Source organism: Zonotrichia leucophrys, chromosome 1A (genome assembly GCF_028769735.1).
Source record: "Zonotrichia leucophrys gambelii isolate GWCS_2022_RI chromosome 1A, RI_Zleu_2.0, whole genome shotgun sequence".
NCBI lineage: Eukaryota > Metazoa > Chordata > Aves > Passeriformes > Passerellidae > Zonotrichia > Zonotrichia leucophrys.
In genome coordinates, this window is record NC_088170.1 from 27,933,894 (window position 1) to 28,075,479 (window position 141,586).

Consider the following 141,586-nt stretch of genomic DNA (forward strand, 5'->3'; position numbering starts at 1 on the left):
AGAAAGGGATTATTCTTATTTTCAGTGCAGGATGTCCTGGAATTTAAAGAAAATATGGGGATTTTAATATGAAGGTGTTTGTTATTACTGTGATTTCTAAAAGGCTTTGTTTCAAGTGCTTTGAATATTTTCCAGTGTAACTGCAGCCCCAAGTTTGACATGCAGCAATATAAGCTCTCCTTCAAAAAGCTTCTTAGATCACTTATAAACTGTATTTTTATTACTCTCACTATATTCAGAAATTCTTTCAACTTCCAGAATGTAAGAAACATTTCCAAAGTTGAACAGAAACCTGTCAGTACTGCAGTTCTGCTTGAGGAGAATAGGAAGTATGATATTACAATAGAATCCCTGAAGAATGGCCAAATCTTAAGTGTAAAATCATTTCAAACACGTAAGTCAAATAGCACCAAAAATTTTTGGTATCTTTACAGTTAGTCTAACACTGAAGATTAAAAAGTAGGGGTTCAGATCCCAAGATTATTAATGTATTTAGAAATTGTTCATTGATGTGCTTTTTCAACCATGAGTTGTTGAAGACATAATTTTATATGATATGTTTGGTTCATGGAAAAATTCTAAATTATGAGACTCACATAAAAGTTTGTGAGATTTTTAAATATTACAGGTTTTCCTGTACTACAGTAATTGTAGAAGAAGAAATTTATAAAAGACGACCATGGAAAAAGTTACTTAACTTTATTAAGTTTATTAAGTTAAGTAATAAAAGTTACTTAACTTATTTATTAATGGCAATTTCATAGGGCCATTAATATAAATTTTAAAAAAACAATTTTTGTTTCAACTTTATAAGAATCCCTCCTTAAAAAGGGTTAATAAGTATCTTGAAGATCTTAGCATTGTGACTAACTGGGAGCAGACTTTCAGTACTAGATTGCAAGAGTTTAGCCACTGAATTTGTAAAAACATCATTTATAGCTGTAAGTCTGCTCAGGACCACAAGTCCCACTGCTTTCCAGAATGAAGGGGCTTTCCAATCTTAACTAGTCAGTGAGAATCATTTATAACATTACCTTTGTACACATTGCAAACTTGTACTATTGCATATCTTTGGAATACAGACTTGTATCTGAATTCAAACAACATAGTTGGGAAAAAATAGTAAAACCACTGCAGGAGCCATCAATGGATGAAAGAACATTCAGCAAGCTACAAAACATGGTTATGCTGCTAATGTGTTACTGCACTTAGCATCTATTACTTAACTGATATTCTATCTAAATATGCAGTTTTACAGTTAAAACACTCCTGAAAATGTGCACTTTTATCTCTGCTTGCTTCAGACACAAGTTAATGTACCATGAAAATAAAGGAAAACATGACTTTCTGAAATGATGCTACATTTCCTTCTCTATTGAGGCTATCCCTCATTCCTTCTCAAAAGAAAAAAAATAATAATGATGAAATAAAACTTTGAGTTAATTTTTTCTTTGTGGCAAACACAGTATTTATTTTTTCATTGTCTACCAGGTGGAATTTCAGAAAACGACATTGAAATATTTGTGACAGCTACTACAGTGTCTTTTAATTGGAGTAGGATGATCAAAGAATTTTCAGTTTCTCTTTTCCTGAATGGTACTTCTCAGATTATAAAAAGACCCAGTGGATTCTTTGTATGGAGAAATTTGACACCTGCTGCCATTTATACATTTAAGTTTATATTTGAGCAATTAAATCCTGAATTTGTAAATGTGTCTCAATCACTGGATATTCAAGCTGAAACAGGTATATATTAGAGTTTCCTTTAGTCACCGTGAATGCAAGTTAGTACTGCATATTTTCTGGAAGGGTTAAGAGTAAATTGTAAAATCCGGTATTGAATGTAATGTATTTTAGTAGATATGCATGCTATTTCTAGAAAGAAGAAATAAATTGAATGCTAATGACATAGGAAAGTTATTTCTAGTCAATACTTAGTATTTTAAGAGCAATAATTCAAATTTGCATGTGCAAATATTTTAACGATATCTTTGCAGTCTAAAATAGGGTGAAGTCAATGTTGATGTTAAGCCTTGTAATTATTGGAGTGTATGGGTTAAATTTGGTTAGTTTCAATGAAAAGGCAAAGAAAATCCTGAGTTTGGTAAGAATTTGGAACACTTTCTGAAGCATTCAAAATGGTGGGGTTTTTATTGTTGAGTGGCAAGCTTAGCTGTGCAGTATTTTAGAAGTGCTATGAGGGAGATAAGATTCTGAGGATGTTATATCTTGGTTGTGTATCCTCATTCTTTTAAACGTGCTACTCTCATAATGCAACTTAGAATCTTTACAATTAGATACATAAAGGAAGGAATTATATACAATAAAATTCAAGGAAATAATTATTTTCCTAGATGCAAGAAGATATTAAAAGCAAATTTTTTGTTGAATTTATCTTTATAATTTAAAAAACAAAGTCATCAGAAACTAAACTTAAAAATTAATTTCTTTTCTAGAGTATGACAGTGATTAGTGGATCTCCTCCATTTTTTTTTTCTTCACTGGGCTGCAGTTGTAGCTTTTAATTCAGTCAATCAGATTTTTTAAAACGCTCAAGACTTTGAAGGAGTGTTGGTTTATAAACACTGAATGTTTTGAGGGTTGAAATAATGACTTAATTAAAGGCTATTGTCCTCAAAATGTTGGTGTAATTGTAAGAAATCAGCCCCGCTTCCATGAGTAATACAGCATATCTTTAAAATCCTGTCCTTGTTCTCCTGTAGGCACCTGTTCCCAAGGGTGGGTGGCATTCCAGAGCAGCTGCTACCAAATGGGTAAGGAGAGCAAGCCATGGAAAATGGCACAACAAACCTGTGAAACCTCCTCACAAGGGGCACATCTTCTTGACATAGGGAGTGAAGAAGAACAAGGGTTTGTGTCGTCATATCTCCAGAAAATTAGTCGAATAATCATGCTATGGACAGGCCTTAACGACCTAAAGGTCAGTATATCTTATCATCTTTGTTATTACAGATATGGCAGCAGAAGAATTTTGAAACAGAGGAGCCAATCCTTTTAAATAAAAATAAACAGTACATTTATACATTATTGTAAATTACATTATTTCATAATATATTTAGTTTTTAAATTTTTAAATTAAATAATATTTAATATATATAGATATAATTTAAATATATTTATAATATATTTATAATTTATTTTATAATAAAAGTAAACAGTACATTGGTTATTTTTTCATATAGTTATTAGCAATTAGATGAAGAATCATTGTTTCTTCCTATTTAGAAATACTGAAAATATTTAGAAGGCCATACCTGGGGGGAAAAGAACTCCATTGTGTATACTTAACCTGTAATATTGTGCGTGTGTGTGTGCGTGTGCGTGTGCGTGTGCGTGTGTGTGTGTGTGTGTGCAGGTCTGTGCCTCTGTGTGTGTGTGTGTGTCTGTGCAGGGGATACTGTTTTGCCTGCAGGTGGTGCTGCATTACCAGATTTCACACCTCAGTCTACTCACTTGTTATTACGGATATCGAAGTCTGGGGTTGGCTTTCTGTGTTTTGATGCAGGTCTGAAGTGTTGAGTGTTGAGCTTAGTGAATTTGTCCAGTATAGATGGAGCAAGGTGGTCCTGTAAAATATTTCCTGTTCCTTGTATTTGGGACATGAAAATTCTCAATGCCACATCTGCTGTTACAAAATGATCCAGGGTGTGGTTTGGGAGGAAGTACAGACATAAATGAAATATTGTGAAAGCTCTTGGAAAGATGGAGGCACGGTGCCAGAAATGTGGGACTCAGGCTTCTGTGATTTGGTTTAGTGAAAACTTACTTTGTGCTAAGTGTAGAAGATTGGACGAAAGCCAGTGGTTTTCGTTTTAAAAAATCTGCAATCTGAAATTTAATTTTAATATTGGTTTGGCAAAATTGTTTATAAATTATTTTACTGTGAAAATAGTAAAGCCAAAGGAAACTTAATGTGTAAGAGCAGGAGTGGTAAGTGCTGCACCACACATCATAGAGATAGAAAAATTCCTTTTTGCAGACTCTGTTAAATAATGGGCCTACACAAAGAAGTCAGAGTGGGATAGCATGCAGGCTGAGCAAACACAAATCTGTCTAGGTTAGAGAAGCACTGTAACCATCCTGGTTAGTAAAGCACCAGGAACATATGCACTTTACATGTAATAATATTTTGTTAATATGATTCCAAAGCCACTTCTCAAATTGCTGTAAGTTTTACACCATGGTGATATTCCTTGTAACCACCTGGGTATTTTAGAAATAAGATAGTATTTGTTTTTATAATTTTTATAATTTGTTATTATAATTTTTCAAGTTGGAAAGAGTACTAGAAAGTTGAAAGTTGTTTTTTTAAGCTCCGATTACACAGAAAAGAGTAGATTGCTAGTTTGGAATTTGACTGTTAGTCAACTGTTTAATCATTGCATGCATTTTTATGTTTGTGGGAGTCAATCAGTTAAATGAACTAGATGAGAACCATGTTTTAAGAATAACAAGATGTAATAACAAAATGCTTGTTTTACAAGAACTTCTTTCCTAAATATTTGTACTTAATTAGTGTGTTCAAGTGCTGTCTGAACATGTTTCAATCTGAAATGTCATTGTTGTCATCTGTTCTCATCCTATGAGAACTCTGAATTGTACTTGCACCATTTTGCACTTACCTCTGGAGTTCAAATATCATGGGACATACAGTACAAGTTGCAGGATTTCTTTAAAATTTTAGATTTGAATTGCAGATTCAATTATTTTTGCTCTCTCATTTGTATTTGAAGAATTAGGAAGTTGAATCTCTGTTTTCAAAAAGAAATTTCAAAATTTCTATTTTTTCTGCAAGAGACCCAGAACTTGAAATACTTGCTGAGGAGAAGCTGGGGCTATAACCTACTCAGAAGACTTCAGCAGCCTTAGGAAAACTGCCGAGCACTGTGACACTGATAAGAATTAGCAGCACTGTGAGCAGGATTAGTTCTGTAGCATTTGTGTTCTCGCAGTTTCTCCTTCTTTAACCCTACTCTGATGTGTATCTGAATTCAAACCCTCTCTGATGAGGGTGATCACTCTGCGGAATGCAACAGAGGCCCTGGAGATGCGGGTTAGTGCATGAATGGATGGAGTGCTCTGGGGGCTACCTCATGTCTGTCCTGACATGGTGCAGTTCTTCAGTTAGGAAGTGCAAAAGGTGGCCAAAGACCGTTTGATTTGCTTTCTCTTTCAAGCCTTGCTGCAGAGGTTTGTGGTCTCCTGTGCTTGTCATTAACTCTAGTGTCTAGGAAGACCAGTACATAAAAGAGAAAAAAAGATATGCATTGATCTGTGTAGCATGTTTGAAATGGTAGACTATATGCATAAGTCCTCCTGAAAGACAAATTCAAGTATTTCATACCATTGAAGATGTTCTTTGCTCTCTTGGGAAGTGAAAAATACCATAATATTTTATTTCATTTTTTCAACACAACAAGTTAATTGAAAAATAGGATTATTCTCAACAAATATAATTTTTCAATTTCTCAGAGAAATAAAAAAAATGAGTATTTCCTCCCTCTCTCCTCTTCTGAGCATCTTAAATAAAAGAATAAGCAACAGAAGTCTTAAAATCATGGTGGTACCTCAACTTTTCTCCATTGGAGTACTTAAAGCCTTCACTTGGCCTGTAGGGCCACAGACTTGCAATGTCTGAAAGCAGTCATGCTCTTGCAGCTCTGGAGTGCCCCAATGCCATGCCTAAATGTTCTGGGTTTTCCATTAATCCCCTGGAGATGTTAGAATATGTTAGAATATGTTAGTGCTGCACAGATTGAAGCCTGTGTCCCACAGGAGGGCTCTGCCTTGAGATGCTGCAAGCAGATTTTGCAAGCATCTTTCCTCCAAAATGTCATATTGTGCCACCCTAGTGTTTGCCTCTTCTGCTGGAAAAAGAGAAAGTACCTCAAAGGTACTTTGAGAAAAGTACTCCAGAAACCTGGAGTGAGGTGAGAATGAGTGTCCTAACAGCTGAGAAATCAGCAAACAGGAGAAGGGGAAGATAGATAGCATTTCCTCATCTGATTGTGAATCTAGCCATGGTTTTTCAACTAACTATTTTTGTTTTCAGACTCAATTTATGAGTATTTTTGGCTGAGTTTTTTTTTAAGTGCATATCCCTTTCAGAAAATGATCCATACAAGATTCTTAAGTTATTATTAATTATTAATTATTAATAGATAATAATTAATAATTAATAATTATTAAATGATTAAAAATTATTTTAAAAGTCTTGTTTGTACAGATAAAGCATACTCATGTGGCTTATATTATATTTTGCTATGTTATATTATTATCTTGTAATCTTTTGTGACAGAAGGGATGGAATTTTAGATTGGAAACTTTATTAAAAATAGACATATATAATTAAGTTGCATAAACTAAGTACATAATTTTTGAATATTTAGGAAAACGCTTGCAATGAGGGAAACCTTAATAATTTATAAAATAATCTAAAAATGTCTGGGTTTTAATTTTGTGTATTTCAACCTAGGAAGAAGGTCAGCTTGTGTGGACAGATGGATCTCCTTATCTTCTAAAAGATGGTATCTCATCTCTATCAATGATACCAGAAAATCAAACTGACTGCTATGCCCTTCAGAGAGATCCCACTGGCCCAGACTATTTCTTCATGGGATTTTTCTGCTATGTCCAGCTACCATATATTTGTGAATATGAATGTAACTATATTTTTAAAATATTTTTCATTTATTCTTAAATTCCTTGCCCTGATTGAATTTATATTTTAAAATACAAATATAAAAATAAAAGGGTTAATTGCTTTTCAATTGTTTTCATTTTCTGATGCTTTTTTTCAGTACCCGTGGTACCAGAAAACTTCATGTTTGATGTGAATGATGTCAAGACAACGGAAGCTGTATTTGCGTGGAGCAGTATGGACATGCGGCTTAAGTCAGGCTTTTCACTTATACTTAAGTACTACTTTGATCAGTGGAAACCATACATTCTGAAGTTGCCTGCGAATACAACTCAAACAAAAATTGGGCATCTGTCTCCAGGTCTTCACTATAGCTTCTTATTAGCAGCAAGGAACCCAGAAGGAACACAGACTAGCTTAAGTCCAATTCTGAAGGTAGAAACAAGTAAGTTACAAAAAGAAATAGCAGTAACAACCTGATAACCATATATATATTTATATTTTCTCTTTAATTTTACTGTTTCCTGTATTCTCTGTTTATCAATATTCACTGTCACTGATACACTGTCAAGGTTGCTTTGTTAGATTTGCTCTAACGTATTTAGCCTGCACGTAAGAGTGCATTGTTAGGTTTTCAGGCTCTATTGGGAACAAACAAACAAACAAACAAACAGGTGCAATAAAACACCCCACAGTTATTGATGAAAGGCATGAGAAACTATTCTCTTATTTCTGTTCCTAATCTTATTCAACAGGGCCCTTGCACTCCCAAAAGTTAGAGGCTACATATGTTTCATCTACAGAAATACATTTAAAATGGAAGTCTCCACAGCATTCATACAGCATTTCTTTTCATCACTACCTGGTCAACATATTGGATACTGAAAACAACATCTGGGAACAGTTGCCAGTTGAAAAAAGCAAGACTTCAATAGTCATACAAAATAGAAAACCTTTTCATCAGTACCAGTTATATTTACAGAATGTAGCAGAGAAAGGAACTCTAAGCTGCCATGATAAGCCTATATTAATCACAACAGGTGATGTATCCATTTTCTAGTTGGTTTATTTCACTAGACAGAGTCTAAATTGGAAATACAAGGCATAAAGGTATTTTTAAAGCCATGTCAGATTGTGGCTGTTGGGATATTCTTCAGAACCTTCCAAAATTTTGAAAGTACCAATCCTTTAATTTATTTATTCATTTGCCTATTTACAGCACATTAGTATGAACTAAAGAAGCAATATTCTGCTTGAGAAATTCTGATTTATAGTTTGAATCTCTAATTTCAGCAAAGTTAAAACATTACCATGATTTTTCAAGTTGTTTAAGGCAGATTGTGTCATCTTTTTGCCCCATATATATCCAGTGGAATGGAATATGCTTGCAAAATGAGGCCTTATTTGTTATGAGAAAACAGAAATTAGAATCTGCCTTTAATAGATAGTTGCCTGCAAATTATTTTACAAAATAATTAAATGAAACAGTAGGTTTGAAGTTGTGACATTTTAGAAGAAAAAATAAATCAAGAGACATTATTGGAAAGTGATTGTAAAGTGATAGTAAGTTTGATGTGTGGTTTTATACTGACATCTTTTTCTTTGATTAAGCTGTCAGTCCACCTACAGCTGTTTATATTCACCCAGAGGATGTAGAAGAAGAGAGTGTAATCCTTCATTGGAAGCTGCCACAAGAGTGTCAGGAATCCTACATTCAAGTGAAACTTAGTGCAGGCATCGGTGAAATGAAAAAGTTTATATTAACTAATAAAGAAGAATTAAAGGTTGATGACCTAACTCCTGGAATGGCTTATCAAATAGCAGTGGCAAGTGTGAAAAATGGAACTATGAGTGAACTGAAGACCATTCAATGCACTTTAAGTAAGAGATTATTTATGGTGGAAACTACAGACTGCAATACATATGTTAGTCTCACCATTGTTGCTGTCATCTAATAAATTTTGTAGATCAAGTTGATTTGCTAAATAGCCAAGGATCAAATCTTAAATATGAAATGTAGAGATCCAATCCTAACTTTAACAGCAAAGTTAACAATTTTTGTAAACACAGTGCAGCCTTGGAAAGAGTATTGGTGCTAGCGATAGCTGTGATGGGGACCACAGCTGGAAATCCTGCTCCCACTGGCAAAAGAAGCTGGGTGAATCATTGATTTGCATTGAAATCGGAAAATATTGGAATGGTTGAAAGAGGTTATTGATTTTTGGAAGTACTTTAGTTGTTCTGAGAACTGTGAGAAACAAATGCCCTACCATTAGTGAGAGGCCGCTAAGAATTAGAAGTAATAAAAGCTGAAATAAAAATTTTGTGTTGTTTCTCAAAGCATCCTTCCCATTGATAGAGAAGGGTTTATTGAAGGGTCTTACTTTATCAAAATGTTGAAATGCTTTTGATGAGGTATAAATTTCTTGCATATGTGAAAGAACTGGGCAGAATTCACTTATCCATGTAATATATAAAGGCTGCAGCTGTCAGGGTGTAGATTCATGAAACACTGCATTGTAATTTCTTTCTAAATGATTACACTATTTTGGAGGGTAACAGTCTTAAATCTTTCCCAGAATTTTTATATAGGACTATATTTAATACCTCATTCACAGCACAGATGACAAAATTCTATACAGGATATTTCACAGCTGTCAGAGCCAACTGTAAGGGAAGAAAACTAAACACGTCAATGTTGTATCCATCAAATGCATCTCATTCTCCATGGTTATCTCCCTGTCCACAACTACATTTCTGTATAGTTTTCCAGTTATCCTGCTTAATTTCTTGGTGCAGTTGTGTTTGAGAAGGAAATTCCAGTAATAAATAGTTAAAAAATCAGGTTATTACTTAAGGGCAACAACGTGCTATGGTAACTATTAATTTGCACTAAGCAAGAGTATTTCTCAGGGCAGTTGCTTCAGATGTATTATGTGTTTTAACTTAATTTATTTTCAGCTGGTTTAACATGTGGCAATTTTTTTCCTTCTAGAGCCCAAGCCTGTTCAATTTGTAGTTCCTTATGAGCTCTACAGCAATGCTGTGGTACTGTTTGTTCGCATGCCTGACCTAGGAGTATTTGATGGCATATATGTTACAAGTAAAGAAGGACCTAATGCAACATTCATGTTAAAAAGTGATGGTAAAATAACAATTGAGAACCTTACTGCAGGAAGAGAATATGATTTCTGTGTCTTCACAAAAAGTGGAAAAATGTTGAGCTCCTTTTACCATATAAATGGTGTAAAAACATGTGAGTATTTTAAGTTCTTATAAAATTGCACATTATAAAATCTTTTAAACTTTATTTTTATTTCAGTGGAATTGAAAAAACATGCTATTCAAAAATCATCTTGATATATTTATGTAATATATAATTGCAGCAATTTGCAGTTGTATTACATCTAACTGTTTTTTAAACAATACTATAAGAATCCTTCATAATTTCTAAACGTACTAAATTGTGTTTTTTGCATTGTGTATAAAATGTCTAGCATGCATTTCAGTGACTGAGGCAGTATTAAATTATTATCCTTGTGGGAGACAAGACACATTTTGACCACTTATTTTAAACAAGTAGATGAGTATCAAAGGGGTTACTTCTGTGCCTTGAAATTATTAAGTTTATTCCTTCTGGTGCATCTTTAAGCAAATAATAAAAGTGTTCAGGTTCTCCAAGGTAATAAATTCATTTACAGGGACATTAAAAGAATTGTAGAGGACAAGACACCTTCTAGCAAGGCCTTTAAAAAGAGAATTTTAATAGAAAATTTGAAAAAGTTTAAAAATATGTGCTGAAAATTTGTGGTTTTACTTTCCTATTTTTTATTGTATTTATACTTCCATAAATTTTTCTTTTCCCCTTTTATAATTTTCCTTTAAAATTCTTTTTATTCTCTGTTTCTCTCAGATTAGAAATGTTATAAAAGGAAAAGGTAAGATGGCATGTAAAGAAGTAAGAAAGACAAGGAGAATGAGGGCAAGACAGAAAAAATTGTCTCCAAATAAAGAAAGCCTTGAAAGCTGATACTTCTTAAAACACAGTTTTAATAAAAACTTGGGGTTTAATCAATCTTCTGACAGCATTTCCTAAATTTAGTGGGAAGCTGCCTTACAAAACTTTGTCTTGTTCTGACTCTTCTGGGGCCTCAAAAATTTGGCAGAAATAAAAACCCTGACATCTCACATTTATACAGTTTTCCCTTAGAAAAAGTGTAAATTTTGGTATATTCCAGAGAGAAATGGCTGTGATGTAGAGGAGAGTGGAAATTCTCCAGTAATGTGATCTGAATTGTACCTAACAAGATTGTACTAATAAGGGATTAATTGTATGTGTCTTGCCTGATCTACCCAGTTTTGCTGAGTCTTTTGACAAAATTGAGGTGCATTCTGACCACTATGGTAGTGCTATTGGAGGGATTAACTTCATCCTAACAACTTTCCCACCTAGGAGTGCCAGTTCTGACCTCAGGGAGAAATGTAATTTCAACCTCAATTAATTTTAAGATAAAAACACAAGCATTTTTTCTTAAATGGTGGCATTACTGTATCTTTTTTCTTTCTCTAATTTTTTTCCTTCTCTATTTTGGAATTACTGTGTGTCTGCATGCCTGAGATCAGATTTTGCCCTCTGTTAGTCTGTTACTGATTATCTTCACTTTTATGTCTACCCAGGAGATATGAAAGTGTTAGACTGAGCAATGCCTGGGGTTGTACAGAGGTGTTTTATGTTCATCTCTAGGTCTGGCAGCTCCCCTGAATGTTCGAGAGGGTGATGTCACTGACACTTCCATCCAGGTCTGCTGGGACCGCGCTGACGGAGATTTCGAGCAGTACGAGGTTACCTGTACTAACTGTGCAAGTGCTTTCAAGGTATGCTGTGTGGAGCACCACCTGTGCCTACACACTGCAGCTATTTTTCAATCTTCTAGAAAGTAATCAGAGGCTGAATGAAGGGCTTTATTTCCCATTAAAAAGTTGGATGTGCGGTTTATATACGATAATCGAATTTCGTAAGCAGTTCTGTGAAAACTGTACTTGGTTTTCTAGGTCCAGAAGGTCAAGCAAGAAGCAGCAATATTTTCCAACCTCATTCCTGGTAAGCTGTACAGTTTTGCAATTCGAACAGAGAAGGAAGGTTTCAGAGATAGTGTTTTTGTGACAAAAGACATAGAGACAGGTAAGACCACAAGGTCGTCAAATTCAGTTTGTTTTACTCCATCCATATCTCTTGCTTTCTTCTTAAATTTTATTTTTGTTTCAAACAAAGAAGAGTAACTCAACTATCTTGGTAATTTTCTTCTTATTCTCTTTCATTACTATTTTTCTTGTTCTTTGACTGCAAGGGGCCATTAAGAATCTCATTCTAGCTCCTGTGTACAATGAGATACCAAAGCTAACTTCATGTTGATTCAAGCAGCTCTACAGTCCAGTGACTGGCTACCAATATCAGAATTTTTTTTTTTCTTATACTTCTCTTTAATGCTTTAATTTTTCTCTTCTTCTGTGACTTTGAACACACACTTAAATGACCAGAACTAAATTAGTTTTATTGTGTTTTCTCATTGCCTCCCCTTACATCACAAGTAAATTTGGGATTTACTACATTAGGTTTTACTTTGGGTTAGAACATTTAATTCTCAGTAGTGTAGTTCTCCTCCATTCCAGTACTTCTGGCTGGTTGACACAGCCTCTCAGGCTATTAGATTTGGTATGTTACAGTTTCCACTAAAAGATCATTAGTGTGAAAAAATCAAGTATAGTAGATGTGATTGAAAAGGTTCAGCATATGTGATCAAAGATATGTAATGTTTTGCACTTAAGGAACCACTAAGTTAAAACTGGTAAAGGATCAATGTAAAATTTTTGAGAGAACAAATCATGGAAAAGCAATTTTGGAGAAAGTAAATTATGTTTCTCTGACATTTCCTTTTCAAGAACTAAGAACATGAAATTAGAAAACAGAAAGTAGGAGAGCAGCAAAATTTGTAGATTAATTGCAGAACTTCTTGCTACGAGACATTTTGTCTGATGATTGTGATCATAGGTTCAAGAGGTGAGCAAAGATATAAAAGAAAAATCTGCTGAGATTTATTACTTTGGTTCCTGAAATCCTTGGGCTGCAAACTGCAGTCTGGGGGACTACTGAAAGGAATTATCACTCTGTGCAACTCTTGCTTTTTCTGCAGGCGTATCCTTTTGGCCACTGTTGAATAAAAGGTGCTGTGCTAGCTGGGACTTAGCAGTCTGCACAGTATGTTACCTCTTCCACTGACATTTCCTTTCTTAAAATTTTGACAATTTTGGAGGAACTCTACGTCAGTGATGTCAGAACTGCTCTAAGCAGCATTACAGCTGGCTTGACTCTGGATTTCTGGGACAACAAAGTCACTGTACATGTTTCTGTAGTGGTAGTATTCTGTATGTCCTTGAGATAAGGAAGAACGTGAGTTCATGTATGTGGAGTTTTTATTGCTTTCTGATGATGAGAGACCTGTCATAAAGAAATGTCTTTAAGATGTATTTTTGAATCAATGCATTCTGTTTCATTGTCACACAGCACCAAGTGCAGTCAAATACCTGAACTGTAGCAGAGATTCTGAATCAATAACTGTTACCTGGCCCCCAGCCCAAAGCATGTTTGATGGATATGCTCTTTCAATAAACAGTAAGGTCTTCAATGAGAAGAAAATGTTATCTTCTGGTGTGAGGTACGATGACTACATTTTAAAAATAACTGACATGAACTCAAAGCAGCTGGTTCCCTTGATATTTAAAATAAGTAGCCTGTGCTGTTATCCATATGTTATATGTATTTGATGGCTTAGTTGATATACATTACTATGTTCATGTATTTTAAGAACTGCATTTTTAAATCAAAATGCAATTCTCGTATGATGTGTTTATGCAAAGAAGAGCAAACAAAATACTGCATTGGGGTGAGCACCAGTAGAACCTATGTGCCACTCTGGATATTTAATTCAATATTTTAAAATTTTCTAGTACTGGAACTTGCTTTGAACCATAGTGTAATGCACCCTACTTAAGGTTTTATAGTGCTAAAATGTATTTTGACTCACAAGATACACACATCATGTGTAAATAATATCAATACAACTATAAAGAATTAACATATGAACATACATATTTTTTTATAATCCCAAAGGACATAATATTTTCTTTTGATCTTTGTAGAACGCACAAATTTGAGCATCTTCTGCCAGGCACTGATTTCTTAATCAATATTGTGACAACCAATGGATTAAAAAGAAGTCATCCTACTGTCCTCAAGATTAGCACCTGTAGGTTCAGTTTATTAATGACTTTTCATGGTTTCAGATAATTCAGGTGTTTTCTAAGAGAAGCTATTCCTTATATCCATGCATCGTAAAATGACTGAAAGAACTCTTCTAAGTTTTTCTGTTCAATCTAAACATCTTTGAAAGTGATTAAGCATATAAAGCTATTTAAGCATAATTTCCTCTGCATTAAGGTGGACATTGCCACTAACTGAATCAGCAGTAGTGTTAACATGATAAAAATTGTCCATACAAATTGACAAAGGTTGAATTTATTTCTGATTCTGTTTCTAATATTAGAGGTGATTTTCATTTATTTGAAATTCTTTTTAAGTACAAAATAAAATCTTTTTCTATAAAGAACTATAAAATAATGAATTAAAACTATACATTCTGTAGATGTCAACTTCTTTAAAATAAATATAGATTATTTTAAATCTAAATTTTACATCCTCAGATCCTGATCCACCATCAGATTTACAAGTGTTTGGACAAGAAGAAAATACAGTCTATTTTTCTTGGAAACTACCAAGAGGAGGATTTGATATGTTTCAGGTGAGATGAGAATGAGAAGAAACAATGAAATTTTTTTCTTGAAATTTCTCAATTAGATTATCATTCTGTCTGTGATGCAAAACCAGTAATAAATATTTATTTTGATAATCCATGTAAGTATTGGGAGGAAATAATGCTATTCACAAAGGTCAGCTAAATAGGTACCTCCTATTACATAACAATTAAAAAATTATTTAAAAAATTATACTTTTAATAGCTCTCAAAAACTGATTTTTCTACTAGTGTGAAGTAAAAAAGATGGCAGGTCAAGGGTTGAATGTAACTGCAATGTAATATTTTTTCTTAGCTTTTCAAGTTTGTAATGCAAATTAATTTAACTGAAGTCAAAAATAAAAAATTCCTTCCTTACAGAAGAATGTAAATGTTTTTTAGAAAGCTAGAGAATAATTATAGGGGTTTTCTTTAATATAGTAATTTATTAGACAAAAATGCAAACCCTGAATACCTGCCATACCCTTCTGGCCTTGGGCAGTAAGTAGTTTAGGGATTTCCTGAGTGAAATTAGATATACATAAAGAAAAACAGGGACTATTCCTGATTTTTTTTTTTGTTATTTATACTTCACAGATTTGTTATGCCCTGTTAAAAAAAAATACTAATTCCCTGTTCACCATAATTTTCATGATTCATAAACTTCAATTCTCATCATTCCTTATTTCAGTTCTGTCAATTATGATCCACAATAGCACCTAAATAGCATGGATCATGTTTTACAAAAACATGCAGCCCATCTCTCTTTTGTATCCTGGCTTTTGCAGTCTGTCTTGTATTACCCTTAACATTTTGTAGCCACTGACCAGCTTATGGCCAACAAAACTTAGCATATTGCTGTGTTAACACATCACTTGAATCAATATGGATTTCAATGATCTTTCTCAGTTAACTTACTTGAATGGGATATTCTTTGGTATACAGCTCTACCATGAGTCAAAGTATTTTGTTTTAATGATCTACACGGTTTTTACCCCAATATTGCAGTGCCCAATTCTTTTCCTTCTGCTCTCCTGTGGCTTCAATTATATCCCTACCTAAATCTGAAATCTTAGTATCCTTAGGATAGTTCCTGGACATTTCTTCTCTCTTCATTAGTGTAAAGCTGCATTGATCTCAATGGATAAGAGCAGCCAGTTAACCTCTCACACTATTTGCTGGTGCAGTCTGAAGCATATTTACAAATTTTAAAATTAAATTTAATGATCTTGTTCATGTTTTGAGCCAGTTCAGATACACTTCTGAATGTGTTAATGCTATTTTCACCCCTCTGTGGAAAATAATTGTCATCTGTAATATTGATCTTTATGTCTCGGTATTATTGTTCAGCATCTCATAGAGCAAGCAGCCACATTAGACAGTGCTTTGTCTGTATAAATGAGCTTTTCGTTAAATCTTTAATGAGAAAGGCTTTCGTAGACTGGTTGCTTAGTAAGGTGCACCTGCATGAAAGGGATCGTTTTACTAATCATTTAAAATTAATCATCCCTGCTCACCAACTTTCTATGCAATATATTGTAGCTTGTAAAGAGAAGAGTGCACAAAAGGTACTTTCCTAACTTCTTTATACTAGATGTAAATCTTTAATCTATAGCTTTGCTTCTAGCATCTTGCAGTGCTGTAATTCTAATAAGGTGATGACAGTTTCCAAGATTTTGTTTGTATAAACAGACACTGTACTGGTAAAATAGACAGAGGGGAAATGGATCATTCCCCCCCCAGATGAATAGCAGCTAACCCAGTGCTTTCAGGTCACTGCCATGTGTGCAACATCCCCTTTCTGCTGGAAGAAACAACTAGTGGCAGGACAGGACTCACTATGCAGGCAGCTGCAGCCCTACTTGGTCTCAGCATTAAGAGCCATTCCTGAGAAATGTGTGGTTTTTGTTGGAGTGCCCTCCTCTGCAGGGCAGGCATGGTCTGCATCTTGCCTCTCACTAGTGCAGATGGGAACGAGTCTGTAGGGACACTCTGCTAGGTCCACAGAAAGAATTGGTGCAGGAATTTTTTCTTACCTTAGAATTGTCTGGAAGGTCAGAAGGAATCTAGGAGTTAAGCCTAGCCTCTAGGAGTTAAGTCCCTAGATTTCAATGACTTTATATCTCCAACCCTTCTGTTTTCTGCAGTGGCTCTTAACAGATGAATTTTTAAGGGATAACAGTGAATGGAGTTCAGTGACTGATCCCTTGGGAGTCTTTTCAGAATTTCAGCTCTTGGGTGTGTTTTTTGGTTGAATGGTTTTAGGTGTTCAGATTTTTTCCTTTATTTTGCTATGTTTTGCTTTTTTGTTTTGTTTTGAGGATTTTTGCCAGAAAGATACAGAGTAATTAATTGTACAGTTCTTTAGTACAGCTGTGAGACTGAAGAGTCAGGGTACACTTTATTGTCCTTCCTCTAAGAGCAAAAACCTGTAAGCCTCAACTTCACTTTGCTTACTCCATCTACTTTTTGATATTAAAGTCATTGCTTTCACTTCTGGGCTATTAAGGAATGCTCTAGTTTTATATTGGTGGAACATAATATAAAGCTCCTTGATTCTTTTTGTATTTAAAATGTGGAAAATATTCTAAATGTTTTTATACTAACAGGCAGTTGCAATCTCTGATCATTACCTTTATGAACTTAAATGGTCTAATATAAAGAATTCTTTTGCTTTGATAGCTTTCATATTCTCTGATGAATAATGAAAAGCTGCTTACCAGAACTATTTATGACAGCAGAGCTGTAGTGAAAAATCTGACCCCTGGGACAGAATACATTTTTCAGTTATGGACAGTTAAAGGTTTGGATTCCTCTGTGGCTGTGGAGAAAAAAGTCATCACAAGTAAGGAAATACCTTATAAATTGTCCTTTTGAAAACCAGTAAATATTCAGAGACATTTACATCATCGTTTGTAACTGAAAAAGATCACAGAGCTCAAAATGAGACTTCAAATTTGGGAGGAAAGTTGTGCTTCTTCTTGTGATAGTTTTTTAAATAGGAGCCTTGTACATGACTTGCTGAATTAAGGTTGAGGAGTCTAGACATGGCTGGAAATAGCCCTTTGAAAAAAGCTTCCAGTTTAACAAAGTAATATCTTGCCAGAATAGTGTCCTATACTTTTATAATTACCTTGAATTTTGTTTACAATTGTTTCTGTATCTCCTAATTTCTCGCAAGTCCATGATCTCAGATTGCAGTACTGCTCCTGTGCAAGGACACAGAATGTTTAATACAGTAAGAGGAATTGTGCTTCAGAGAGCTTGGCAAAGTCCAGAAACCAGTATCTTACACTCATTTTCTGTCTCTGAGCAAACATGTATTTTCCAATGCTCCTGTGATACAACATAAAAAAGAGGGAAATTTATTTGTGACATAAATTTAGAAAATATTTATATTGAATTCTGGGCTTCAAAAGCAGATAAAAGGAAGCTAGTTGTAATCAGAAAATTAATCAACTCCCAGATTTATAAATATGCATGTCACAGACCTCCTCTCTTTGATGGATGTTCTGTGGCGTGTTTGGACTACAACTCCTTAACTCAGTTAATAGTCAAGGAGGCTCTGCACTTAGTTATTCAAAGATAAGTGAATCTCTGAAAAAAACCTGAACAAGTCCTGCAGATTCTTGTGAATGAAACATGCAGCAGAATATTCATTATCATGTTCCTGAAGATGCTTTTGTTCCTCAGATAAATATTTTCAAGAGAATTGTTGATGAGTCCTGAGTATGCCTAGATTATAAAAAGTAGAATTTTATTGGTAAATCCTTAGGATTTTTTTCATGCTGAGTAATAGGCATATGTTAATTACTATTTTTCACAAAGCTTCAAGGAAGATAAACTAATTATGTGGGACATTCACTTTTTAGGGGGAATGGAAACATTCTTCTTTCCCAAGCAGCTGTGCTACACAGATAAATGGAAGTCTTATTAGTGAATTATCTGTGATTTTAGGAATCTTCATATAATAAAAAATACTTTTTAAAAAAGAAAAAAAGGGATAATCCCTGAGTCTGTGCTATTTACTCTGTCCCTAAGTGAGCAGATGAACAGTTTTCTAAAATTATGTGGCATATAATGTATTAGAAAACTTCAGAGTGACCAAAAGCTCTACTTGTGCTTACAAAGTGTTCCATTCTCATCCTGTTGTACCAGTGAGCAATGTTACTGTTCTTAGTGACCTCATAAAGTTGAAATTTTCTTCCATAAATTTCATAATGACCACAGGAGGTACATCCCCAGGTTTTATTTACCCTGTGCAACATAGTGGCACTGTTTTCTATATATCCATACAAAGAGTTCTAAAATTTATATGCATATTTCATGATGTTTTGAAGTCTCAAAAGATTACTTTGCGTAAAAACTATTTATTTTTAAAAGCTGCTATTGTCTTATGTTTCAAGTACTAAGGATTAATTGTTTCTTTATTAATCTCATTACTTTTACCATAGAACCTGCTGGGATATGTGGTCTGAGATTAAAAATGGTAACTTCTTCCTCTGCAACTGTAATGTGGAATCCAACCAAGACTAACTTCACTTCTTATAAAGCATCTTTATCCAACAACACCTTTATAGAAAAGTTCAGGATCCCAGGAGCAGTGACAGACTTCAGTGTTACAGACCTGATAGCTGGGGGCATTTACAATTTCACACTGAGAAGACTAAAAGGAAATATTGAAGGATCTTCTGCTGTCCTTGAATTTGTAACAGGTCTGTATGGTTTCCTGCTTCCTCTGCCAGAGAGTGGTATCTGTTCCTAACAGTGCATGTTTATCATTGCGCATCTCACTCAAAATTTCAAGAGAGCTTAGGTGTAATAGTTTGCTGTTGTCATGGGCATTACTTACTAAGCATATTACTTGTACCCTATTCAAGCTACACGTAGGGATACCTGTCAGAAACATAATGTCCTTAGCTGTGCTGCATTTCTGTTGACCATTTTTAGTATTTTGGATCTTATTCTGCAGAGAGGTACACACAAGCTGGATTTTACCTTACGATTATTTCAGTAGTTGTTTTTTACAATGGGTGAAGTTAAATGCATTTAGAAATGTTTGTAGAATTAAGATTTTAGATTGTAAACTACATTCAGAAATTTATTGTGGGTCTGTACAAAAAGACCTCTATATGCCTAAAATCCAACTTTAATAGAAGTTGAGATCCACGCAAATAATAGGACTGATGAAAGCAGTAGGACTCTAAACTTATTAGAATATATTAAAAGGAAGAACTTATGCTCTCAGTTAAACTTGCACAACTCCACATATATTATTAAGATTTTTTTTGTTCTGTTAGTGTTAAAACCATGAGTAAAAAACCCCATACATATAAGACAAATACAGATGGAATGTAAAATCTGAAGTTAGTATTTGGATATATTAATATTTCCGATTATTTGATGAACTGGAATTATCTGTTTGAAACAATTATGCAACTTCGTATAGTCTGTGTAAAGGGCTCATCAAAGATATTTAATCTTAGCAGACTTACAGCAAATAAGAAAGGAATGGAAATCTTTCAGAGTTGAACCTATGCATTACTCAGGCTGCACAGTATGATACCAATGTATAAACTACTAGAAGATTTAGTCTGAATTCAGAAAAACCATATTAGAAAGGCAGACAGAGGACTGAGTGCAAGGGTGAATCTGAAATGAGGTGAAGAGCATCACTGACTGGGCTTGCTCTGAGAGATGAGCATGGGGAAAGCTGATAGTTATAAGTGAATTTTAAAGTAGAAAGAAAACAGATGAACATGGCCAGAGATTGTAGAGATGAACAAATTATACAGTCTTATATGTAGATGACATTTTAATGATCTCCTGAAGAATTTAAAATCCTAATTTTTCATTCATTATTGATTATGAGGCTTAGAGTGAATAATACGCTAAATTTAAATACAATAATTTAAAGGTGCATTTAAAAGCAGAAGAAAATGTGATGTTGTGACATGAGCAGGTGGATATTTGGCTTTAATAAAAGGAGTAGACTACCCACATTTTGGGATCTTAACTGAGTAGAGTTCAGGAATTACTGGGATTCCAAATACATGAAATGTATAAAATAGTTGCCAGCCCTGTGGCAAACAGCAGGGCAAACACTACTATATCTTGAATTTCGACTGTAGCAGTAGTTATGTCAGCAGTAGTGCTAAGTTTGAGGCTGAGGGCAGCAGAAACCCCAGGACTGTGCAGAGATTTTGTTGTTAACTGAACACTGTGCAGAGACACTTGAGCTTGCTCTCTGTGAACGGGCACCCAGCACAGTTGAGAGGCCATCCACCAAATCCCAGGGGTAGTGTAGCAACCGTAGGATCACATGCTGCCATATCCACACTAATCCCTTGCATAGCAAGTAAACTCTTCTTTGATGCTTTTCTATTCAGTTGTAACTACTAATATACTTTAAATGGAGTTATTTAGGTGAAAGTAATTTATTCCACAATTCTCTTTCAGAACCTGCAAAACCAGAAAGTCTGAAATTCTTCAATGTTTCATCGCATTATTTTTCACTGTATTGGAGACTACCGTATGGACTTGTAGACAGATTTCATGTGGCTCTTGCTCCTGATCATGCTTCTGTTGTTATCCTAGATCTGGGAGTTAGGGAGTATCAAGTAAGTGCTTTTATTACAGGACTTACAGGGCTGGCTTTCCCTTTTGTGCTGTGCTGATGAGGAATTCAAGCTTTCCTCCTTAGCTGTTTAAAGCATATATGAATGTGAAAGTATTAATGAAAAATTGGTGGGGTGGGAGCAAATTTCAGCACCCACAGTTTGCTGCCTAACAATAAGTAGTGAACTTACTGTTGTTTTAAAGTCTACTAGAAGGACACAGACTGTCATCCAAGGATTCATGAATAGTTTAACAAGGGAAGGGCAGAGCTATTGAGTAGTACAGACTCATTAATTGTGTACTTGCCAGGAGGATCTCTGCTTAAATCATTAATGCAGGCAACATTTCACTGCTAAGCCATCAAAAAGATATAGGAGCACTTTTTGATTCTGCTCTCTGGAACATATAATATTAACAGAAATAATGGTTGTTCTGGATGTTTTGCTTTTGTTTTTCATTGGAACTGCAAAGACACAGGTATTTTATATAATTTCTTGCTAAAGAAGTTAATAATTATGCTTACTGAAAAGGACGGGCTAGTTTAAGGGTCAAAAACTTGTTTTTCAGGGTTTTTTTGTTCATTCTTTCAAAAAGGAGTTTTATAATGCTTCATATTTACTTTGATAATGATAATACAGGAAAACATCTATAGATACATTGATAGGGGACTCTGGGATAAAATTAACTATTAATTTTATTGTTCTTCTATATTGAATGTTGCTCACATCTTATGAAGGGTAGTTGACAGCAAAATACTGTATCTAACAGATGTAGAAATTTAGTTATGAATTGCTCAAAATTCCCTGTGGTTGTTTTGTGCTTTTTTTTTTTTTTTATTGGGATATTTTCTGTTTGTTTGTTTTTGGGGTTTTTTTTGAGGAGAGAGGGATTCATTTTTGTGATTCTTTACAAAAGGCTTAAATAAAATGATGTCCTATTTCAGGCTGATTTTTCCAATACTCTTCCTGGAACAACATACAATGTTACAGTTTCTGCAGTTTCTTCGTCAGTCTATAGTTCACCTGCAAGTAGAACGGTGACAACAAATGTGACAAGTGAGTTTAAAATGACTGATGAAATTTTGTTCATTTTTTAAACTATATTTTTTATGTGCACAGTAATGTCCAAAAAATTATAATCAGTTTTCAACAGCCATTAAAATTTTTCATCTTCTTTTACTATTTAAAAATACGCTGAATTGGAAGTGCTCTATGAGAGCTTAAAAATTTACAAGCTTTTGAAAAATTTTCTATTGTGTCATGTAGTAATATCCAGACTCTGATTTACACCTATATTGGTACATAAAGAAATGTTCAGAGCTATTTCCAACAAAATGTAGCCAAAGCAGATGTGCTTTTTAAGAGAGCACACTTTAATTGAGTGCTAGAATATGTGAGATATTAAATTTGCATTAAACTCTGGTTTTAAACAAAGTTCTTGACCAATACATTTTTTACATTCTTACAGAATAATGTTTCTGGTGTTTCAAAATTGACCTAATAATTTCTAACAGGACTGTAGCAAGAAAAAAAGATTTTTATTCAGCAGTACATCAGTTTTCAGTAGTTTTATGAGGCTATGCTGGCAGATGATTTAATTTCTCTGTAGAATCTGTGAATGTGTCTCCACTCTCATGAATCTTAATTAAAAATTGGTTTACATGTGTATGCTTGTGTGTGTGCATATGTGTGTGTGTGTGTGTGCACACATATATAATTTGTTTTTTTAATTTATTTTTAGATCCTGGGCCACCTGTGTTCCTTGCAGGTGAAAGAGTGGGTTCTGCTGGGATTTTGCTCTCATGGAACACACCACTCTATCCAAATGGGAGAATTCTATCCTATATTGTTAAATATAAAGAAGTCTGCCCATGGATGCAAACAACTTATACACAGGTCACAACAAAGCCAGACAGTTTGGAAGTTCTTCTCACCAGTCTTAACCCTGGAACAACTTATGAAATTATGGTAAAGGCTTGACAAACACCTTTCAGTATTTTGAATACTGATTTATTGTAAATTGTGTGAGTTTATAGTAGGTTCTTGTAGAGTTTTCTGAGGGACCATGTTATTTACTGTTGCCATATAACAAAATATATTAGCCAGATATTTTTTTAGTTGAGTTTGAGTAGTGTTTTTAAAATCTGCTTAAAAATGTCCCAGTCAAACTTGCACTGAAATATACCTGCTTCTACTGATATTTGAATTAATATATGGCATTATGTGGTAAAACATAAGAAGAAAAGGGGGTAGAATTTTTGGGCACATCTAAATCCTTCTTTATCTTCATTGAGATTTAATCTTTCAAATTACTGGTGTACTTTGCATATTACATGTAGGTTACTAAGTCATCTCAGCCAGATCCAAAAAAGCATGTATTCCATATATAGAATTTGTTTGCACTGAGAATAGGCACTCCTGATCCATCTCTGAACACCTCAACAATAGATGACTTCAGGTGGGCAGAAATTCATTTCTTCTCTCTTGGCAATATTTGCCAAGCAATTATTTGTCTTTCATAAGAATCTTGGAGAGGTTCCTCTTTTCAATATCAAGAATTTAATGAAATTATGTGTTGATTTGCTTCATTCCATTCTGTTGCCTTGAAGCTGTACATATGAGGTAGGGGTTTCCATATCTGTCTGAATGCAAGTTTTGTTTCTGACCTCTTTCTACAAGACCTACCTTGAGATGAGGTAATAAAAACAATGTTTAGGTAAGGAGATAGATTAAGATTTATATGGTATAATTTAAATACTGCCAGAATTTCCTGACTGCATGTCAACCTGTGAAGATCTTCGGTCAATTTCCTCAGCTATTGCAATTACTTCATCAATTTCTAAGGATGTTTCAAGATTGTCCCTGTGAAGCGCAAGTAGGTGGGGTTGGCTGTAGTCATGGGGTGGGTGTGCATGTGTTTGTGTGGCTTAGGAAGGAGCTAGCCAGTGACACAGATTCTTTTTGTCATCCTAGATTGTCTTTGATGCTACCTTGTATTCCTTTAATGTGTTTGTCTGTTGTAGCTTTGTCCTTTCGTTTAATCTTTACAGTGTTTGAAAAGAACACTGTTTAGTGCCAAGAAGTGATTAGAGCAAGTTTCCCTTCCTGGCTTGAGGCCTTCTCCTTTGCTACCCTCTGTGTACTCACCTCTCACCATTACTATTGGAATTTTACTCACGTTTACCTTTTGTTGTCCCTTTTACTTATTTTCAAAAAAAGTAGTTAGTCTTCTTTCCTCTTTCTTTGTAAGTACTGGATGCCATGGCCCATCATTGAGTTGAATTGTCACCAAACCCTATATTGCAGAGCAAATGGCATTGTTGTTTTGTTCATCTCCATAAATTTTACCAAAATTTTGATACATTGCTCTTCTGTGGGAAGACTCCATGATTGTGAGCACTGAAGCATTTCCATCATAAAGTGCCTCTACACTCTCCCTGACCTATTGCCTTTCTGCAAAAAGTCATGCTTTTCTTGGGGTTCTGCTTTGAGGAAGGTTGACGTGCTCTCACTAGCCTACAGGAGACAGAGAAATAAAAGGCAGCTTATTCTCCTTTTTACCCCTAAAGTTATAGTAAGTAAAACAGGAATGCAGAATCTGGAATAAGTGTATTGTGGTAAGAAAAAGGAGTGTTACTGATGTTATTCTTGTTGTGGATTTTTGCATAAAATAGGGACTAATAAAATAGTGATCCTCTTTTCCTGTGTGAATATTCATATGTGGTTTTCTCAATTTCTTATGCTGTTACATACTTTTTCCCTTTTATTTTTTTATATTTAAACAATGAGTATAAATTATACAACACAACTATAAAGGGCATGTTCATCTGTATATTTATAGTTTAAAAGCTAAAAGCTGTATCTCTGTGAATCCTTAGGATTTTCATATTCCCTGAAACTGTGTATACTGTAGATTTTCTAATGTGGATCCTTTCTGTTTTTTCCTGTAGGTTGCTGCTGAGAACAGTGCTGGTATTGGAGTGTTTAGCGATCCTTTCCTTTTCCAGACTGCAGAAAGTGGTAAATTTAATAAAGCTGTCAATTATTTTGATTAAATTTGCTCTAATTTGTTCAAATAAATTTCCATGATGAATTTCATACTTGAACAAATTTCAATGCATTTAGAACAAAATCCTTATTCTTATTCTGTCACTCAGTGACAAAGTTTCATTTAGTTCTGTTTGCTAACAATGCCATTTAGGGTGTGCCCATAGGGGTGTTTGTTGTACACAAAGTCTGTTTTTCTTGGAGTTTTCCTATGACAGTTTCTAGGTAGGGAGCTTCCAGAAAGCAAGGTCTTAGCAGAGCACAACTACCTATCAAGTGGATCCATCTGTTGTTGCCTGCAACAATTCTAGGAGACAGACTTTGTTGTGGGATCATCTCTGCCATTGTCTGCTAAGTCAATCTGTATTTGTTTAGTGATGGATTCTAAGAACTTCAGCACAGAATGTATTTTATTAAAATTTTATGCATTGATTCTGAAGGTAAAAAAAATATCTGAAATGAAAATTTGATTTGGTGGTTTGATTTAGAAAGTTTGATTCTGCAAACTCAAACACAGTCTGAGTTTGCACAATTTTTACTAATTTAGTGTTTGTGGTCTTGCTTGTGCTCCAGGAGCAGTTGTGCCTTGGCTGATGAGCTTGCAGCAGTGCACCTGTGAACCAGTCTCAATGGAAAACAGAGCTTGTGCTGCCAAGGCAGTGACTGCCCATCTGGGTTTAGGCTGCTTTCTCTTTCTGTGCAAACTGCAGAGTGAGATAACTTAATTAATGGCAGAAATCACTCTGAACAAATAATGCAATAACTTAGGAACCCAGTATAAGAAGGAGTAGTAAACTTGCCACATGGATATGTGTGAGATCCTTATTCTTCAGTATTTGTGCATTATTGCTGGTAAAAAATCTTATTTCTGTAAGCTTTATTATTTACTCATGTTTGACAGAGGACAGCACTATCATTTCTCCATATGGGAACATAAGCTTTTTATTTTTGGAAGCATTTCTGTCTACGTTTTTATTAAACCTAAAATGCCTTACTATAAATGTAATTGGAAGGTTTCTTCAAATTATAGGTGAGTGGTGTGTCATTGGTATAACGTTTATACTTTTTTTTCTCAACTGTTTTTTTGTTCTAATTCTTGCTTTATGGCTAAGGAAAGCCAAACATCTTAATGAACATAAAGATGGGAAGTTTAAAGGGAGAAAATTAGCCTGAGGACAAAATAATTTAAATATAAAGGTTGAATTTTGGGAGGAGGGGAAAAGAGGTGAAAGATGAGGAAGAGATTTAGCAAGACTGAAAGCACTAAATATGAGGCTTGGAGGAGCTGTCTCAATTCACCTGTGGAAGGTGTGTAATTGTGGAATGCCTTTTTTTAAAAAGACAGTGAAAAGACAGCTATAGCAGAACCTGCTACTGACTCTGCCACATGTAGGCAGCACTAAGACAGGGCCACAGGGCTTTAATTCCCAGGAGATTTCAGCATGTAAAATAGCATGTAAAATCTGATTTCAATGCTGCACCTCATTCCTTTGTGCTGTGATTAATACTGATGCTCTGAAAAAGGCCACAGAGACTGCCACCGATACAAAGAGCAGCATTTATGCAGCAATAGTGAATATTCCAACTTAATTGAGTTACTTAAATCTATGTGCAGCAGAAAAGATGACATGGGTAAAGTGAAATAAAACACACAGTGTTATCAAATGCTCTTAACCAGAAAAAAAAAAGAAAAAAAAGGCAATGTTTTTCTGTTTCTGGAACATTCTAAGAAGAAAATTTCTAAGTTGACCAAACCCATTACTACATATATAGAGACTGAAATACTTATATTTCTCACTTAAACCAGATTGAAAAATAGCCAGTTGTAGATCAGCTACATTACATGTGTTTGTGAATGTTTTTTATGTGTTTGCTTCAGAATTTGGAAGCTAGAAATGGCGTTAAAAAAAAAAAAAAAGAAATATTTGCTACTTTTCAGTGCTGAGAAGAACAGTTTATCTCACTGCTTTTGTTTGTTTTGTTTTCAAGCTCCAGGTAAAGTAGTGAATCTCACAGTTGAAGCCTTAAATTCTTCAGCTGTAAATCTGATCTGGTTTCTCCCTCGGCAACCAAATGGAAAGATAACTAGTTTCAAGATTAGTGTGAAACATGCAAGAAGTGGAATTGTAGTGAAAGATGTCTTGGTTAAAGTAGAGGACCTTCTGTCTGGGAGGTTACCAGAATGTAATGTAAGTGCTATAAACCTTCTAAATTAGAAGTAGACTCAACCCACAGAATATAGTTTTACATTTAAAATTTGAGACTTAAAAATGTAGAGCCTTACTTTTCAGAAAGATTCAAAAACCTTACAGATTTAGTCCCAAGACAGAATAAAATATGAAGAAAAGCCTTTCTGTTCAAAGTAGTTAAATTGACTACTTTTGCTTGAAAAGTTCAGTTTAATCAAAGCAAAAATGTTATGGAAGGTTAAGTTTGGCATCCTTTTAACAGAAAATCATGAAATAGAAAATTTCTGTTTTTTTCAGCTTTCAATTTTTATCTTTTTATTTTACACATAATTCAATTAGAAAAAACCCAAGAATTTACATGGATTTTTTGGTCAGTGAAGACATACAGTATTGTTAATATCTTATTTTCTATATAGTATGATATTTTTGATATAGTGTGATATTTTTGTATTTTAGAAGTATGCTTTATTCTGTGTTTCACATTTCAATATATTTAAAATACTTCTTATACCAAAACAAAAACTGAACATGATTGGCAGAGTGATTTTCAAAAATATGGTTGCAGTCTGAATTGTTCTTATTGTTGAATTCAGACTTGTAAACACTGAATCCTTTTGGAATTTCTTGAAGAAAATTCTCTCTTCTAGAATTTTTTTTCTCTTTTTCCTTCTTACTTTGAGCAAAGTTTAGCAGTTACAGAAATGTCAAAACGTCAAGTAACCAAACATTTTTTCCTTTGACCTTTTTTAAAAATTTCTTACACTTAGCGCTTTAAAGAAAAGTGCAATTTTAAATTGCATAAGTTAACATAAATTTGGTTTCAGTTTTTATTTGAAAGATAATTTTAGGCATTGCAAAGGTTCCTAACACCAGGCTGGTTTAATTCAGATCTGAGAAAGTAGGCTGCCACCTACTGAACCATAAGCATTGGTCACCACAATGCCTAGCAACTTTTCAGAGTTGTCTCCTGACACAATGGATTAAGAAACTCCTGTCTGGTTTTATCCATGATGTGTGCATATATGTATGTTATGCGTGTGTGTGCACATACACACATACAACATACATGTGATGCAAAAGGACATCACTAGGGAACGTTTTTCGAGAGATAGACTGAATGCTGAAAATGGAAACTGGGAATAATTAAATGAATCCTAGAGAGATGTTTCTGTTTAGTCAGATTTGAGATCTTCTTGAATAAGGCAGAAAATTCTAACACTGTCACTAACAGGATGCACTAGCAAAGTCTGCCTAAATTTGGAAACTGAAGTACAAAAAGGAGAACCAGTTCAGGGTAATTTTTTTCAAAGATGGTCAGCCTTATTTTACATTTATTTACAATTATTGGTTATAGATGCACTTTATTATGTTTCTTATTTTTACTTATAGGATAAGAGTGAATCTTTTTTGTGGAGTACTACCACTCCTTCAACTACTTTTGGGAAAGCCACAAGTCTTTCACAGACTACAGTGACACCAAGTACAGAGGCAGCAAATCAGATGAGCTCTGTTTGGAGTGAACCAATCAGCTTTGTTGTAACTAACCTCAGGCCATACACCACCTATCTTTTTGAAGTCTCTGCAGTTACCACTGAAGCAGGTTATATTGACAGTGCAATTGTCCGGACACCAGAATCAGGTATGTTAAATACATATGGCTCTAAAATGGCAATAAAATTCTCTGATTTGTGTGAAAAACTTCTTTCTGCTGCAAGATACTTCTGTCCTAATCTGTCTTTATCTGTATCATGCTTTTGTATTTTTGTGATTACTTAATTTTACCTGATGGAAACAATTGAAAATGCATATATATTTATGTATCTAATAATGTACAGTGAGTGAGAGTTCACTTGTTGTTAGGAGTCAAAGATACCAAGAAACTCAGGACAGATCAAATTTTATGAAAAACTGGGGACAATTTAAGAACTGCTAATAATAAAATAATGGTAGAAGAATTGAAAATAAATATGAAGGGTCATAACTGTCAGGCATAATATTGTAAAAGGATGTGTTTTGTGTACATAGAAATGCAGTTTAGGCTTCTTTGCCTTTGTTGAGAAATACATTAATGAAGAAAACTCCTGTACTTTTGTTGCCAATCTGCACCTATTGCAGAAAGTTGTTCAGTGCTGAAGAAATCTTTAAGCACCAGGTGAAGTTGATTTTTGATTACTTGCAATGCACTCAGAAGCTGGAATTGGAAGCAATGGTCCATGAGCAGCACTTTTATAATGGCTTAGGTAGTGGGAGCACTGTTAGCAGAGCTGTACAAAAAAAGCACTCCAAAGGAGTGGTATTCTGGCTTTCTGTTTGTTAGTACATCATTCTTTTGCTTGATATGATTTGATGTTACTCAGTTCCCTTTCATACATACAAAATAGATAGCACTGTTCAGATAAAAAGAAATTTTATTTCCTCCTAGAAATGTTCAGTTGAATTGCTTTGATGGAATTTCAATAGCCTTAGTTTGCTGCTCTCTCAAGGGTTAATGAAATTTTGGTCAGTTTCTCTTCTCATGATTTCAGGGCTATTTTCTGGTTTATTTTTCACCTTTGTCTTTTAGAGATTATTTCCATACTATCAACTCTCTTGATACCTTCACTGAGAATTACCTTAAATAATAAATTAAGTAATTTTATGGCTTTTATGGCTGCCCTTCAGAATATTTCATGTTTATGTTAGAAATGAGTTGTCTGTTATGGGGTTCTTGGACATCCTAATATAGAGTATTTTATGTTCAAAGACTTTTCCCAATATTGTTTAAGTTCCAGAAGACCCACCACAGAATTTTGCCAAGAGCAACATTACAGCAAAGTCTTTCTCAGTAATGTGGGACCCACCAACCATAGTAACAGGGAAATTCAGTTACAGAGTTGAGCTGTATGGACCATCTGGTAAGTCAGAGTTGATGTTGCCATTTCTTTTTATTTTTTTGGTGATTATTTCCTTACACATTCTTCTGGGCCTGCCAATAAAAAATGGATGGATAGTCAAAAGCAGTGTTATAGATCCCTTTTTGCTATTATATGTTTTAATGGTTTGTAGATTAATTTTAAGGGGAAAGGAAGAGTATAAAGTGAAATTCACATTAGATATTTCTAGGAATGGATAAAATCAACTTCTACTCAATCTTTCAGGAGATACATAGGTTAAGCACAGCTGAATTGCTGTGCTTATATATCTAAATCTTTACTTTTTTTTTTTCTGATAAAGTTTTCTCGAGAATGTTCATTCTCACACAGTATGCAATCAACACTTTAAGTCTGTTTTGACATTTTTGCATTTTTTTTAAACTCAGACATATGTAGATACAGAAATTATAGAACTGTCTGTAGTTAAGCAAGACATAAGAATAAGCTGTATTCTAATGTTTTTATGGGACCACACAGGAAAAGTAAGACACATTTTTTTAAAATCTCTTACTCTTAAAACTCCCACCTCCTTGAAGTGGCTTGTTTGGTTGATTGGTGGGTTGGTTGGTTTGTTGTTTAATTCCCCATATATTCAGCATTATTCCATTAAAGTTGATTCTTGATTAGCCTTTCCCCGAACAAATTTGTCCTTTCATTTGTTCATCATACCAGAAAGTAGTCATGGGCTGTTTCTCTTTTAGACCTAAAATCTCTTTGTTTTTAATTCCAGGTCATGTTCTGGATAACAGTACAAAAGACCTGAAGTTTGTGTTTAGTAACCTTGTGCCGTTTACAACCTACGACGTGTACGTCAGTGCTGAGACAAGCGCTGGGGTGGGGCCAAAGACCAACCTCACAGTTTTCACTCCTGCAGATGGTGAGCACAGAGAGGCAAAACAAACATTGAACATGACAAAGGGTTTCCCTTTAGAGTTTTCCCTTCAGAGCCTTTAAGGTACTTTGCAAAGGAGAGAATGCATGTAAGAGTCCTACAAGAGAGGAAAAGAAATCAGCTGAATATTATTATGACATTTATTTCTTTGTTTTTGTTAAGTTCATACTCTGTCAGTACATTTATCTGCTATCAAAGGCCTTCAGAGATTGTGAAAGAAATGTAGCACCTTTCTAACAAAAGTAGTTAATTTTAGGTACAGTAATTAAGTTGCAGGGCCCCCTCTGCCCCGTTAGATGGCAGCAAGAGGAAAAGAAAGCGCAGCCCAGATTCTTGCTGCTGGCTCGTTCAGCCCCCTGTTCCTTATGAAATCTCCCCTTTGATTCATCGTCACCAAGTCCGAGACCCGTCTATGATGGAGCCACCCTCAGCAGTGAGACAGGCCCCCACATGGAGGGCTTGTCCCAGTACAAGTGGCTGGTTCTGCCTCTAAGCCCTCGGTCCTGTGGAATTGTGGTCCCAAGTGGCCAACTCACCAGGTTAGAATCCTTGGCTGCACGGAAATGCAGATTTATCTCACATATATGTGAGATTGTTCAGGACTCTTGATCAGCATTTGAGGATGCATGGAGGAAAAATTGAGAGTTGCTATGTAATAGAGAGGAAGTTTCAAGATGGTTATTTCTGTCTTACTTTTATGCTGCACAACAAAAATTTAGAAAATCTCTGCCTCAGGGATTGCTGGCAGTGTTTCTTGTCAAGATGTAACACTGGGAGGAAAACCTATCTTTATTTATTTATCATATTCTTTCCTGAATGGTCTTCTTCCGGCAGGTCTCAGAGACAATTTCCAGAGATTACCTATCTGAGTACAGGTGCTCATCTTTTGTTGAAATGCACTGAGAGAAACCAAAGGGAATTTTGGTGGGTTTGGGGTAATTTTAGCATAACACAGTGTGTCTTATTTTAATGCCAAATCTAAAAATCCTCCTTATACAAGTAATTTCAAAAATGTCTTTTATTGATGTGTATTAGGAAAAAAAAAATTTTTGTATCAAATCTGAATATCATTCTATTGAATATAAATGTATTTTACCTCTGGTGGTCCTATGGAAGTTACAATATAATTTAGACTGAAATTTTAATGAAAAAAATTATAGAAATTATGTAATTTCTATCTATTATATGTATCTGTCTATATCTACACACATCTATAAAATATATAATATAAATAAAATTATATAAACCTAAATAAAATTATATAAACCTTTTGTAAAAGGGAAATTAACAAGCTGTATCACAGTAACTTTTTCCACAGCTTTTTTACTTCATTCTTCTATGGCTTTGATGATTTTAGAGCTAACCTTTTATTTTCAAGAATACTTAAGAGTCCATATAGGAAAATAGCAAAGGCCTGCTTGATTCCAACCAAGTAGACCTCAGTAGAGCAATCCTGTTTTACATCTTATTAGTCTCTGACCATACTCATACATGTCTTATGTGTTAAAAAAAGTCTGCATATTTTTAGAACTGTAACTCGTTTGCTGAGAGAACACATGAAGTAACTCTCTACTCTGCACAGGACCAACTCAAAAGATAAGGATGTGAAACTGGACTGTCTATTGTACTTTGTATACAGTGCTGAAAAACCTTGTAAAAATCCCAAGTGTTTAATGAACTGAAATTTCTTCTTGGAAATTTAGTCCCAGGTGCTGTATCAGATTTACAACTAGCAGAAGTGGAAGCCACATATATAAAAATTACTTGGAGAAAGCCACAACAACCAAATGGAATCATTACCCAGTACAGAGTTAAAGTACATGTGCAGGCAACACTTGTCACTCTGGAAAACACTGTTCTTGGAGACAAAAATAAGGTATTATTTTCTTTTTTTTAGTATGGATTTTATGTTAGATTAAATCTGCTCTCTGCCTTATCTGACATTTACAGAATGAGCTAGCTCCCACTGATAAGTTGTCAGTTTTTTTAAAAGCCGTCTTCCTCAGTTCACAGTCTTTCTCTGACTGGCTTTCAAAACGATTCCAGTAATATTGTTTCCACAACATGAAAAATTAAATCATTCTGGTAAAATGATCCAGCTGCTGAAGGCAGGAAGCCACAGCCCACAGTCCTTGGGTTCTTTGCAGGCCAGGGTGGCCAGAGTAAAGAATTGGGTGCCTACACTGATACACAGCCACTCAGTCAAACCTCTAGAAGACCTGGTTATGAACCCTCTGAATTCAGCAGAAGTGTCCAAATGCTAGCTAAGTGTTTTACTAGCAAGGCAGACAGGCTTAGACATTTCTGCCTCTTTTTGTATCCTTAAATTCACGTGTGTGATGCTACATGCTTAACTCCATGCTGTGGTTGCATACTAAGGATGTCTGTGCACATCTATGGGATCATATCTCTGAGGGGACTTAGGCTGTCAATCAGTCTAGCTTCTGGATTTTGGGTGCTGATCTGCTTTGTGTGCTTAAAGCATCTCTGAGTATGCAGCACAGAACTGCAGACCCCTGGCAAACGTTCAGCTCAGGATTTAATTCTTTCTGGGTAGGGCTTTTTGGGCTGAATTTTGGAAACAGGTGCCCAAAGTCTGCATAATTGCTTATTTTTTCAGGCAGTGATGTCTTTCACTGGATCTGGATCTAAGTTTTTGATGTAGGGCTCAAGGAAGGAGTTCACTTTCAAGTTGAATGATATACATTAAATAGAGCCCTGGAGTCAAATGTTAAATAAGGAGCAAGGGGAAAAAAGTTAGGATAAAGATCCATTCATTAAACCAGACAGGCATCCTTGGAAAAGGAAAGCATATAACTCTGTAATTAAAGATTGTATCATAGTCCTGACACAAAAAATTAAAATATCGTGCACTAAAATGTTTTGGTGATGGAATTTCCTAATTTTTGAGTTCTTAGTGCAGTATCATTGCTGCTTTAGTATAATTTATAGAATGTATTTTTCTAATTAAAATCCAAGGCAAGTAATAAACAACCTTGCTTTATCTAGAACTGCATTGACCAAAGCTTAGAGCAGCTACAGGGCTTGAACTGACAGAGTCACTGTGCTAATGGCACTCAAAACCCAATAGCAATAAAAAGCTGGTGTCTTATATATGGAAAATCTTCAGAACCAAAAAGTATTTCCATGTAGCCTACTATTTTGCTATAAAATGCTGGTGAAGTGGAATCATACACAGTTTTTACCTCCTGGTACTTAGGTGAGATTGATGCTCTGTCTGTGCCTGTGGCTAATGTACCTCACATTAAAGGAGTAAAAATGTGGCTTTGCCCTTTCTCTGTCCAGAGTCCATAGGGAAAGGACTAATGTGTACTAGTTACATCACTGTAAAAACATGTCTTTCTGGCAATGAGGTGGGCCATATGTGTGAGTGGGGAGTGTTCCAGATGACAGCAGAACAATTCAGAGATACTTGAGTCCTGGATCTGGTCCCAGATTTTGAAGGGGCATGAAGATCTGGTACTAACACACCATTTTGTACCTATGCTTTAGCCTCTCTCTCTTTTCTGCTTTTGTTTCTCCTCTCTTTGTTGTTGTTGCTGCACTTATATCTGCTGCCATCCCTTTGCAACATTTTTTTCTTTGCATCTTCTGTCTTATGGGCCCCTATATCACGTTGCCTCCCCTACACTCTCCCTTTTCATATATATACACCCTTGTTTTTCTTTCCCCTTTTTTCATCAGCTTCTGGTTTTCTCCCTCTCCTCTTATTCCCTCTCAGAGATTTAGTCAGCCTGCTAATCCTTTCCCTGGGGGACTGGAAGGATCATCTGAAGTCCTTGTGTTTTCAATGCCTGCTGCCTTCTTTCAGGAGATAGTACAAATAAAATCTCCCAAGTTCAAATGTATATCTATTCAATATAGCGCTAAAATTATAGCTGTAAAATTAAAGACCTTACTTTAAAATTGCCACATTATTATAAAATACGTATTTTAAGAATTGTTTTTAATAAAAAAACATTGGTGGTGTTTGATTAAACAATAACCAGAATCAAATGTTGTAGGCTACTGGCACCTGAACATTTTTATGACAAAGCTTATATTTTAAAAATTATTCTAATGACCAATAATGTTTGTATGCTAAAATTTATATAGTATTTATCTGCATGTACAAACGTACAAGCATCATTTCTATATTATATATAAATTCAATTATATAATTTAATGATGACTAGGTTTGTGCTTTATTTTTATATTTCTAATTTATAGTATCTGATTGACTCTTTGGAACCATACACAATAAATGAAAATATCAAACTTTCTTCTACCCCTTGGAATTCAATGGAAGCAGACAATGATTTATATGAAGGTTCAGCTGAAATGTTTTCCAGCATTCAGACAGCTTCCCCAGTAATATTTACAAGTGTATCTGGTGATAATTTCCCTGATATAAATGGAGCTACAGAACTACATTCTGCTTTGGGTAAGATATTTTAGGATATTTTTCTACCTGCTTCTTTGTGCTTGAAGGACCCCCATCACTGTCCCAGATATGATCTTTAGCACATGGTTCAAGCAAATTATAAATGGGTCATTTGCTGGAGTCAGATTTTTTTACTACCAAATAACCTTCTGAAGCAAATGGGAATGCCACACAGGCAGGAACTAGCCCCTTGTCACCCAGCTGACCTTCTTGCTAGTGAAAGGAGCACCGGAGAGCCATCAGCCAAGCTGCATAGACAATCAGTTATTACAGTTGCCAAAGCAGGTGTGATTGTCAGGGATTAACATATCTCCAAGCCCTTCAGAGACCTTGATTTTTCTAAGCCTTTTGACTAATAGGTTTTCAAATGTCAGTGAAGGTAAATAGGTCAAAAAGTTACAACTTTGCTGTATGGGTTACAAACAGGTGGAGATGACCCCATGACATGGTGATGTCGTTAGTGAGTACACTTGTTCTGTATTATCAATGGACCACTGTTTCTTTACCAAGTATGGATATTTACAAATCATTAAGCAGCCCTCAGCTGACAGGCAGGGATTTCAAATATCACTCAAAATTTTTACAATGTTTTGGACAGTGGGGAGAAAATATACTTTTTGTTTTTTAAAAAATGATTTAATTAAGTCACTGAATTCATCTATATGCACCAGTATCTAAAACCAGAATTTAATCCTTTATTTTAAACGACAGTGGATATTTTCTGTGCTATGTTAATCCTGAAGAATCTTCTTTGTCGTACAAAGGAAATGCACAGCATTTAAATGTAAATCTTCTTTTTATGGCCTCATTCAGTTTGAGGTATTGAGTTGCTAAAAGATGTCTGTGCTGCTGAAAATTTATTTCAGCCAGTGTCTCTTGTGATCTACCATCCAAGTATTGTTTTATAGGAGTTATTATAGTAGTTAAAGCTGTTGACAGCCAAATTTTCAACAGGGCCTGATGTTTTTTCAATGCCCTTATTTTAATGCCCTTCTCACTGAATTCTGAGCCTGATATTCAGGTATGTGAGGTGCCCACACCTTTTCATGTTGCACTGGCATGACTATTTTTTAGCAGATGGTTTTGGTTAACGCAGTTGGATTGTGGCTGACTTTGAACTTTATTTTAGAGTGCACCACTCTCTTTGTGGGCATGCATGGCTTCATCATTCTACTGACCACAACTCTTCTGGTAAAAATACCAGCATGAAGGGATCTGTGAAGGCAGCCTTTCCAAGTATTGTTGTTCTAGCACCATTGGGATGGCAAGGAAGATGGAATTTGTCTTTCTTGATTGAAACTATTTAAAACCCCTCAAAAGCTCCATCAGTCTAGGAGCCATTGCTCTGAAATCACTGGACAGACTAGACCTTATACAAAAGTACCGTTTCCTAGCTTCTAGAGGATTACTCACAAAACCTCACAATTCTACTCATTTTACCTAAGCCTACCTATCTATTGCACACTGAAAAGGGACTCTCCTTTGGGGAAGTTAAAAGGTTGAATGCAGACTTTTCTTTTTATTTTTATAATTGACATATAAATTAATTCTTTGAGAATAAAAAAGTTCCAGGTTGCCATGCCAAAGTGAGTTTAGAATGAATAAGAAATAAAATTACTTTATGAGTAAGCAACAATTTCTCTCTATTGACTCATAGATATTCAATATAACATCGACATTTTGGCTGAAGAACTGTCATATGTTATAAAGGGCCTCACACCTTTCACAGATTACACAATTAGTGTGTCTGCTTTCACTGCTGTTGGAGAAGGACCACCATCAGTTCTTACAGTCAGGACAAGTGAACAAGGTAAACTGAAACTGATATTACCAAAGTTGACATATATTAATTATTTATTTCACTGAATGTTTGAATTTTTTTACTTATTTATTTACTTACTGTATGTTCTTGTGTTTTTGTTTAAGTCCCAAGCTCAGTACAAAATATATTTTACAAGAATATTAGCTCCTCCTCTGTCTTGCTGTATTGGGATCCTCCAGCAAATCCTAATGGGAAAATCACTCATTATACTGTTTATGCCATGGAACTGGATGCAAAAAAAGCATTTAATGAAACAACTTCAAACAACAGCTTACTTATGACAGGTATGGTGTCATTTAATTAAAAAAATATAAAAATTTAAACTTGCGAGTAAATTTTACAAACTTATTTTTTCTAATTTTATATTGTAGCCATTTGAAATATATGTGGATCAAATCTCACACATTCACACATGTTCACACACACACAACAAAACTGCATATAAAACCAAGGTTGGGACCCTACTCAGACTTGTCTACTGTGGAGGAATATGTAGGGTATGTGAGATGGGAGAAGAGGGCTGGTTAAGATAAACAGTAATTTTTTAAATGGTACAAGCAGTAATCTGTGAAATGGATTTCTCCTTGGAATATTTGCCTCAGTCTCCTGTTTCCCCATAGGAAAATATTCCTAAATCATCAAGTCTTTTTCAGATTTGCAGTTTTTTTCACAGTATTTATCTGACATCAATAACAATTTTCTTATTTTAAGGTAGTATTCTTTATAGTAATTGAAGCAAACACATTCTAATAGAGTTTCACTTATCATTGATGCTAATCAGAATAATGCATACTGATTAAATCCCCATATTTGGATGTTAATATATGTATCCTTTGACATACTTGACAAATTCTTTTGGCTATTTACGGGGTTGAAGCTGCCTGACTTACTTCAAAATCTGCTGATTTAACTTCATGCTTGTTTGACTGTCACCAAATAAACAGTACTTTGCATATTCTTTTAGCATGTATCAAAAACTCTCAGAACAGTATCCAGTACTATAGTTTTATAGGTAGCAATGACAAAAGAAGTCAACAGTCTTGCTGTGAAGTTAAGAATCAAGATGTTTTAAATTAATCTTTTCAGGTTTAAAAAAGTACACAGATTATAAAATGAGAGTCACAGCCTCCACCGCAGTTGGAGAAAGTGCTTTGTCTGAAGAGAATGAGGTGTTTGTGCGAACCCCTGAGGACGGTAATGCACTGTTTGCAATGATATATTTTCTGTACTGACGTTTGTGTCTGCTCAAAAAGAAGACTAGCACACACACACACAAAAGGGGGAACAAAGTGTATAGATAAAACCAATGTTGAAATTATTAGTCTTCTATCAGGCAGTGACTTCATTCAGATAATTTTTAGGTAAGTGCTAAAAAAATAGTAATGAAAGCTGTGGCATGACCTGCAATCAACTAATTTCAAATGTGATAGACAAATGGAAGGAAAGCTGCAGAGCTGAGGCTCCTCTCTCAAAACAATGTCCCTAGCACTCATCTAAATAATAATCTTTGTGATTCCATTTTATTGTCTTTTTATCACGTGTAAATTAGGTTGGTTTTGAAGCATATGGGCATTTCAGCAATTCAGAGACAATATTTCTATTTGTAGGCAAAGATGCTGATAAAGTGAAGATTTTTTTAATGCTGAATATAATAAGCAGTTGTTTTTGTATAGCTTTTAATAATTTTGGGACTGCTCAATAATTTTAATGTCAGGTATAATACTACATTATAAAGATTTTTGAATCTTCCTTTTTTACTTGCAAGGCAGTTCCTACCCATGAAGGCACTGGGGCAAGAACTGGAGTTGTCTTTGGCTTCTGCAAAGAAAACATGGGAATTTGATTTGCAGAGCAGAGCCATGAATGTTAGTCTTTTCTTGTTTGCATCAAGTTTGTATTTTCACTGGTTTCAGTGGTTATTTCCAGGTTTACTGAAGTAATCCAGAGGGTGGTTGCCCAATTTTCATTTATCTCTATCATTTTCAAATGTACTATAATACAAGAAAAATAATTGAGTGTCAATAAAGGAGGGAAAACAACTACAGGATTAAAAATCATGGGTAATTTTGAAGTTTAGGTGACTTGAATAACCACACAAAATATGAGATTAAATGCTGAAACTTAAAATAGTTGTAAATCTTTTAAAAAATTATATTCTCCTATGCTTTCACTATTTTTACAGAGGAAAGGCATATCACAAGGGAAGAAAATTACTTATATCAGTATTTTTCTCTCTGAAAGCTTACAGTCCCTTGCCTGAGAGTGTTAAAGAAATTTTTCTTAGTAGAGTTTCTCTGTTCAGAACCAACAGCCAACTGTTCATTCATTCATAAAAGAGCCATGCAAGGCTTGAGGAAACTAGTGAGAAACCCATCGAGAATTCTTGCCTTTTCTTTAAGGCTATCCATAATTGTTTATCTTCTTCTTCTTGTTTAGCTCTCCTGAAGTAATTCAGGCTGAGATTCATGTGTCCTAATTTTAGCCCAGAAACAGAAATTTGTTTGACTCTTGAAAGGAGAGATGCCTCCAAATAAAAGATTCACTACAACTGTCTTAGATAACTTGCATTAGGATGGAAGAAACTAGGCTGTTGCATTTAAATATTTTACCATGCCAGATACATGGCAAAATACATTTAAATTAAAAATTAATCTTCTTCGCATGGGAAATATTCATGTGGGCAGTCTTGTCATCCAGAAGCAGTGATCTGTTACAGTTAACACTTTCATGTGCTCAGAAATCAGGAATGAAAATGATTTGTGGGACCTTTTAGGCAAAAAAATTCATAATGAATTCTGAAATATCTTCAAATGGATATTTGTACACAAACTGAATCCTATTATTCTGAGTAGGTAGTATATTTTCATATTGATTTTACAGATTATTTCAGGGGTAAAGTGGTGAAGCCTTCAGAGGAATCAAAGATGACATTCAGAGCTGATTTTATTCATAAGTGCAGCCCACTCACTTCTTCAACACTTCCATGCCTTATTAGCACACTGGAGTCACATGAGCTCATACATTGCCAATAGATTTAACCACACACCACCCTGGAGCTGGACTTGCTTTGTGCATGACCTTCACACCAGAGTGTGCAAGATTTACACAGGGTTCTCTAAATGCAATTTAGTTACTCTGCATGGAGGCCCTCTCTTGGTTCAATAGTTGATTAAGTACTAAGGGTGGTTATTTTCAAAGAAAGCAGAGGACATTAATCCAAGTTTAAAGAACTGAATATGAGGAAGACAATGAGAGGATTTGAAGGACCAGTCTGCATGAGACTAGTAGCAAGAAGAAATTATTTTAATAATAAGTGCAGTTTCAGATAGATTTAGAAGTGGATGAGAAAAGAAATTCCAGAAAAGCTAAAGTGTCATAATGCAAAAAGATGCCTAATTTTAGGGGTAAAAAAGAGACATATCCAAATTAACTAAGGTAAAAAGTGGAAAGGCTTTGAGAACAAGATTGAGAAAATGAGCGTAGCCCTTTTGTTACAGTTAGGATCCAACGCCAGGATCCAATAGGTTTATGATCTCAGCTCTGTATTCTTTATTTGAAAAGGTTTTTTTCTGATTTCTGTGTTGCAGAACCAGATTCCCCACCTCAAAACTTAGAATTAATAAATGTAACTGCAACAGAAATAAATCTGAGATGGTTACCACCTGAGCAGCCTAATGGTCTCATTACTCACTATGAAGTTCTGTACAGTGATTCCAACAATTTTTTTATTAAAAATGCCTCATCTACAAGTATATCACTAAGTGAAATGAAGCCATATACTCTCTACAACATCTCAGTAAGAGCATTCACCAGACTTGGCTATGGGAATCAGTCATCTTTTCCGCTTCTAGTCAGAACTTCTGAAACTGGTGAGTACTTTTTAATGAGTGAAAAATTTTGACAAGAAGTTGCTTCATGATAACCTTTGATGTCCAGGAGATAAGTTTCAATAATTTAAAAAGTATTTTCTTACTTTGCCAGGCAGTGAGTTTGAATCCCATTTTTCTCTTTTCTAACCAAAGCAAAAGAGCAAGGCAAGGTGCTTGGTAAGGGATGGGGAGCCAAGAGCCCCGGGGTTCCCGGGCCAGATGAGCAGAGGTGTCACTAGCCAGGACTTGTCTCACCACCCTACTGCAAAGCACATGCAAGGCACAAGGCAAGGTGGGGCAGCCAGGGCCTGTCTGGAGTGCCAAACACCTCCTGCTGATGCAGCGGGTCTGAGATCAAGCCAGGAAAGAAATTTCACAGCTTCAGTGACAATAACCAAGGCAGACAGAGCGCAGTGCCAGTGGGGCAGGCCTGCAGTGGGGAGCCAAGCTGAGGCTGGGCTGCTGTGTCAGGCAGGGACTGGATCTGTGGGACCATGGCCAAGCGCAGCCATGACAGCGATGAAGATGAATTAAGATGATTTCTATATTTTTTTAAAGACTTTGTTGGTATTGTGTGTGTCTAAGTGTTTTTGATGTTCAAATTCAGCCTCTTTAAAAATGTATTTCATTAAAAAAATAGGATACAAATCTGAATCTGTTTAATTGAAACTGGTTTATAAGAATTCTTTCCAAATCAATGAAACTGACTGAAATCTTCAAATTTTTTTTCTTCTAGTTCCTGCTTCTGCACCAGAAAACATAACCTATAGGAACATCTCATCCATGGAAATTGAATTATCATTTTTTCCACCATCCATTCCCAACGGAATCATACAGACCTACACAATATATCTCGTGAGGACTAATGGGACTGAGCAAAGGGTTATAAACACTACCCTTCTGACACTACGTATTGCAGGCCAGTATATAATGATCTGGAACTTAGGGCAACTGTGAGTTTTTCTGGGAAGTATGCAACAGACAGAGATATCTTAGTTCATTGGTTGGACCTGATCCTTCTTGCCCTTACAGAAAGTTTTTTACTCCCTGTCCTGAAAAAATAACTTGTGTCCTGTCATAATGTGGTGAAATGGGCCTCAAATGGTGGAGTCTAACATAAATTTCATTGTATTTTAGATGATTAAAGTACAAGGAACTTCAATATCATCGTAACAAAGGAAACCTTCAAGTCACCTGCATATCTTTCTGATCTTATTCTGGATAAAAAAATTCCTTTTCCACTCAGCTTTGAATCTTTTCCTAAGTTCTGTCATTATTGCTGAGGTGTGGCACAGCAATTAATGCTGGGAGCTCAGTACACTCACTGCTACGTTTTCAGACTACAGCCAAGGACAAACTGCAAAGCATTCTAGGAATATGAAGTATAAACTGGTAATTAGGGCTTTGACCCTTCTTTTGCCAAGATTTTGGTGTTCCAAGCTTTCCCAATGCTTATTTCAGTCTCTAATGACACAGATCAGTGTGATAGGCTTATCCACCACTTCAAAAATACTTGCAATCCATTAAAAAACTTTGTTTGTTCCATTGAATCATTGTTTTATCGAATTATTCTTTTTTGTTTGTTTAGATTTAAATAAGTACACAGAATATACTGTAGAAGTGTCTGCTAGTACCACAATGGGAGAGGGTGTTCGTAGTTCACCTCTGCATGTACTAACTGATGAAGATGGTAAGTCAGAACAGAAGTTTCAGTGCATCATTTTCTACCTGTATTCTTAATTTACTCTTAAACTTCATGTCAGATACTTTTAAGTCTTTGCATTTTGTTGGAAGTTATATGTCTCCATTTCTATCTGTAACTATGTGTCTACACAGAAACATATTTATCTACCTATCCATCTATCTACCGATATATTTATCAGGACAAGCTGTATGAAATGCTGCAATTGCTGTGCCTGGACTTTTTATCTTACCAATATCTTATGAATCTGAAGTATCTTAATTTACTCATGCTATTTTAATCTAATACATGACATGGTAGAATTATTGTATTTGCTTTTTCAGTCATGTGAGACCTGGGGAAAGGGAAAACCACAAAAATGCAGTTTGGATGGTCCAGGGACATTTCTGTGGGGTTTCTTATATTATTCTAAGCAGATGCACGTACAGGTACACATAGATAGCTATGAAATTATTAATAATATGAAAATGCCCAAAGTCCATCATCTGTAGCACTGGACTTCCAAATTGAGCCGGGGCATGTGCAGCCTGAGGGTAGAACACAGTTGTTGCAAACCCTGCTAATTTTTACAGTGGGTCACAAACCAGCAGAGGAACCTTAAAATTATGCTTGTACTTTCAGAACACGATGTTGTAGTGCAAAGTTATCATTGGTCACCTTTCGAGTTTCTGCAGGGGAATCCTGAAAAAAAATTCATAGCAAAAATCTTAACTTAGGTGCTGTGAGTGACATTTTGGAAACGGCTGTGTCTGTTCCTCTCCTTTGCTTCAGCTGGAAATCTCTGGGAACATATCTAAAGGGGAATTGACCCAAGCAACTCATCAGCCACACTGTCAGTAAAAAAACTTTGTTCAAGAGTTATTTTGCTGGAGCAGACTGAAAAGAGCTAGATTCGATAAATCAATTGTTTTAACAGAGATTATTATTATTTAGACTAATGTAGTTTCTATTCTTTAGAAAAAAAAAATAATTCCCTGAATAAGAATTGTAGAATTAACTAGACATGTCAAAAAGATGACACTTGCCATATGACAGATCTTTTATTGTATAGTCACTGAGGATAATATAACAAGTAAAACACAAAATACAGATGTCAACATTTTTCACCAGTAAATACACTCACTGAATGCAGTGAACCTTTGTTTATGAAAAAATATAAAATAGTTTTTCTGTAATATAAGGAGTTATAAAACCTTTATGCCAACTTTCAAGATAGTGAAAGGAACAAGAAGTGAAAAACAACAATATTTATAATACACCACATGTTCCGTATTCACAGGAACACAGTGTTCCAAGGTTCAGACCAAATGTTTCGTAGATTTGCTAATAGTTATGCTCATATTTTCAATTTTCATGCATGACTACAGCTATGACCTGAATTTTTAGTGCATGATGCTCTTTGGTTTAATTTGAGAAAAACAAATATAATTCTAATATTACTTCATGGTGATGCATAGGTCCATGAATCAAGATACAGATAAAGATTAATTTCTCAATAACATGCTGATAATAAAGCAGTATAATTTATGCATGCATTAGTTATTTGTCCTCAGTAAAATTAATAAGAACCTTAGAACAAAGACAAACGTGGTCTAACATTTTCATTTATTTACAATGTTTCCCTGCAGAGTTGGGGTATAGTGTCATCTAGGGATCATCTTAAAATTAATTTTAGGGATCTCAGTCAATGCCTATCTTTTCATTTGCCCTTGCAACACGTTAAATCTATGAATGTGGTCCTTGTTTGATGGAGTGAATAGATTTTACTGCTGTCTACTATCCCTCAATTTTATCATCTCTCAATGCCATGCTTATCCACTTTTCCACCTTTTGGCACTTCGTATAATTCTTTACAGCACATTCTTTTCCTCAGGGGAACTATTATGCTGTATTTTCATGTGTTCATATCTATGAAGCTCTTGCTTTTATTAGAAGGGGAAAAAAATTACAGCAATGTACTTGGGCAGTAGGTGAATCACTGTGACCTAGCCATTGCTCCGTTTTCTCATGAAGTACTTTTTCCATTGAATCACAGAAACAGATGTTCTAACAACACCATGCAAAATCTTCTTTTATCATCTGTCAGAAAAAGGAAAAGAAGCTGTGCCTTAACTTTATGGGATGGATACTGTACCAGGGTGGTACAAGGTTAACTTTCTATCACAAATAATTCAAACCCTAATTAAGGATGCTGTGTATCCCACCGATCCTAGCTGTTTAACAAGGTGTTGTGTCCTATTCTCTCATTTTACAGCTCCAAGTTCTCCTCCACAAGCCCTCTCTGTAAAACAGTTGTTGGGTGTCACTGTGAAGTTGTCATGGAAACCTCCACTGGAGCCAAATGGAATTATCCTCTATTACACAGTTTGTGTCTGGTAAGATTTTTCTGCAAGTACTTCTGAGGATAAATGTTAATCTGTAACCTATCAGGAATGTTAGGTTTTTGTTACACAATATGTTGAATACATGTTTTGGGAGAACAAACATCCATCTCCAGCATTTAAAATACTGGACTTCTTTATATGAAAATTCAGACTAGCAAAAAAATGGGGGAAAAATTTCAGCATTTCATAAGCATTTCCAACATCTTTTTCCAAAGGTTATGCTATAGTAAGTGAACTCATAATTAAACTAGAGCATGATGCCTATTTCCATTATATTCTGATTTGGCCTGCTGCAAGGCAGGGTGCAAACCCATGCTGAATTGTCAAGGAGATTTGAAATAGGCTTAAAATAGAGAAATGTTGCCTCCTGTTATAGACAGTGTGTAAGAGCCATGTTTAGAGGTTTTGTATGTGCTATCAATTATGCCTACTGTTATATTTTGTATTTATTACATTCATTGCAAACACATATTTTTAACAGATACTTTTCATTTATTGTGTTCTAGTTTTTTCTATCTAACCATTTCTATTATTTTTTTTTTAGTCCTGTCATATTTTTTCACATTTACACAGGAATTTTGCTACTTTAAAACTTGCAGTTTCTGTCCTATTCCTTGCAAAACATAGTTTGGTCTAGCCATGTGACATTTCTTCAAAAATCTATATCTTCTACTGGAAGTGAAAATGGTTTTTATTGATCACTTTTAATATATTGCATTTATGTTTTACCATTTTATTGCCATTGCTAAGGTGCAGGAAGCAAATACTAAAGTGCATAAGACATGAACTAGATGTGCAAATCCTCAGTTTTTATGGACATACTGCTCTTGAGCTTACATTATTTTATTGTTATTTGGGGTGGGGTTTGGCCTCAGTTACTACTATTTTTTAAAAAGGATAATTTCTAGTTAATTTGATGATAAAGTGAAGAGGAGAAAGCTCTTCTTTCCAGAAAAGTAGAATTTTTCTTCTCTTGTTAGTTCTACTCTACTGGGAATGTATGTTGCTCTTTAAAATAATGACTGTCCTCAAGCTAGGGAAAAGTTACTTTATGATAAGGGCTATGGTTTTGATGCACTCTGTGTTCAAAGACTTGAGGTTATGCAACTTTGCATCCTTATGTTCTCTTATAACTTACTGCTTTTATTACTGTAAGAAAAGGTTTAGACAGAATTATTTTAAAAAAAGAAACAACTCTTAAAATATCCATATTTCTAAATATTGCAATTAAGCAACCACATAACTTCTTGCTGTAAGCCTTGCCCCTATTCTTTTTGCTCTGTCTTGTCTTTCCTTACTGTGCCATACCTAAATTTAGGCTTTAAGTATCATGTTAAGGCAAGGACATTGGAGAAAAACTCCCTTTGCCTTCAAAGGGGTCATAACTTCACTCCTTCCTTGGCAGGGAGCAAGGGGTGTGGAGGAAGGAGAGTAATTTGAAGTATTTAAAAGAGTTGTCTATACAGTTTCATCAAATGCCTTGCCGGGGGAGATTTGACAAGGCAAATTGTCATGCCATATAGTTGCTGCTCTTGGGAGGTACTCAGTATATTCTGGAGGAGACTGTTAATCCCAGTGCTTCTCAATGAAGCTGAAAGGAGAAGGTTACTACAGTTGTTAAATAAATGTTCCTTCACTTCATTAAATATTTTGCAACAGTTATAGAGAATTTGGTAAGCTTTCTTTAGCTGATTTGGAACAAGAATACACAATCAATAGAATAGAAAGGGTGATGTTTGCAATGTTTTCGGTTATATTTAATGGAATTTGTCAGAGGACAAGGTGGTTTTGGGTACTAGTAGATAGTAAAGCAAATTTCTTCTTTCCTTGAACCCAAAAACTCATACTCCTTTAATGTAATTTTTGAGTATTAAAGGTGCAATTAACAAAATTGCTGAACTTGTATGTAGCTATTGTTTTTTGACACTATCCTTTTCTGCAAATTTTTTTGAGATACTTATTGACTAAGTCTATTTGGAGGTATAGATTTTTAAGACAATATGGTACCTGTCTTTGTCAAGTGGAATTATGTAATTTCTTAGAATCTGTGTTGTCTCCATTTTTGAAAAAAAAAAAAAAAGTGTTTAAAACCTTTTATTATTTTTTTTCAGTAAAATTTCTTGGCATAACTTATTCTGGTAGGTACTTCCTCACTGTCTGTGAAGGCTGCACTTGCTTTGATCAGTGTTTTCTTATTTTTATTGCAATCTTTGTAGCTTCTAAACAGAATCAACTTCCCTTGAAATACTTCAAGTTTTTTCTCTTCTTTCCGTGCCTGGTTGTGGAAATGTTTTTTGGCAGCTCATATGTAAGAATGCAGTTACTCAGAGTAGAAATGTTCACAACACTAAGCTGTGGATTTTCTTCTTACTTAAATTATAACCAGATACGTATTTCCATACTAAGAATACATTGGGCAAAGATCCAGGAAAAAATATCTTTCTTTGTATAGAGTTTGATAACTGCAGCTGCAATCTCTTGTAAATTTTAGTGACTATTAAAAATGTCAGAAGTTTGGGAAAAATGTAAATGTTAACTTTCTCTGTTACCAAGAGTGTTTCCCATGTCAAGTGACATTCCACTCAAAATCTGAGGGTTAGGAAGGATTTTTTCTTTCATTCTCACACATTTTCTCATTCCAGTGGTTTTTTAATGTAACCTTATTTCAGATATATTAGATGGTGATCTTTGCTAATGGGACAGTCATTCAGTTATCAAAGGATGAAAGTCTAGTAATTTTGAATCACTTTTTTCTTTTTTTTAGTATTAGAACACATTGTCATTTGTGAAGAGTTTCACAATGATTTCTGGAGCAAGATACTTGCTTTTAATTATCAAATTATCATCTCTGTATGAAATCCTATTAGAGACACAGGACACCTACTCATACAGAAATCTTTGAAGGAATGGAATGTTAGGTTTTTATTTTCCTCCTATTTCTTTCTTAAAAGATTATGTTAACTTTACAAGGAATATAACACTTTTTGAATTCAAGTTAACTCTTTCTGTACCTTATTTTACTTTCTGATAATCATTTCATACCTATGCTAATACCAGCATTTTATTAATGTTACATCTTGCAGTCTTTCTAGGCGGGTTTTGACCTGACTGGAGTTCCATTCTGATCCTCTGCTACATTCCACCAGAATTAACTCAGCACCAGCTAATTCCTGTTCCATATCATCTTCTATTATTCCATTTATAACTTCAGCCTTCTGACCAATTTCACAGAGTCACAGTAGGGCATGCTCCCTGCTATAATCTTTTTATATTTCGCTATTCCTGTCCAGGGAGACAGTTTAGTTATGCCCTACTGTGTCCTTCCCAAGGGTACCACATATCCACTTGAAAGCAGTTAATAGATAGAAATACTTCTCCTTGATATTTCATGTAACCATTGTCTTTGTGATGTAATTAGCAAACATATTTCTGTGGGGTTTTGGGGTGTTATTTTTTTTTAAGAAACAACATGAAGAGCCCTACTGTGATGCGATGGTACAAAAGTTAGCTTCTAACCATAAAAGACAAAAATTTATCCTAGCCTCTTTTAAAAACCTAAATTACTTGTATTTAACACAATATTGCATTTTTCATTTTTGTTGCAAATGCTGTAATTATATATATAGAGAGAAATGGTGTGTATATATAGAGAGAAATGGTGTATATATATAATTAATAAAATAATTTTTCTTTAGGAATAAAATGTCAAAGAGGAGTGTAAATGTAACAGAAACATCACTGGAATTCACAGACCTAGAATATAACTGTGAGTATAATGCTTACCTAACAGCAAGTACAAGATTTGGAGATGGCAACATAAAAAGTGATACTATAACATTCAGAACTTCTGAAGGAGGTAAGCTTATATACAGTATGAATCTTTATTTTCATTCAGCCTTAAAATTCTCTCAGCCTTTTTTAAGATAATAAGGCCACTGAAGTAGAAGTGACATTTGTCTTGTAAAGGACAGACATTCTACCTGTCTCTGTGGCTCTATCTTTGTGTATACATGTATCTATGGCTCTATAAAATTATGAAAAGTATCGCTACTAATTTACCAAGAAAAGAAAGAAAGAAAAAAAAATTTCTCTTTAGGACAGATAAGATCAAAATAATTTCTTTCTAAACTTTGAAATAATTCATATTATTTTTGTATTATATCTTAATAGATCCTTGTTTTAAGCAGCTAACAATTTCTGATAGGGAAAATACTTCTTAGAGTATCACTTTTAAGTCTGAAATATTTTTAATTTGAAAACGAACACTGTCAGTGTTCATTGATTTGTTTATTCCATTTAAATAATTTTATACTTCCAACATGGAAAGTGATTCAGTTTAAGTTTTGTTTCTGGTTTTCCATCAATCATATTGCTATAATCTGTTGCAAAACAGATAGTATGCAGGTATACTTCAGAATCACCCTGCACAGATATCAACAATTCCCCAATACACAACCACTGGCAGGATAGCATCCCTCCAAAATCTATCTACATCATCAGGTTGTAGATATTCACAGTTGCTGTTGAAACTGGTATGGGAATATAATTTTACTTTATAGGGACAGACTTTAAGGAAATGGTGCTGGGGTTCCCCCTCCAATTAATATTTTGATATTTTACACAAACTAGAGCAGCACAAAGCAAGAGAGATACATAACTCATAGTGTTCAGTACTCTACTGCAAGTTCTGTAGAGCACTTTCTTGGATGGTGAGAAATATGGATTTAAATTCTCCTAAGCTGACTAAAGGAATTGAATTTAACTCTCCTACATCACTGTGTTACTGAGAAAAACCATATGCTGCTATTCTTTATAAATAGGAGGAGGGACTAATGGAAGTAGGCTTACAGAGGTCTTTCTGCACATTTAATAGGATGAGAAAAGAGGAAAAAAGATAAATTATCATACTGTTCAAGCTTAAGTAACTTGTTCACCTGCATGAGTTGGGAGCCTAAATTCTGTTTATAATCAGAGAGAAAAAAGGTTTAAATTTAGGTTTTGTGAAAAAAATAACTTTTTCCCCCCTACTAACTATATTTGGAGTATAGACACGTAACTCAGTTAACTTCCATGTCTACAAATTAGGTTTTCTATGTGCACAAAGCAGTAAGTACAGGAAAAATTCTATAAGAAAAATCTTATCTGTTTAAAAATGCAGCTAAATACAAATATGATTGAAAAAATGGTTTAAAAATTCATTTCACATATACAGTTTTAGTTCATTATTTTGTGAAACAGTTTCTACACCATAATCAGAAATACATTTTATTTGCCATAGGATGTTGTAAAATCTACTACAGTGGATGAACCTCCGGTATTAAGTGTAAAAAACCTTGAGGTACAAAAGCTTAAGTTATGCTAAAATTAACATTTTTGCAGCACCAAGTGATCCACCGAAAGATGTTACATACAGAAACCTTTCTTCCACATCAATAATGCTATTCTGGTCTCCTCCTCAAAAGCCTAACGGAAATATACTGTACTACTCAGTTTACTTCAAAAACAGCTCAGGAATATTCATACAGGTAAGCGTGTTTTTATATTCTTTTGTAGAAGTAAATTAAATGTTCTAATAATTACTTAAAGATGAAATCAGTTTTGTAGTTATCAATAAATTGCTTTTTCATATTTCCTTTATCATGATGTAGATTTTAAACTTACAAAGACAGAAGTACATCTTGTAATCATATGTTTTACATTGTGCATCTCACTGAGCATTCATGTCATATTGGCATTAATGCCAATAGATTTTGTGTAATATTCCATTATGCAAAGTTTATATGTAAATATATATATATATATATATATATATGTACACATACACCTAATATACATACACACTTTGCATATGTAGTGGATAGACTCAAGACCCACTACATGCATGGCACACCCCCAAGAGTGTTCTTTTAGTCTAATCTATCAATTTCAGTAAATTTCTATTTCTGGTTTTACTTTTTAATACATAATGGTATAGTATTGAAAATATGGAGGTAATGTGAAAGTAAGGAATGCTTTTTTTTCATATTTTTCTTATTCTCAAAAGGAAATTACTGTTTAGTATATTGAAGCAAAGATTGTTATTCTGAAGTTAAAGCTTAAAAGATAAAATCCTGTAAATAATATTTTGGAGATATATTTTAATTTAGCTTTTTTTCCTGATGCTGCTTTCATCCTTAATTATGCACTCCACTTATTAATTGTATATAGTCTTTTTATTCTACTTGCTGTGAATATCTTATAGTACAGAAATATAATAAGAGAAATAAGCTTCCTTTACAGTTTTTGGGCCACAAGTTTTACACATATGGAAGAAAAACAAGAAATATAAATTCATTTAGAAAATTATGTATGGAAAACAACCTTGACTGCATAAATTTATGATCAAGATATATTTAGGGTGAGGTATGCACGTTTTTGAGGATAACTAGAAAAAATATTCACAAATGTTAGACATAGCTGTGAGTGAATAATTGTTGACATACTTCAGTATATACATGTGTGCAGGTATGTAGTTGCTGGGCACTGCATAGTTTCAAGTGCAAGCAGGACTGTGCCATGAATTCACATTCTGATGAGATTAAAATCAGGGCTACAGTTCAGATCAAAGACTCTCTTTGCGCACACTGCTATGGCAACAGCTTTTTTCTTAAATCTCTTTAAGAGATTTAAGATGTAAAGTGGACAAATTTAAGTGGAAAAACTTTACATCAGTGCATCACCTGAACCAGCCCACCCTATGAAGGACACTTCAAGCAATTTTAGAGTAGGACTATGGACTTGGACTATTCCTGACTTTAGGAAGGTGTAACTCTGAGATGAATGAGTAAGGCAAAGCCGACACACTGAGAGAGAGAGAGAAAGAGAGAAAGAGAGAGAGAGAGAGAGATAAAATCCCCCAAGATGTGCCCAGGATTCTGTAAATAAAGAAGGAAGATAGGGAAGATGGAGCACTGTAGCATTGGCCCAGCAAGGTGAGGGTCCAGTTTTATTATCATGTGATGTAGTTAGGCCAGGAAATGATGGTGGCACAAGTGGAAGTTAATGCTACTTTGGCATATTATGTGTTGTCAGGACAAAAGTGCTGACAGTAGTTCTGTCAGCTACTGCTGACAGTAGTTTTACCTCTGTGTGTGGAACCTACCATTTTCATCCTTTTGACTTTGATTTCTATTCCATCCCTCTGCCCTCAGAAGATAAGTTTCAGCTGCTGTTGCATCTGTCTCTTACTGCCCATGGGATATGAGCATTAATCTCTCAAATCATGATCAAATCTTAATCTGTCTACTCCCCTTAACTCCTTCTGCCCTTCACATTGTGTCTGCTCACTGTTTATCTTGGCAACTACCAAATCTACACTACAGTCCTAATCTGCATTCCTATGGATGCAAGACAGATTTCAAACAGGTGAAAAAAAGCCAAATCATTTCTGTCAGGTATTTTATATTACTCCTTTTACAGCAGAGAAATGCCTGTGTGAAAGTCAGCCTGATGTGTGATTATATATATATATATGCATATGATATATACAGACAGTTGTAAGCTGCATGAGTATGCATACATATAGCTTACAGCTTTCTGTAACTTAGAACTATAACCATGTAATTGCTGGGTCTGCTGCTAAGTTTTGTATTGCACATATTTGGAAAGAAAGAATCCTTGGCTGAAATACTCTGTGTCAAAGTCACCATTCTGATTATATTTAACCAAACTTTATTTTCAGTTGGAGAAATTATACAGGAGAATTGAAAAAGTGGGTGATCTTTTCACATTTCACATTTTCACATTGCAGGCAGCCATTCTCTACCAGTCTTTGCGTCTTTGTCAGGACATAATGCCAGAGGTCCAAGTCTTAAAGCATAACTTCTAGATGCCTGAATAAGCACCCTTGCTGAAGAATATCAAGCAAATTAATATTTCCCAATGCTCTCATAGTCTGAAATAGATACAGAAGTCATACTAAACTATTCTGTTTTCTCAATTTATCACTGTCTGTGCTATTCTGTTGTCTCAGTTTATCACTTCTCACACATTCTCAAAATGCTCAGGCATATTAAAACCTAATCAACATAAACCACTGACTATTAATATGTTAAAACTAGGAAGGTAGTAGTTGCATAGTGCAGCATTTTGTTTAGGGAAAAAAATGCCCAAATACAAAAAAAGACCTGAGATAAAAGATGCAGTTTACTCTCTAACATGATGCAGAAATTTGAGTTTTCTGTCAAAAAGGGAAAATTTATGTACCTTCTTCAGTCAGAAAAATAATGTATAGTTTCTTTGCTTTACTGGTCTACATGAAAAATAACACTGCAGCTGTCTAGTCAGAAGGCCTGGGTTGCTCAGACCCAAGGTTCAAGACGAGAATAGCAGAAGGAAATATTTAGTGATGGAGATTAGATTTAAGGATTTTGGTAGATGAGTGGACTGTTTCTATGGGGATGCTGACAGTTGTAAAAGAAAATGTGTCAGAGAGGGAGGAATGGCTGGTAGCCAACTAGAATAAACCATCACCTGCATTAGGCTAAGTTCCAGTTCAGCATTATCTTTCATCTTCTGCTGTCATAGGTCTAGGGAAAATGCTACTTCATGGTTTATACACCCTGTCCCAGTGCAGTAAAGATCTGACATGTATGCTGACAAAGAGTGCTTCCTTCACAGATGACATGACACTGTGCCTCTTCTTCACCTCACGTCTCTGTGACACTGCCGCGTTCCTACAATTTAAGATTTCACTCTTTGCAATAGCAGCTTTGCAAGTTTTGCTCCACGATGCCTTGCCTGGTGCTTGAAGCAATCATAATGTCCATGTTCTCAGTCCTAGCCACGAACTAAATCAGAGACTCAATGGAAGTAACTTTCTCATGGCTAAATATGAATCTACGAAAGATATCATTGGCTTGAATGAGCTCCCTTATTCAATCTCTATATACTTCTGTTTTGATTAGTAAGAAAGTGGAAAGGTGCTAATTACAAACATAAATATATGCTTCAATAAATTTCCCCAGTGTAGGAATTTCAGTACAGATGAAAGCTGTCCTACTCTGACAGACCAGACAGGGGAACCAGGGGTAAGGACTGAAAAAAAGCCTATGATCCTTCTAGCAACTGAATATCTGACCCAAATCATCCAAACTCTACCTCAAGCCAAGCAAAATGGATATGACTTGGTACAGCTCAGAGTGAAATTCAACTTGGTCTACCCCTGGGATCCAGACAAGGGATGCAAACAATGTACTATAGTACTTAACAATCAAACATTTTCTTCACCTGTATGACCAAAGTAGGGATAAAAAGGGGAATGTCTCTACAATATACTGCAAATTTTTAAAAAGCTGGTCTCAGAATGGTACAACAGACAAAATGTAATAACTTCACTTAGGTTTTTAATGGAACAGGGAATATTCCACTCCTTGAAGGTTTGGATAAGACTTCACAGTATCACCACTTTCACCTGATTGCCAGAGTCAAGTATGTGATCCTCTGACTCAAACAAGAATGCAATACAATGAACCTAAAAAAGAAAACAGAACAGAGGTAAAAGCTTAACAGTGAAGAAGAGCATCACCATGTTTTCCTTATACAGCTAACTACAGATTTATGCCACTGGAAATGTCTGCCACTTCCTGAGGTGAAGAAGATACTAGTTTCTGCTGACACTTTCATGGCTTGAGTGTATTGCTTACACTTAGCTGCTTTTAATAATCTGATACTTTGCTATGTCAAAACTTCTTTCATGTATGGATGAAGAAAGGGACAGAAGGAAGAATTTCTTCAGCTGTAGCCAAAGATCCTAAGCTGTTTGCTTTCATCTACAGCCACAGTTAATTGTAAAACTTCCTAAAGTGTTCTATCCCCAGGGTACAATTAGTACAAGTTTCATCTTTTCTCAGTTTGTACCCACACAACTCTTCCTGCTCACTGTTACTCTTAATTATGTGCTCCTTTTTTTTTCCTGATATTTTGGAATTTTCCTAATATTTTTTCCTAATATTTTTTCATATCAGTAGTTAGAGATATCTCCTTGGGGTCCTCACAGTAAAGGAATTACTTCTTAAAATTGTTTTTGTTGACCCACCAAAACCCTGTTATTCCTGTTGGTTCACTGAGTCCTTAACTGCCAGACAGCTGCCTAAATTGTAAAGGTCTTTTTAAACTAAGAGTTGAATTTTCAGCTGTTCATATCAATAAACTCCCATTAAATCTAGGATCAAAGCCTGATGTGGTAGGCTTGACATTTTTACCTTAAAACTCAGGTAATTATTTAATGTCTTATTTAAAAAAAAATCTGATTATTACATGTTGTTATAAATTACTAACTTTTGCTAACAGTAATAATAATAGTAACAAAAAGAGGGTATTAGAATGCTTCCTCTGGGCCAGATGATGTTTTCTGTCATACCCTGCTTGAGTATCAGTGTTTAACTAAATACCTTAGAATCTGATCCACTGTTTCCTGTATCTTAACTTACCAAATATAACACAAAGCTCTTTCCAGGCTTTTTCAGTTAGGTGTGCAGCTAGTATGAAATTCAAACTACTTCTAGAAAAAAGTCATATATTAAGGTGGAATTTTTTGTATTTTGACTGATGTTGACTTAACTTAGTCTATTGGGCAAAACTAACAGTGTGTTTATAGTCATTTAATGAGTGGATACTCACACATTAAATAAAAATAAATTATACTCACAATTTGTGCAGCTTCTGTTCTGCATTCAAAACGAAGGCTTAAGTTTTCATTGCCAAACTGTTTACTTATTTATGTTATGTCAGTACTAGTGACTGCAGGCAAAACTAGGTCTTCAAATACAGATATAAAAATCTCAGGGAAAGTAATGAGAGTGTCACCTATAGTTTTCTGCAAAAATAAAAATATTTTGCTCATACAAAAAATTTGTGAAGTGTTGCATGAGATATATAAATTGATGTGTGACAGACATTAGTGACAGACATAAAGATTGCATACTGAACTATCAGTTTGCACAGTATGGATTCAACTGTGTGATAAAGCATATCAGGGTGACTTCTTCAATAATAACTTTCCTTATGAGAAATGTAATCAATTTTTCAGCGTGCAGTTTTAGCATTCCTGTACTTATATGTGGTATTTCTAAATTTCAATACCCAAATATTTCTGTTGCCTTTCTCTTGCATTAGTAAGTTTGCTCTTACAGCCTCTCTTTTTCAGAAAAAAATTTCCTTGAAAGCTAACTTGCCTTTTAAAGAAGTGGAGGGTGTGGATTTGATCTAACACCAAAAACAGGGGGCAGGTCAAATAGCTGGAATTCATCAGGAGGTTGGACAAAATCCATCTCATCCTGAAAATATTTCTGTGTAGAAAAGTTAGGATTTCTTTGGTCCTGAGAAGTTCTGCCCATGCCATCTGCTCAATAGGGCAATGTGGTTGCTGGACAGAAATGCTACTGGCTCTTTGAATCAGCACTGAAGATTTGACTTGCTACCCAATGCTTGAGCTGAATATGCTGATGGGCAAAATGACTTCTCAACAATTTTCAAACCATGAACCAAACTGTGTTGGATCATCTAAGTCAGGTTCCTGTAAATCAGTGGATGATTCAACACATTCAACTTCAACTGATTTGAACTTGTGTGGTGTAGCTGAACTTACATAAATAATAGCCTTTATATTTTGTCTTTTCCTCTTCCAAAATTGTTGATTCTAAATAGGAATGGCCTCCTTAGAGGTGCTGATCTGAGCACTAACTTGTTGTCGTAGTCACAGTATTAATGACATTTTTTAATATAGTTCAAAAGACACTGGGACTGGGTCCTTCTCCTATTCTTTTTGTAGCAAGTAGCTGCACAGAGGAAAAAAAAATTCTGTTGATGCCTTCAGTTTAACATGAGTCCACTCACTATAGACATTTCCTTAGAGATAATGGCATGGTGTTACTGCAAGGGACAACTAGCAAAAGGAACAGTTTATCAAGGGGTGAGATGAGATCTCTGCCACTGAAAGATTTAAGTTCAAAATCTACTCTCATAAAAATAGATTAAAGAGAAAGACGTCCTTTGATTTAATTAACAATGATCAGCCAAGGCATGTGTGGTTCATGTAATCTATAAACAATTAGCAGATGCTGGGTTTTTTGTTAATTTTCTTGATGAAATATGGATAAACATACTGCAATATTACAGTTTTAATCTCTGAATTGGCATTCAACAATTATAAACAATAGAAGAAGCCAATCATGTAGTACTCTGTAGTACTTACAAGGGGTATAAATAGACATCATAAAATCAAGTATCTCAGAAAAAATCAGTACTCATTAGGAGTCAAAGCATAGGCTTATGTCTTCTGAGTGCTATGGTGAATCATGTCTGCTGCTGGTGGTGGTGATGGCTAAATGGGGAACTAGAAAGAGAAATCAATGAATAAAAAGCATTTTATGTGGTAACATTTTCTTTTATTTCTCTCTTTAGAATTTCACAAGTTATGGTAATGACAGCAATGTCAGTGTAGTGCTGGATGACTTGGCAAAATACAGCTATTACACTTTGTGGTTAACTGCAAGCACAGCATTTGGAGATGGAAACAAAACCAGTGAAAAAATAGATGTGTATACAGATCAAGACAGTAAGTTAATAACTTTTTTAGTGCTCATTGTATATCAGGGTTTTTATTAAATATTTATTAAATATTGTCTAACTTAAAAGTTATTTTACTGTTATGATGGCAAAGTTTAAAAAATACCATTAAATGTGGTTTTTGATGCTGCAATATTTATCTTTGCAAGGAAGGCATTTTGATCTGAGTCTTTCAAACTCTAGAGCACATAGAACATGGAGCACAAGCCTCTGTGGATAGAAGCAATAAAATTATTGTCTTAAGCTTTCCTTAAGACTCTTTTCCTAAACAAATTTAACAGAAATGATTATTCATGTATACCTTCAACCATTTTGCTTTTGATATTGAAACACAAATTATTTTTAAAAGTTGTAAAAAATATTGCAACTGACTCTTTCAGATTAATTATATTTGAGCAGTTATTTCTGGTTGGGGTTTGGATGTTTTATTACTGTAATCCATGCATTTAATTTTTTGCTTATTATCTCTCATAGTCCCAGAAGGTTTTGTTGAAAATCTGATCTATCAAAACATTTCCTCATCTTCTGTAAATGTAAGCTGGCTTCCACCATCCCAGCCAAATGGCTTAGTCTTCTTTCATGTTTCTCTAAGTTTAATGCAACTGGGAACCAGTAAGATATTATCTTTCCTTACTTACAACACAAGCATAATTTTTGATGATCTGGAGAAATACACTGATTACATTCTGAAAATCACACCAGCCACTGATAAAGGATCTTCTGAACGGCATACTCTGAGTCTTCACATAAGAACTGATGAAGATGGTAAGACTTTTTATTAATTGCTACAGAAATTATTAAAAAACCCAAATATCTGAAAGAAAAAGATGGTTTATTCTTCTTGTTTCATTGAGTGTTTTTGTAATACAGTAACACAAACAACTGCTGCACATTTGTATTTTAAGACTCTGAAATAGAATTTTTAATTTCATATTTTTCTGAGATTATAGTTGTTTTTCTCTTTCTTATTTCTTCATACAGTCCCAGAATCAGCACCTGTAATGAAAACATTTTCAAATCTCTCAACTACCTCAGTTATGCTTTCATGGGATCCTCCTGTTAAGCCAAATGGTATTATAACACATTATGATTTAAATTTGTTTGGGCCAGAAAGGAATAGCTCATTCTCTACTACCAATAATTTTATCATTTTGGAAGATCTTCTGCCATTCACATTGTACAGCATTTATGCAGCTGCCAGAACAATAAAAGGACCTGGTCCCTCCGCTGTGCTTCAGTTCTACACAGATGAGTCAGGTGAGCAAATTCAATTGTAAACAGCTTCAAAATATCAGCTCTATTACAGCATCCATCTTAGATCTGAGCATCAGACCTGTTGATATGAAGGATTAATATTCCATTGGTCTGTGAGGGAAGAGCTTTCAGGCAAAGGAAGCACTGCAAGGCAGGTGTTTCCTGAGTGCTCCTCCTCCTGCCACAGTGCACAAGAGGAGGTCACATTCTGCACAGGATTACAAAAATAACCCCATGAAGAAATATCTTTTGCCTTTGGAATGTGTTATGGTTTGCAAAGTGTCAGGGATTTTGAAGCAAACAAGAGTACCTTTCTCTTCATCCCCCCTGCAATTGAAAAATGATAAAACATGGAAATAGTTCTGACACATTCACACAGTTCTCCTGTACATGGACCCCCTCTCCCCTGCATGGTAAATTACACATCTTTTAAATGTATGATGAGTTGTGGTCCATATATGGGTGGAGGAAGTAAAGTGTATAGCATTCCAGTTATATATGTAATGTGACTTCTGAGAAATGTCTTAGTTCTGACAGCAGGGATGTTTAAGTGATTAATAGATTTGTTAGATCTCCAAGAAGATCCCTTGCTGACTAAACATGTATTCTGGATTAATTGAATTTGTTTCATGTCAAAGAGGAAGAAAAAAGATTGAAATAGAATTGAAGTACTGTTAGCTTGAGCTCAGATGCAAATGTTAACAAAAGTGCCTATGTTCTCCTGTATGTACTGTTTTGCCTGAAGTATTTGTGATTTGTCTTTTGCAGTGCCATTAGCTCCACCCCAGAATTTGACCATTATCAACTACACCGCAGATTCTGTGTGGCTAAAATGGGATCCAAGTCCTCAGTCAAACGGTGTTATTATGAGATATAATTTTAAGATTTATCAAAACAACACTGAAAAACTGGTTTTTTGGGTATGTTTATAATTAAGAGTGTATAATCTTTTAAAGTATTTTTTCATGCTTTAGGAAAAAAAAAGATATGGCAAATATTTTAAATGTCTGTTATGCTCCTAGAATTTTGAAGTGCCTATAAATTCCTATTTGCTAAGACAGTTTATTTTCCTTCCCACTGTACCTGTAACTCAATTTTTCAAATTAAACAGGAAAAATAGTTTGGTTTTAACGTGCTTTGGGCTCCTAATGTTTTACTGACAGTGAGATTTATTACTCCTACTTGGTGCTTTAGTGTAAGCCTGATGTTAGAAAATGACAGAAGTTAGTTGCTTTGTGGCTACTTTTGTTTAACTATTTAGTACCTATGGACTTTCAAGACTCAAAAATTTTTTACTATCTTAAAAAAATAGTAAAAAACTGTTAAGAGGTCTTCTTTTAAAAAAATATCAAAGAATAAGAACTGAGTAAGTTGTAACTGAAGTAGATACTATATAAATGTTCAGGGCCAGGGTGGGTGAAGCTCTGAGTAACGCAGTCTTATGGAAGATTCCCTGCTGACAGTATGGGGGTTGGAACTGGATGGTCTTTAAAGGCACCTTCCAACCCAAACCATTCTATGAATCTATAATTTTATGATATGCAAAATTTTAAAGAGGCTTAAATCTGATTGCTTGGGTGGCCTCAAGGAATGTTCTGTGAACTGCAAAGGCAGCAAGCTGAGGTCAGGATTGCATCTCAAGCTTAGATATATAGTGAGCCCTGTTCATCTGAGATACTTGTAAAAGCTGCAGGAAAAGACAATGCTCCAGTGAAGTCTGCTGTTATTCCCCATGGTGGGAGGAAGTTTCTTCCATAATGCCTGAAGGCCACTATGAGCATGTGAAAGAGAAACAGTGGATTCTACAGCAAGCCACCTTTGGGAACACATTCTTAGGGTAGTTTCATAGAAACCACCAAAGATCTGTAAGGAAGTAGAAGGTGAGAGGGGTTAATGTGAAGCTGGAGATAGTTTTCACTATTTGAGAGCTACTCAGATTGGAAGAAGCAAAACTATGGCTGTAAATTTTCTGTTCGTTTCAGTAGGTTCAAGGTGAAGGCTACAATGTTTCTAGAGATTAATTATGTACTAATAATATCTCCCTCCTTAAGAACATTTCAGGTTCAAACCATGAGGCAAACATTGTTGGATTAGAACCATACAGCCCCTATTTTATCAGTGTCTCTGCGTTTACCAAGCTTGGGAACGGCAATCAGTTCAGTAATGCTGTCCACTTTACAACGATGGAATCAGGTTAGATCTGACTTTTTACAAGCTGCAGTTCTGGCAGTTTTAAATACATTTATATTTGTTTTCCTTGTATGATTGAACAAAAGTCTTCCTCTTCTCTACAAAGAAAATATAACCTAACACTAACTCATTGTCTCTTGCCTGTGTAGCACAGATTCACATTCCTATTGTAGACTAGGTTTGAAGTCTGATTTCGGAAGTGTAGAATTAAAAATGTCCTCATCTGAAATGAGAGGCTTACATGGCTACTATAAATCTTTTAATAGCAACATAGATAAAGGGAAGAAAATTAGATAGGTATCAGTCTTTGCAGATCAAAGCAATAATTCAGATCCCTGTGAAAATAACTGAAACATTAGCAGTATCAAAAGCAGCTGGATAAAAGGTTGGCAAATGAACTGGAAATTATATTAGACAAATAGAAATTTTTAAACTTCTTTTTTTTTCTTTTTAGAATTTATTTTAGGAAGGAAGCTAGCCACTAAAAGTGAAATACATAACATTCCACTAAAAGTGAAATACATAACATTCACTAAAGAGAACCCGTGAGTTTGTGAAACTGGCTGTTGTGCAAAACCAGTTTTGCACAACAAAACTCTTTTTCCAGGTCAGAGCAACCCCTAGACTCTGTAAGAGCTGTCAGTGCCAGGGAACAAGCATGGGTTAGGGGGCTCCCAGGGTCCTCTACACTGTTAGCAAAGGGAGCAGACCCCAAAATGAAAAGATCCCATATGATGACTACATGTCTGCTAGGATCATGCTTCCAGTGAAGACACTTTCCAGAACCAGTAAAGAAGAGTTTCTGGGGAAGAGTTCTGCAGTTTATTGTACCGAAGAGTTACAACACCGTCAGAAATCTGGACCATCGCTGAGTTGTTTCAGTTTGTCTGTTGGACTCAGGCAGCTGAAGGTGGTCCTCCTCAAAAGCCATGGTCATCCATCAGTTGTTTCATTTCATCACTGACATTCCATACTTGTGTTACTTTCTTTATTTCTCTTTAACCAGTTGTTCATAAATAATTGGTCTATTTTCAAAGTGATTGTAGTATTTTCTACCTTCATTAATTTTTATAAGCATTTAAAAAATTTTTTTTGCTACAACCAGCAAATAGATGGGAAACAATAAGTTGAAAGAATTGATATGAAAGCTCTGAAATCTGCCCAGTGACTTCTGTACAGAGAAAAGTGCAGAAGGGCCTGAAAGAAATAAGGCTGACAGATATATAGGAGAACAAATAAGGAACTTCTACTGTTGATGCTGTTGCTATGTATATGGAGTATGTATGTTATAGTACACTGTGTTTAAAAACACATGGGGGAAATATGAGCAAAAAGTTTTGTTGAGGAAACAAAACTGAAGCCCACAACTAGGAAGAAGCCAGATAGATGGCCTCTTTTCTCTCAAGTACTAACATGAGTCACATTCATAGCAGTTGGAAAGGAACTATCTTATGAGGACAAAGTCATAGTTTTGTTCTCTCAATGTGTTTTTTATTAATATCTGACACTGCAGTGTTTGACTCTTGCTATGAACACCGTGTCTGCTTCTCTAATGATATTGTTGTGTGATTACAGTTTTAGTTGCATGTGCATGTTAATCTTTGGTGCCTGTGTGTCCTTTAAGTGCCAGATGCTGTACTGAACATTCGCTGTATCGCCACGAGTTGGCAATCGATCCTAGTGCAGTGGGACCCTCCTGCTTCTGCCAATGGCATAATTACACATTACATCATAGCAGTCGAAGGAAATTCTACAAATTTTTCATCTTCTGGTACACTGCATACTTTCAGAAATCTGCTTTCCAACGTTACTTATCAAATTAAAATAAAAGCTGCAACGTCTGCTGGTGAGGGTGAAGAGCAGATATGCAATGCCAGTACACTTCCAGAGAAAGGTAAGTAATTATTCAAGTAATTTTTTTGTTTAATTTAAATGATGACTATGAAACAAGCAGGCATGGAAAAACTGCATAAATACAGACTGTTAAATAATTCTGTTGTTTAAATTTCTTGCTAATAAGGAATGAGGAGAAACAGGGCTTCCTCTTTGTCCTATTATAGAACACACCTAGTGATGAGAATAAATTGCCATTTTTAAAAGCACAGCGCGAACATCTTTTTCTATGTGAGTTTGAATAGTTACTTTATTTATTTAGATTGCTGTATAATATCTGCTTTGTTCCTAGAGCATTTATCATATTTGAGACTCTATGTCTGAAAAAGTTTTTGGGAGTGAAATTTTTGTTGTTTTGCTTTTGCTAACTGGCAGTGGTATGAATTCAATGGCAATAAAGCTGTTCAGAATTCAGGAAATTGAGAAGAATTTAGCCTCTGCAAGCAAAATTTGTAATAACTTTTCATGGGTAGGATTTTTTAACGGAAGAAGGAAAATTGTGACCTAAATCCAAAGAAAAATATAGACAGGTTTTCTGGCATTGAAGTGAAAAATTGTTACCCAAAGTCTGTCTTCCTTTTTCTCTCCACACACACACTTCACACTTCACCTAATCTTGGCAGTGCTTTCACTTGACATGTGGAACATGGAGATGATATTCAATGCAAAATAGAATTAGTTCCATGTGAATAGCTGTGTACCTATCTTCTAAACTGAAAGTGGAGAGGAGCTAAAATCTGAATCCAGGAAGCACAGTTGTGTTTCAGTCCTCCAGTCAGAGATAATTGTTGCTCTTGGGACTATTTCTTGGGATTTTTTTCTTCTTTTGTGATAGTTAAATATAAAAATAAAAAACATTATGTTAAGCGAGAAACATCCAGATAAGATTTAATGTTTCTTCTAAATTACGGGAGAAACAATTGCATTTAGCTCTTTTTTTTGTGTTATCTTAAGTGAGATCAATTTATGCAATGGAGTTGAGGAGGTCTCTATTTCAGAAAAGCTGGGTAATTAGAAAACACAGGGGTGGGATGGAGGAGTGCTACTGTACCCCAGAGGCTTAGAAACAAAACCTAGCTTTTGTAATACTTTATTACTGTTTTTGAATAACTTTAAAGATGAGTTGCAGCACTTGTATATACTTCAACAGAAAGAGTGAATTTTCTCAGATCTGTCAAATAATAAACACAAGACTCTGTGTCAGGAGCAGGGTTTTGGTTCAGAATGACAAATGAAGGGAAGCAGCTTGGCTGTGCAGACTTGGGTCAGACATTGCACTTGGGGGAGCTCAGATTTACCCTTACTCTTAGATTCCCTGTTGCTAGCTTCCTGAGTGACATGCACCTCCACTGGATCCCTCCTGTGGATCCCTCCACAAAGCCGTGGTCTCCCATTATGAGCTTTGATTTCCAAATTTCTTAAAATTAGACTTGTTGATGTGCATGTCTGAATGAATCTAGACCACGTCTGTGTTGTCAGCTGAACTACTGCTGCTTTGGTTCCAGATCAAATGGATGAGCTCCAAATGAAGACAAGCCCCTTGCTGGCATATTTTGGCCAGCATTATGAAAATAGCCAGGGTTGTACTTTGATGACTGCCCCTCCTCATGATACAGTCTATCCCACTAAAGCCTGGCAACATCTGTTATTTGAACTATGATGTGGCACATTTCTGATGAAAATTTTCTGCCTAAATTGGCTTCCTTGTCAACAGTTCCCCTACAAATGCGGCCAGTTTGTGATCCCTGATAGTCCCCTTCTGTCCAGAGCCTTGGCAATTTAAGACTTATGCCTGGTTCATCTGTCCTCTGGTTTGCTCAGAAACTTCTGTTCATCAGCAGGGCTCAAAATCCAATTTTGAAAAGGCAAAGGCATTGTTTAAGTATTAGACATGAGCATACTCTTACTCAATGTTTTACGGTGTTGGCTGGAAATAACGTAGTGCGTTTGAGCTGCTGTGCTCTATGTTAGATATGTGTTCCTGCATTTCTGGACATTTCACAAATGCAGTCAGAACACTCAAAGCTTTTTTCTACACCGTGGCTGCTGAGGAGCCATCTCTCAGAGCCAGAGCAAGACTGAACCTGGGCATGGAGTTCAGACTTGGAGATAGCTGCCTAGGAGGGATGTTACCCTCTGGTAACAGAGAACAGGAGACTTCCTTGGATCTTGGAGGATGGGGGAAAGGCTTCTAGTGGTGTTAAAGAGGCCTGACACCTGAGAAAGTTAATTGTTGGGATTTCTGAGAAATTTGGGAGTGGATATTAATTAGTCTTTGAGGAAAGACTGAGAAAGCTATGGATTAGGACTGGTAGTGTTCTATGGTCCATGTTATAAGGAGTTGTGCTAGCAAGGAGAAAAAAAAACCTACTTTATTACACTCTTTATTTTGTAACATTTGTTTCATGTGTCTTATCACTAGGAGCTTTCCTAAGTGAAGGATTTATACTAAAACACATGTGCTTTTTGCCACAAGCTCTGCACTGACCCTTTCTTGCTTTGTTGTTGCTTAGTCATATTTACAACAAACTAGTTATTATTAGGACATTTCTTTAGCTGTGTGTTTGCATGAATTGTTTTGTAGTGACTGGATACTAGGAATTGGAGATTCATGGATGGGAATGGAAACAGTTTTATAGCTGTTGTCAGCTTCTTATTTATGGTGGTCTAAGATTAGTCACAGAATATGTAGCCAGCACTGAGTCACTGACAATGCATTTATTTCTGACATAAAGTGAAATCGAATTTGGCTCAGTGTCTCACTGCATAGCATTTGACCTTTAAATTCTTGGCAAGATTGTTTGCCTTTTTTGAGGTAAATTTGTTCATATCTGGGTACAATTAAACATCAATCATAAAACTTAAATTTATGAGGAGATTAGTAGTGTTTTTTGTCTAATCTAGCTCCATTGTCATGGTAAACCACCTCTGCCAGGTTGCAGTATGTCATAAAAGCTGTCGGCTTTGTAGTGAAAGTATTAGTTTGTGATTAAATACATTATAAGGGATATCAAAGATAATATACTATACATATACATGCAAAAATGAGTTGGGATTTCATGACTGAATATATATCCTTGGATTATTTTCAAGATAATGCACTTACTAAAATGAAATTTCATTAAGGTTGAAAGAATTTTTAGAAGCAAGATACAGCCATTAAACAGTAGGAAACTTCTCCAAAAGGCACACTAAAGCTGTGAATATTCAGTTAACTCACAAATCTGGGACAATTGTAACCGTCATTCAGTTTACAATAAAAATAGAACAATTAAAAAACCACTTGAGGTATGCAAAGCTTGAATAATAAAAAGAAAACTGCTTCTGCTTTAAATTTTTTCATTTAGATTTTACTTTATAGACTTTTCACTGTTTTCTGAGAATATTAATCATATTGATTGCAGTACTAAGACACAGAGAGTAATTTCCCCACTTCTCCCCCTTACTGCTGGTCATACCTGATATTATACCTGAACACAGTCTAAGAAGAGGCTGAGGCCCCCACTGTACTCTGGTGACAGTCCTTACCATTTGTTTTCTGCTAAACAGAGATGCATTCATGATGACTTGCATTTAAAAGAAATATAGCTAGAAATTTGCCCAAGAAGCATTTTTTCATTTAAACTCGGCTTCATTATCCAGGCCATTAACTTGTAGCTTTACACAGAAGTATGCCTTCTGAATAAAGAGCAGTGCCTAAAGGAATTGGTGATGGGAAACTTTCTCAGGTATTTTGGTGTGGGGGTGGCAAATTAGCATCATCTTTTGTTACATGTGCACAAAATGTCTTTACACTCTGCACTCGAAAGGTTCTGGATTTGTATCTCCAGTACGCAGGTTCCCACTGGAAAATGTGGGCTTTTTTTAATCAAGACCTTTGAGAAGTACAAAGCATAGCAAGAGCTTAAAGCCTTCTTCACATCCAAGGAAATGCTGTCTCCTTCACCATAAATCCTTTTCTCAGGATTTGGCAGTTCATGACAGCTCTGAACTGGAGTTACATGATTTTCCTCATTAAGTAGTGAAGAAAATGACAGATGACTGTATGATGCACTGGAAGAATATTTAAACCCATGCCCTCAAGGGGTTCTTAGGGCTGCAAGTAGGATGTGCAGTGCAGATGGTTTGCCCTGGTTATCCTGAGGAATCAGCCTGCTGAAGAGCCACTGTGTTAGAAATGGCAGAGCTTCAGTGTCCCCTGTCACTAATGCAGAAAAGGGCGGTGTGTTTCACTGTTCAATCCCTGCTGCAAATTCACATTTTTAAATTTTATTAAAGTAAAATAATCCAAAAATTTCAGAGGGAATTATTTGAAACATTTCTTTCCAAGATGGCTGATTTTTTTTCCCAGATGTAATTTTTTTAATGTAATTTGGACTTCTTTACATCTTATGATTAGTTTTCTGGTCCAAATTTAATGGCTTTGAGGCTGATGGGAAATCTTCACTAGAAAAATGCAATATCACTTGGTTGCTGCCAATGAAATTGTACTGGTGTGATTTTTATAAGAAGGTTGATAAATTAGATTATTCATATAGCATAGGATAAAGGAATTTCTGTATTTTTTTGTAGGGACTAGGTCAACTCTGCATTACTATATAAGAAATGGTGGTGACATATATGTACAAAGCTGACATGTATACCATCTACAGGTCAAATAAAAATGTTTACTGAATAGCAGACAGTGTTTTAGTATAATGGAAAGCTGAACATTTAAGACTTGAGTACAGGTAGATTTTTACTACTCTTTTTAGCTTAAAGTAGTGCATTTCTCTCCAGATTTGCATGATTTTATTTTTCAGTACTTAGATCCAACAGTTGGACACTGAGTTTTCTAATGTGCTAAGGACAGAGAAACGTGGTCCATAGAGGCTCTTTTAAGATGTGCTCTCAACTGTGCAATTTCCTTTAAAGCATGTCTGATAATGTCAGTCCCAAGTCATGGGAAAAATAGTATACAGTTTTTTACATTTTTATGTTAGCAAAATAATTTTAGTCCTATTCATGATGTACTTATTCATACTGAGCAGGACTTTGTATCATGATGACTCCTCCTGAAGTTAGCATTCTATACTCAATTAGTATTTAGTATGATCAGGGTTATCAGCTTAACCCATGGAACTCATTTTTGTAACTAAGCTTTCAAAATTTAATAGAGATAGTCAGTAAGAATATTTCTTTTCAGTTATTTCTATTTTCTGAAGACTTTTTTTGCTGTGTGCCCACTGCTGTCGGTTCTACTTTGTTCTTCACTTTCCTCCTATTGACGCTCTTAATACCAACAGACTTCTAGGCTGCCGCAGTCCTTTTAATCCAAACTCCAGCTACAAGCAGCTGTTCTGTAGGCAGGCTTTTTTTTATTAACTTTGTTAGGAACTATGCCATATCATATTACTTCTTCTGTTCACAGCCTGTGCAGCTGTAGTTGTTGCTTTCTACAAAAGTCTCCACAGAACGCCATAACCTCTCTTTTCTCAGTAGATTTGTGTATGTGTCCTTTGCTGCCCTCAGGTTATCTTTGCATTGTGAATAAGGTGTTTACTACCACGTGTTTTTTGTTAGTTTAAACCAGTTTTGCTGGCCAATTTTAACTTGATACGAGTGTTTCCACTGTGCTTTTTCTACCAAGAATTTCCTTATATTTATGTTATCAAATAAAAACTTACTCCAGAGCAGTCCACCAGCTTTGGAAGGACTGATTAGAATTATAGCCAGACAAGCATAGGGCTGAGATCTGCCAAACTAACTTCTATTTAGGTGTTTAACTTTCTGTCAACTTCAGTGAGAGTTCAGGCATGTAAATAGGTTTTAGGAGCTTAATATCCCATGCGGATCTGATTTCAGTGACTTTGCATTGAAATTTAGGCATCATATGAACAATGGGAGATGAATCTGAAAATACCTCATACCTCTTCCATTCCAGAAACTGAATTCACCACCATTTCATGGTTAGCCTCTCTGCCAGCTCCCTGGCTGGCTTTCAAAAGCTGAATTAGAAGCTATTAAATGGAAAATTAGGTGGAGTACATTGCACCAAATGTTTCAGACTTAGAATGACTCCCTACTCCCAGAGATAGTTGAATTATAGTAAAAATAATACAATAGGGAAAGACTGTGAGATATGTGATGAGACTTAAGGGATCCTAGGTATGATTCTTGGGAAATTTAAACTTGGAATTAGGATGAGAATTTCCACTAGCCAATCAGAGAACAGTCCTCAGCAATTAGTTTCTTACAATACCACAATCATAACCTTTCTCATGCCCTTTCTTTCAGTGCACCTTTCTGGAAATTTGGATTAGTAATACAATTCCCATGAGGTACATATCAAATTGTCAGTGTATAAGAATCGATAATAAGTCTTTATACAGTTCCAATGTAACCTGAAATAATATTTGAAAAATATTCAGTTTCTGGCTTCCATAATTTTTAGTGTGAACAGTGATCACTTCATCATAGTTAAGTCATGTTTAGAAAATTTAGACAAGCTCCATGATTACTCTAGGAAGCATGGAATGGTTTGTTCAAATCAGTACCATCTGTGGAGAGAAAAAGTTGGGGGAATTTTAGTCATTCTTGAGGAATGGAAATCTGATTCTCCATGCTAGAGTAATTGTAATCCTCTTTGTATCTGTAACCCAATAGCATAGCTGTCTTGAAATTGTCTCTGAACACAATCACCAAGTTCAAGAGACACTGTGCCACTGGGTGTCACTGCTCTTCACTGGGGCCCTAGGACCAAACGTCTTTGATCTGCTCCAGTTTCAGGTCACATCTTTTCATTTGTTCCAATGAGTGATTACGTTTATGTTTGATTTGCCTAGGTAAGGAAGGAGAAAAAGTTAGCTTGATTTTAAAGTGACTAACATTTAAGGCTCTGATTCCATTTTAAAGGTCTATCTAGGGAATGAGAGAGAAAATTTTACTGTGAATACTGCTGACTGACTCTTGATTTTTAGGTTACAAATATTTTCTTTATATAGGTCTTTATAAAGTGAAAAAAAGACAACAGAAAATAGTTATCCAAGCCTTTGTGTGAAAGAAGAAATGCTTGTCAGATTGTCTGCTATCAGAATACCTGCAAGTTTATCTTTTAAAATGGTTGTTTTCATATAGTGTTACTGGGATAATCCCAGGTGTTACTTTCAGCCTTGTGAAGATAATATGTATGGGCATCTTCAGCAGTCAGTTGGAAAAAGGGCAGATAGAAAGAGAAACATCATTTCTCCACCCTCCATTCTTCCCTCACTTTCAGTGAGTTTGTCTCTTTTCCAAATACAAGGAGGGTTCATAGAGGCTGGATTTATTAGAATTTTGTTAGTCTGCCAGAGAGCCCACAAATCAAAGTCACCACCGTTTTGCCTGATACAATTTCTAGTTCTGTGAAAGCCAAGCGTCTTTTCCTTCTTTACTGCAATACTGCTAACACTTGGTTATTTTTGATGTCATCATGCATGTTGAAAATAAGGGAACCAGGTACTCTCCTTAAGAAGGAAAGGCCACCATGGTGTCTAGACCATGGGCATTGCTCTTCCTTTGTCTGTGACCAGCCTCTTTAACCTGCCTTGTTTTAGGTGCAGAGACTGCAGTTGTGCCAGCCAGGGCTTAAACCAGCTGCACATTTCAGCAAGTGAAAGTATATATTTCCACCTTTCTACTAACACCCAGCAACTAACCAGTTGCTATCTGCTTTATGACAAACCCTAGTATCTGTATTGGTATATAGCCCAATAGTAGTTTTCTATTCTATCCCACATTTTATCATTATCATATTTGAGTGTATAAGAAGTCAAATTTTTGCAGTATCTTAACAGGATACATTGCAACAGAATAGAAGACTTATGGAAGAAAAATACAGGTATTTTCTACTAACCATGTAGTATTTCTCTGCCTTTTTTTCCATAAAGTAGTAGTCAAACTAGGACATTTCTTGTAATTTACAAAAATAGCTAATACAGCTTATATAGTTTTTATGACAATATTGCAGTTATTTTTTGAAAGGGGGTAAATTAAGTATTACATCCCCAAATCTGAGCAAGCAAGAATGGTACTGCATGTTTTGATATTTTTTCTACTTTATGTACTTATCTTCATGCTAATAGCAGCAGAGAAAAACAACTTAATTTTGATAGCATGGAGTATAATGATGGAAGTTGTCTTTAGCAAAGATTTTTTTAATATAGTTTGGTTTTGTTCTGTGTCTCGTTAGTGTGTAGCAAGATGGGGGCCTATGGGGCTGTTGCATGTTGGGGTGCTGGGTACTTGGGCATGAGAGCTCAGTGGAAGAACAAGAGATGGCCTATGGTTCTCTGCCTACTCCCTCTCCTGCAGACTCCATCTGCTTTGGGTTCATTTGAAGGGATTTTAATTTCTCAACCTTTTCATCAACACATCTTTGTCTGATTCAGAATTTATATTTCTTGTTAAATATCCATATTTAGTGGAGAAGTTTTATCTTATTATATTGTGATAATTTTAACAAACAAATTGTTGCAGACAAAATCAAACATCAGATATTCCCATAGGGCTGAAAGAAAAGAAAAAGGGGTGTTTTCTCTTCCCCAGTAACATTGGTCTGGGATCCTTTTCCTCTTTATGTAAGCCTTGGGATTTCTTCAGTTTCAGTTTGAGGATGTATCATGTGTTTTTCTTTTACCAGTGATACCTCTTCCCCCAAAGACTCTAAAGCACTCTTTAAAGCTATGTGCACACAATGATTTCTGAGCTGATTTTTCTGCTCAGTTTTTTGCCATAGAGAGTATTAGTATTATCTTACAGAGTCTTAGAGATAATATTAGCTTTCTCTATGACTATGTGATATAGCACAAAACCATATGTTCAACTGCTCTGTGAAATCTGGGAGTGCGCTGCTGACTCAGTATAGACAGGGTAAGTGCGTGTACATGCATATGTATGTACATATATGCACTGCTTCTGTCTCATGGATCTGAATATAACTTCTTACAAATAAGTGGAAGCAAAATTTGTGGGAAGCTTATTTTATCTTTTATTCAGCTCTTTCTCTTAATGTTCTTGTAAAGCACTTCTATAATGCCAGAGAAACATATTGCATGTATTGATACTTTTTGTTCAGAAGGTGAGACGGGAGATTTACAAAACTTACCTTGATGTGTTGTGTGAGGATTTCACATATTAGCAAAAGAGAAGGAGATACATGAGTATTTCTAAATGAGGGCTGAAGAACCTCAGTTAGAACCCACAGTAAAACATGCCATGGGTTTTAGCATAGAAAAATAACTTTGTGTAATATTCCCTCCATTAGTTGAGACAGTGCCCCAAAAGTAGCAATAGAAATGTAACATCTCTCTAAACTGGTTCTACATCCCATGCCTGCAAGAATATTTTTTTCTTTATTTCAAAAGCTGTAGTTAACATATGCTACCTAATTATGTACACTGTGATTTATGCCATTGGAAGTATTGCTTATTAAACATATTAATTTGAATCTTGATCTTTAGATATGCTTATTAAATATGTTTTCAACAGTGGATAAAAGTCGTATAGTTGCAATCACTTTTCATTCAAATTAAGGTCTCTTACAAGTGTTTTAATCTATAGTTCCTAGCGCACCCAGAGATATTGTATTTTCCAATGTGCAATCAACAAGTGTGACCTTGCATTGGAGATCACCAAAATCTATCCTTGGCTACTTTCAAAACTACAAGATTACCACACAGCTACAATCCATCCACTGCAGTGACTGGGAGGCTATGGAATGTATTGAATATGAGATGCATCAGTATTTATATGAAAATGTCATGGATGACTGGATAGAAGACACAGTGTATGAACTGAAAAAATACAGATGGTACAGATTTGCTGTTGCTGCCAGTACAAATGTTGGTTATGGCAGTTCTTCACCTTGGATTTCAACTCAAACCCTTCCTGGCTGTAAGTAAGGATGTCTGCCATGTCTCATAATGCTATAACAATGTGATGTTCATTTAAATAACAAGAACTCTTGTTGAAGTTATTTCTTCAGAGACAATAAGGATTTATAGCTACTCTTGACCTACTATATATATATATGTGTGTGTGTGTGTGTGTGTGTGTATATAAATTGTGTGGTAGGTATACATACCTTATACTGACTGGTATTTCAATGTATTTTGTGTACTCTTTTATATTTACTGCTTACCCAACAGTATTTCAATCCTCAGCTGTACTACCTGTGTAGACATGGTAAGTCTGAATTTTTGCTGGTATGAGTTGATATGCCATTTTTCAATACAATTTCACTTGTGGGGTGTGCCAATGAAAAAAATATTCTTTAAATTCTTTGACTAAAAGTCTGTTCATTAAATTGTAAAACTTTCTGGAAATGCTGTTGTTTGTTTTTGGCAATGGAATTTAAGCAATGGTTTCTGAGGGATTAAGATTTCTTACTAAAACTATATCCACCTACAGAGTTTACTAATCAGAGTAGCCATGAAACATGTACAGGATTGCCTTGACACATATTAGAACTCTCATGCCTCAGCTGAGGATTTAAGTTTCCAAGTAAGAGAAGAGGTAGTTGTCATAAATAAGTCAGCACAAAATATTTGAGAGAAGGGGACATGAAACATAAATTATTTAGGTGGTTGTCATGGGAATATATGATCCTCCCTACCAGTTTGCAGCCATCCTAGGACAGAGAATGCCTGAGATCTGGTGTCTGCAGAACCACTGAGAATCACCAAGGATAGCCTGACTCAATCAGAGCTCTTTTAGTAATTTCCCCTTTCAAAATAATAATAATAATAATAATAATAATAATAATAATAATAATAATAATAATAATAATAATAATAATAATAATATAGTTACCAGGTATTTAAAGAGCTGTGTACCAAGGATTACTCAGTGGTCCAGATATTTGCCTTGTTCCACTCAGGTTTTTATAATCATGTGATGTGTAGACACTGTGATAGTAAACATCCTAACAGCCTTATTTTTTATAAAGCTCAGAAGTAGTCCTTTGGATTGAGAAGTGCTGGAATCAGCTGCAGAGTCATTCTCATGTGCACTTACTTTCTTTGTCTGGTGACTCATGGCAAAGCTCTGCCTGTAAATCAGAGCAACATTTTAAATTAAGGGAAAGAAAAACCCAACAAACACAAATGGAGCAGAAGATAGATAACAGAAGTTCTCCACAACTTGAGCAACTCTTGAGCCAGCAGCTCTGGGGATATTTCTTACTATTAAAATGATAGAACTCAGCTGCTGATGTATGCAAAGACTTAAAAAATAATTGTTGCAGAGTTAAAAAAAAGTTAGGGATTTAAACTGGAAGAGGAAGCAGATAATGAAAACACATATAATTGCATACAGTTAGGATGCTTTTTATGATTTCCTCTTCAGAGAGTGATGATTTGGTTTAAGACAGAGCTACTTTCCTATCCAGCCCCACTGAGAGGATGGTAGATCAAAGTATAACCATCTCAGACCGCATGAGCCCTTTCCATTCCAATTCAGTGCTATTCTCAGCAGCAGGTCCTCTGTGTGTTCTATTAGATGGTTTACAAGTGGTGGGGTAGAAAGTATAAAGGTTCCACCAGTTCTTCCAGCCCAGTGTCTGGGGCTGCTGGCCTGTATCTGTGGTGATGGAAGTAGGCAGCAATGAATTTCCAGGGAGTTAGGCTGGCGACACATCAGGAGATAAGCTGCCTATAAAACACACCGCTGTGGAGTCAAGGCAGCATGGCACTATTCCAAATGTCATGTCTGGGCACTGGTCTTTTTCTGGGATAATGGCAATCAGCTGAGGAGGAAAAAGAAGACAAAGGTGACATGACACATCTGGGTAAACAGCTGGCAGCTCTGTCGTGCTTCAGCAGTGCTAGGAGCCTCCATGAGCACCGGCTGATCTTTAGCAAGGGCATGTTTCTAGGTATCCCATACTTCTCAAAGCCTAGTTTTTAGAATTGCTGTTAAAAATCTCCTCAGTTCTGCTCTTTATTTTGCAAAGGCTACAGCCTATAGCAGGAAAGAGCAATTCAGAATGCACCAAGCACAATCGGCACTCTGGGCAGCCTTGTAACAGAAAACAGGTGTTGATCTCCCTCTCCTTTCCCTCATGAACAGGGCCAAGCATCCTTTGGATTAGCCTGCTGATACACAGCCAATATACTTGGTCTGTTAGGGCTTAAGAGTGCTTAGCTGCTATGTAAAATACCCTGAGTACTTAGCCCATAAAATCAATGAGAGTTGTGTTTGCACATTTGAGGGCAGAAGTTAGGCACTGTTTCACTTGATTTTCAAGAAGTGCCTCTGTAAGACATTGCTTCTACCAAAGGTAAAGTTACTTTTGTTGTGAAATAATAGTTAAAGGATTTTTTCTTCATAATTCATTGAGTTCTCCGAAATTTGTGTTTCTCTCAAGCCTAAAGAAAATATTCCCGTATCATATTCAGAAAGTTATTTATAATCATATTCAGGAGGAGCATATAAAGTGAAAACTGTTAGACTCATTTCCCAGAATATAAAGAGAAGAAACCTCAAGAGCAGCAGAAATTACATAAAATAATTCCTAAATGTTTTTTACAAGTTCTGAGGATTTGATTGCTGTGCTAAAGCAGAAATACCTAATAATTCTGACTATCCAGGGTGTAAGGTGAGGATCTTAGCTGTTTTTTTCAGTTGTTCATTATGAAGAATAATGTATGGCTATAGGAATTATTTTCAAGATTCTCTAACTTATTTGCAAGTCTCAAACAAAAAATAATGTCACTGTTCTGTACCGTGAGTGGTTATAGAGTTACTCTGTGAAAATACTATGGATTGCTAATGCAGCCCAGTTCTCACATCACACAGATAAACTATTCAGCCTTCCATCCTGCAGATTAATCTCACAGGAATTGTCTTACTGTCTCATAAAGTAGTGTGATGGCACCATTATTACTTAGCTGATTGATTGCCCAAGAGCCAAATCTATTCTACAAGATTAAATATTTCCATCATAACTTAGATTTATATAGTTACCAGCACAGAAGATCACAGTGTTGTATCACAGTAAGGGAAAGGGCAAGAAATGTTTTCCATAGCTATGGAAACTTTGTTCCTTCACCCCTACACTTACCCCAAGTTTCACTTTTACATTTTTGAGGAGAACAAGATTGGCTGAACTTAGGTTTTCTGAGAGAAAAATAATCATAGAGGGTTAGATGGAAAATGAATGACAGTGAGATCACTGACCTCATTTTGGATCTCATACAATTACACAATACAATGCTTTTTGGTAAACTGCCAAGTCCCCTAATGCCAGGATACACTGAGGTACAAAGGAAAATCCCAGATGTTCCAATGTCCCATGAAGGCCAGGACATACAAGCATGGGGCAGAGGTTTATGCTTCTCTTTTCAGCGCCTTCTTCCCCAGTCCCTGCTGATACCCAGTTGCTTGGTACTATTAAAGAAATGTTTCTGTGTGATGAAAAGTAATGAGATTTCATGTCTTGTTATGTGTTCTTTCTTCTGGAAAGATTTGCCTGGGAGAATGTGTTTCTTTTTGTTACATTTCCTTAAAAGTTAACATTTGAAAATAATTATGGGCTAATATAAAATATAACTGTTCAAAACTACATAAAAATAACCCAGATGATTAAAAAACAAGTAACTGAAGCACACACTTTATTTTTACTGGGAAAAGGAAAAAAAAAGGAGCTGATCCTAACCAAACTGGCAAGCATGAATTTCTGTTAGAAAACTGGAGTATTCAGTCTTATTTTTGAAGATTATGCTAAATGATGGGCTATCCAGACTTATCTTCAAACTAACACACTTAACTGCTGCCTTAGCATCAGGACACAGATGGATGGGAAAGATGACCCTGACCTCCATAAGACCCACATTCCTGTGCAAGGATAGAAGCATGATAATCAGGAAATGATGGTTATTAGTTACAGAAAATGCATTATTGTGAAAACCAGGAGAAAAGTGCTTATGAGAGGAAGTGATTGGATTATGGGGGAATGAGAGAATAAGACTAGGTCATTTCTCCAGAGTAAATTGCTGTGATTTATAAGAGAAAGGGGGTAGTGATATCATGGCTTCATACTGACCAGATTCATTTCACAAACAAACCTAAATCAGAATGTGGCAGTCATCCACTGAATCAAACAGAGATTAAAAAAAGATGTTTTTTTGTAAGACATAATACATGTCAGATACCTTTCATTTTCTGGTTTTCTCCCCACTTATACATACAATTTCAGAAAATATTCCTACATTTCAGTATTATTTGGTTAATGTCTGATATTTTACTTTGCATAATGAAAATAAACCATGTATTAATATTTAGATGTACTTTAGACAAGTAACTTAAATATAGCATAGTCAATCAGAATTTTCTTGCAAATATCTACAAATATATCAAATATAAACTGCATATGGAAATTAACCACGTAAATAACTGCAGACTGTATAATTTGTAGATGAGATTATGCTTTAAAATTATTTCACACCATCTCTGCATAACTGCAGAGTCCATTAGTTCTATAAAAAACAATGGAAAATGGTCTTTGGAAACTTGGTTTGTATGAAAACTAAGGCCCAAGAACTGTATATATATGTACATATATATATATATACTTTTATACTGTTTTTCAGAAATTTCCTTTTGCAATAAAGCTGATAAATATCATTGTCATAGTTACTAGAAGTTTACACTGAAAGGCTGTTTGGTAACAAGCCTGACATGCATTACCTGAAAAATAGAATTTGTGCTTATTCTAATTTTCAGGGACAATGCTTTCCCTTGTATTTTGTTTTATTTTTTGTAGCTCCCCACTTGACAGCCAGCCTGCTCTGAGCACTCTCCTCTTTCGCCACCCCCCATGTGCACTCACAGTTCATTCAGTTACACTCCATTCATTTGTTCCATACTCTTCAGTATTTTTGGGGACTGCTTCCAATGGTTGAATTTGATCCTGCCTATAAAGTCTTGTATATTCCTGCTAATCCCAGCACGAGAATCTAATTCCTGTATCCAACATCCCAAATTCATTTCAGTACCTTACCTAATCCCAAATATTTCTCTTTTATTCTGCAACGATGGTGCCAAATTTTCACCTTCATAGTGCAAAATTTTATTATTTTCCTCATTAATCTTTCACACATAACTGCAACAGCTACATACTTCTTTCCATGTTCTTTTCTTTTTCCTACCCTGTTCTCCCTGAAGAACTAAATAGCTTCTTACATACTCCAATTTTTTTTCCTCATTTAGCCCTCTTACTTAATGGTTAAATAGTGGAAAACTACATATTTATGTGTTAATCTTGTTTGAGAAAAGAGGCTGCATCTTTTGATTAGCATAGCTATGATTGCTTCAGTAATTTTTTATAATATACTGTTGACTGATACGGATATTTTTGTGGTAGATTCAAAAGAAGGCACAATGAAGTCAAGTTGTGGAAATACACACAAATACTTTTTTGTTTTTTGCCAGGCTGCTCAGTGATACAGTTGTCTTTTTTTTTGTAGTGCATCCAAAAGCAAGGCACCCTGGAGCCAAGTTCTGTGATTATCTACAAATCTGTTGTCATTCTACTCCAAATTTCATTTCCCTGAAATTTAGATGGTTATTATGAAAAAATAATACCATTTGCTGAGAATTGCTGAGTTGTTATTATGATTTCATAAATTTCTTGTTCATGAATAAGAAATAACTAGGTTAATTCACATATCACCTCAACAAATGGAAATTTTAGGGAAATCTCATTTCTTAATGTGAGCATTCTTGCCCTCTTGCAATTCTTACCACTTCTTTTGTTTGGGTTTTCTGTATTTTCCCAACATGCTAAGAATAAATTGAAAGGAAATGCAGAAAATTATTTCTACTTCTACTTTCTGATACTGCTGGAAATTTTTTCTGGCATTCAGAATTTTATGTCTTTTCACAATTTCTTGTTCTTGGAATGGTTCATTTGACATAAACAAATATACTTGACTATTTGTATGAATATTTGCATATATTATGCTTGTGTCATGTGAAATACTTATAAAGAACTTGTAATTAAATAACCCCATAGTCTCAATTTAAAATGAAGTCATGGACAGTCCATACTCTAGAAAAATTGTACTGGTTATAATGAAAGATGTGTTTCTAAATCACATAGTTTGACTTACATATGAAAAAAAGAGAAAAATTATAGTTATTTAAGCAGTGTGTAATCTTAATTGTGAGATAAAGTTTTATTTTCAAACCTCCACTGGACATTAAAATTATACTGGGTTATTTTTTGTGCACTTTGTTGGCCATGATTCATTCACATATACTTTTTTTTTTATCTACAGCTCCAGATGGTCCTCCAGAAAATGTGACTGTTTTAGCTACATCTCCTCACAGTATTAATGTCAGCTGGAGTGAACCTGCCATCATTACAGGACCAACGAGCTACCTCATAGATGTTACCTCAGTAAGGCAACCCTGTTTACTCAGAGCTTATACAGATGGTTGGGGATATCAATACCACAGCAACAGAAATTACACTACAGACATAAGTGTGTTGGAAACCATTTAAGTGTGTCTATTTCCACAGAAATTCCTCATAAGAATTAATTGTACATTTATTCATTTATTAATAGGAGATAAAATCATTGGTTCATATTAAAAAATGTGCTAATAAGAGATCTTGCAGGGAAAAAAGTGTACCTGTAAATGTACACAGGAGAATAGTAGTTGAGCTTAGTGGAAGTGGACCTCTTTTTAACCATAATGACCTTTTCTTCTTCAGAGGAAGGAAAGGTTCATCGCAGTGATTTTACAAACCAAAAAAATGGAGAGCCTAGCAAAAGGAAATTACTTGTACCAAGTTACACAGCACCAGAGGGCAAACTTTAAAGTCAAGCTAGATTTTCCACTTTGCACTTGGTGCTCTGTCCATCAGATTAGTCCTATTTTGGTAGCACAGTAATAACACTTCTTTCTCCTTGATCTTTATAACAAAAAAAAGCTGACATAAGAGGAAAACTCTGGTGGCTTTTCTCTTTTCATCCTCTACTGCACTTACAAAACTCCTTAAACCCACCATTAATAAATCCCATTTCCTGCCCTGTGACAAGATAGGCATCTTTCTAAGTTCAAGCCCATGAAAAGTAGAATATAAGTTCCATGTTCTGCCAGGAATTATACAGACAGGGCTGTAAGTGTAAATAAAATGTAGGTTACCAGATGTTACCTGAGCGAAGTTGCTGTTTACAGCTTCAAAAATTTTGAATCATTCTGTTTGATAATAGGAAAAAAAATTTAAAGTCTACTTCAAACTATTTAAGGCCTTTAAACACTATTTAAGGCATTTAAGTTTTCTGAGAAGAGAGTAAGACTATGTGTGTATATTTAATTTTTCTGAATGTGTCATAAGGATTACTGATCTGCTAATATATTAATGCTGAGCTATTTCTGCTATCAAAGTGTCTAAGGATATTAGTTTTAAAAAAACCCAAATATTTTTAAACTACTCAGAAAAGTTACAAGAAAGAGTAATGTGTAGTCCTGTAATCTTCTCTTCCTCTAAGTTCATTGTACAACATGCAGAGAGAAATCTGCTCAGTTCTGAACAGGCTTAGTGCAGCAATAGAATGGCAGGATGAAGGATGTATGACAAGGGGAGGACTTACAGGGATGATTGCTTGGCCCAACGGGTAGGTCACTAAAAACTACATAGCAAGTTTTATTTCCTCCCTAATAAAGTAAGAGAATACTTCTTCCTTGTAAAGAATTCCTGTCATTTTTGACTAAGCAGCATTTTAGTGCATCAGCAGGGGAACATTTCATGGGTTTTATAAAACTTAAAAATTAAGTTTTCAAAGCTTGAATTTTTTGGGATTTAATATTTTATCAATTTGCATTGAAACAATTTCCTCTCTGTCTGATAATTCCAAAGTTACCAATGATATCATCTCAATCTACACTCTAAAAATATTATAAATACCTTATCAATATAAGTTATAATAAAATTTCTGAAGGAAGATGATCTATGGAATGTTCTGTTGTTCTGTGTGAACTTGCCAGCATTTGAAAGGAACTTAAAAAACTGTTTTAAATCTTCACTTTGGAGAGCCCGTGTTTACAAAGTGAATTTTTTGGGTTTTTCAAAGTATATTTCAGATAACCAGGTTTATGTTTATGGATTCCCTGTAATTAGATGTTGTCAGTCTAATGACTGGCACTACAGGTGCCAGTTCTGGAGAATTTTAGTAGACAAACCTCTTCCTTCCTAAAGACCAGTAAAGCTGTCCCAGTCTTTCTGGGTGAAATTTTTAGTATATATTTTATTGTCCCAGTGGGAAAGTTTTATGAAGACTCCAAATTCCACAAATTTCCAGTATGTGTAATTTTACTTGTTCTTATTCTCAGCTGAGTATCTTTAAATATTTATAAAAATAGCACAATGGAACAGAATAATTTGAATTTCTCCTCTGTTAAATACTAAAAGTTAATGATTAGTATTCATAACTGAATAGGAATATTAGGATTCTGCTTAAATTACTAGGATGTGCCTTGCAGCTTTAAGGATCAGAAAAGCTAAATACTACTCCATTATTTTTCCTCATAGTCATGTTTTAGATTGTTGTACTGTAATTCTGAATGAGTAATTCTGAATAAAATATTCATGGAAATAGGTAAGGAAAATGGAATTTAACCATTAAAATTCATGGAGAATAGAAATAAATTTAGTGATGTAGTGCTGTGATTGTACTTTAGCTGTTGCATAAATATTTATATGCCAGATTCTTGATAGTCAGAAAGAAGAAAATGTTTCAGCTCTTGATGGCCATCCCAGGAAATGAATGTCTGTGTAATTCATCAGAAAGTTTAGTTCAGGTTAATTCTCAGTGGGGATATATGCCTATCTGTCAAATAAATGGTATGCTTGAGCTGTTCTAATGTTTTATCAGCTGCATTTAATACAGATTTTGTTCAGTGGGAAAACTACTGTACAGCTACCTAATTCTCTTTTCAAATTACACACTGAAGAAACAATAATAAAAACATTATTAACTGAAGCAGTGGGAATATACATAAATAAAATTTTGTAATTGATATTTGATGAAACACTAGAAAAGCACCCATTTTGTCCTTTTTGTTGTTTTTGAAGATACCCTTAGAAGTGATTAATTGGATATAAAGTCCAACACAGGAGATTTTTCTACAGAACTACAGATTATTTGAGATGTAAAGATCAGAAGTATCCACAATGTAATTCAACCTGTAGCCTGCTCTAACACAGAAACAAGTGTACCTAAAGTATTCCTCAAAAACTATTAATTGTCTTTTTCATAAAATATCCAGTGCTGAAAATTGCTCAGCAACCCTCAACATATTATTTTACCTGATAACTAGATTCCTAGTCATGGTTTTAGTTACATTTTTAGGTATATCAATGCAGATTGTGTAATTTTTATTTCTGTTTGGTTTTTGGGTAAGCAAAATTTCTATTTGTATTTTTGTGAACACTGTAAACAGTGGCTTATCTTCAGTTTATTAACACTTTTTTTATATTTTAAAGTTATTACTAGGTCTCCTATAGTCCACCCATTTTTAGAATGAACCTTAAATCTTTCCAGGTTCCTGCTGGGAGAATTAATCCTTCCCAATTGTCTCATGAAAAAGAGCTTCTATGAATATATCCAAAGAAGAATTGCACCTTCCAATGTTGAATCAACATTATATATTGCTGCCCAACTTTCTAATAGTATTCCAAACAATCTTCTGATATAGAGATGCTCATCTTCTGGATCTTTGCCTAGTTTGATGCCTGTTTCAGGTCACCATAATTGCGTTGGCCCAGTGTCTCCAAATTGGTTCATGTTTGCTTGGTGTGAGGCAGCACCAACCAAAGAGCCCATTCCCTTAAGCACAAACTACATGAAGTGCCAGAAGGGCAGCACATGGGTTAGATGGGAGTGGATTCCCCAGCACAGCTTTGTACACTTGGGATCCAGAGACTCCTTGTGAACCCTTCTATATAACTAGTTAGGGAAGTGGAATAATAAAACTTTAATAAGATATCCAAATAATAATTTCCTGCTTTTGCTGTTTCAAGCCTTGTAACAACTTTTTTTTTTTTATTTTACTGGTTTTTTACAGGTGGATAATGACAACTACAAAGCTCAGTTTTTGAAGACAAATGAGGAGGATAAAATCTTAGAAATTTCTGATTTGAAAGCATTTACAAGGTATTCTGTAGTGATCATTGCCTTCACAGGGGATGTTAATGCTGCACTCCTAGAAGGCAAGCCTAGTTCCCCTGTAATTGTCTCCACTTTTGAAGCAGGTTTGTAATATTTTTTCTACTTTATACAGATCAAAATTCACAGGTTTTCTTTAATTTGGCAAATTAATGAGGACTTTAAACACAATGTGGGCTTTTAATATAGATTATTTTTCACAATATTTTTTCTTTAATATTTAAAAAGTTGCCAAGACAACAAAAAAGGAATGGTTATAAATACTAAGATTTACCTTCAGTTATGCTGGATCCTATCTTGCTCCACGTAAAATTTGGCTTTGTGGAACACAGCCAACTAGATTACTTCCATGGGTAATGAAGAGAGAGGTTCTATCTGTACATTACCATGTGTATATGAGATGCCTGTCTTAGTCAGGGGTGACTCCTTTGTGGAGGTACCTGTTAAGAGACTACTGAAAACTTCACACAACATCCTTGGTTTTGCTGCAAAATTTAAACATTAAAAATTAGGTGAAGTGAATCCTACCGTTTATAAGTGGTATCTGTGCAGACTTGAGGACGTTATCTGTGTATTCTCTGTGAAAGGAAGTTGCTAGTGAAGGCCCATAGGAAACTTTGCTTGAGTTAGCTCTTCCACAGATTCTAAATGATCTGGAGACTGAGCTAGATATTAAGGTGACAAAAGTAGATAATGCTGTTAAGTTAGTCAGAGAAATAAAACTGAGAAATGAGATGTTAAAGAAAAGTAGACAGCATTTGCATTTGCTTAGAAAGCTTTAAATAGTACAGAAATATAAATATGTACATGGGGAAAACTTAGTCCTAACTTTACATACATAGATCATGGTTATCGTCTGTCTACTCTCTTTGCTGTTTTTGAATTGTTTTCCATTGTTTAAACCAGCAAACAAGCAAAACACTAAAAATATTTTCTCAAGAGGTATTGACGTTCTGTTTCATTCTAGCGAATTATCATCTGTGTATAAAGCATAATTACCTTATCTCTAGAGGGTCTGCTGCAGAACAACTTTTTAGTTACATACTCAGGTTAATGTCGGATTTAAATGTACTACAAAGTGACTTTATTTATCATCTATCTTTCCTTTGATGTATGAAAATCCAAGGTCCCTATTGAAATGATACTATATGCATATGATATGTATGTGTATAGATAGATATAGATATAGATATAGATGATATAGATATCTCCAATGCTTTAAATAAGATAAATTCTAATTATTTCATTACCTATTTCTATGCCTGGAAGATCATATGCTGTTGTGCTGTGGAAAAAGGTGTGGCTATGTGGTAGCTGGGTCTATTCTGGGACAGACAGCATCCTGTGGTGCCTTTTCTGGTAGCTCTCTTCCTTATATGAGTATGAGATACATTAGGAGGTACAGTAAAATTGGAGACGAACAGGTTTATTTTTTTCCATCTCATTTCATCTGGTTTGTACAGCTTAGCATATGGCTTAGTCAGGACCAGTTGACACAGACTTACTGCAGAGAAGCCTCAGTAAGCATTTGTTGGCTGGTATAAAAAACCTGGGAAATAGGACGACTGCATCTAACTCCTTGGCTGAGGGAATGTGTTTACCTTCCATTGCTTGATTTCACTATTTAGAGGTCACGCCACATACTTGTCTTCTCAGGTAGAGCAATAAATATTTAGCTGCCTGGAAAGAACGTTACAGCCTTTTCCTTCAGATAGGGACATTGGGAAAATTATTTATACCTCTGCTGTCTTAAGAATAAGCTACTGGAATCAGCATTTGACAAGATACTGCCTCCAGGAAAAATGCATGTTGTGCTTTGTGTCTGGGTGTCAGTTAGTGGAAAAATTTTCCCAAAGATTTAGTTGTGAAAAGCAGAGACCCTTAGGAGCACAGTTGCTTGTTTATATGTTGGGAGAGAGCTTGATGTTAACAGAGGAATACTCTGCTGTTTTCAGAAAGGAATACTCACTGACTCGTGCTTCTTGCTTGTCAACTTGTGCAAGGATTTGTCGACCCCAGATGTGTTTTGAGGTATAATGATGCTTTCAGGCTTTTTAAATAGATAATCAGGAAAAAAATTTCTGAGTAATCACTACTGTTATCTAATCATTATTTTAAAAGTTTGTAGCATTCAGTACCATCATTAGGAAGAGGATTTCAGTAGATATTTGACTTTTTATTGTGTTTATGATACAGTAAGTATTTATTGTGTTAATATGCAATAAGTATTTGAGAATTTTTAATTCAACCCAGAAAATATCAATGAAATAATACTGATATACAAAAAATATAATTTTAATTTTTCAGGTTTTACTCTAATAGTAATAGTAGTAAACTGATTAAGTGGGTCATTGAAATATTTATTTCAGTGCCTGAAGACCCACCTAACAACATAACGTTTCAGAAGATACCAGATGAAGTAACAAAATTCCAAGTAACATTTGTGCCACCATCTGAACCAAATGGAAATATTCAAGTGTATCAAGCTATGGTTTACAATGAAGATGACCCTGCTGCCATCCAGATCCACAACCTTAGTGTCATTAAAAAAAAAGATCAGTCAGTCACTGCCATGATAGAAGGACTTAAAGGAGGACATACCTATAATGTCAGCGTAAGAACTGATACATTTGTCGGGCAACGGGGGGGGGGGGGAGTATTTCTTTTTCTTTGATATAAGTGTGAGATTAGTTTGAAACTTTGGCTGAATATGAGATTTTCATGCCAAGAATGTTAGCTGGGGTGCAAAGAGAGGCAAGTGTGAGGAACGTGGGGAGCAATGAACAGGATAGAGCAAGTGGGAGCAGGATGCATCACTGGTTTGGATGATCAGTTCATGTAGCAAAGCAATTTGTGACACATAGTCACAAGCGAAAGCCTAAATGTCTCTCTTAATTCCAGTACTGGCATTGCTCACTGGACATGAAAGGTCCAGTTCTGCAAGGAGAGCTTGCTAGAAGTATGTGCATGAAGTACTTTGAAATAGTCAGAGGCTGGGACACAAGACAAGGAATGATCATTCTTTGAGTGAAATTACTTACTCCTTTTTTAAGAGCTACATCCTGCAATGAATAAGCAATGAAGTGTTACCACACTTAGGATTTCAAAGCAATATAAAGTAAGTTCTAGACTAGTGTGAATGACAAAAGGAGTGTTTCAGCATTTATTGTTGCTACAGATATATCCAGAATTGTCAAATATGAAGCTATTAAAATACTCATTAAAACAAATGTTTGTTTTTTTAAGGTGTATGCAATTAATGGTGCTGGTGCAGGGCCAAAAATTCAATTGAAAATAACCATGGATATCAAAGGTATGTCCCATAAAGTAAGCTGTGTCTGAAATCTCTATAAATTCTGAAGAAATTGCTCTTCCACCTGTGATTACACAGCTGTGTGCCTTGAGCTAGTATTTAGGGGATACATAATATAGGAACAGGAATGTATAATTGATCCCCTTGAATTGTAGTGTTCAGTTTTCTGATCATTTACTATTTGTATCAGAAGCATACTGTCAAACACAGGCAGACTCATTGAAATAATCATATCAAGTTCAATATTTCAATCACTATCAGCAAACAACTTAGGATATGACATAGGAATAGCTAAGTATGCAGTATCACAGTTGTCAAAGTTATTGATTGATATTAATTGAAAAATTAAAATCACTCTTTTTATTGTTTTTTCTTTTAATTGAAAATTATATATGTAGGCATTTATCAGAATACAGTTTTTAGAGGTTTAAGACAGTAAGTGAAACATTAAGTTGTTCCTGAAAATATGCTGGAGATTTTTTTTGCATAACTCAGCTGTGTGCCTTAACGTACCTCCAGTGAAAATATTGTAAAACAGAACTCTGTGGTATATCTTTTCTTAAAAACAGAACCACCAAGGCCCAAAAAGAAACCAGCACCAGTTTATGATACCAATGGAGCATTACTTGTCACAGATACAACAATTACAATCAGAATGCCAATATGTTATTACAGTGATGATCATGGCCCTATAAAGAAGATACAAGTCCTTGTTGTGGAAGCTGGAGGTAGAATTTAATAAATTCCCTTGAAAACTCTTTTCAGGTTGAGGCTGTTTGTCTTTTTAATTTGTTTCTTGGATTTCAGTAATTTCATTTTAGAAGACAGACAACAAAGTCACTTCTGCTGTGGCAACAGCACTAAGGGCACACAATACCTGTGGGCTGGGTACTGGATTCTGGGAATGCTTTCCAGTGAAGTGTCTTCCATGCTGTTTAAGCCACCGATATTATTCAGTCCCTAATTTTATCACTACAGTTCTTTATTTTCTGTTTTGTTGAAAACCACCGCAGCATTTCACATTTGTGAGTATAAATAAATATGCGACTTTTGGAGCTTGGCAAGGTTATTCTTCTGTTGCTATTAGTGTTGCCTGTAAAGGAATGCAGCCATGTGCAGTTGATATTTCCATTTCATTATGGGGGCAGAGAGTTATATAAATCCCCTCTGCACACTGTGGGTAAGAATGTTTATTCCCTTGTATGGGCTGATGAACATTTACGTGTGTGAACAGTGCTGTGAAACCTTTTGAGTAATTGCTTACCAATGTGAGTGGGAGTTTTATGATAGGACAGCTCAGGGTCAGGCTTACTTTACCTAAGAAGGACAGACTCCAGGTATTTAAATACCCTATTTTACTTGGTTTCAAAGTATAGAAGTTAAGTATGCACATTAAGTGAACACACCTTACGTGTCTCACCTTCTTCTGAATTTTGAATTTTGGCACTAATGGTAATGACACTTAGTTCGTAACTATTGCAGTGAAGAGTCTCTTGAACTGAAAGATAAATGAATACCATGCTAAGCCACATTGTGAAGATTTTACTCATGAGCTGCTGGGTACTATCCACGTGTGGATATCTAGTAATTTAATTGTGAAATAATCCTTTGCTAACTAGCTAGCCATGCTCAGTTTCAAAGTCGAGCGTCTTGTGCAAATAATATCCCCTACAGGCAGAACTGCTGTGTGAAATTGCCCCTCAGTTTTTCTAGCTGTGATTTAGTTGGCTTACTCAGAGTTAACAAAACATGGATAGCGTGGATAGTAAGGAAATTTGGGTTTAAGTGGAAATTCAGTTATAGGCTTATTTGTGTAAATTGCACCAATAGCATGCTGAGCTCTTAAAAATTAACTTCCTATGTAACTTCTTTAATTGCAGTCTGCTTGGAATGTAAATTATATCTGTGATTTCTTTTCTTGACAATAGCTCAGCATGATGGGAATGTTACCAAGTGGTATGATGCCTACTTCAACAGACCAAGGCCATATTTTACAAATGAAGGTTTTCCAAACCCACCATGCATAGAAGGAAAAGAAGATCTGAGTGGGAAAGAAGAGATATATGTCATAGGTGCTGATACTACATGTCTGATATCAGGCAGTCAAGACAAAATATGCAATGGCCCACTGAAACCAAGAAGGCAGTACCTGTAAGTACATTTGTCTTCATGTTTTTCCAAGAGAAAGATTTAAGTACAATATAGATTTATGCAAACACTCAAAACATACAGTTAAATTAGAAAAGGAGGAAAACTGGTCGTCATATGTATCCAATTTTTTAAACAAAATTTTCAAGGAAAAAAAGATGCTTATTGAGTTATTAAATTAAATCCAAATTTGAGATAAGTAATTCACATTGGGGTTTTTTATACATTTCAGATTTTGACACACTTCTTGCTGTCTGTCATAATGTCACTTTTGCAGGTGAATAATGATTTAAAATTATGTTATACTAAACTTAAATATATTTTTTTAGTTTGTAAGTGAAACCATATTTAAGAAAATGCGCATCAACTTTATTTCATTACTTCTCCTGGTTTTCTTTCACAGATTTAAGTTCAGAGCAACTAACATTAAAGGGCAGTTTACAGATTCTGACTATTCTGACCCTGTCAAAACATTGGGTAAGAAGATTGTAATTTACTAAAGTATTTCTCTGAAGTCTACACAATTCTATGCTTCTTTTTAATACAGTGGTTTCCACAAAGTCAGTAATCTCTACGTTGTTGGATGCAGTTCAACTAGAATGACTGAAGAAATATATCCATTGCCTTGTATGTCCTTTTGAGGTAGTCAAGGGATTCTACAGCCTGGACTGTTAAATGAAGAGGCATTATTGACAAAGTTTGTTTGCAGAGATTCAATTATACCAGTACAAATGTTGCCAGGATAGTTCATCTTGTTTTGCAAACTGCCAGTAGCTGTTCTGTTTGTGCTGCTTCCTTCTGTGTTGTATGTGGAACAAGTACTGGATGCATGACAAATTGACTGGGTGGCCAGGCCCAAAGAATGGTGGCTGAATGGAGTTCATCTGGCTGGCAGCTGGTCCCTAGTGGAATTCCCCAGGGCTCACTATTTGGCCAGTCCTGTTTAATGTCCCTGTTGATGACCTGGCTGAGGGGATCTAGGACACCCTCAGTCAGTTTGCAGATAACACAAGTTCAGCAGGAGTGTTGATCTGCTGGAGGGCAGGAAGGCTCTGCAGAGGGCTCTGGACAGGCTGGATCAGTAGGCCAAGGCCAACTGGATAAGGTTCAATAAGTACTGGGTCCTACACTTGGGTCCCAACAACCCATGCAGTGCTACAGGCTGGGGACAGAATGATGCCCAAGGGATAAAGCAGCTGGGGGTGCTGGGCAACAGCAGCCTAACATGAGCCAGCTGTGCCCAGGTGGCAAGAAGGCCAATGGCATCCTGGCCTGGATCGGCAATATTGCGGCCAGCAGGACCAGGTACGAGTATTGTCCTCCTGTACTTGGCACTGGTGAGATCACACCTTCAGTCCTGCGTCCAGTTCTGAGCTCCTCAGTACAAAAAACATTGAGGTGCTGGAGCATGTTCAGGGAAAGGTAATGGAGCTGATGAAGGGTCTGGAGCACAAGTCCTGTGAGGAGCAGCTGAGGGAGCTGGGGTCATGTGGGCTGGAGAAAAGGAAGCTCAGGAGAGACCTTATCACTCTATACCACAAAGAAGGTTGGGGCAAGATAGATGTCGAACTCTCCTCCCCGGTAACAATCAATAGGACAAGAGGAAAGGTGGTGACAGGGGAGGTTTAGGTCAGATATAAGGAAAAATTTCTTCACAGAAATAGTGCTAAGATTTGAGCAGGCTGCCAAGGAAAGTGGTAGTCACTATCACTGGAGGTATTCAAAAAATGTGTAGATGTGGCACTTAGGGACTGGATTTCTGGTGGCCTTGGCAGTGCTGGGTTAGCAGTAGGACTTGATGATCTTAAAGGTCTTTTCAAATCTAAATGATTCTATTATTATATTTCAGTGAGCTTAATGGCAGGTCATTTGAGGGCATGACCCTTTAACCCTTCATCCTTTAGATATAGAAAAAGCTCTATATTAATAAATTAATATTGTCTAATAGAATCCATCTGGTTCTAAAGTCACTAACAAATAGGCCAGCAGTTATTTGGTTGGAAATCAAACATAATTCCTTCTTGGCCAAGTTGATATACCCCCAAAACTGGGAATGGCATCTCTTGTAGCAGATTGCAATAAGATCTGTTAGTTCTTTTAATATATTTGTAAGTCAAAAACTTACTTAGCTCAGCCTTAGCCCTGACTTTCTGAAAATGGATATCAAGACAACTGGATGACTACCCAGAAGAATTTTAGTGGGCACATATTTTTCATTTGGCATTCATCTTCTGTGATATGAGCTCCCTTATTCATCTAATCAATTTTAGGAATTTGTTACATGATCTGATACTGAAGACCCTGAAATGCTAATTCATTACCTGAATAATCTGAAAGGATCTGGTACTATTTCTCCAGCCCAGAATGCTTTGGAAAGTGCAACATAAAAGTTGTCTTTATATGTTCTGAGTTTAAAAGTTTTAAGTAAATGAAGCAAATATTTTTACCAGTAGGGGAAAGATAGTGTGTCCAATCAGGGAAAACAAATTTACTGGAAATGAGTCCAACTGTATCCCATCCTCTGGGTAATTTTCTCCTTTCTAACAGAAAAATCCACAATACTTAGTGGCAGGGAGATAGTGTAATTCATTGCCTTATGTATTGTTACTGAAAACTTGCAACATTTTCTACCTTGTACACGATAAATAACAAGATCTGTTTGTATGCTGAATAAAATGCAGCAGGGAAAAAACCAAAACAGGGATAAATTCCCCAGCTATGAGGAGAAATGGGTCTCCTCATACTCATCCAATGCCTTCTATGCTAAACTTTAACATCAAGCCCTGCTTTTTAAGGCCAGATTACAGCATACTTCTGTCTGGTCTTAGCTTCTAAATTTCAGAGCTTCTAAATTTCATTGTAATTCCATCTTATGTGGAATAGATAATCAAAATCTCTTCGAAAGCTTTCTTACAAGTGTTGGGAAATCAACATCAAGTTGATATATCACAAGTGATGCAGCTACTGCAGTTGAACGGTCCTGAAGACAGAGCACTCTCTTGACACATGGCATGAGGAACCTTGCCCAAGAGTTTCCTTAGAGAAGAAGCTTGGTTATAAGAACTTCCAGATTGCTCTAGAAATATAATTCAGAAAAGATGCCAAAAAGTCAGCTTTTATAAATCTTTGCAACCCAATTACTTCTACTGCACTCAAAATATCAGCTGCTCTCCAGGAGAAATTTATGCTGCCTGGAATCCAAATTGCAATTTTATTTTAAATCAGATAGCTGCTTTAATAATAATCTTTAATAATAATGTAGGTTTCCAACATTATACTTTCATTTTATGAGCTGAAACATTAATTTAAATTCTGGCAGATGTATTCATACCAGTTCAAAAAATCCTAATTGCTCTAGTTTCTAAATCTACTGATATAAAAAATCTTTGATTTGGAAAATAAGCAAGTTAATCTTTTGGTGCAATTTAATATTATGTGTTTGAAACAGAAAAAAATATAGAAAATCTTGAGAAATCATTTTGTGAGACATGTCAGATGCTCTTGTAGATAAAAGGAATTTTGTTAGGGAGGAACACTGAAGCAGAAGTCATGGAAATATACAGCTGCCGCAATGTTTTTTAATTATAGTAAAGGATGCATTTTAATAGGGCGCCCACCCACCCAATCATATTTGTTGTACCACAACCTTCTTTTGACCCCTTCTTTTGAGAGGGGGAGTTTCTTCTTCACAATCCATGACTCTCATTGCAAAGTTATTGTCCATGCTACAATGAAAGGTCAGCATTTTTCCGTAAGATAATTAAGGTACAGTGATAAATACTGTTTAAACTTGTAATACATTAAGGCAGCTTGTAACCTTTTTGTAATCTCCATTGGTTTTGTAGATCACTCTGGGGCAACTGGTAGTTCTGTGTAAGTGTACCTTTTCCATGTTAAATATAAAGCTGATGAGACAGGAAATAATCAAAATGGGATTTCCTGACACTGTCTTTTGCATAGAAACTGACCTTAACGTATTTTATTATTGCAATTTTTTATCATCATGTATTGAGTGCAGTACTTCAGAATTACACATCATGATATTCTCTATATTTTGTCTCCTTTTCCATGCCCATGATTATCTCTACAGACATTCCTATAAAGATGTTTAGTCCTCCCCTGTTGCAAAAAAGCATGAGAAAATGTGAGGTTTTAATTCTTGGTTGGCATCCTACCAGCAATGTTTTGTTTAATAACATTTGCATTTTTTGGATTAATGTTAATTGCACATTTTAACATAGACTTCAATGTGCAGTGCAAAATAGATATAACTTTGGTAGAGGTTTCTTTGGATATTCTTCTCGTCTTTCACTTTGCTAGCACTTTTGCCCTATCACTGTGAAAAGCGAGTGGCAGGAACTTTTTCATTCCTTTTCTCATTGAAATATTTTAGTATGTACTTGGTTTTCTATCCTATTATCTTAAACGAATATTAAACTTTTTCTTACCTTGTAATGTCCAGTGTTGCATCTAAAATTTTACTAATGCAGTAGAAGGATTGTTTCAGGTGTTTTTCAAACTCTACTGAGTTCTGTTGTCTGTCACTTCATACAGGCCTGATATTGCTTATTAATGTTCATGTCAGTCTATAATATTCTTGCACTTTCTTCTGATAAATTTCTAACTAGCCTACTGCTACCTATGCTGTATTATTGTAGCTGATTATTCCTGCCTACATGCAGAACCATGCACTTGTTCTTACAAAAGTTTATCCTACTGTTTTAAGGTGACTTCTTTAGATAAATCAGGATCATTTTGAATTTTAATCACATTCTCTTGTGTACATCAGTCCAGATCATTTGCAATATAGTCTCAAATCCAAAAAATCATCCAAAAAGCCAAGACAATGGTGCTTCCCAGTGTGTCCTTGGGAGGGTGTCATTCCTTGTCTGGGAAATAGCTTCATATGGCAGGAAGCAGTACATTTTCTCCTTCTCCCTGAGGCTAAACAGGAGCTAAGTTTTTCTACAGTGGACCAGCAAGTGGAGGTGAATGTCAACAAAAGGGAACAATACCAGCAGTAGAATTCCCTTGTTTTTCTTATTTTCACTGTTGTCTAAGACAAAAAAGAGGGTGAGTTTCATTTGAGGTACAGGATCACAGGAAGAGTGGGAAATTAAATGAGCCCCAGAAATTTAGCATTATAGAAGTTCAGAAACAGATCTAGAAACTACTAAGCTAAATAGTTTATCAATTTTTGAATGAGCTTTCATTCTCACCTGGAAGGACTGATTGGAATACTAACACCTTTACTTTGCTATCATAGAGGCCTTTATGATTACTTTTGATCTACTACTGGTGGTTATTCCTAACAATATCACCAATTCTCACATAAACCAGGAGCATGAGCTATTGGTCAGTGAGGCAGATTAATCCAGAAAGTTCAGATCTCATCATTAGTTCAGTTCTTTCAGCACCCTTAAAATACCTCCAAAAATAGTATGTTTTACTTTGTGTCTGTGAGTGGCAGCTGCAAGTCTTGTTTGTTTAGAGTTGTGTCTCCCTTTTCCACTTGAGGAGCTGGAGCAGTCCTGCACAGAGACTGAAGCAGGAGCTGAACTCAGGCCAGTGCTCAGACTGATGTTACTGCACTATAGACTGACCTTAACCTGTTCAGCAGGCAAAACTGAAAAACAGCAGGCAACACCTGCACATACAGCTGTATTAAAATAATGTGTTGGATAGATCAGCAATGCTTAGGAACCCTTACATAAACTCTTTCTCATTTTGTTATACTTTTCTTTCTGAAGCAGCTCTTCAACAAACATAACATGGGTGCAGTTATACAGAGACTGAAAGGGTCTTTCATTATTCCCTAATTTCATGTGGTCAGAAATTTAAAAATTCCAAAGAGTCTATGATGTATTAGCTTTCTGCTTTCTGTTGCAGGTGAAGGACTGACAGGAAGATCTGTAGAAGTTGTCCTTGCTGTTACTTTGTGTATAATTTCAGTTGTTCTTTTGGTGGCTGCAGTATATGCTTTTGCAAGGTGAGATTTATACATTCTTGCCATAGCTGGTTTGAAAACACTCAATAATGGTTTAAAGAAGAGTCGAAACTGTCCTATAAGTGCAACTAATCTGTAATTACAAAATGTATTGATTTTTTGGTTGGGTGGTTGTTTTGTTTTGTTTTTTTTACGTAGAACTTTAGGGAGAGAGAACTCACAAAAATTGAGTCTAGTGAGGGTAACCTCCATAGATGAAGAAAATTCAACTTTTCCAGAGGGTAAATCAGAGTGGTGGCCTTTCTTAACCTTTCAGAGCCACTTCTCTATTGACAGATCAGAGTGTCAGCTGGTTGTAGTTATCATGATGGCTAATACTATCTACAGCTGGGTATGAAGTAAATATTTCGATTATATTTTCTGTTTTCCTAATAAATTTATCAGTTAAACACATTGAATTCTCACATGGGGAACACCAATTGAGTTTTAATTCAAGTAGTGAACAAAATATCCATGTAAAGAAGCAGGATGTGTACTGCACACATGGTGCTAGTTTCCTCATTCATCAGTTCTGTTCTTACTCAGCTGCATTATTCAGGCATTACCAAAGAATTTATGTAGGAAAACTAAAAGAATACATCATGTAGATTCTTTCCTCTGAATTTTAGGCAACATAAATGACTAAATTACACCGTTATGAGGGAGACAACAAAAAAAGCCAAGGAAGGATTCTTGGCAACCATTTTTCAGTTTCAGCCTGTCAAATCAAAGCATTGACATATGTGTCCTTAAATATTTTGCATGTGTATTTTTCACTGTTATTTTCCATTTAGAATTCGGCAAAAGCAAAAAGAGGGAGGCACATACTCCCCACGAGATGCCGAAATTATTGACACAAAATTCAAACTGGATCAGCTGATCACAGTGGCAGACCTGGAGCTGAAGGATGAGAGATTTACACGGTAAGCATACTCCTTAGGCAAAACAGTAGCCCGAAGGGTCTGTAGCCATGACCCCTTTCTGACCTTTGCTTGTTTGGAAGTGTTTGTGCTGTTCTTATTTACACAGGTCACTGAGATCCTTTTTCAAAGAATGACCTCCATCCTCAAGACACTTCTCACTAGCTTTTAGAAAATCACTTAATCTTAAGCCCTTTTTACAACAAGATAAAAATCTAAGTGCAAATCACTGTTTAATTGTTAGCCAAAGAAGGGTTACATGTTTTAAACATGCAGAATTTCTGAGTGTTTTTAATGGCCCAATTTTTTGTTTAGGCTGCAAAATTGCACAAGCTTTCTGAAACAGCCAGACTCCTGGAAGTCCCTGACAACTAATTCAAGAACAAATCAACTAGCTCAAGAGCAAATCTGTCATTGTTAATTGACATTTTGAAAACATTTGTCTTTTTTGAAAAAGGGATTGACATAACATCTGGGTTTCTGTGGAGCTCAGCATACTGGCTATCCTAAAATCTACTCATTTAAGATGCATGCAGCAATTCACATTTTGTATCTGACAAGAAATCTTGTCACAGATATTTATTAGAAGAATTGCTTTTTGAGTTCCAGAAATGTTGATATTATTCAACAAATAAATATACAATGATGATTATAATATAAATATAATGGTGATATCAATAATATGTGACATCTAACTGTGTTAGAAATATTTGGTGAACGTTCTTCACCTGTCTGTATTTTCCCTGCTGTCTCACAGATGAAACACTGTGGTAGGCAGTCTCCTTAAAGACGAGAAGCCCAAAATAGTCTTGCCCTAGTAGCCAGATATCCTACTGTTGCAGAACTAGGAATAGCTGGAAGATGAAAGGTTGTAGCTGTTGACCCGGGGTTTTTGTGTATGTCTGTGTGTGGTACAGAGTAAGTTGATTGCATGTACAAACCTGTTCAAAATAGAGCACGCAAGAATGGCTGCTGGTGACAGATGAGAAAACATACTGGGAATCATCTGGAACTCATTGATGAAAGGGCTGGGGTATGTCCTGTGCGGGGCACTTGCTCAGATAGCAGAATTTAGTACTGCTAATAACAGTGCAAAGCATCCTCTGAAGGCAGAACCATTGCCAATGCACTGCAGTAACTGTGCTTCAGATAAATTATCTCCATGGATTTTCAAAATTACCTTGTTTCCACATTGTTAGCTGAATAAGAATAGTACTAATGTTGTTTATGTACTAAAGTGTTAATGGATTTTACTTCCAGATACTCTTCATTTTTCTTTAGACGCAAGGAGATTTTTGTCATCCAGTAAGTTTTTGTATTATTGAAACAACATGGTGTGCTTTCCATTCTCTTCTCTTAACCTGTGTGTTATCATACTATAGCAAATGATATAGCTAATCAGAATGAAGCATCAATCTTTGCAGATATTCTAATGGCAAACAATGGTATTTTTTATAGTGAAATAATGTATGTTGTTAGTCCCTGATGTTGAATTATAGGGCTCCCACAACTATTTTCAAATAAATCAGGGTAATTTTTAAATGGAAATTATAACACAGTATGGCAATATAGCCTTGGTATAAACAACCTATCCTTGAAACAAAAGCAGTGTAAATGTGACATAAGAAACATGCTGCTTCTTTCCTTTGGAAGTTAGGATATATATACTTAAGAGAAATTTGGTCTTTTCCTCAACTTTCTTTTGTACTCACACTGCAGCTGTTTCATACTATGCCCCTGCAATCTCAGCAACATATCCACACAGTCAAATCCTTTGTTGGTTTGCAGATACCATTCTGCCACTTTTCTGTCTGAATTATCTGCATTTGAAATTTTTACAGTCTCAAACTCTAAAGGGTAATTGAAAACTGTAATATTTCATATTATGTACATTTCATTATGTGATTTATGCACAGCAAGACCTTTACTCAACGGTGCTTCAGCAGTTTTAGTTACATCACCCTTATTTGCATGAGTCAGTCTCACTTTTTGGTTTGCAATTTGCCATGTCCTTCCATCTCTATTTTCCTCTTCCCTCTTTCTAACTGTCCTTTAATGGCCAAAAGGAAAGACTTTCTACTTCTGTCATTGTAAGGCACAGGATGCAGCTGTTAAAATTTTGGATTATTATTTTCCAAACGGCACTGGCACTGAACCTACAGCAGGCTCCTTGCCCAGGTCCTTTCCGGAACATTATGACAAATTGATGAAGTGTAGGCACTAATTGAGAGCTCCTCAGGACAGGATTCATGACATCTTTTCATCTGGAAGACAGAAAATGTGCCCCAAGGAACTCTCCTAGATAACATACATATAGTAATGAGGGGCAGGATGTGCTTTATCTCTCAAAAATTCTTTAGTTTATTTTGGTTTTCGTTTTTTTAAGCCTCTAAGAATCTTTCACTATGTGTAATATTCTGTTCTGATAAAGTCAATGACAAGAAGGGACATTTTAGGTGTCTCTAGTGCTGTCTTTAATATAGTTAATCTTTCCTGATAATGATGAGTTGTAACAGAGACCTGGCAGAAGCATGGCAGCAGTACCAAGGCAGCTTACTGCAAAACCTAATAACTAAAATGTTTTGTTTTCTTGTTTTTAGACTTTCACAGTTGCACCATAAAAGAACTTTTGTACCTGTTGCCACTGGGGAACATCTGTGCTGAAGTCAGTCACAGTCCCAGTTCTTGACCTGATCATTCTCATGATTTGTGGCTAAAGCAGTGACATGTCAGCATGTTTAGTTGCAGTATTTAATGCTGATGACTGCAGTCTAACCTTCACAAATTTCCCATGTGTTTGGGATGGGCATCACTGCACCTGCACTACCTACACTGGCTGCATTTAGGCAGCTGTCTCAGCTGTGTTTGCAGTGCTTGCTGTGTTGCAGTTCAAGGCATCTTGCAAGTGTATGAGGAGGGCACAGATGGGCAGATCCCTTTTCCAGACTGGCATGTTTGTATTTTTCAGGCAGCAGAAAATCAAATGAAATCTGGTCCAGCTTCACCCTGAAAGGGCAATGGGGAATTTGTGTGAAAATCCTAGGTGAAAACAGAACAATATAGATTTATTCTCTCTAGCTACTAATCACTTCATTCAGTGCTCATTTGAAGGGGGTATTTTGGAAAACAGATTTTTTTGTCACTACTCTGACATTATATTATTCAGCTACTATAAATCAATAAAGGCACACACTTGCAGCTGACAGAGTTCATCCATAGAATCAAAATAGTCTGGACTGCTCCATGAGATCCCTCTTGCCTTTCTCTCATCCATTGTCTCCTCAGACATTCTCTCATACTTGGTGGATTGCAGCTTATGATCTTGGCTCATATTCTCAGAAAATTTTGCAGCTGGTATCTCATGAAAAAACAATAAATTAGAAAAAATTATTTTCTGTATGAATATGACTGTAAATACTTTTCATCATTCTTAGATCAAAAATTCAACAGCTTGAAACTCAGCAAATGTTTAGTATAGGTTAATCAAAACATTATATTTCACACATTTTTTTAATTTTTTAATATGAAGTACTTTGCATTGTAAAAGTCAATTTGAGTAGGAAAAGAGAAATTTAAAAGTGCCAAGCATTACATTTTGACAATTTTTTAAACTTTTTTGTGGGTAACTTTTTCTTTTTGACCAGGAAATTAAAGGAAAATCAATACTAGTATTTTAAAATAATAAAAATAATTAAAAACATTATTGACTATAACTTCTGAACTATATAAACTTCAGTGGCTAAAATTACTAATTCTAGCTAGTACATATACACTCACTCTCAACAAGTCTTTCTTAAGCATTTGACCAATTGGATGTAGTTTCAGAGGGCATGCAGGGAATTAAGTCCTACAGAATTTAGTGGAAAATGCGATCTTCTTTATGAATCCCAAATGCTAACTTTGAATGTTTGGGACATACATTGCATTCCATGATGGTGGAGATGGTGTGAGACAACAGTAAAAAACAACCTTGTTCAAAGCATACATAGCCCATCAATCTAAACTGGATTAAACACTGTTTCATTAAACTCACTGAATATATATATATATACTGGATGCACTCATCACTTGCCTGACTTAGAACAGGTCCACAAGGTTTGCCAAGTCGCTCTTCAAAGCAGACACTAATCTTCTGTGAATAAACTCTATCCCTAAATTTTCAGTGTGCGCCAGATTTGGTGAGATACAAGTTACTCCTCCCTGTTCCAGGTGCTTACCTAGGAGACAACTTCTCTGGCACCCTACTTTTGCAGTGGTTTCTACAGCAAGGATGAAGCTATTTAGATCCCTGTCTTTTAAAAATCTGTCCTTGAGAAGTTGAACCTTGTGGTTGACCATTTTAGGCTTTTGTTTCACGCTATGTGAGACAGCTTGTCAAGAAAGTTGAGGTCAGAAGAAATATTTCTGCATGACAGCCACTGTAGCCCCTGCAAATACCAGGTAATTAGAACTCCTTATGGAAAAGTGTTGTAAAGAAAAGGATTGTCTGATCTCATCTTTCCTATATACTACGCATTGAGTGGGTGTCTATATTTGAGGTAACAGTTTTGCACACACATTTCTTTCTACAGACCAGCTTGATACTTGGTGTAGACAGACCTGTCTTCCTTTGAGTAGGAATAGGCTTGGCTTCTGCCTTGTCTTTTTCTTTAACAGGTTTCCCTTTAGTAATTAGCTATCAAAAAGAGGCTTCCTGAAGTTTGTGCTCCAGGAGAACAAGGTTTGTGGATCTATGTGTCCTGGTTCAATGGAAGAAATGGCCATGTGTTCTCTTTCCTTAGGCCTTTAATATGTAGGAAGGGTTAAGCTCAATATTGCTCTCAATTAACTTGTTAAAAATTAGTTCCTCTGTTGGTCCTAGGAAGTGTCGGTGGTGCTTATGAGTTAAGCCTTTTGCCTACATAGTAATTTCTGTAGTTTTCTGGTTGGACAAAGTTTTAATTCCCTGTGGATTTCAGATGATTGACCCAGAGAGAAAGCTGAGTCTGTGTGACAATATGTCTTCAGTTATCACTGCCAACACAAATAAATGGCTTCTTTCTAGCTCTATCATATGTAATCTGAGTGGGATTCAGATTTTTGATAGTCTTCAAAAAAACCCCACACATGAAACAATACACTGTTTTAAAAGAAAATCAGATTTAATGCTATAAAGCATTCTTTATCTTAGAGAATGTTTTTCTTTCCTCATATCAAAGTCAGGCAAATGGGAATCTGAAATCGTCCAGCTGAAATAAGGACATTTTCAACTTCATGGCTTCATTCTGAATTGTGCTCATCAAGATCTAGTGATATTAATATTTTTAAGTTTTGTACAAAACACTGGGAAATCTGGAGGACAAGATTACATACAGATGAGTATTTGTTCATTGACAAAATACTGTAAGATTATTACTATGTATTCCAAGTCAAGACACATAGAAAAAATACTATTTTTTAAGCCTAAGGATGTTGAAACTGAGAAGTGCTGGAAGTCTTTAGTGAGAGCACAAAATTCATCCCTTCTGAAGGTCCTTACACAGCAAAGCCAACACCTTTGCCACAGTCAGACAAGTTAGACATTAACTTTCCTATAAGCACTTTAAAGTAAATCATCTCATGAGCTGCCAAGCTACTGCTATGTGCACTTGCTACTGACAAAAGTGTGACAGTTCAGCAGTTGTAAAAATCATTTAAATTCCTACAGATAGATTAAAATGTCAAGCCATAGATCCCTTGCTTCTTAAACAAAAACCCTTACACTGTTGGATCCATATACCTTCAGTCCTGAAACACTGAATTACCTACCTGGATTGATTATGCACAGCACAGAAATAATTTTAATTTCCTAATGACAAAACTGCATTTTCTTACTACAAATTATGTGCAGTAAACCCCTCATTGTTAAAAATGTGAGAGGAGAGTATTTGAAAAATTACTGGAATGTCAACTGGGACATGACTTTTCTGTTGTTTTGTGGTGAAGATAGGTGAATTCAAAGGAAAAAGAAGTGGAACTTGCCTTTAAAGTCTGCTTATAATTTTGACCCCCCAAAAGAGCCTACAAATGCTTCTGTTCTAGTCAAAGTCAAACATTTATTTGTGTGCAGTACTTTGGTACAGCTATTGAAAGTCCTTATTTTTGTTAGGGATCTTTAGTTCTATAATGTTGCCAATATTACTAGAAGGTAGTTTCATCTACCACATAATGCAAACAACTTATGTGATACAATGAGCCCAAGCTACATGTCTAAACATTCTGAATAAATAGAGTGGCATGCTTTCTTATCTTATTGCCTTCTTTTTCACTCTAAAGCTGTCCTTCAGTTGTCCTTCTTAGTAAGCACCTTTATTTCTGTAAATACTTTTAACTCCGGTGAGACTGATCTAGTGAGACTTTCATAGCCAATTTGCTTTGTTTCAGGATAACTGCTCTAAAAAAGTATGTGCCACAAAGGCATTCTTCATAGCTTTGAAATTAAATTCCCTGATGCTTAAGAATAAATTATTAACAATTGCATTAATCCCATTTTATTATCTCAAGTAAAATTTAAATAATTAAGAGTCACTTAATAAACTATTTTTAAAGCAATTTTTCTTTTTCTACTAAAATGATGGCAGCAATACAGTAGACTTTGTACTATAGAACATTTTTTGTAATATTTTCTGTAAGGATGTATATTTGGAGGAACAGACGTATAAAAGGGGTAGTCAGAGTTTTTTGAAGGAGCAGGTTATCTTTAAAACTGAATTATTACAAACTTTTTTACTTGGTCCTTTAAACAAGCTTTCTGAGTCTGAGTGCTCAAAATTTGGTTTCTAAATCCATTCAGAGGCAATTTTGACCAAGTTTCAAGGCCATCTGAAAGTCCTCTGAGTATAGATGCTCATGTTTCACCTTCATGAAACCTGCTGTGAGATCAAGTTAAAGATTTAATATGTATCACAGTTTTTAAAACTGACATATACAAAACCAGCCATGAACATGTGAAAAATGAAGATAAAACCAGGACACTAATTTTTAAAATCTTTAGAAAACAACCACAGCTGTGGTTTCTGTAGAAGCACACCAGTATCATGACTCATCTGTGACTCATTTTAGATATCTGCTTCAAATGAGATGAAATTACACCTATTTCTCCTCATTGATTATAAAAGAAATCTAGAGTGACTGAGAAGTAGGCGTCTGTGTTCAGTCAGATTGATCCTACCCTGATGCTCTGAAATGGCCCTTAGGAGAATGACATTGGGTCAAGAATGCAAAATGAAGCCTGTCAATGTGTGTGTAGTGGTGTGCAGCAAGTACGGGTTTCTCAGGGCCATATGAGGCCAGAGAACTGTAAGTGATCTAAAGAAAATGACAGAAACTGTACCTATGTAATTCATATCTGCCGATACCTGAGATAAGAACTAATAAAGACAATCACACAAGGTATCTGAGTTTGAATCCATAGGTACATGGTATTTAATCTAGAACCTATTAAAATGCACAACATTGGTTAACTCTCAGCTTGCTACATTTAACAAAGATCTCTATTTCAGGTTGCTTAGTTATAGAAAATCCATCAAGTAAGTTTACTAAAGATTTTTATGTTATGTGTTCATCGGTGAGTCTCAATGTGTGGTTCCTTCCTCAATGTTAGAAAAAAGCTCCAAGCTGCGTATAAATCATAAAAGCATGACTAATTGCATGGTAACTGGAGAAATGCTTTCTCTCTCTCTGGGGTGAAGCCTGCATGTCTGTGTTTTAGCTTGGGAAGTAATACAGGGTTATTTAAACTCCTCAGGATTTAAAAACCATGTCATTATGAGAATGAGGTCACTGCAATATTTTATATGTCTAAAACCTTGCAATGTGTAAAATATTTTCTGTCTGACAAAGAAGTATTATGTACCTTAGAATGCAATAACAAATTTACTTTAATGTCAAAACCTCGCTTGAAATGCTATTACCTATATAAACAATCACAGCCTACAGTACTGTTAACATTAGCAAAATTAAAAATGTTGTGAGGGGGAACAACAAGGGGATAAAATGTTTCTCTTTTAAGTGATCGAAAAGAAATCAAATAAGCATGCTGTAAGCAATTTCTAATTTTCTGCCTATAAGTATAATTTTCCATTGAACTGGAAAATATTGTTTATTAATAAATTACAGTCATATAAAAAGAATGACAAAGATATTCCCTATGGGTTTCTAATTCTTCTGTCTTTACTTTCAGGCCAATAAGCAAGAAATCCTTTTTACAACACGTTGAAGAGCTTTGCACAAACAACAACCTAAAGTTTCAGGAAGAATTTTCGGTATGTTGCTAGCAGTTGTCACAACATCGCAAGACCTTCAGTCGTTTCATGTGTCACATTTCACGTCCATTTTAAGCAGGCAAGGCCATGAAGGACTCTGGCCTTGATAATCAATACCCAATTACCAGGTTGATTGTTTAGAAAGTAACAGTACACTGATTCTGCAGCCTATACTACAACCTGGTCAGAATTATTCACCTTAGTGTCAGCCAAAGATGATCTTCTTTAGTCTCCAACATTTCAAGACCACCATATTTATGTTTTTACATATCTTGTTGCATATGTAGGTTACGTAAGAACAAGTTAAGAGTTTTCTAACAAATACACAGGTGTATTTAACTGCTATAAATATGTTTGTTTTCCTGAGTGTTGATGACTCCAAAAGGAGAGTTAATGTACATTCTGTAAAATTTTCAGGCCTCAGTCATACTGCCATGAAACTCAGGGATGTTTTTCTTTCATAGATTTTGGTGCAGAAAGTCAAAGGTTTGTACATGGTACTTTGGCTTTTGTTCCTCTACACATAATAGGGCATATTTCTTATGCTCTTTAGAATAGCTTCCAAATGAATAGTCTCCATTTCCTTACATGAGCAGATGAACACAGCCAGCCTGCATTTCTGAAAGGGGCCTCATTCTCAAAATATACATTACAGATAATATAATACATGTATAATTCCAAATTTAAATCTCAAAGTTTTCACTATTTTCATTGAGTAATATTTTATGGCTATCATATTTTTTTCTCAGCAATAACTTCTTGTTATTTCAGAATCTTTATCATCATTATCTTTCTTAACACATACAGTCGTTTGCCCAAAAAAAATTTGTCAGTGTCCAGTGACTTTATTATTTTATAGATTTACCATGAATAATTTACCAGTTGGATTAACAAAAATGAAAACTTAACAATTGGCTTTTCTTTTGCTAGATATATTTCAGTTTCCAAGAAAGCACTAACAAAAGTGTATAAATATTAATGGTATTACCTACAGGGTTTTTGTTATGCTCATTAGGTAAAATTCGTCTGGATTTAATGATAAAAAGCACCATAAAATTCTCAGAGCAATAAAGTAGAAGTGTTATTTCACTTGACCAAAAAATGATTATAGTTACATTATGCATGACTGAACAGATGAAAAGTTTCAATATCAATAACACTTTACATATTAACATTCATTACTAGAAGGTCTCTAGTATTACTTTCTTTAGGTGCAACCCACGTTGGCTAAGCCTTACTGCATTTCAACAGCTTAAATCTTAAACAACAGTGTTTTATCAAACCACAATCTGCAATCTGCTTAAAATTTAGAGAAATATAAGAAGCTGAGGTCTCCTTAAAATAACGTATATAGTCAACCTATAATAGACAGTTTTATATGTCATTTAAGTTTTCAGTCTTTTTACTTTCTGACCTTCAGCTGCCATGTTTCAGAGTGTAGTGATATCTTCCCAGATGACTTGTCCAAGGGCAGGCAGAATTTGAAGGCATGTTCAGTCCCTCAAAATGAGTCTATCTATGTTTTTTGTAGCACATGTTTTAACAGATAAACAATTGGATTGGCAGCACACTTGAAATTATATTGGTAATGACAATGCTCAGGAACAAGCAGTGCGTGCAATAAACAAGTAGACCTCATGATCTGTGTTGTTTTTGTCCTCATGCATAATTCTACTTTTACATAAATGACTTGACTTGAGGGTCCTGCAATGTGTGTAGGAAAGATTAGCTAAGATATAAACCCTTGAGCATGATGTAAACTCATATCTGAAGCACATAACTCAGTCATGAAACTGGAACAAGTTTCCTGTGGAAGCTGTGAATGCCCTATCCCTAGAAGTGGCCAAGCCCAGGTTAGAGGAACTTTGAGCAATCAGACCTGGTGGAAGGTTGTCCATGGCAACCTGGGGTTGGACTAGATTATGTTCATGTCCCTTGCAACTCAAATTGATCTATGGTTCTATGAACAGCATAGTGCTGAGCTTGCTTGGGCTCTCTGTCTGTCTTTGGAAGAGTTAATTCAATATTACTGGGAACGGAATATGAGGATATGATAGTTTACACCAATAAACTGCTAGTATATTCCCTGTGTTGGATTTGGACTGTTTCACCTAACAGTCTTCCTGGACAATTCCAAGATATGCTTTGGTAGACTAGGGATAATTTACAACGGGCAGTTTGTGGACAACAAATATGGTTTGGAGTTTTCCAGCATGAATGTGAGTCTTTCTATTTCACTTACTCTTGTAATCCATGGACATTCCCAGTTTTGTCTAATTTGCCTGACGGATCAAACTTCAGTGCCAGGGCATCTTCAGGGGCCAATCTTGGTTCAATCTTGGTGAACAGGACCTGTGTGTAAATGTGATGAGAATGGAATCTGGACTTCAGAATGGACCTGGATCCATTTATTGTCAGAAAAGACAAGTTTAAAGAAACCATAGGGAGCCAAAGTAACTAATGATGGGCGTCCCCTCATTGCTATTCAAACTTGCAGCTATTTCCAACTTTCCGGCTGATTCCTGTGTCTCTCAATACATTTGGGAACTTATGCTTTTCTAATAACTGGCAAATTACTGAAACAGAAATACTTGTATAATATTTGATTTATGATAAGTTCTGCTCATGAGTAAAAAAAACTGAAGTCCTTCAAAGAGTCACCAGTGACACAAATGTGCTACAGTAAACAAAATGCCAATGTTTTATTTCAAAGTTTTATGAGTTTACAAAGAAACATGGTTTCTGTGACAAGTTGTTACTGAGTCTGGGAACCCAAATACTCTTCCCCTAAATACGAAAATAATAGATAAGACTGAAATCCCTATTAATGCAGAGAATTGGTATGAGGCCTTTGAGCATTTGTTTGGTTATAGAAGCATCCTTATGAAAATAACAAGATCTGCTTCTCTATTTCCTCTCTACTACAAAGTGCTGTATAAGGGTGCTACTTCTACAGTAGTTTACTGGCAAGCTAAAATTCAGTGGAGTGAGGCAAATGAGGGAAGTTAAAGTTCACGTGACACGGGATTCCATGGCCCAAAACATTATTCAAAATAGGCATTTTGTGTATATCCTTCCTTCTTGAAAATATTCAATGACAGAAATTTTATGGGAGTGTTTCAGCTTTTTGAATGAGAGGAATTTTAACATCTCCACCTTTGACTGTGTTTTACACACCAGGATGACAAAATATTTGAATTAGCAGTGAGAGAAAAGGACTGAAATAAAACAGTCATGGTTTTCCATTTTTCATTTCCTCTCTTATTTATTTGCTAGGAGATTCCCATTAAATTTTGTTCATAAAAGACAGACTGCCTCAAATACCTTGGCAAAAGGGCATAATTAATACTGAGCCTCATAGTAAGGCTATCTGCCCAACTTTTGGAAGTAGCGCATGCAGACGGTAACTGCTAATATTAAAAGACAAATTTGAAGGGATTTCAGCAAAATTTTGTATTGTTCTCATTCAAAGCAAAAAGTAGACCTCTTAATTTATACCATAGATAGATAGGTAGGTAGGTAGGTAGGTAGGTAGATAGACAGATAGATAGATATAAAAAACAGACTTGTGAATAACATTTGTCAAACAAAGAAAAATTCTACTGAAATTAACAATGTATTTAGAAGTCTGGATTTTCTATATCTTCCATTCTCTTAACACTGAAGTCATCACTTTAACAAATTTTCTCCATTAACAAGTTCTGAAATTGTCACCACTCTTTTAATCAACTTTGTAAATGATACCTGTTAATGCATACAAGCATCCCCATCAAATAAGTTCCTGAGCATGAATGATTTATCCATCTCTGTCCTCCAGTAATAGAACAAATGGCCAGTTATGAAGCTGCAGTACAACCCAAAATAGCTCTTCCCACCCCTTTCACAAACACTCCCAAGAACAATAATTTAATGCCAGTTGTCTCAACGTAATTGAATTCTCATCAGTTCTCATGCTGTACCACAAACACTCCCAAACTACAGCAGTCAGGAAAAGACATTATTCAACTGAGTCAGTAGGGCATGGTAACCAAGCATGTGACTTCATGAAAAAAATCAGAAAACTACAAAACGTGATAGACTGACTTTATCCAGGCTTTTAAAGGTGAAAGATCATGTAAGCTTAATTGTTCAGGTTGACAGCATTGTCTGCAGTGCTGCATCTAACATTGCTGATTTAACTGGGGTTGACAGTGGGGTGGGAAGCTCTGTAATGCTTCCAGCTGTACTTAGAAATGCACTGTTGCAAAACTGTGGTGTTTTTCTACATACTGGATGATTGTGCCATATTTTAAAGTCAAGTGGAAAAGTTTTCCAACAAACATTTATTCCTTTGCAGGAACTTCCCAAGTTTCTTGAAGACCTTGCTTCAACAGATGCTGATCTGCCTTGGAACAGGTCTAAGAATCGTTTCCCAAACATAAAGCCATGTATGTGTGTTTATTGACCAACTCCTCCATTTTGCTCTTTACTTTCAATAGTGTAACAGATATTTGGAATGCAAGTGTATTTTTGTTTGATCTGTCTTTGAAATAGCAGCACAATCAAGTCCACATTATGAAATCATTTTCTGTCAAGTAATCCGTCTTTACTTTGCGGGTTTTTTTAAAGACAGTTTTATTTGCAAGTAGCTTTCAACTTGCTCTCACAAGCTTTAATATGCAGGTGCAAGAAACTGTAGCCTCAATAGTTTCTTGGCTTTGTAATTCAAGCCATGTAGCAAACTCTTTAAAATTCTTCCTCATTGGTTTTTCCGCCCCCCCTTTAGTAAGAAGTAATTTTTTAAACATATAAAATCCACATGTTTGTGCATTCAGCTACCTCAGGAGTCTGGATATGCTTTCTTGTGCGTATATGTACATGTGCTACAAAGGTTCCACAGAAGATCAGAGTGACTGTATGATAACTTATAAGCCCAGGCTAGATATTATCACAGGAGACAGGAGTCTGTCTCTCTATACTCAACACTGCTTCATTTTTCAGTTAATAAGACAAGAAATGTCATTATTATTTTAGGCATTAGCTGTGATGTGAGATGGAGTGCATAGCATTCCTTGGTTAATAATGCTACATTCTGTGCTATTTACTTTTCAGAGCAGCTGTTCCTGCTATCTGCTGCCTTGTTCAAGACATATTCTAAGTCACAGTCACTAAAAATTTTTCTTCATGACAGACAATAAGGCATAAACAGATATGTTTCATAAATATTTAACTTTGTATTCTAATGTTCTTTACTAAGTTGAAGACCAAACACCAAAATTCTGGTGTTACACACATGATATGTTTCTTGGATTTTGTATTTTCTGCATATGTGCAGTGGGACCAAATCAGAAACCGTAAACATTTAATTTTTTTTTTAAATAATGACTTAACCTTATATTTAAAAACCCCCAAAACTATATAAAAGTGCCAGAATCTGGCTCAGTGACCTGGGCAGCAAGTAAATGGAAAAAACTCTCAGATCCCTGACCCTGCCCTCTTATTTACACAGAAGTTGTGTGTGCTAGGACAGCATGGCTTGGAGTACACGGGCTCCTTTTAGGTGCAGAATTCTCCCATATATACATCAAATTGGAGGTTTTGGCTCATTCACCACTTACATTAAAAAGTAGTATCTGTAGCATGTCTGGAACATTGAAGAAAGACCATACAGTAATGGAAAATGTTTAAATTACCTTTGTAATTAATGTTCTACTCCATCAAATATTGTTACTGCTAATAATAGTATTTTTGATTTCTTAGCACTCCAGGAACAGTTTTTACATGTTTTATGGTTTTTGAACCAATCTTTTAGTTAACTAGAGTTTACTTCCATGATAGATAATAACAACAGAGTAAAGCTGATGCCTGATGCTGGTATTCCTGGATCTGACTACATTAATGCCAGCTATGTGTCTGTAAGTAGAGAGTCTCTCATATTTTTACTGTATTTGTTTTCTGGTAGAAGAGTAAAAAAAAATAACTTGCAACAAAAACAGGATTCTAATTTTTCTTTCATTCACTACAGCCACTGTTGCCATGACACTGTTCAAGTCCCATGGCACTAAAAATTACAAGTTAAAAAAAATATATATCTCATTTTCATTGTTGAGCAATGATTTCCAAAAATAATCAAAACTGTGTCCAGCAAGTTGCTTTTTATAAATTATTTTATACCATTTTCATAAAAGTCAACAGTCAAACTCTCTCTGAGGTAAATTGTTTAGATGGGTGTTATTTGGTGTCTTGATTCAACAGTTAAAGTTGTTGTATATGAATAGGACAATGCAAAGATAACTGAACTGAAAACTTTCATAGAAATGGCTAACAGCTTTGCATGCTCCTTATTATTGTGTGAAAGGTATGATGGAGGAAAATGAAAGTAGGCTTCTTGAAGAAGAAAGTAACACTATATTTTTCATGCTCATCTTTCTTCACAGGCTTTCCCATTTTCTTATTTTGTGGTCAGTAAATTCTTCATCTATATTTTAATCTCACTTTTGTCCTGTTATAGCTCAATATGTGAATTATAGTTATGCATCAAATCTCTTCTAGCAGTGGCTGGAGATCTCACATGAGGTGAAGACTTGATTCACATTAAAGGCTTTTCAAACGTGTAGCAAGACTTGCAGAGTGTAGTCAAAACAGACAGCACAAAGGAAAGTGGAAATGGTTCTTTGCAAGTAACTAAGAGACATTACAGAGAATAAGTAGTAGAGCTCAGAAGATCTTCCTTTCTTTGAGCAAACAGCATTTATTCCCACCATGTCTTTGTTCTGAGAGTTAGCAGATAGGAAGAACCATGCCACTTGGTGCTGGGACTGCCCAGAATGGCTAAGGAAGGCATCTTGGAGCATGGTCTAGTCTTTACTCTTCCTGCCACTGACAGGCCAAGCCCTAGGCAGGGAACAGCGACTAACAGCGACTTCCAAAAAGCTTCAGAAAAACCCAGCTACAGAGTGTTTCCTGCTGAGATTTGACTTGTGAGCATACATTTTGGATGACCATGCATCAGTGAATAGACAATTCCAATGTTATGGTTTCTCAAGTCTAAAGTTTCACCCTTTATATGCTCTCACTTTTCATGTTTGTTGATGTATGAGTACATAAATGCATAGAGCTGTAAACATGCAATATGTGTATTTACATACCTAATTACCTAGGCCTGTTTACATATGCATGCTTCTCCTCTCCCTAAAGAGAGGAAAAGAGAAGTCTTGTACTTAGTTTTAACAAATGGGAACTCTGCCGCTACTTTGACTTTCATTGGTTAAACAAAGTCAGTAACTGAACTGTGAGCTTGGCAGCCCTGAATTACAGTTTCTCACCTCACTCTTAAACTAAGGAGGATTAACACAGTTTCCCACTGCCACCTGTTCTTTATATTATAGATGGAGTAAGTAACAGGCAGCTGTGAATTATAGGGCTATAATTCCAACAAGAAGCTTTGGTGGTGCTATAAAGCACAGTGTCAGTTGTTTTGAGCAATAAGCAGAACACTGTGATATTATAAACTGCTAGTTCTATGGCATAAATTTATTGCTGTTATTGCTATTGTTGTTATTTTAGACTTTCTGTAGTACATAATAGTTCCTGTAGGTGTACTTCTTTTCTATGAGGAACCAGATCCATGTCAAACCATGCACTCAGAGCATCTATAGATTTTTTCAATAAACTTCCTTCTTCCCAAGTTTTACAAGAATTTATAAATTAACCAAAGAGCAAAAGCCAACACTAAAATAAAAGTCAACACCTTCAGTAGGTTTCTTGAAAACCTTTGATTGGAGATTATTTATTTCAATGAGCTTCAGCCTGAGGTTATAGCAGATCCCAGACAATCAGCAAAGAACAAGGTCATTAGTGTGTGTATTACTTGCACTGGCTCTCAGACTATTCCTTAGTTGTTTCCCTGGCTCCAATGCTCCTTAGCACTATTTGACTCTCCTGTGTTGGCCACTTATTGATTTAGTTCTTGGAGGCCTCTAGCTGGATCTGCAGTAAGTATAATATGAAGGCTTAGATACTTTTAAATAGGAATTGATGACCTGATGTCCCTGTAATATCTCTGCTAAATGCATTTCTATTACCATGGCACTTCCCACACTGTAGTAGAGTATTGGTTCATAACTGGACTACCAAAAAAAGCCATTTCTCTTTCAGCTTTCCAAGGCAGCCTGCCGTGCAGTGACTACTGAGGCATATGCCAATTCGCTTAGTAGGGCTTACATGATTTTAGCCTTAGGCTTGGCAGATACAGGCACAACTATGATTCACATGCAAACTCTTTTGTTTCCTTGCCAACCATTATGTATTAAACATTTTCTCTTTCTTAGGGCTATTTATGTCCAAACGAGTTTATTGCAACTCAGGGACCATTACCAGGAACAGTGGGTGATTTCTGGAGAATGGTGTGGGAGACAAGAGCTAAAACACTTGTGATGCTCACACAATGTTTTGAAAAAGGACGTGTAAGTTACCAGTGAACTGATTAAAAGCATTTGACATAATTGGAAATTCTGTATGTAGTTTCTGTCAAGATTATAACATGATAATTGTTAATTACTTAGTAATCATCTCTCTGCAGATAAGATGTCACCAGTACTGGCCAGAAGATAATAAACCAGTGACTGTGTTTGGGGATATAGTGATTACTAAATTGATGGAAGATATTCAAATAGACTGGACCATCAGAGACCTAAAAATTGAAAGGGTAAGCCAGCGCTGGAAGTTGATAGAAAAAAATTCATCCAACACCTGAAAGAACATAAGATATACTACTTCCCACCCAACTACTTCCTCAATTTTCTTCTTTTAGTCTTTTAGTGCATATGCATTGTACTGCCTGGTTGTCCTGTATTTTATTTTAATTCATGTTTGATTTCCTGAGAATTTTTGTTACGAAGAGCTCAGATATTTGTCCACTATGCTATGAAGGGCCTATTAAGGTTACTGAACTTCTGGTGGGAGGTGAAGTTTCTACTTGGACACATTGGTGTCTGTTCTAGAAAGGAGTAATCTTAACCATTCTGAGATCAGACAAATCCTTTTGAATGCATCCCTCTCAGATTAAAGGGCAGGATTCTCTGGTGCAGCTGTTTTGCATTGTACCACCAGCCATTGGCCTCCACCCCCAGGAGATTCACCCAATATGAATGAGAATCATCAGTATTACTCCTACTCTTTGTGCTGGGAAGGAGGAGCAGGGGTACAGCAGAGACCTTCACCTTTGCCATGACCCACAACTACAATTTTCATGTATTGGAAAAATTATAACCCAGCATTAACTCGGAACAGCAGGTGGGCTCAAAAAACAAGCTGGTAATAAAGACCCAAAATTAAGTCAGTTTTCTTTTGCACTCCGAGAATTGTTCTGTGTTGAAAGTAGTGCAGCCAGATCCTAGGACCTGAATTTGGCTGTGCTAATGCAGGCATTACCATCCTGTGGCATATGCTTGTGACAAAGGGCACACAGCAGGTGGGGGCTGGTCTCAGCAGTCACCCCATAGGGATATGCTGTGCACAGAGTACATAGAAACGGAACATTAAAAAATGACTGAGAGAAGATAAACCTTTTTTTCTGCTAAAAATAGAACATGGATAAGCAAGACTGGAAAAAGAACTATTTAGAATAAAAATGAATTCCAGTGAAATGCCAAGTCACTTGTGCTAACAAGGATGAGGCTGAAAGAAGATAATCTGAATTGACTGGGTGATCCATTTACTGTAGCTGAACCACCCTGCACAAGAAGCTATGCCCTTTATATCAGGTCATTAAATTTGCTGTATTGCTCGTTTAAAGATTGTACGTCCTTTCATAAATGAGTGAATGCTTGATGATCTTCCAGTGAAGATAAAAAGCATATGTGAGGCAAATAAGTCAAAATCATTCCCATTGTGAATTTCTCTTGCATTTTTATGTTGATCAGTTTAAAAAAATTAGTACAACTGCAAAGTAGTTGCTACACATAATTGTTCGCCATTGTTCAGTATTTCTTACAGTATGAAAGAAGCAAATTATTGGTTCAAAAGCAATTTGAAAAAATAGAAACTGGTTCATTACACAACAGTTGATTAAACTGTGGTACTCCTTGCTGCAGGATATTGTGAAGGCTAAAAACTTACAGGGATTCAAAAAATCTATATAAATTAGTAGAAGAAAATATTGATGAGTACTATTAAATTCCCATTTACTGTCTCTCACTGAGGCAGTTCACAAGTCACAAACTATTAAGAATGGAAAAGATATTCTGGGGAATTACAGCTATATTGTTGTCATGTTTTATAATGCTCCCTAACATTTTTTCTTGACTGCTGTTGGAAAGAGCGTTTGGATGTAGACAGGCCTTTGGCATGATCCTGTTCTTTCATTTTTTACATCCTTCAAAAGTAATCATTTGAAGTATTAGATCATAACCTCTTTTTTGAGATTACTGTTGCTGCTGCTCTCATTGAGAGAGCATGAAAGAAAATATAGCTTTGTTCACCCAATGTGTGTGTTTGCCTTTAATGCATTGGATCAGTCTTAGTGTGGTTGCTTTTTCCTGAACAAATTTGTCATCCCAGCTCACTAAATTTCTAAATGAGCCATAGAAATTTCAACCTGCAATCTACAAATTATAGATATAATGACTAAAGTAAAATGAAGAGTCATTACTGAAAACACTAATATTTCCTGAAAGATGGACTTGATGCCATCCCTCAAAAAATGTGCCAGAATTTCTGTACACAGCAAATTATCCCTTCGTGCCAGTAATCTTATAAATATTAGGTGATTCTAACTTTATTTTTTATGTGAAAATACTGAGAAAGTTACATGTACCTTACTGACCCTTCTATAGCATTTCTTCAGTAAAAACTGCGTTATTATGTATTTTTCAGCATGGAGACTGCATGATGGTGCGGCAGTGTAACTTCACTTCTTGGCCAGAACATGGAGTCCCCGAAATGACTGCACCATTTATCCATTTTGTAAAACTCGTCCGTGCAAGTCGAGCACACGATAACACACCGATGGTGGTGCACTGCAGGTAAGTACATCCACCGAATCATCGTTTGGTAGATTTGAATCTCAAGTGCATAATGATGCACAGGGAAGTTGCCAGAAGAACATCCATGGAGGCTGAGTGCACAGGTATGATTCTAGGATGGACAGAGGTGAATGTTTCTCTAGCAGTCCTTCTTACTCCTTTCTAGAAGGTAAAACACCAATGCCTATTCTGCCATTTATGGAAATCCATTGAGGTGATGTCGGGGAAATAATTGCTCCAAAAATTACCATAAAGTACTGCTGGATTTTTCTCCATTTTTCTCTTTAATCATAAGAAGGGGAATAGCAAATGACATGTATTGGTTTAAATTACTTCTATTATAATTAGAGCTCCTCTTAAGAAGCATGTATTAGAAATGTATTTTAAATGTATATGTTGCATATCATAAGGAAGAAACTATTTGAAGCCACTGAGAATGCCAAATAGAAATAAGGGTTTGCATAGGCCAGATTTCAAACTTGGATGCCTGTTAACAGTTAAAACCTATATTTAGGCTCTTAAATAAATGGTCTGGTGGTTAAAGGTGTTCAGTTGTCGTAGTTTCCACTGGTTTCATTAACACCTTTCTGTTTCAAAGGGTAAGTGTGTGGGGTGGCCTAAGTCTTAAGGAAACCAATGACTGTGACCTGCATTTTGTGCAGGTCAGTGTTCCCACTGAATGTGTGGGCATGCTCCATAAAAGGGATCTGAACTCATAGGTCTGCTACTGAGCCTTTGCCCCATTCTCACTTGGTGTGGGTCTGGAAATAGGTGGAAGGGAAAAATGGCTTTGATGCTACAAATCTTTTCCACTTTATCATGTATGGGAGTTCTTATTATTTGTCCTCAGCATCCTATGGGTGCCACCCACAAAGGGTAGTAAAGCCTTACTCATTTAATATTGCTGTCTTTGATGAACATTTCCCACTACTGCAAGGGCCAGAGAGACTATGACAGTGGAGAACAACACAGTCTTCATGTTTTCAGGACACCTATATTCTGTGGGAACTCTTTGCCAGGAACCCTATACTCTTTTCAGAAAGGAGATATGTAAAGGGGCCAGCATGGTCCTGATACTCCCCCTGTGCTCAAATTCCTGACGGTTATAAAGCATTACTGTGTATTCTCATATCCAGCAAACTCATTCATTACTTTTTGCTCCTTAGATATTGCAAACTCAATAGCTCTGCTACACATCTCTTGATTATCTGCAGTAATATACCCTGCATTTATTACACCAATTGCAGAGAAGTCTGATAGTAATTTGGAAACAATCCTATTCTTTATAAGACTTTGAAATAAAACACTACCTACCAGCACGTCTTGCACACTCATCCTCCTTTTAAAAGCATTTTCTTTTAAATTTTTTTGCTGGACCTCATGTTATTTTGTCTCAAATACCAAAAGTATAACAGAACCCCAGTGTGATTTCACAAAACCTTGTGGTTTTTTTTCTCTCAATTAATGAGCTCTAAAAAACTCACAGAAAAGTTATAAGATCTTTTTTTTTCCACTCAAGCAGGTTTGGGTCATATGAACATATATACAAGTAATATCTCGTTTATCGGATGAAAATGAGAAATCAAAAATTATGAAAATGTAAATCTAAATTAGAAAACGGCTCAAATCCAGATTTCACTTGATCCAATTCACAAAGAAATTCACTAGATGTAAATACTGAAAAAAAATATTTAGGTTTTGTTTGAAGTTTTTCTTCTCATAATAAACAATTTATCCAGAATATTCTAAGAAAATGCTGAAAGCATTAACATAAAAGATTTATTTTATCTTTTTTATCATGTTTGCAGTGCTGGTGTTGGAAGAACAGGTGTATATATTGCCCTTGACCATTTAACCCAACATATAAATGACCATGATTTTGTGGATATCTACGGACTTGTAGCTGAGCTAAGAAGTGAAAGGATGTGTATGGTACAAAACCTGGTAAGACTTATCCATTCTGTTTTTCTGTTGTTGAAAAATTAGTCATTTCTTCACATGATCTACAAAACAGGACTATAAAGCTAATAACAATCTTCTGTATAATACATTTTCTACCAAATCCTGCTTTTATTTATTTTAAGCACTGTGGAAGTATAATGTCTGTATCTATCTAAGTGCACTTAGCCAGCAAAGTCTTGACAAATGCTGAAAAGAGTGCTATTTATTTTTAAACCTAAATAATAATTTTTAAACCTAAATAATAATTTCTCACTCTCTACTTAATTTGACTTAATTTACTTCTTTAGTGTATTTTTTTTTGTGTACGCATATGTGACATAGTCCAACAAACTTTAAAATATTCATCTCATTATTGATTTCTCGATTCTTTTTCAATCACTTCAAATAAAATAGTACATGTGGATGGATTTAATCACCGATTTCAAATTGTTCAAAATCAATGGTGGATTTTGGGTCTAGAAAAAGTACATTTCTAGCAGACTTAATTTGTATGGACAGTAATCAGTGAAGGAAGTCAGGAAGATTTCCTTCTGCTGTATCTGGAATTCTGAGTACATGTAAAGAAATAATATTAGAATTTAAAGCTGATACTAAATGCCCAGTGGAACAGAAAGCAGCCTTTGTTTGGATAAGGCTTCTGGCATAAGTCTCGTGCTGGCCAGATCTAACCCAGGACAGCCTGAAGCTTTAGAGTCTACAGCATGACTTAACAACTTCTCAGTATGGATGAGTAATTTCAGGATGAACTTCCACGTGGCTGATGAATTTAAATTGACTTTAATATAAGGAGACTTGCTCCATTTGGAATGAAATTCTGCTATTCCAAATCACATCAGAATATGTAAAAAGTGAGTCAGAATACACAAAGGAGTTAGTCCTTCTTCAGAAGATTTTATGGGACATTCTGGTGATATTCTGACATGATGTATCTTGTAAGGTGCAGTCTGGATATCATGTGCTCTAAATTTTCCCTTTTGAAGTTTTGATGCAACTAAACAATTGCCAGTACTTTCTTGTGATGATGCATTCTGGGAATACTTTTTGGTTCTTGTTTTACTTTTTTGACTGGAAGTAGAATCATCTAGAAATAAATCAAAGGCTGGAGGGCAATTTAATGGGAGCACTCACAAAAAAAATCTTGAAACAGTGAGACAGTCAATAATATAATTTTATGTTTTTAAAACATGCATAGTTTTTCTGTATCTCTTCACTTGAATGTTTTGGCAGGGGCTAGGAAAAGTTGTGCCCAAATACAGTACAAGATGATGGTGTCAGAGTTCAGATTTTCTAACAAATCAAGTATCCATCTGTATGCTAGCTGCAAAATTCTGAGATAGCCTGTTCTCTGTCCAGGTCATTTCTAGCTCATAGTTGCAAGACTACAAAAGTCAGATCAGCAACAGAACTTGCCCAAAGGGAATCAATCTTGTAAAGTTTTATGGTGGATTCAAAAGTCAAGCTGTTTGAGAATTCTCTTATAAAACACTGTTGAGTTGCCTATTAATCAGCTTTTATGTGATCAGCACATAAGATGTAAAAGAGAGGAGCAATTCCTTCCCAGAACTCAGTATAGAAATCTCTCAGTCAAACTGTCTTTAAGATCTATGAGTAACATAAATAAAAGCTGATTGCTCTGGGACCTGTATTTTGCTTGTTTATAGCTTCAAAATAATATTCATTTTGTTAACAAAGTCACAATATATTACTGTAACCAATGGATGAGAATAGTTAAGACTGTCATTGTTTCTGAGAAAATATCTAGTTGGACAGAAATAGCCCAGGTAGCCTGCTTCACTCTCCCCTAGCAAACCCAGAAAGATTTTTATCGCTACATCATTAGAAGTTGCTGTACGACTGCAAGAGATTACAGAGCTTTCAGAGGCTGCATTCTGAACTGGAATAACCAATCTAAACTCCACTGAAATTTAAGACCTTCATTCTAGAAATCCATTCTTGATCAGCAGACATTTCAAAGTTTATCTTCTTGCCAAGTACAAGGGCTAGTTTGAAGTCATGTCATGCATTTATTTCACTAAGAAAGTTACAGCAAGGTGTAATGGTGCTGCACGCTTCAGAGGACCTGTGAAAAGCTGTTTTAATTACCCACAGTTCTGGAGCTGTGGCAGTAACTCTTATCTATGTAAGCAAATTTCTCTCATATATCTGAGATACTTGAATTGCAAATTGATGGGTGTTCTGAAACAAAATAGCAATTATTGAGCCAAAAAATTACACTAATATTTTTACTTGTGCAAAAGTCAAGGGTAAGAGTATGATTTTGGTGCAGATATTCCAAATCCATCTCAACAAGGTCCTGGGCAAAATGTTTTAGCTGACCCAGCTTGAGCAGTGGGTTGTTGCACCAGGTGGTCTTAAGACGTCTCTTCCAATCTGAATGTACCTGGCTTATTTTGTGCATCTCCATATACAGTATTCTTCCTATGTGAATATATGTTTAATCAATTTATTATATTTCTATTTTCATTCTTTTATTTCATTCTTAAATTTCCTTATTTTGTTTTCTTCTTTTCAGACTTTATGTCCTTAAAAGTATCAAACTAACTTTAGTTGCCTGCTCTTTGTGTTGTCATATGTTAAAAATGAGGCTTGGGAAGTATCACTCAAAACACTGGGTTGATTTGCTCCTAGCACTGGTGCAATCTCATAGAACATATAGGTTTAGTTTTACTTGAACTTCTGCATTTGAGTGCACCCTGCTGGTTTTCTCTATGGTAGAAAGAGGAAATTTTTCTTATCTAGATATTACATTCATGTGGTTCAGTTTCTTCAGCCTGCATCTCGTGGCAAAATGTCTTTTCATATTAAAAACATCCACAGAAAATTGTGGAGTAGTCTGTTAGTCTCAGTAATGGTCAGTCTAATTTCATATATTTTACTGTTCATAAGGATTAATATGTTTTGGCAAATTTAAAGCATTATGTTTCATAATAATTGAAATCAGATCAGCCATATACAATATGGTCACCAAAGTACTGAGATTGCTGAGTTAAACTGCAGTTACTTTGAGATTTTCTAGGTGTTACAGAAAATGATAAAGCCTTTTTAGTATTGCCAGTAGATTTTTCTTCTAATCAAGCATCTTTAAATCCACATTTTGCAGGCACAATATATATTTTTACATCAATGTGTATTGGATCTGTTGACAACCAAGGGAAGTAGTCAGCCCTTATGTTTTGTAAATTATTCAGCACTGCAAAAGATGGACTCTCTGGATGCCATGGAAGGTAAGGAGATACAGACTGTGTCCAAATTATTTTTTCACAGCAGGTACAATGACTTTTCCAGACTGAGAAGGAGCAAAAAAGTCCTTTGACATGCACTTTTTGCTTTAAAAGTATAAATATCTAGCTTTTTGCTGCTCTTTATTCCCCCTGACAATAATGGTCATTGCTAAAGTTTTCCCCATGTTTTTCCATGCAAGATCTTTTAAATTCAGTGAAAAACAGTTATCTGCCATAAGTTACTATTTGTTTACAAGGTAGGCTAATTTAATATATCTGTTTCTTCTGCAGGTGATGTGGAGCTTGAATGGGAAGAAACAACCATGTAAATACTGGGAGTAAATATTACAGAAAAGGAGATTTTGAAAATCAAAGTAATATTTTTCTAAGCACAGGGGCCAAAGCGAATTCCCCTATTTTGTTGATTAAAGGAAACACAGATGATTGAGACATCTTTTCTTCTATCAATGTGCCTTCATAAATAAGTTAAAGTATTTTATTCAGAACACTGAGCAATAATGGTTTGGAGTACTTTTGCACAAACTGCACTTCTGGTGTTATATAAATAGTGCATTCAGTATGTATTTAAAGTGTATTTGAACACATTCCTTTTTTCTAAACTATCTTTGTAAAAGAAAAATGAGCCAAATAGGATGTAAAAAATTAATATTTCCATTGAACCTACTTTGGTGTGAATTTGCTGTGTTCTGTGTGTTTTGGTTTTAAGTAAAAGCTAAGGTTTCTTTACTCATTCTTGATAGATTGGCTTCAGTGTTGTCAGTTCTTGCAGATTAATTCCAAGACCATCACAATGATCTTTACCTAACTGTATGTTCTTGTGTTTTGAATATTTTTTTTATGAGTGGTAGTACATCAGCTCATGATCCTGAACAGCTGAAGAGTCACCTTCTGACATGGGGAGGATTATTCAGCTTTTACACAGCACACAGTAGCTCTTCAGGGACACTTGGGGCTATTTAAACTATTTTATAATCATCAGGTATTTTTTTAAATACATAATGATGATTGCATATGTTCTGGGCAGAAAAAAAGTGTTTTACATTCCTGCTACTTTTTCAAGCAGATAAACAAAGTAAAACTATAAATCTATTATCTGTTATAGTGAATGCTAGATTGACTTATGTAATAGAATGCTTCAAATTCATTCACCTTTCTTGAATATATCACTATTCAGCATTTTGAAAGATTGCTCAAAATTTAGTATCAATGTATTTTATAATATGATTGTCAAGTAAAAATGTTTTTGCACCTTCCTCAGATTTGGGAAATCACTGCAGACCCTGAAAATTATGGGAGTTAATATCTAGAGATTTAATAAGAGAAAACATCTTCCACTCCCAATGATGATGATATGATGATTATTGGTATTATTGTAAATAGATCTGAAACACGAATGAGAGAGGCAGGAAGCTTGTATCTGAGAATGAAAGCAAAAATTAGTAGATTAGGAAGACCAGAGAGATAATGAAACTGTGTGCCCTGGTTTTACATGGAAGTGGCAGTATTCAATTGATATTATTGGGTGGAAGGGTGGATTGCTAAGTTTTTCTCAGGTAAAGAAATGTATCATCACTCTGAATAAAAATGAAACTGTCACCTTAATATGAGATGCAAAACATGATACCAAAGAGACATTGGAACTGCCATCTTATAGTGTGTTTAGACAGAAGAACTCAAAAGCTGTCTTGTTGAGGCATCAAGCTCAGGGAAGTCAGACAAAACTCTTTAGAACCCTGAAATATGTATGTGAGGTGCTGTTCTGGTGTGCACACACTCTGAACAGAACATCCAGTGAACAAACATTTCCATTTCTTCACTGTAGCTTCCAGACATAAATGCTATGCAGAAGGTAACGTAGAATTTTCTCAGAACTAAACCACGCTGTTTTTAGAAACTGGCAAGGATAGTACAGTGAAGACCCTTTGTAATTTTGCAGAAAGTGCCAAATATCTAAAATGAAAATTCAAAGACAGCATTTAAGGAGGTAGAAGTGGTCTACAGAGATATTTGGGCAATCTGTCTTTTAGGAAGATCAGCGGTATTGTAAACATCACCTGTCAGGCTAAAAAGAAAACAATGCCTTTTAAAGCTTGATAGGGGAGAGAGAGGTGATGTCCACAGCTGTTCAAGTCTCTGGCAAAGCATTCGGTGCAGCTCTAGTTTCATTTGGTTCCTATGAAACATGTGTTCTTCATTTATTATACATGTACTTTAAAGTATTCTGACAAATTGCTTATAGGGACTTACAGATGTTTTTCATGATTTGTGGTTGTACTTGGTAGCAGTGCAGGGAGCACTGTGATAAATTGACATTATAGAGTCATAATCTTGTATAGTCTTATATCCACAATGGTGGAATATCTGCTGGAAAAAGCTAAGCCTTATGCAACTCAGAGATGCAACTCCAGAAGTTCTAAATGTGCTAAAGGGTCCTCTGGCTTTTATAAAATACTTAATGGTGAAGATTCTATACACTCCTTTAGGGGACCTGCCTATGATTACACTGTGGCTTACACTGCATTGAGGAACAAGCTTGCCTGACAGAAAGTGGGACTCCCTTTCCTCTATGAGAAGTAATTCAGGTACTTTTCTGTGCAATTTGACATAAGCAATCTGATAAATGCCACCTTGATGCATTATGCATTGTCTCCAGGGTAAAAGATAATATTCAGCATGAACTGGCCACAGTTCATAAGGTAGATGGTCAGGGAAAGATGTATCTCCAAGCAATTCTCTCCAAGTACTGGTTCTTAGTAGTTTGAACCTTCCTGTGTGTCTGCCAATGCTTTACAGGGATAGAGGAGCATCCATATAACAAGAAATTACTCAAGATCTCAATTCAGTTATGAAGGAAGAATTTGCTCATAGTCTCTTGTTTTCCATCCCTCCTTCCCTTTTGAAATGACCCTTCCCTATGGTGGTGCTACTGACAGCACCGCAGAGCTGGAGTCAAGCAGAATTTGTCCAGCTGCTCTTTTAAAAATATATTTATATATATGAAGCAGCCCATCCATTCATTTTTAATGTCACCACTCAATTTTCTACAAATTCTTGGCACTACTAATATAGCAAGAGTGTACTCTGCCAAAATTAGAAATTGAATGAATAAAAATTGGAGAAAAAAATCAGAAATTCTACAGGATTATTGAAATTAGGTCACACTGTATTAAATTATCTGGGAAATTTCTGGAGACTGAGATATCTCCATACAGAGAAGGAGCAATATTTTTATATATATGTACTTATAGCCAGTTCTGCTGGACAAGAAACTACTGTCATGGCCCTTAAAATACTGACTTGTTCTGTTCACCAAGGTAACAGAATGAGAGCAGAACATTAAGTTCTTGTTGAATTTTAAGCATTTCTTTTACTATTAAAAGAGTTGATAAAAATAATTGTGAGTTCAATTGTGATTTTACTGCATATATGGAGCTATTCAGTAATTTAATTCCTTAACATTATGTGAAAGATTATTAATGTGAATTAATCTGTGTAGTACCATCTATATATTGCTGCACTATGGAGTATGATCATAAGCAGTTACTAAGAAAATCAGCTAAGAACAATGAGTCAATCATATTTCATACTAAGGTAGCATGACAGGGAGCTTTCTTGGTTGCATACAGAAATTGAAAAACAACCTAGATGTGCATATGAATTTGATGAGATTCAGGATACAAAGCCCTGTGAAGTCTGTGGACAGAGGAGATTTTTTCTGAAAATAAAATTTGAGAAATACCTGTTTTAGAGGGCTACACGTGTGAAGCATAACGCAAGATCAATGTCTGTCCATGGAAATATTCAGTAAAAATAGATCCAAAATAATTTTTCTTTTAAGACATGACAAATATTTAATTAGCCACTGGTTTAGAGAATATATACATGGTAATAATGAATTCACGGTTGTTTTATAACTAAGTTGTGTGCCCATTCATTGCTGCAATGCATTGAATACAATAGACTGTAACTGGAAACCACTGACACATAGCACTGAACATGTCTTTGTTGGTTTTGATTTTAAGGAAATGAGTCAGAGAAAATGTGCTGAAAGTTGATGCTCTGTTTCAACCTTTTCTCCGTGACTGTTGTGTCACCACTATACAGTGTCAAAAAAACCAATTCCTCCCAACATTGTTCTCTATGTCCTCTTCTCTTTTCTAATGTTGTGTTTCTTATCTGTATGTGACTTTATCATAAGGAATTGCAAACAGTAGTATGGGTCATCTGAATTCCAGTACTGCAGGTAGTGGTCTCACAGGTGTGCTCTTACTGCAAATAAGAAAAAAAATTCCCTCCGCCTCTCTCCCATGAGTTGGCTTCCAGATGACATCATGGAATATCAGCCGTGGTTTTGCTCTGACTCCTGTTCAATACATTTTCTGCCCTGTCCTCTCAGTGGCTATGATTACCAGGCAAGTGCAAAGCTACTTCTGTGGTTCCAGAGATGAGCTATGTTGTCAGCAGCACGTCTTTGCAGCATCAGCTCTGTTTACAATTATAAGGGTAAGCTGATTTCCTATCCAGAAGTTCCTCTTACTGCTCAAATAAATTCTGGTATGAATTTTAGTACTGGTCATTGTTCAGTGTAAGCTGAAGAAAGAAGGATGGATTCAGTGTTTGATATTTCGCATGGAGATTCTCTTTTCCCAATAACTTTTCCCAAACAATGCTGAACTAATTATTAATTTTGTTTCTTCTCACAGCTCCCTTGTAATGTAGGCCCTTTCTGAGATTCTATGTAAATAAAACTGAAAATCAATGGCTTTTCACACATTTCATATATCCCACATCATCAGGCAGCTTGCAATGAAGCTGTGAGTCTGTATTTCAGTTGAAAGACAACATTTAGAAGGTTTCAGATATATTTGGATCATCTTACTCTGCTTGTTGATTGGTGTTACCAGGGTGATCTTTTTGTAGGATGACAGCTGCACCCAGCTATCTACTGTAATAATGAATAAACTGTTCCAGTACTCCTTACAGTCGGTGCTGTGAGAGCTGGGGGAAGTTTTACAAGGTTGTTCCCAAAATATTTTGAAGGAGATGGAGTTCTGTATGATATAAAAAGCATACTTGGATACTGGAAACCCAATATGCAGCTAAAGCTGTGCCATTCACAGTTGCATTCCATGAAGCCTGCTGAGCAGGGGGTGTATTCTGGAGCACACAGAGCATATTTGGGACAATATAACGACCTGAGTAATGCATGCTGCAGGGAACTCTTGCCATCCATGCAGGAATGAACTTAAATAAGATTTACCATAAAATGCCCCTGGTTTACTTGGAAAGCACAAATGCAGGTAACACCCATTATGGCAGCTGGTGACATCCTTTGTGATTCAACTTACTGTGAGGAACAAAGGACTCTATTTAGTAAATTCTTTCAGTAATCTTAAATATAGAAACAAATACTTTGACACCACAAGTGTAGAACATGGACAGACAGTATATAGACAAGAAAGATTTTCTTCCATTCATGGAGGCACAAGCATAAAACTAATTAAACCTGTATGTCCTTCTCTTCCCCCCAGGCTGCTATCTGCATGTGTTACCAATTGGGAATAATATTCATTCACAAAATAACATTATTTCACTTTTATTTGATTCCTGTATGGCTAATCCCTTTCTCAGAATCCAGCACAAAGCAGTTACAGAACTGTGCCTTTCCATCTATCTGCCTTCTGTTTGGATTCACAATAGCTCCATCTAACTAGTTTTCTCACAGAATTCTACTAATTCTCTGTCAGTATTAGAGAGACAATACACAGAGTGTGACTCTGTGCTTGCACATTGTGAATCCTTTACTGAGCTGCACTAACACAATGCTCTACTCCATGCCCGGACAAGGAACCAGTCTAAGGAGAGTGATTGCCCAGTATGTAATCCTACTCCCTTTGAGAACAAGATAGTTATCTGGCAATGCACTGTCCCATTCAGGGAGTCTAGAAAATGTTCTCAAAGCTGTCTGACATTTATATTTAGGAGTTTCATCTGAACCTTTCTCTGCTAAGGTTGAACAAGAAAATTCAGGTCATTGTCATCATTGTCAGCAACCCATCTTCGTTGTTTAGGACACCAAGAAGCAAACCTCTTGTTTAACTGGTATTAATACTGCATTTAACTTATAAAGACCTACTGTCTTCTTCATGGTTTGCACTTAAAGTGCACTTAAATTTTGACACATTTCTGCCCTTTGTGTCTTTATTTTTTTTTTCTGTTTTAAAGTGGGGATTTGGAGAAATGACTTTTAAATAGTTACAGGTTGTCTTAGGAAAACAGTGAGCTGTCCTGATAAAACAGCCACTAGGAGGATTCTTTGATAAAAAATGTTCTATCATAATGGCCAGTTTATTGTAATTCCTCAAAGATACTCCTACACCCTGTAATGTGGACGTTATTTTAAGAAAACATATCTATTAAATATTCTGTACACCAAAAGTATGACTGAATGGTCAAGGAGGCAGATACATTAATCGCTTCTTGATTTTCCCAATTTTTTGCCCTCCCAGTTCCTATTATCCTATCCTGGCACTCTAAAGCAGGTTTTGGGGATATATCAGGTTGCTGGTTAATGATTATTAATGCATCAGCTATATTAATTCTGTCAAAATTTAATGAGACAAACATTCCCCTCCTGCATGCTGCTGTGCCCTCTCTAAAACCAGAAGGGATCCCTGGCATCACTACCAGTGCCAGCTGGCAGTCAGAAGGAGATGGTCCTCTGCTAATGTGGGAGAAAATCTTTTCTTAGTTATAAGTTTTCATGGACTTTGCATGTCTGAAACAGATCACTTAACTTTTGTATAAAAAATACCTGTCAAACCTTTTTTCCTAACAATTATGTGTCCTATGTATTTGTACTTGAAAGCTCTGGGGGAAACCAGTTTCTCCCAAAATGTCTTTGTGCACCTTCTGTGACAGCTAAAAATACCATCAAAGTAATAAATTCCTTCTCCATCCCAATCAAACAAATGGCCAGAAGATTGTTAAGGGTCACCATGGATGGCATCACTGCAACACAGTGCTTGTGCTTTGCTTAGCTTTCATCATCCCTTCAGTTCTTGCCTTGACAAGGAAGAACTGTGGCAGGCAGTGGCTCCCAAGATGAAGGGCATTAGCTAAGAGAGATTTTGCATAGAACTAACTTCATCCTTCTGGAAAGATTCCAAATTGGCATTCAGGAGTAAAGCAGGTAGTTATCAACCAAGGTATCTTCCTTCTTTTCCAGTGTTTGGGAAAAAATCTCCCAGCTCTGTGTCTGGAATACTAGAAAAACTGTGAAAATTACAAGCATTAACTGAAGATCACTTTTTCTAGCTTGTGATCATTGTTACAATATATCACATCCACACATCCTTTATTATGTAATCATGCACAAGCAGCCACTCAAGCTCTGGAAACTAAAAGCAAATCTAAATCAGTCATCTCAGGTGTGACAAGCTTGTTTTGTGACCATTAAGTCTTGAATCTACAGAAGCAATTGATTCTGATTTCAAAAACAAGCTTTGGGCTCTCATATTATCTGGTTCTCCAAAACCAGGAAGAAAGTTCAACAGTGTTGTTAAGTATACTTTGTGAAACAAAATTTCTCAAAAAGCTGAAAGAAGAAGAAAGCTTCCATTGCAATAAAACTAACAAAGAGTGTCAAAATGACAGCTGGTGTCAATTCCAGAGGGATTTAAAACTTAGACATGAGCTTGAAAAAAGCATGATAATTGAGCCAATATCTGTACGAAAAGAACCTTATACTTAGCAAAAGTACATTGAATGATGTACTTGAAATACATGTATTAAAATGCTTAAGAGAAAAAAAAACTGCATTAATTATATACAGAAATACTATATTCTATTGATAACCAGCATCATGTGATGTTTTTCTTTTTCCTGAGAGAGAAATTCCAGATAAAAGTCAGAGTCTAGGGTTTTGATGAACTTGGCTAAGGGTTTCATCTTAAAGGGTTCATCTTTCAAGTATGTAAATCTATGAGCAAGACTTTATGGTGTCATTTCTAAGCAAATACAAATCAAATTAAATTATGTTTTCTATTACAATTTCTATTTTTAAACAAGTCTTGGTTATCTATATAGGATATTTTCAACCACATCTAGGAAATCAATACAGTATATACTGTAGAAGAACTACATACAGTTCTTTCTGGAGAAGGACTGCCAGAAAAATTTTAGGCTCTGTATTTCAGCAGAGGCTAGCCTTGTGCTGCTCACAGGTCACACACACTTCAAATGAAGTTCCATGCCAAAGACACAGCACATGACTGGCAGCGAGGGTCTGCTGGCATTGCTGGGTAATCCAAGCCCTGCCTTTGGGAGGAAGTGAGTCAGGGGAAGCTGCTGAGGCCAACAGCATCAGAATAGCCCAGGCACTCAGCCCAGTCATGTCCCACAATGAAGCACTGAGCTCACAGGACAACCAAAGCCATCTCCTGCATTCCAGCCCTTCCAAACGAGCGCTCCTCTCCTGCTTCTCTGTGCACCAGAAACACTGACTGGTGGCTCTTGGGCACAGGAAGTTTTCAGTGTACAGACCAGGTAGATTACAATCTGCTTCCTATTTCATGCATGGACTTTTTTTTTTTTTTTTTTTTTTTTGAAGGTCAAAAAGAAAGGTGTTAAGAAAGGAGCAATGACATAAATAGGAGTGGGGTTGTGTTCGAGAATTTCAAGGGCATTTAAATGTTACAGTGCTTAACTCTTGGGCAGAATCCTTAGCTGACAGGTAAGTGATCAAGCTCAAAGCACAGAGAAAACCAGCAACTCAAAAAAGGAATTAAGGAATTCTCAGAAATTATGAATGAGACTTAGGAAAAAACAAGGACTGATGATGTAGATAAAAACTGTTGTCTAATTCAGCTGGAATTGCCAATTCTGATTTCCCCTTCTAAAAAAAGTCCAGAAGTAAACTGCTAGGCTTTTATCTTAAGCACTCAAATAATACACTGATTTACTTTCATCCTCTTCTTGATTCAGAACTGGTAACTGTTTATCCTTGTTTATCACATCTCAGGAAATCATCACACCAGGGAATCACACATGCATTATCTGTCTTTTCCCAGTAGTGCCATTTTCAAGTTTATTCAGATATTACTTCAGAAAAGGATGTACCCTGAGGGGTGCAGACTCTTACATGAAATGTGGAAGGAAGCTGTTCAAAACTTGAAGTACAGTAATAAAAAATATTACAGGAGCCTGGTTGGATCTTCTCCCTCCCCACAAGACCACTGATATCTTGACTGCTTTTCTTCTTCTACCTTTAATGCTCTTCATTATCCACACAAAAAGAAAGTAGAATTCTTCATAATAAGGAACAGTCATAACATATTGCATAGCAAAATAGGGCAAAAAAAGGAATTTCATTGTCCCATAATCTGCATATTTTGCTTGAAGGCAGTGTCACTTCCAGCAGACGTTGATTTGCTGCTTCTCTGCAGCCAAGCTATCTGGGTTCTTCTTTCTGCCAGGACACTGACATAAGACTGCCTTATAACTAATTATAACTATTAGTTATAACTAATTAGTTATAACTAATTGCAGCTATTTGTTTCCATCCACATAAACACCAGCAACAGTTTACTCTGTTCCTCTTTGCAGCAGTGTTTACTGTTTGCTTGATCACTGCCAGCACTTTCCCTTTACCTTTCTGTACTCTTTATCACCACATTCATTCAACATTTACACAACGCTTCCAAGTACCTCATCATTCTTGTTAGCATTTCATCTTCCCATTCTGTGCTGTCTATAGTGGTACCAGCTGTATCAGTTTTGAGATGCACAGCAGTCCCTGAAAATGGATAAGGAACTGCAGCTAAGTCTTCCCAGCCTGGAACAGGAGGGAAGGAGTGCCTCATGTGCCTCTAACCTGTTTGTATGTCCTAGGGGGATGTGTGGGGTTCCTTTCTGAGCAGCATGACACATGTTCATCTTACCACTCACCGTAACTATCAGTTTCCTTCCCCTGTAGAATTACCACTTAGCTAGGTACTCAGTTTGGATTTCTGCAGTGATCTTCCCCCCTGAAATGCTCATTTTGTGCCATTATCCTCATCAAACTGAGGTCATGAAGAATTTGAAATCTACACAAGTCCTCCAAAAGGTGATAATTCAAGATCTCTCTGTGATATCTGCAAACTTGACAAGCATATTTTCAATTCAACCAGATGAGTTATTAATTAAAACCAAAGTTCCTAGAGGAGCACTCTGGGAAGTCTCGCATTCAAGACTTCTGCTTTGATGAGTTTACAAAGAGTTGAATATGTATATAAGTTTCATTACATAGTCTTCATTTTCAGAGTATTCATATGAAGATGGCATGTGAAAATGCAGCAAAAATTTCATTTAAATAGTTTCTGCTTAGTCTCCTTATATTCTGCTATACTTCTGCTTATTGCATAACATTTACCATGGCAGGACAAAAAAATCTATTTGGCACAGCTGAGTCTTAATGCCAACTCCATGTTGGCATTATTTGCCCCTTTGTATTCTTAGAGCTGTACACAAATATTGCATAATTTTTCAGTATTTTCACAGAAACTTAGGCTGGACTCCTCATCTACAAGTCCCATTCCTTCTGCTTCTGCTTTACATTTGTCCATCTGTACTTCTCTGCAAGCTCACTCATCCACCAATTGTTCTCAAAAACATCAGAAAATGGTAAAGATAATTTCAGGCAATTCTCTAATTACACTGAGGCTGAACCAGTTTTAACATGTAAATTAATCTAATAGTTTTACCTCTTGGCTTTTCTGTCCTGTCTTGACTCCTTCTGCTTTTGTTATTAGTGCTAATAATTTTGTTAACCAGCTAATTGCACTTCATTTTTTAATAGCATTTTTAATTGATACAGGCATTAAGCCCAGCATCATCTCTAAATGGCTTTCTCTCTGTTTAGGTCTACTTTGTTCTCTTGATACTGCAAATCAAACCTTAATAGAGGTTTCCCATTAATTTTTATGAGTTTTGATATTGATTTCTTGATTTGTCCTTTGCCTTTCTGATTCTGTCCTAACATGTCTATGCCTCTCTTTCTTTCCCAGCTTTTTTTCCCTGGGTTTCTTATGACTGCTCTACTGCTCTTGCTCAGCTTTAGAACAGAGCATTAGAGCAATTTAGGCTGGAAAGGACCTGTGGAGGTCATCCAACCCAGGTCCATCTTCAGAGTTTGATCAGGTTACTCAGGGCCTTGCTATGTCAGGATGGCCATTTATCTTGTGCCTTCACCAAGAGGCAGTTACAGTCTACCAAGAATGACAGGTAAGTCCTGAACTGCCACATAAAATGCCCTTGGCTAAGTTATGTTTGAGGTTCAATCTAGAAAGTGTGTTCTGACTCCATCTGTTCTAGGTCAATATGTCAGCACATGAAAAATAATGTCCCTGGCTGCCCTGCTGGGCCAACAGTGAGTGATTTCTGCATGCATCCAGAAGATCATGTGTAGATACATCTGGAAATTTACTGATGAAAAATGCAGCAAATATACCTTTCCAGACATCTCTAGGGCCTTGCAGCAGCAAGGCCTGAAAGAACACATGAATTTAAGCACACAGACTGGGGCACAGGCACATAAATGCCATGTGTGATCAGGCCCTTGATGGCATTAGTGCTAATTGGCATGTGCTACCCCATGCACTCCCTGATGTCTCTTGGCAGCTCTGAGACCCTTCTCATGGTTAGTCCAAGAAGGATTATCTATCTGGACTTCCCTTCGCTGGCTGGTCCTCTGGGACTTGATCCTGCAAGCCCTATCAGATGTAAGTAATTGCAAAAAATACTTTGGGAGGTGAGACACTTTTGGGATGTTCAGAAAGGGATTAGATAAATTGATGGGCAACATGTCTGTAAATAGATACTAACAGAACTGCAGGGATGTTCTCTGTAATACAGAAAGTTGGAAGAGTCACACTCATCCATTAATTATTTCTGTAAGCTCACTGTGTCCAAGAACAAGTATGTGATGATGGGCACAGACTATAACGTGACTGGTGTGATGTCTGTGTCATATTTGCTAAAGGAAGCCATTTGGTTCAGACCAATAGTTGCTATCACATATTAATTCTTATGGCAAAAGGGAATATAAGGATGGCTGAGACTAGTTCTGTTGGAACCTGGATGTTGGAACCCTGGATGCTGAGAATTTTAAACTTTCTGTGCTGAAAGGCACAGACCCACAAAGAATCACTACAATTGAACTGAGGCCGTGGAGAAGGCTTCCAAAATTGATTAATAGCACTGAGATTATGGATGTATAGTTGGTTAGAAGTGTGGAATATCACAGGGTGGAAAACTTAAGAGTTTGGGGTTTTAGAATATAGAAATAAATATGAAGAAACATAGAGGTTTTAGGGTGGGGGCAGGTTGTTCTTTTTTACCTTCTTCTTCCTTCTTCTTCATGGGTTTGGCTGATATTTTGTAATTGGAAAATCCGCATTGTGGGCTTCAAGGGATCCGTTATTGGGTTAAAATGGAAAATAATCTAGGTGTCATTTGGGCATTTCCTGTCTTCAACAGAGCTCAGCACAACTGTTTGTTAGGATCAGCAGTGTGCACTGACAGCTCAGGTGAAAAAGCCATTGGTCTAACTTGGACTCTTCAAATGAAAATAAATTCTGTTATCAGTGACTATAAAGTTGCAAATAAATCACTAAGAATTCACATTTTTGCCCCAAGTATTTTTTATTAAAATAATTGCAAAGTACTTAAAACCAAAAGCTATCACAACCAGAAAGCTAATTCCTTCCAAGAACTTGGTAAAGTTGATAAGATCACTCTAGATCATGACTTACTTAGAATTTTTGGGGCATTGGAAAAGTCACATCAAGAAGTTCGAGTAACATCATCTCATTTACAACTCTCTATATATGTCAGTTTGAGTCACAGGCATTTCTATTGTTCTGTGCATGCCTGCAGTTCTTGAATGTGCTGCAACTAAGGTGACTCAGTGACTTTTTTCAGAAATAAAAGCGTAGCTATAATTTCTTTTTTATTAGCTAGCTCTTGTTAGTCAGGAAAAAGAGAATTATTTGATCACATCAGGCAGTTTCTCTACTGATTGTTAAATTCTTGCCTGACTTTCAGTTCAGGGACATTGGGAGCACATATTTATCTTCTGTCAGAGGATATCAAATGTCTCAAGAAAGTGACTTTTTTTTTTCTAGTCTCGTATTTTCTCCTCTTACTTCAGATTCATGACTTCACAAACAGCTTAGAAGTTCCAAAAAATGCTAAGCAAGTCCATTATTAACTAAATTGGGACATAAATACAGTACTGAACAGCTGGAATTCTGGAAAATACTTTATGTGAAGTGTCACAAAATTCCTGGGACCATGGAAATGTCAAATTTGAGATGCTTGACTTAGAAAGCTCCACAATGAGAAGTGTTAATCCAAGCCTCTGCAGACTCTTTATTGTTTATAAACTGTTGCTGCTGCCTGTATAAATCAGCTTCAGCAAAGACACATCCTCTGTCTGAAAAGGCAGTTTAAATATCAGCACCCACGAGGCATTGATGGTGCTTGAGTGTGCTCACACACTGCTTTTCAGCCACTATAAAGAATAATACAATTTGTAAAGATGTGCTAATTTTGTGATCATTTAATAACTCCTTATTCCACTAAATTCTGGGGTCTAGCATCAGCTGGATCAAGACTATACATATATATATATATGTGTCTATATATATATATATAGACTATGTATATATATATATATATATATATAAATATATGTGACTATATATATATATATGTGACTATATATATAGTCTTCTGTAAATTGATGTGACTTTTGGATCCAAATGGAGCAATCCGAGTGATCCAGAAGCTTCAGAGCTCTCTCTTCTCCAAAAGAAATTCCAAGTAATTGACTATTTATTAATTAATGGGCAGTCTTTCTTGGTAATTCCTCATTAATGACATTGAAACTTCGGATGCTGATTTCTAATTCTTTTGTACTAATGGAAAGTCATTTTCTTGGAAAAAAAAACTGTAGGAAAAGTGCCTCTAAGGCTTCTCATAATGTCACTTTCTTTACCACAATGTCCCTGAGGGTTGTATATTGTGCAGGGTGGATTTCAGAGCTTAAAAGATGACAAAAGATTGAATCTCATCTCATTTATACAGTGGGGTTTTTCGAAGTCCAAAGGACTCAGCAGCTCACACTGAACAGAGCATGACTAGGCCATTATGTATGGACCTTCCAAAATAGAATTAATTTACTATTGGTCATGTGGAGTTTATTTAGGAACTGCTAGTGCACAAAACTTAAGTACATTCTATTTTTTAGTTATTATAGTCGTCAATAATCCTTTGAAGTAATAACTGTAAAGCTTATATTTCCAGGCAAACATTTGTATTAGTCTGCTCTAATACGTGAATATTGGTCACAAATAATGACACTACAAGTTGAGAGGTTCTGTCATTAGCCAGCTGGTTTACACTTCACAAAATTTTTCTCACTTTTTCTCTGAGTCTAAGCATAGATATAATTTGACAGTTACCAGTTTCAAAACACAGATCTAAGATTACTTTTTCAGGGATTGTTTATCTAATCAGAACAGATTATGTTTCATCTTCTTCTAAACTTTTCCTCAGTGTTTAATTTTCTAATAATTTCCCCAAAAAACACAATCAATACACTTTCTTAAAAAAATCCACATGCATCAATTCAGGTGAAGCCTTATTTTGGGTGACTTTTTGCAGGTCAAGAGGGCATCTGGCAATCTTTTAGTCTGTGCACTTTCTCTGAAATTTTGTCCAAAATAGTCTAGTGAAGAATTAAATACAAGCAGGTTTTCAGCACGATTTTTCGCAATCTGATTAGAATGAGAAGGGTAAGACCCATTTTGTCAGACAGAATCTTTGAATACTATGCCACTTTCATTCCTGTCTTTTTTTGTAGTGCCAGATGAACTGCATGGGGAAGGAAGAGCATCAGCTCAGCCAAGGTTCTTTCCATACCTTGAGAAATGTCATGTTCTCTTTTAGTAGAGACCATAAGACTGCTTTGGATTTTGGAACATCACCAAGGTGTTTTAACATAGTATAGAAGTAGGCATCAGAGCCATTTATTTACTTCAAAAATCTCAAGAAATAGATTTGCAGATTTTTCCTTGTGTCACATATCCATGGAACACTCAAGAACTAAGTTAAAACATCTAGATTCCAGTGTGCTTTAAATAACATGTTTTTTGAGCCTCAAGAATACCAAAGCAAATGAAATCTTAGCATATAAACATGCAGAAGTTTTTAAGTGAAATTATGACACACAAACAGAATACAGAGGCAAAGGAGTACAGTACAGACCTCTGTATTTATTGACATGGCAGATCACAGGTAACCAACCTTGCATAGAAGCATGTACCTTAAATGTCACACAGATGAATATCTGGGTGACCTTCACAGCCCAAAACAGTTTTGCAGCTGTGCAACAAGTTCCGTAACAACAGGATACAATATTCAAGGTCATTACTGCTATATAATACAGCGCAAATTTCTTTCCAGATGACTTTATCTCAATAGCTTCTATTTTCCAAAAACAGCAGCTATTTTCTTTTTGAAAGTGAATCATTTGGCATAATAATTTCATGATTTTCATTTTGCATAATCATTTGGCATAATCATTTAATGGTGACTCACTGTTTTAAACAATCCCTATGTTATTGCTAAGGAGAGACTTTCCTGCATTCATTACCTCAGTGCATCTCCACAGTTTCCATTTCCAAGCCACTGTCATACCAGTTTTCCATTGGTCATGTGGAGTTTATTTGCAAAAATCCCTTGTAAGAGGCCTAGACCAGTAAGCTGCCACTTTTCCACAGTCTGAGCACCAAACTCTTTTTTTGTACACAGACAGCAGGGATGTGATCAGCCTGTGCTGGATGCAGAGACTTGCTCTTCACATTCCCATTTCTTCCTTTCACTTGCAGAGTTATGGTTTGACTACTGCCCTTTGGACTGAGATTAGGTTTAGATGTCACAGTCATCATGTTCAGGAACAACATGGTGTGAAAATGCATTTTACGCTTCCCACAGTCTGCAGTGTAAACAGACAAATCAGCATTTACTGTAAAAATAGCCTTTTGCCTAACTACAAAAAACATGACAACAACAAGTGATTGCACAACGTGATGTGTCTTTTACTCATGCCACATTTCATGTTCCCTGTGTTTTGCCTAATCACAAGTAGAAGACATTTGCCATTATTACTCCCTTTCTCCCTGCAAGAAATCCCTGCTTGTGGATAGAACCATGGAAAATGCTTGTCCCAGCCAGCAACAGTGCAATGGGCCTCAGTTTCTGATAGGCACTCCCTCCTCCCCAGGAAAACGTCTTGTAGTAAAATAAATGTGTTTGTGCAGTGGTGACTATTTGTCACTGCAGCCCCTGACACAGGCATTAAAGCATCTGCCATTTAGAACTGTGTCTCATAACTGGCCAACATGAGAGCTGCAATGAAACCCTATCTCACCATATTGAACTGGAGAAGTCTGTTTAGTTAGCAAGGTTGCACCTCTCAGATACTAACAGGACCGTAACTGATATGAACACTAAAGTCCATATCCAATCAAAGGCAAACAGCAATAATTTGGAACAGCTATACAGTCAAGACCTCTGCAAATAAGAATTTTTAAATCTTCCCCTGCAAAGATTGTAAATTTCTACATAGTTGTCTATTCCAGGTCTCTGCCTTTCTGGCTCCCCAGCTCCGGAGCACATATTACACTGTTCACCACCCTATTTGCAAAACTTACATTCGAGGGATGGTTGCTACCATGTGCTTTTAAATTAAAGTGTCACACACTTATATACAAGCACTGGTGTGTACAGCACACACACTTCCTCTGGTCAGTTCCTAAATCTCCAGTGAGAATGCATGTGACATTGTGGATATGCAAATAATATCAAACCCTTGGACAAGCAGAATTTGAATAGGGTCAAGGGAACAATAAATTCTAGGTAAACAAAAGTCAAGTAAGTCTAACACCATGTATAAATTAAAATCAAGAATTAAAGCTGGGCTGCATTATTCCTACAGACCTCTGTGAAATTTATTTTAAGGCAAGAAGAGACAATGAAATTCAGCTAAGAAGTGCTACTACATACTACAAGCCATGAAGCTTGATATGCTTTGTTCCAGCAGCAGGAATTATTACTACTATTATTACTTCTGGAATGTCAAAAAGGTTCTTTTTGCTTAAATTTCCCATGGGTCATTATCAGCATAAAAAATGCTGGTCCCTTGTAGAGCCTCCACTGCCCACACTTTGAAGGACACTCATGGAAAAGCTATAATCTCTATTTACCAAACATTTCTGTAATATTTGGTAGATTCAGGAATAGATACATGCTTTTTAACACACTACCAGTCTTTGGTGTGCCAACTCTCCCCGTACATATTTGTCAGCCATTTCAAACATCCTACAAAGCAGATGCTTAAAATATCCTTCTGAAGGGAAGGGAGGGATGAAGTTTCTAATCCTCAATTTACAAATCCTTGGCATAATATTCTATTTCAGCAGCAAATCACACTTCTCTAGTTGTTCCCTAAGAACTGTGACTACAAATGTCAGCAGATCACACAGGAGAGCCAGGTACAGATCAGTCTAACCTGGCAGTGCTGAGCACCCAGCATTCCCTTAACATTTCAGGGTGCCTTCCAGCTTAGTTTCTCATGAGCAGAACCCAGGTGACACACCCTTGAGAGCACCCTGTTAGGAGAATGGAAAGTGCAGTAAGTCAGGGCTAGTCAGAGATTTCCTTGTCAAAGGCATTCCTGACAAAGTGAAACGAGAATGTAAACCCATCCTTGGTGAGTATCTGGGTGTACCTACTGACACATCATGAGAAATGACAATTAACCCTGTTAACAGCTTAGACTTGTGTCCTGACTATGTCACTTCACAAGCTGCAAGTGACAACAAAACATGGGCAGTAACACTGCCAGTATTTCTAGACACACCACCTACCCTTACCTGAACAACCTACCAGACTTGGGTGAGAAAGCCTGTGTGAACTGGAATTGACAACACAAGAGAACACAAAAAGAGCAATAGCCTAGAGGTTTTCAGTAGCAAAGAGGTTTTCAGTACTCTAAGTGGTTGTCTGGAGACAGTAATGAGGAGAGTTTTTTTTTTTTTTTTTTTTTTTTGTTGAGAAATTAGATGAGAAATGCTACAGTTTAAAAAGGTGTTTTTTTCCTGTAGGAAAAAGAAAAAAAATGTTGGAAATAGCAATCAGTAGAAGATATAAAGTCAAATGTTAGAAGGGTTTCAAAAACACATTTAGAAGAATATAAACTGCTTGAAAAGGCAAAGGCAGAAAAACAACATCTTGTATTAACAACAAAATACTGAAAGTTTCTGCTAAGAAGGATGTTGCTGAGCACGAGTGTAAAAAGAAGAGGAGTGTGAATAGAAAGATTTCCATTTCCAAAGCACAGAAAAATTCTGAGAGGCCCAGTATGCCCACAGCTGGACCTACACTGGTCACCTGCACTACAAAAAGCAATTTAAGAATCATTACCCTGGTAGCCAAAGTATCTAGCCATGTCTCAAATCAAGTATTTGAGGTATGAGTAGAACAGGGCTATAACCAGGCCTGAAAATTCCACCTTCACCCAGGTGCCCTTTCACAGTGACACACAGCAATGAATAGGATGGATCCTCACTGATTACCAATGCCACTGCAATGAGGCGTCAAAGAAATCAAAGATTTAAAACACACTGTGCCTGTGCCTGGAAGAATCTTGAGAACAGTGAAGGAGAAAAATGAGATATTTGGAATGGTATAAAGTGTTAAGTGAGTCCTAGCTGACAAAATACCTCTTAATAGTTCTGGACTAAATTTCTGCTTAAACCTTAAGGTGTAACGAGTGACCAGGGCAGTTACAGGCTTATTAATCAACCACAATTATCCATAAAAGTTGTAAGTGGCAAAGTGAATTTGGAGGGATCTAATTCCTGGAGGCCAGCTGTGACTTAAAATGCAGTGCACCTGTCTTGTGTTTGGTCATCCTGATCCCTCATTGAATTTACAACTCACTGATTTTCTGAAATATTTCTTTGGCAAAGATAACAGACCTTGTAGACCAAATACAGCACACCAGAGTTTTACTTGTATAAATAGCCTGAAAGTGTATCTTCAGTAGAGCTACCATGCACAGAGGCAGGAACATTTGAATAAAGAACTGTCTTCAGAGAAAGTTTTTCTGTGAGGTTCTACCAAGCCAAGTGAAATTACAAGCACTCTTCATTAGTGATCCTCCTTTCAATTCTATGTCCAGTTGTTCTTATTCACATGCTTTTATTTCCTCTGATGTCTTTGTGCTTATATCTAACATGGTAAGGAATAAAAACCATGAAGAGAAAAAAAACCCATACCAACTTTGAATCCTCCACTTCATTCAGTTTTGTAATGGAGAACATCTCTGAGGATATTTTATTCATATGTGCTAGGGATGTTTGCTGGCTGGGTTACATAAACCAAGGAGCTGCAGTGGGAGATGCAGCAAAATTCAAGTTTCCTATATGATGGGGAATCTGACCATTTTCATTCAAATGAAAATTTATTTACAGTTGTTAGGAGTTTTTCTCCTATCAGTTATTCCTACAAAGGACTAATTATGTTGAGCCCACATCATTGTGAGGAACTGGATCTGTTTACTCTGTCACTAAGTGCTGGGAAGAAAGAACATATTTTGTTTCCTGTTTAAAAAAAAAGAAATCTGTTGAAAGCAGCAGGAGCATCTGGCTCCTAAACTTACAGTTTCCCAACTTGCTGAGTTCACTTAAAGCTCTTGAAAGGACAACAACAATTTGGTAATTATCTTTCTCCTTTAAGCTAAATTTTCATTTGTGCACCTTACCAGTAGACTGATCTCATCTGTCTTGTTGCAAACATTCCCAGGGTAGCATTGAAGAAACAAAAGATTAAAAGGAAAAAAAATGAGTGTAGTGAATGTGAAAAAAAATTAAACAATGCACTTTTGGTTTGTGGAGTTTGGGTTTTTTTGGGGTTTTTTTGAAGGGGGTGGTTGTTTGTGTCTGGTTGGCTGGTTTTTAGTTTTGCTGCTTTGGGTTTTTTTATTATTACTACTATTAATGCTATGGGACAAAGACCCCTGTAATACCTGAAAGCATGTAAAGGAGCAGCTTTTCCATGGATAGTCAGCAAATTAAATCAGAGACACAACGGATGGGTAAAGGTCAACATTACATCCCTCTTTAAAGGTGGAAGATTAAATCACAGGAAAAGTAAGTGACTGGTCAAAGGTCAAACAGAAAGCAAGTTGCAGAACATGGAAACTGAGAAACAGTTTCTTATATTCAGCGCCTTAACTGCCAGACTGCCTTTTCTTTACTCTGAAGAGGGAAAAAACCTCAGTGGTGGAATAGTATCAAAATTAGTTTTGCTGAGAACAGTCTGAATTTCTCTGTCTCATCCAAAACTGGATATTGTTCTGCCTCATTAAAGAAGAAATGAGATCCACTCCAACAACACTGATGTGGTGAAAACAAAACCACCACTACTCTTACTATTGAAGATTTTTGTACTCCAAAAAGATTTGTTTGCAGTTCTGGAGCAACAGTTGAGTCAATGATTAATTTCATTGTAGCTTTAGAGAAATAAACAATACCACCACACTTGCGTTCAGAAAGCTGAAGTTTGGAGCTACATTTGAGAGCTATGAGACCATTGCAGGTGCTTCATCTTCACATACTATCGTTTCTATAAAAAGCTTATACACGTGTATATACACACACACAGAGGAATATACTTACTAATTCACATAAATGTACACGTGCATGTGTGTGGGCATATAGATACAGGCACATATGCATATGCACCTATGTCTATTTACATAAACACAAAGACATTACGTGGTATTTAAAGAACACAAGGCAGTGCAGGAAAAGAGGCAAAGAGGTAATTTTCCCAGTCCTCTTTCTTTATGTGAGACGGCTCCAGCCACGATGTGACATTACAGTATAAGCTAACACAGAGTGGTCACAAGCTCCATTTCTGTCTCTGTGTCTGGGAAGCGCTCTGCACCCTGCCAGCCCCAAGGGATTAAACTTCAATTACACCATATGCCTGGGCTTTGCTTGCCCTGAGCGGCGTCAAGGACAAGGGCTGCGCAGCGAGCCCCATCCCACTGTGACCCAGTCACCTGGAAT

At 35.9% G+C, this 141,586-nt stretch overlaps 1 protein-coding gene across 1 annotated transcript; it reads left to right on the forward strand.

The window, feature by feature from the left end:
- Positions 1–21,549: 21,549 nt before the first annotated feature.
- On the forward strand, positions 21,550–120,739 carry PTPRQ (protein tyrosine phosphatase receptor type Q). The gene is made up of 45 exons (XM_064731466.1): positions 21,550–21,603; positions 22,070–22,181; positions 22,867–23,093; positions 25,076–25,145; positions 27,162–27,361; positions 28,751–29,000; positions 30,127–30,255; positions 31,004–31,150; positions 32,869–33,041; positions 35,396–35,609; positions 37,267–37,419; positions 37,536–37,715; positions 38,518–38,625; positions 41,019–41,300; positions 42,037–42,219; positions 42,889–42,990; positions 45,257–45,377; positions 49,082–49,242; positions 50,766–50,911; positions 57,828–57,981; positions 58,467–58,757; positions 58,974–59,249; positions 60,015–60,166; positions 61,298–61,439; positions 63,061–63,330; positions 72,909–73,241; positions 79,628–79,749; positions 83,424–83,610; positions 85,894–86,138; positions 86,771–86,837; positions 87,407–87,565; positions 88,766–88,988; positions 89,389–89,462; positions 94,875–94,974; positions 95,766–95,894; positions 103,412–103,438; positions 104,092–104,173; positions 108,510–108,600; positions 109,991–110,067; positions 112,483–112,617; positions 112,734–112,859; positions 115,028–115,176; positions 116,985–117,120; positions 120,260–120,383; positions 120,672–120,739. Exons 1-45 carry the CDS (start codon positions 21,550–21,552, stop codon positions 120,707–120,709), a joined length of 6,921 nt encoding a protein of 2,306 aa, XP_064587536.1. The 3' UTR covers positions 120,710–120,739.
- The last annotated feature ends 20,847 nt before the right edge of the window (positions 120,740–141,586 follow it).

What these genes read in the sequence shown, in the direction of transcription:
- PTPRQ (XM_064731466.1), top strand. Translation starts at nt 21,550, where the DNA reads ATGGTTGTTCTGGATGTTTTGCTTTTGTTTTTCATTGGAACTGCAAAG. An exon ending in ATTCAGAACTTCTGAAGGAG is followed by an intron (nt 49,243 to 50,765) that starts GTAAGCTTATAT and finishes ACATTTTTGCAG; the next exon opens with CACCAAGTGATCCACCGAAA. An exon ending in AGTTATAGAAAATCCATCAA is followed by an intron (nt 103,439 to 104,091) that starts GTAAGTTTACTA and finishes CTTTACTTTCAG; the next exon opens with GCCAATAAGCAAGAAATCCT.